The sequence below is a fragment of the Schistocerca gregaria genome, chromosome 4, assembly GCF_023897955.1.
Source record: "Schistocerca gregaria isolate iqSchGreg1 chromosome 4, iqSchGreg1.2, whole genome shotgun sequence".
In the NCBI taxonomy this organism is placed as follows: Eukaryota; Metazoa; Arthropoda; class Insecta; order Orthoptera; family Acrididae; genus Schistocerca; species Schistocerca gregaria.
In genome coordinates, this window is record NC_064923.1 from 594,344,567 (window position 1) to 594,488,745 (window position 144,179).

Below are 144,179 nucleotides of genomic sequence, written 5' to 3' on the forward strand. Positions count from 1 at the left end.
GGGTTGAGACACAAGCATCAGTATGCATTACAGTTGCAGCATCAACATACGTCTGCACTAGGTGAGCAGGGCCTTACTCGCCAAGCTGTTTCATCGAAATAATAGCAATAGCCTTAGTGCTCAACGTGAGTGTAGACGCAGTAAAGAAATACGGAGAGATTCTCTTTTTGCACCAGTGTCGAAGAACATGATTCGCAAGTTAGAATTAACTGACGATTTGGGAATTGCTCCTGGAAGAAGCTGACAGCCATTTGTGCCACAAATTCTTGAGGATGTTGCTGTTGCTACGGCTGAGAATGCCGGACGGAATGTACACTCTTCAAGCAGTGTGCGAGCTGCGTCATGGCAGCTGAACATTCCGCGGTTCACCGTTCGGAAAATTGTGAAATGGTATCCTTAAAAACTTTACCTGCAGATGATCGTCACGTCGAGCAACATTTGTAGCCTGGGATATCAACATGGTACACAAGTAATAAATGTTACCCCCTCATGTGGGAATGAATGTATGTTTCTTTCAGTGGTCTACTCGTTATTTCTCTTCTGAATATCCTAACAAATTTTTCCACAAAGTTTCACTGTTCTACGAACAGCCTCTCAAGCACCGAAAGTTTAATTGTTAACACCCTGTACACATAAAGTATCATGTCTATATTGTTCACGTTAAACACAAATTACGCTTGATTTCTTCGCTAAATTGTTTATTTATTCATTAAGTGTTTTATGAATCTACGATCTCACAAGTCGCGTTAGTAAACAGAATAGGACAACAATGTGAACATATGAAGTTACATATAGTGTATGATGGAGACCAGAAAAAATCATAAAAATGACACAGCAATGAAATTCGTTAAGTCCCTGGAGCTGGTTAGATGTGACGTATGTAAGGTGTAGACTGCGCAACAGAGACGAGTTGTTAACAGCTGCTGACCACTCGTAGACGCGAAAACGAATCGCTCAAATACCTACCGCAGTCGTCCGAGACAAATGTCAAGGATCATCGGAACCACCTCAGTGTCAGGTCGCTTTTTCACACTCTGTAGCAGAAACACTTCTCCATCACGCTTCCAGTTAGTACGGGTGACCACTCCAAACACACACGTTGCAAGGGACTAAATCCCTTTCTGCACACTGGACAATGTCGGGTTCTACAGTCGTTGTAGCCTTCATATTTGTGCACAAGATTTGACGGCTCCACAATTCGTTTCTAGTGGTTCTTTTTCTCTCTGTTAAACGCTTATTATAAGCAGCTTCCCTTTCGAACAAAAAACGTTAACTTCATAATTAATAGAAAAATGAAGTTCCTGATATGAAATGAGAAGTTTGCAGGCAGACATACACACTCCTGGAAATGGAAAAAAGAACACATTGACACCAGTGTGTCAGACCCACCATACTCGCTCCGGACACTGCGAGAGGGCTGTACAAGCAATGATCTCAAGCACAGCACAGCGGACACACCAGGAACCGCGGTGTTGGCCAACAAATGGCGCTAGCTGCGCAGCATTTGTGCACCGCCGCCGTCAGTGTCAGCCAGTTTGCCGTGGCATACGGAGCTCCATCGCAGTCTTTAACACTGGTAGCATGCCGCGACAGGGTGGACGTGAACCGTATGTGTAGTTGACGGACTTTGAGCGAGGGCGTATAGCGGGCATGCGGGAGGCAGGGTGGACGTACCGCCGAATTGCTCAACACGTGGGGCGTGAGGTCTCCACAGTACATCGATGTTGTCGCCAGTGGTCGGCGGAAGGTGCACGTGCCCGTCGACCTGGGACCGGACCGCAGCGACGCACGGATGCACGCCAAGACCGTAGGATCCTACGCAGTGCCGTAGGGGACCGCACCGCCACTTCCCAGCAAATTAGGGACACTGTTGCTCCTGGGGTATCGGCGAGGACCATTCGCAACCGTCTCCACGAAGCTGGCCTACGGTCCCGCACACCGTTAGGCCGTCTTCCGCTCACGCCGCAACATCGTGCAGCCCGCCTCCAGTGGTGTCGCGACAGGCGTGAATGGAGGGACGAATGGAGACGTGTCGTCTTCAGTGATGAGAGTCGCTTCTGCCTTGGTGCCAATGATGGTCGTATGCGTGTTTGGCGCCGTGCAGGTGAGCGCCACAATCAGGACTGCATACGACCGAGGCACACAGGGCCAACACCCGGCATCATGGTGTGGGAAGCGATCTCCTACACTGGCCGTACACCTCTGGTGATCGTCGAGGGGACACTGAATAGTGCACGGTACATCCAAACCGTCATCGAACCCATCGTTCTACCATTCCTAGACCGGCAAGGGAACTTGCTGTTCCAACAGAACAATGCACGTCCGCATGTATCCCGTGCCACCCAACGTTCTCTAGAAGGTGTAAGTCAACTACCCTGGCCAGCAAGATCTCCGGATCTGTCCGCCATTGAGCATGTTTGGGACTGGATGAAGCGTCGTCTCACGCGGTATGCATGTCCAGCACGAACGCTGGTCCAACTGAGGCGCCAGGTGGAAATGGCATGGCAAGCGGTTCCACAGGACTACATCCAGCATCTCTACGATCGTCTCCATGGGAGAATAGCAGCCTGCATTGCTGCGAAAGGTGGATATACACTGTACTACTGCCGACATTGTGCATGCTCTGTTGCCTGTGTCTATGAGCCTGTGGTTCTGTCAGTGTGATCATGTGATGTATCTGACACCAGGAATGTGTCAATAAAGTTTCCCCTTCCTGGGACAATGAATTCACGGTGTTCTTATTTCAATTTCCAGGAGTGTATTACAGCTTCGCGGCAGCTTCTATCTCTAGAAACTGACACTTGTGAGGGTGTTTAATAGTGACAAATATGACGCACACTGTACAAGTGAAAGCACCTACAATGTATTCGAATTGAATGTCAGACAGTTATTAACATCTGACGGACAGATGGTTTGATGGGTCTGCTTCATCCTCTTAAACGGAATGGGATGATGTCTACACAGTAGCTCCTAGGGCAGCGGTAAACTTCACAATTGTGAAGCAGCTAGCAGCAATTCATTCTCATTTGTATGCAGCATCTGTTAACGATTAATAAGTTATCAGTAAGGTGTGACATAATTTCGTTTTTTAAGGGAAGTTGCTCGCTACAGCTAACACGAAACTCTTTGGACCTTAATTAAAATTTTTACCAAGTGTATTGCACTGATTTACGAGAGCAGCGCAACATTGACAATTGCTTTCTGATTCCTTAGATGCCATTCAGCCCTTCTGATACTGTATTTTAAAATTTCTGTGCGAAATTTATATTTCGATAGTTGTGACCAGTTTAGCTCACACCCCACATTTTTCTACCGGGAATTAAGGGTATATAATAACTGAACTCGATAACGGGTTGCATGGAGGACCTATTTATTTAAATAATCCCAAAACTGTATCATGCATAACAAAGAAATCTGTTGAGCAATAGTAAAATTCCGTTAAACAACTGTTTTGATAAGTAACATTTACTCAACAGATGTTTGAGGACCAAAGGTCCTTTTTTACACATGCAACTGAAACAGAAACGCATCAACTATATTAATATTACCAATACATAAACCATAATATTTAATTGCTCTCGACTTTGGTAATATTGTAGAACCGTGAAACCAAGGACCGGTTTTGAAGTCGGCGAGAAAATTTTTATAAGTCAGGACGCCCTACACACCAGTTGTCAATCTTTTAAATTTAATTGAAATATCAATTGTATTACTTCGCTAAAGTGGCAAACAGGTTTGCGGAAATGATTGTGAACTGAAGTATGATTGGCGCCAAATTAACATGTATTGAAACATGTGTAATGTGCGAGGGAAAACACTTTTAAGTTAATACTAACATAAATTAAAAAAGCGGTAGCCCTCAGGTAGCTTTATTCTATTATTAAATACATGTCTGTACCTCACTTTACAACTTCAAGTCTCTTTAACTCGTAGGGAGAGAAATATCTTCAGATTTTAGAGGGGCGTCAAGCGTCACTTCGGAGTCAATTAATGTTGTAGCAAGTCATGTAGACATGAAACGCTTTTATAAGGGTTTAAAAAATGATTTTCAAATGTAGACGCTAGTAGGAGCGTGTCTTGTGAATTTTTGGCGAAACAAATATCCTTTTTTTGGCACATGTTTTGATTTAGCAATAGTTACATTACACATAGTTAGGATACAGAAACCTAAGAGCGCACGTGGACTCTTCGAGGCCTGAAACGTACGACTGACTGGTCACAGGTGTATTCGATTCGTGGTAGAGTGTCCAGAAATGCTAAAGAAACTGAACTGACAGACTCTTTAAGATAGACGTAAAAAATCGCGAGAAAGCGTACTTACGATGTTTGAAGAACCGACTTCAAATGATAACTTTAGGAATATACTACAACCCCGTACGTACAGCTCCGGTAGGATTGTGAGGACTAAATTAGATTAATTACACGGAGACATTTCAACAATCATCCTCTCTGCACTCCGTACGTGAGTGGAAGGGAAAATGGACGTTCCCTCTGGCATGCACTTCACAGTGGTTTGCAGAGTGTAGATACAGACGTAGAAGCAGAACGCAGCCATTATGATTTATCACGTGACACATATGAAATCCACAGGTTCGATTTGTAACACGACTGAAAGGAGCCTCAGATATGTAACGATCCTGATGGCAGCTGTGTCACCGCTATGAAATAATTATTGACAGTGGCTAACATCGTTCTTACACTGTAGCTGGCAGTAGTTGCAACTCTTGTATTAGCCTCACTGGAAATAGTTAAGAGCTTGTTCGTATCACTATGGTAGCCGAGCAATTTCAATTTCCAGAAGACGGTATGCTGGTTCTGTAGTGTACTCCGTGAAAGTTATGCCTTGTCTGACAAGTTCTGAGAACTTCCCGTAATGGGATGTTGAATTCAGTCCCTCCAGATTAAGAGTGCAGTGCTTTCAACGCTAATCTATAGTATGGAAGTTCCTCGTAAGAAGGATCGCAGCAAATAGTATTTAAAGTTACAACTACTAGAAACACCTGCAACTTTCAAGTGCCTACTGGCACTGACCATTGGAAGACAACTTTTTCCTCCTACAGCAGTACTCTCCACCGCGGTGCCCACTGGCTGCATGATGTCCTTGACGTGTATTCCTGGTGCCCTTTATAAGGCAGTTTTTACACCAACTATTTCCAGTGTTTAAAATTTCAGAACAAAACTGTTTTTGTACACTGAATGTAGTAGCCATTATTTCCCTGAACAAATATTATACCTCAGTTGTTGGGAACTGAAGACAGAGTCCCTGTAATTCCAACAAACCATGTCCGCGTATAATTACTTCGCTCTTTTGGAACGTTGTTGACTGTACCGGTAGTTTTTCCCTGTCCAATATTTTTTGCTCTATCCGGTATAACATGACAGCTTATGAGTGTAGCTTCAGCTACGGGTTGTGCGTGATGAATTACTTTCAATATGGCTGAAAGACAAAGATCTTACAAGATTCGAAGTGATAGCGGAAGCAGTATCGTTCTGTCGAATCCAGAGGTAAATCCGTGTGTTTATTGTGTACAGCACTGTATTTACTCCCAAGAAAAATAACACCGAGTCTTATTTTTTGACAAATCACAAACTGTAATAGTGACTTCCTGTTAATTCTTAATTATGAAAACATCGAGACATAAAATATAAATTAACATTATAGAAAATTTTATTTACGAAGCCAGATCAGCAAAATAGTAACTTGACAATGGTCTCTTGCTACGTCTGTTATGCTTTAGAGAAAAGAAAAAAAAGTTTTCAGTGGCGGGGAAGAAGGCAAAGAAGCAGTGAACAGTGTCACCACATTTCTGTTAGATGGTCACAAAGATAAATCTGCATGTACGCAATCTATGAATGGACCTTAGTTCACTCGTAAAACTGTTGCTAGACGTGTTGAACAGATTTCTCAAAATTTAGATTCTCAGTCATATAAGGACCCGCAACAGTGTGAACATTTTTCGCTTGCGGCATTGGAGAGTTGTTTTTATTTATTAAGAACGACTCTTGATTAGTTTACATTTAATGGAAAGTTAGTAAAAGTGCTGTCACTTCATGCACATACCAAGGGAGAAGACATATTAAATGCATTCCTGAAATTTGGGAAAGGTAGCAACTTCTCACTCTCTAAACTTGTAGCTAAAACGACAGATGCGGCGCTATCAATGGCCGGAAAGAATAACGGGATTCTTGTTTTTTCACCTAAAGATGATTCATTTTCAAAATATCTTACTTATCACTGTATCAGCCTCTAGGAATTTTGATAAGCAAAGGTTTTGAACTTTGTCTATATTATCAAAGTCGTAACTCCTGAGGCAAACTTCTACAAGTCAGCGATTTCTCAGAAATCTTTTCAATATATCACACTCTGAGCACGGTGACATAACTATCCAAGCGGACGTATCTTGGTTTAGCAAGGAGAAATCTCTGGAAATATTTTGCAGTCATGTAAATGGGGTAAGATGCGTTCTGAAATCATCTTCGAGCAATTTTGTCAGGAAATTCAACAGATACCATGGCACCTAGATTTAGGGTTACCGGCAGATATCACCTCAAAAATAAATTGATTAAACTTCCAGTTGCAAGGGTAAAATTCGAAACATTTCACCCATGGTAAGTACGATAAATGCTTCCCAAAGGAAACCAAAATTATAGACTGCACATTTAAAAAGATATTCCCTATTACATTTCTCAGGTTTGAATTGAGTTACGGAAGCAGTAAATGGTAAATATGATCAAGTATCTTGAGCAAGCAGAAATAGAAATTTTAAAACATCAGGACTCTGATGGACAGATACAAACATCCCATGCTCGTTAGTGTCACTTGGAGAATTTGTTCCTGCTGTGGCTCGACATGTATTTACAAGATAACATTTTCATCTATGAGCATCATCAAGAATAAAGGCCGATGACAGACTCACATCTAGATGACGCACTAAGAACAGCTTTTTTCAATTAAAGGACAGATTTTTTATACTTATAGTGAACATCGAATGCCAAACTTCACATAAATTATGCATATTTCAAATATAAATAATTTTAATGCTAAACGTCTTTGAAATACAGCAGTAGCAAAACTGAAATAGTGATTTTGATGCAGCATCCGCGTCACCTTAGACATGACTTAAATGTGCCCGAACACATAAGAAATTTTTTAAAAATATTTTTAATACTTACTGTGGTGATGTAAAGTGTTGGATGTAATGTTTTCAGAAGTGATATGTTCGTTTTGTGTTTTTCAAGTTCAGTGTATTTCGTTTGTTCGTTTACGTTTTGGAGAATCAAGTTTTACGGGAACTACAACTGTAATTGACGGTGTTTGCGACATATTTTCTGTTCGCAATAGCTCTCAGAGACATGCTGTTCATGCAATAAATAAAGTATATGAAAGTATCCATAGAAAACTATATTTAAAAAAACGAATAGTAAAATGTAATAATGTGCCACTCTGTTTGTATGACCATGCTATTTTCTGCATGTTTTAGATTTAAAAAACCCACAGATGATGGTGATATTTGTCGCCGAAACTAGTTTGGGAAAATACAGAAATAAACGAATGACATTGTGTTTTGCATCAAGGTGGACTCGGTTTCTGATATTGTTGTTTTTTTCTGCAAACACGGACCAAATGGAGAAGTTCCAAGATAAAGTTATTGTTTAGGTTGCTCACCTCATTTTAGCCTTTCCCTTATAAAAGAGACTGTGCGGTAGCAATGTGAGCTGCCACAAGTCGAACGAAACAAAAGCCCAGTCTCAGCGTAAGCCGTAATCTCTCGTGGTAAGGTTCAATTTATCAATACAGTAAAGTATGCATTTTCCATTAACAGAAGATTCAGCTTGCTCATTTCACCCTTTCTAGGAGAAACTGTGCAGTAGCCATGCGAGCTGCCACAAATCGAAAGAAACAAAACCCCAGGCTCAGTGTAAGACGTTCTCAGAGATACACAGATAATTAGAAGATGTAAGCTTTTACGCTTGTAGGCCACAAGGGAAGAACACTTACTGACGTACCACTAGTAATTCTATACAACAGTTTATTAAGTCAGTTAACATGGAACAACAGTGAAAGGAAAATAAAGAGTCACTGCTTGATAGCAAGAGCAAAATAAAGAGCTCTTCACCGACAAAAAGAAAAAAGGTCATACTATATCCGCCACTGCCAATGACCTTGTCGCAGTGGTCACACCGGTTCCCGTCAGAGCACCGAAGTTAAGCACTGTCGGGCTGGACTAGCACTTGGATGGGTAACCATCCGGCCTGCCGAGCGCTGTTGACAAGGGGGGCACACTCAGCCATTGTGAGGCAAACTGAGGAGCTACTTGACTGAGAAGTAACGGCTCCATTCTCGTAAATTGACATACGGCTGGGAGAGAGGTGTACTGACCATATGCCCTGCATCGGGCATGGATGTCCTTAGGTTAGTTAGGTTTAAGCAGTTCTAAGTTCTAGGGGTCTGATGACCTCAGATGTTAAGTCCCATAGTGCTCAGAGCCATTTGAACCATATGACCCTCCATATCCGCATCCAGTGACGCCTGTGGGCTGAGGATGACACGGCGGCCGGCCGGTACCGTTGGGCCTTTTAAGGCATGTTCGGACGGAGAGAGAGAGAGATATCCACTACTAAGAAGATTCAACAGAGTCAAGATGTAATCACTGAAGGAAGATTTCCTCATAGCGCTCCTGAACTGTCGAATCTCATGAGGCGGGGATCCGAAGTGAGCAATGTCAGCACCTGGTGACAGCTGAGCAGCTTGATGACGTAAGGCAGGCGGCATCCAGCGAGATCGTCTTCAGTGTGTGAGAGTAGGCTTCCCGGTGAGATCGTGGAGCGTAGGTCGCAGGACTCACGATGCTGTTGTTGGTGGCAGGCGACGGCGAGGCGATTCAGTTGCTGAGAATGGCGATCCTGCGGGTTTGGCTGCCCACAGAGATGGTTGGTGTCGGAGCTCGCAGAACGACTCGTTTTGGAAATGGCGGAGCGGCTGGCTGGCTGTGGGCTGTGATTCGTTAAGTACACGCCCGTCGGATGCATACAAGAACATTTTTCAGATGGCACGTGACTGTGGCACCGCCTGGAGTGACACTGGCGCCGCGGTGTTGTGCGGTGTTTTCTGTAAGTCGGTCGGTAAATATAAATATACTGATGCAACAAAAGTCGCGGGGTAACAATATGCATGTATACAGATGGCTGTAGTATCTCGTACACAAGGTATCCAAGGTCAGTGCATTGGCGGAAATGTCTTTTGTATTCTGGAGATTCAAGTGAATGGGTTTTCGAGTTGATAACGGCTGTAAGAAGGTAATTAATAGACTTTGATCGCAGAACAGCATGAGACATTCCATTTGGAGATCCACCGAGCCCTGAGGGTGCTTACAACATCAAATTTCAGGTATCTCGTCTCACCATGAAAAAGGCAGCTGCCGGCAGCCTTCTGTTAACAATCGAGAGCCGCGACATTTGTATACATCTGTCAGTACTAACAGAGAAGCAACGCTGCGTGAAATAACCGCAGAATACAATGTGGGACTTACGACAAACGTATTCATTAGGTCAGTGTTGCGATATCTGGCGGTAATGGACTATGGCAGCAGACGATCGATGCAAGAGCCTTTGGCTAACAGTACAACATCGTCTGCAGCGCCTCTGCTGGGGTCGTGACTGAGCCATGGAGGACTAGAAAATCATGGGCTGGTCAGATCAGACCAGATTTCAGTTGGTAATAGCTGATGGCAGGGTTCGAATGTGGCGCAGATCCCACTTCGCTATGGACTCAAGGTGTCAAAAAGGCACAGCGCAAGCTGGTGGTGGTTCCATAATGTTGTGGATTGTGTTTATGTGACTCATTGACTTCAAATGGCTATGTTCAGATATTTAGAGACCATTTGCAGCCATTAACAAACTTTAAGTTCTAAAACAACGATGGAAACAGAATGAAATTTTTACTCTACAGCGGAGTGTGCGCTGATATGAAAGTTCCTAACAGATTAAAACTGTGTGCCGGTCCTAGATTCTTGCTCGGGACCTTGCCTTTCGTTGGCAAGTGACCTACCAACTGAGCTACCAAAACACGACTCCCGCTCCCTCCTCACAGCTTTAATTCCGCCGTACCTCGTCTTCTAGCTTCCAAACTGGTGAGGACGGGGCGTGAGTCGTGCTTGGGTAGCTCAGCTGGTAGAGCACTTGCCCGCGAAAGGTAATTTAAAAAATAATAAAAAGCCTGCTCTCATGGTCGTTTTTTCCATAAAATATAAAACTGAAGCCACCAGATGAAACTAGCACTGCTCGTCTAACAACGGTCGGCATCATTACTGCCCTATTCCGCGCAGGCTTACATTTTCAATTATTTTAAAAACAGAGTGATCGCCCCACGACACACCATTTGTTCACTGCAAAATTATTATTATTATTATTATGATTATCCCCATCATCACCAGGCATTTAACATTCATTGCCAGATAAATTTGTCCTTCATATTTTGTCCATTTTTTTCCATGTTGTTCATGTACATCATCAGTGAGCACACTAAGTTTGACTACAGTGGTACTTGCAATTTCGCTACGAAAACGTACGTAAGGCGAAGATCCTTAACGGATTAACTGGGGACGCAGAGAAACACTCAAAAAGATCGAGGAACGAGTGGGAATGGAAGATACAATTATAAGTACATGAGGTGTTTTCGCACTTGAAGTCTGTATCTCAGAGCCTTAGTCAAAGTAAGTAATACACACTTTCTCCAGTTCATAATGTGGTTGTTACAACAAGCAACAACGTGTGATGTGAAGGGACAAGTAGTCTTGGTTGCAGTGTTAAATTTTTTATTATTTTCCAATGACCCGTTTCACCATTATTTTGGGCATATTCGCATTGGCTGATATTTGGTAGCGTTGGGTACCTGGAACGCTGCACATAAAATATCGCAGCAGGTAAATGCCCCCTGTCAAAGTTTAAAAAACGTTGCGCGGTGCCCTGTTTACGACATGTGGCCCGGTGAACTGCCAACCAAACGGGATCAGACCTACCGCAGAAAACTGTTCATCATAAATATTCGGGAAGTGTGGTGGATATTCTGGTTGCACATTGTGTGACGTACAGTATACGTAATACGCGTTGACTGTACTAGACACATCAGTAGCTTTCATTTGAAAATTGTAACTGGTTCTCACATGTGGCTGTCTGTTTCGTATGCTGCCATGTTTGTGTTGGTAGTAACGGGAAGAGAGCGAGTGGAAACGGTGAAATCCGGCCCCACTATTCGGTTCACTCGCCTCTAACAACACCAAAGGGCTGTCGAGCATACCGTGAACTTCGGAAAACGGCCCAGATCTACATATTGGGGATGCCACAGCCACTTTTCACATTCCTGTTTCATTCGTAAATTATGGAATGCTGCTACATTACCTACAAATCTCTAACTTTGTTGCCATTGCTATTTCGTGAGATTTCACGATGGCTGCGAGGTCATACTTGTGTTAAATTTGGAAATGAAATTGTAGGCTCCACCACACACAGTATTAGAAGATTATATTTTACTAGTTTCGAAGACACAAGCCTTCATTATTAGTCTTTCCCTAACACAAGAATCCGCTTGGCACGAAAAGCTTGTTTGCATGGATGAACTTACACCAACGATTTTCGTCCAGTGGAGATTCCTGCGTTTCTTGTTGGTGAAAGCATGTACCTTAGAAACGCGTTAAGACTAGTTAGTGCTTCTGCATCGTGAACGACGATGCCTGCATTTCTACCGCGTGGCCACTACGCGCGGCAGCGACTGACTGTACTTCTGTCGACAGCAGATGCTCCGTGGACTTTGCACAAGTGTTTGTGAATACTCCCCACAGTCTCTTTCTCTACAGTGAGAAATCCAATAAAGGCACGTTGCTTATAAAATACATCAACTACAGATGCCATTTTGAAACTGCCCAGAAGCTACGCTATCTGTCGGAAGTGACGGAAACTTCGTGCGCTAACTCAGGAGACTTCAGATAATACATACGTAACGATTCGCATTCGTTGAATTGTTTTCGGCTGAGAAAAAAAAATGGTATGCATTACTTTCTGAGCCACCCACGTATAAGAAAATCCTTAATTCACGAGGAGGATATATCTTCTTGGAGCTCTCACTCCATGCAGTTTACTAAACAAACACACAACGTTAAGCAGCTTGGTTTTGCTCTACTAATCTTACATGACAAGGATCCCAAACTACAGCTTCAAAGACGACCAGACGAAATGAGTGCCTTTGATATGTAATGACATTATAGGACACCGAAAATCAGTTACACTCTACACTTAAGTTCATACTCAAGTCCATTTAACAAAAATGAATCATTATGTTACAGAAATTCTGACAATGTTTCGCAGTCTCATTCTTATCAGCGAATTATAATATTCATAAGTGTGAACACTGGTCAGCACTTGTTTTCTAATAAATCACATGCAAAGCTAACGTCGAAAACTTTGAGTAGTGATCAACTTTACAGCAGAGACAAAACGGAACTAATGAATTTGGAAGAGTCACCGCCCAAACCACAGTACAACTTTGTCCCGCAACTATAACATCCATGAAACCAATTGGGTTGAGCCGTCGCAGCTTCCCGACTATAGACTGTCTTCGAGGACTTTCCTGTAGCTGATTGGCATTGTGTTCAGTCGAAATATCGTAGAGTGGAGTTTACGACGGTCGGCTGCAATCTTGAAATCTCTTCCAACATGTAAATCGCCAGGATAATTTTAAATTTCACATATACTGTCTCGCCTCCTTATCCTCTGCCGTCGCATACCAGCGTCAGAACGCATTTTACCAGTGCAACGAACAAGACTAATTGGTTGATTCTACGTGAATTGGGTCATGAGAGTGATAGTTTTTAAAGCTGCCCGCAATTTTAAAAACTGGTCTCATAAGACAAAGATCTGTAAACCATTGGCTGTATATATGGTGTAGAACTTAGAAGGAACTGTATACACTTTCTATTTCAGCATTAAGATGGTGATATCTTTTACCGTAATGTCGTAAGTTACATATATAATTTTGACGTTATTGTTTCTTACTTTTCCTACGTAAATGTGCATATATACCTTTTGAAGGTCCGATGTTACTCTATACGTTGACATCCTGTTGGGTGTAAATATATTTCTTAATGGTACCTGATTACAAACTAATTAATTACCTAATTATAATACTGGGTGCTTTTGTAGCAGTCTGTTATATGAAACTACACTACTGGCCATTAAAATTGCTACACAACGAAGATGACGTGCTACAGCCGCGAAATTTAACGGACAGGAAGAAGATGCAGTGATATGCAAATGATTAGCTTTTCAGAGCATTCACACAAGGTTGGCGCCGGTGGTGACACCTACAATGTGCTGACATGAAGACAGTTTCCAACCGATTTTTCATACACAAACAGCAGTTGACCGGCGTTGCCTGGTGAAACGTTGTTGTCTTGTCTCGTGTAAAGAGCAGAAATACGTACCATCACGTTTACGACATTGACAAAGGTCAGACTGTAGCCTATCGCGATAGCGGATTATCGTATCGTGACAGTGCTGCTCGTGTTGGACGAGACTAAATGACTGTTAGCACAATATGGAATCGGTGGGTTCAAGAGGATAACACGGAACGCCATGCTTGATCCCTATGGCCTCGTAACACAAGCAGTCGAGATGACAGGCATCTTACCCGCATGGCTCTAACGGATCGTGCAGCGACGTCTCTATCCCTGAGTCAACGAATGGGGACCTTTGCAAGACAACAACCATCTGCACGAACAGTTCGACGACGTTTGCAGCAGCGTGGACCATCATGGCTGCGGTTACCTTTGACGCTGCATCATAGACAGGAGCGCCTGCGATGGAGTACTCAACGACGAACCAGAGTGCACGAATGGCAAGACGTCATTTTTTGGATGAATCCAGGTTTTGTTTACAGCATCATGATGGTATGGGGTGCCATTGGTTACACGTCTCGGTCACCTCTTGTTCGCACTGACGGCACTTTGAACAGTGGACGTTACGTTTCAGATGTGTTACGACACGTGGCTCTACCCGTCATTCGATCCCTGCGAAACCCTACATTTCAGCAGGATATTGCGCGACCGCATGTTGCAGGTCATGTACGGTCCTTTTTGGATAGAGTAAATGTTCGACTGCTGCCCTGGCCAGCACATTCTCCAGATCTCTCACCAATTGAAAACGTCTGGTCAATGGTGGCCGAGCAACTGGCTCATCACAATACGCCAGTCACTACTCTTGATTAACTGTGGTATTATGTTGAAGCTGCATGGGCAGCTGTACCTGTACATGCCATCCAAGCTCTGTTTGACTCAATGCCCAGGCGTATCAAGGCCGTTATTACGGCGAGAGGTGGTTGTTCTTGGTACTGATTTGTCAGGATCTATGCACCCAAATTGTGTGAAAATGTAATCACATGTCAGTTATAGTATAATATATTTGTCCAATGAATACCCGTTTATCATCTGCATTTCTTCATGGTGTAGCAATTTTAATGGCCAGTAGTGTATAATTTGATCCTGATTTGTCAGAATCTATGCACCCAAATTGCATGAAAATGTAATCACATGTCAGTTATAGTATAATATATTTGTCCAATGAATACCCCTTTATCATCTGCATTTCTTCATGATCTAGCGATTTTAATGGCCAGTAGTGTATAATTTTGAGTGGTACAATTAATACCTTTTCCCAACAAGCTTCCAACGATACACTGATTATTAAAATAGGATTAGTATTTCTGTGTTGCTTGTTCACCAATCTCTTGAACTTCAGCCTACGCTGCATCATTACTATATTGTGATATGCGTCTATATCTGCTCCTGTGTGAGCCTTAGAATTCAGTATCTGACTGCAGAATATCTGTCTGACCATGATGTAATCTTGCTGAAATCGTCCTGCATCATCCGGTCTTTTCCTAGTACACAGCCTCCTATTGTAATTCTTGACAGAGTATTCGCTATTAGTGGCTGAAATTTATTAAAGAATTCAGTCTTCCTCCTATCTCATTCCTTCTCCCAAGCCCATATTCTCCTGTAACCTTTTCTTCTACTCTTTCCCCTACAACTGCATTTCAGTCCCCTATGACTATTAGACTTCCATCTCCCTTTATGTGCTGTATTACCCTTTGAATATCCTCGTATACTTTCTCTATCTATTCATCTTCAGCTTGTGACGTGGGCATGTACACCTGAACTATAGTTGTCAGTGTTGATTTGCTATCGATTCTGATGAGAACACCCCTGTCACTGAACTGTTCACTTTAACACACTCTTTGCCCTAATTTTCTATTCACAACGAATCCCACTAACGTTATACCATTTTCTGCTCCTGTTGATATTAGCCTACGCTCATCTGAACAGAAATTATTGTCTTCTTTCCATTTCCCTTCACTGACCGCTGCCGTATCTAGATTGAGCCTTTGCATTTCCCTTTACTGATTTTCTAGCTTCCCTACTACACTCAAGCTATTGACATTCCACGTCCCGACTTCTAGAACATTATCCTTCCATTGATTATTGAATCTTTTTCTGATGGTCACCGCCCCCTTGCCAGTATCTTCCTGCGGATCTGAATGGGAGACTATTCCGGAATCTTTTGCCAATGGAGAGATCATCTTGACATTTTTCCAATGACTAGCCACATGTCCTGTGGATACACGTTACGTGTCTTTGATGCAGTGATTTTTTATTACCTGCTGCATCCTCATGCCGTTGATCATTGCTGATTCCCAAGAACAAGAGGGTGCCCTGAACCTTTGTCCTTACCTCCGCCCTCTTTGACGAGGCCGTTGGCAGAATGAGGCTGACTTTGTAAGACGTGTATATTTCTATTGTCTATTGTCAAACCACAATTTATGAAAGATGTTTATATTTTATTAGTAGGATTAAGTAGGAATAATTAATATTTGTCATGTTGGAAATAACTGTGGTAGCAGTATTGTTGGCAAGAGAGGCCGCAAATTGATATCATTTTAAAAAGGGCGTGAGAGACCGCATATGGATACATTTTAAGAAACGAGCGAGAAAGGCCACGCATTGATACATTTTGTAATGGTATCAGGGATTGTCTGCACCAGAAAGCATTGTTGGCAGGAGAGACCGCACTTCAGCGTTCGTAGAAAGTCAGTAGTAAGCGCGATGTGAAGCGAGTTGGTAGCAGGACTGAGGCGAGAGGTTGAGAGGAGCGGTGTGCCTGCCAGCCACCACCTATGATTTACAAGAGATTATAAACGGATGTACAGAGAGATCAACTAACTATTATCACAAGAGGAACTAATATTATTGAATGACTTTCTTTGCGAAACTGAAGACTACTGAAGGTCTGTTTGCGCAATGCTAGTTGTAACATTATTGTAGAAAGTAAGTTCCATTTGGACGTTTGTAAAATCATTTCATTACCAACAGTAAATATTTGAAGCGTTTTCAGAATATTTTTAATTTTTGCCAGCAATGTTGCATTACTGATTATAATCCATCCCAAAAACCATCAACGTAAAACTCTGAAAAAATTTTATTGTTGTCAAGAAAAAGTGTAACTATGAATTACGTAACTTCAGTCAAATTAATTAAAGAATAACGTCAGCTTTGCTATTAAAGAATAACGTCAGCTTTGGTGATAAATACATCCACTTATTACGACAGCCCACTAGCAGTTACCAGAGTATAGTAAACCAGAGTAAGTATATTCATGTCTCAGTTCGATGTAGCAGTCAGATGGCGATCCAGGAGCAGTAAAAAAGGTAAGGAACAGTTTTGGGTTACTGCAGATAACAAATGAGGGCCACGACGGCGACACATTCTAGGTTTCGTCGAAATAATCAGAAAATAACTTTTAATAAGCCGCAATTAAATTTGTATGCGAAGATTGAGAAAGAGAATAAATTTCAAAGGGAAGATTTCATGTGTTATTAAGCAAGGGATAGGAATCCTAAGGAAAGGTTCCATAGGTTATTGTACAAGGGAAGGTTGAGTAACAAAAGAGATGTGGAGGAGATGGATAGGTTTCACTTGGCGACATCCAATCAGTAAGAATCTTCAGTGAATCTACTGTGAAAATGAATATACTGACGCTGGCAATTGTCTGAATAAGATAGTGTTAAGTGGAGCAATGCTTATAGTAAACTGTATACCTTGAATCACAGCCCATAGGCAATTCTGTTTGCTCTATTGATTCTGCGTTGGAAAGTGTTCGTGCAGTGTTGAATCCGCTTTCAACAGTGATACATTTTGTTGCGTGTGCTAACTGTAGAAAATGTCCCGCAGGATAATTACTCGTTCTCAAAGTGATCAAAGTGTAGAAAATACTGACGAAAAATTCTTCTCAGTAATTGACAGAAATAATACGTGTGAAGAACCTGATAGTGAGACGTTAGGTGAACAGACATTCGAGAGTAGTAGTAATAATATCGACTTCAGAAATGCCAACTGATATTGAGACATTGGTGCAAAATAATTTGTTTTTAAATACAACAGACGCTACACAGCCACAAAATACGCGTAGCAGACATAACAGTTTCAGTCACGAAACCACTATAATGCAGTCAAACAGTGTGACTCCATGACGTGCCGAAACAGATTCAAACAGTACACAGATACGCAATTGCGTAGCAGATACCCCAGTTTTATTGACAAAAATTCCGAAACCATGGAAGAGGTGACACGATTACAATCGTCTGAGGATGTTCAAATGAACACAGATGTACAACCTTCAACAACGAATACAAATACACACACAAGTCAATCCGAAATGGGTCCAATGATGGCGTTTGTGCTACAAATGAGACAAGACATGAATCAAAACTTTAACAGAAGGGCACAACAATCAGTAGACCTAAAAACGAAATCAAGGTAGTCGCTGAAAAATCAAACCAAGAATTACACTCGAAGATTCAAGAAATAACTGATAAACAAGAGCATTCGCGGTTAGCATACGAGAAGCAATGACAGAGAACTTTTCTAAAGAAAACGCTCACATTGATGAACGTTTTAACAATCACACAGAAAACTGTTTGATATGTCACCGCAAACTGGTGCATTCGCAGGATAAAGAACGAAAAGAACTATTACAAACTATTAATAAACTGAGACAGGACGACAAAAAGGAAGTGTTTGCTCGGGGAAAAACTTACGTGGACAATCACATACACTCGATTTCGGAAGAAATCGAAACGGTTAAGGAGACAAATATTCAAATACAAGAGAGGCTCACGGAAATCCAATCACACACACAGACACTGAAATCCAGACTATTATGGACAAATTAACAGAAGAAGTTCTGACACTAACTGACGAAATGGAACACATAGAAATTAATCAAGATTCAGACAATTTGAAAGCAGATTTTAAGAAAGTAACCAAAAGTAATCATAAATTACGAAACGAATTGACAGAAAAGATCAACGAATTCACTACAAGAATAGACCTGTTGGATACTACCAATGACAGTAAATCAGATGATACTACACCGGTGTCAGTTCAACAGTTTTCTAATAGTAAAGATACGCAAATTACAAATGTGCAACAAACAATCGCAGACCTAGAATCACGTAATAATTTGTTACATTCGAAAATCAATTCTTTACAGCAAAGGATAGCTGACACACAAAAACCAACTTCAAACTATCAATTCGAACAGAACACACACCATTACGACATGCCTCAGATGCACAATACATATAATGTCGGTAGACTTCGGAGAGTAAGAGATCTTAACCAGGCAGAAAGACACATAAATTCATATTCACAATATTACGAAAATAATTACACACAAAGACATGACGGTTTCGACCACAAGCATTTTCTTTCAGTGAGAAAGATTAAAACATTTAAAAACGACAGGACGCAAAGACATCCAATGGACTGGATCCAAAAATTCAATGCGGCACATCCACCATCATGGCCAGTTCAACATAAGCTAGAATTTATTATTAGTTTTCTTGAAGGGGAACCAGCGAGAAGAATCCGACCAGTTGCTAGACAGTATTTTTCAGTAGAAGCATTCCAGGAAGCATTTCTAGCAGCATATTGGTCAGATACCACACAGAGTAGCATTAAAGATCTACTAATTAGTTTACCAAATTTCGAGAATTCTACTGTACCAACCGTCACACAATTTTTCGGGTATATGGTTGAACAAAACCAATACCTCAATGAGCCATATAGTCAATCCGCATTAATACAGCTGTGTATTTCCAAACTCCTCAGAGATTTAAAAGTTTCATTATTAACAGGCCAGCAAAAGGACAGCGTGTACGCATTAAGAGACATCCTGCAATTGCTAGAGGTACACCAGGCAGATTTCACGACATAACGCAAACCAGACAAACAATACTAATTTTGAGCAAACACGATTTGTCAATAACAATCATAATAAACGCTTTCGCAGCGAAAATGAAAAATTTAATCGAGAATATACACAGGGATTTAATGAACAGCAGTATAACAACAATGTACATTACAATTCAAGACAGCAGCAAAGCCATCCAAATAACACGACGCATATACGACAGGAAATGCCGAACCGGTCAAACTCTCACATGACTCATCGCCTAGAAAATGCTTCAGGTGCCAGCAATTACATGGGTCAGCCGCAAAATACACAAAACGAACAAAGACAGCCTTTTCAGAAAAACACGCGTGCCTCGCCGTATAGCCACAGTTATGACCACAAAAGGATAGAAAACGAACACCGACGGCAAAGAACGTTCTACAATGATAATTTTCATAGAAATTTAAACAGTGCACAACAACCAAGTTATCGTATGAATGTACCACACACAAGATTTCATCCACCACCTACCGCTAATAACCAAAACTGTAGAACAGTACAGCAATAGAAAACAAACAACAATCCCCAACAGAAAATGAAATGCCAGAACATTTATGACTAGAGATAGCCTGTGAAGGATCTCTAAAAGACGACACTATGGATGAGGACAGAGAAAAGATAACGACAGAGTATGCCATTATATTCGACGACGTGCGAGACACATTGTTACACAAAAAACCTAGAATGGAGAAAACTATATGCCACCCAATAATCCAGATAAGTTTAAAGTCACAAAATGATTTAGCAATAACTGATTCAGGCTCACCAATATGCGTAATTAACGAAGACACATTTAACAGATGCAATAGCAATAATGATTACCCAGTATTCCCATTACACAAAACTAAAGCTAAGGGAGCATTTCCAGGAAAAAACATCGAAGTCAAAAGACAGGCCCAATTTACGTTTTTTTTTTTTTTTTTTTTTTTTTTTTTTTGCAGGGCAAACTTTCCACGGCAATTGTTGGATAGTTCCACGTTTAACAACTGATATAATTTTAGGAATGAATTTTCTCGTTCAGTACGACGCAAAGATTGACTTTAAATCGTCATACTTAACGTTAAAGAAGGAAGACAGTGAAGTGGTAGTGAGATTACAAAGTATCCTCAGAAGAACAAAATATGCACAGGATCGAGATTATTGCAGATTCTAAAGATAACGATAGTTACCTCACACTATACACGAATACACGTAATTACGACATGGCAGAGGAACAGGATTATAATGTATTTGAGACAATTACAGGTAAGATTGGAAACAGTACAGCAAAAGACAACACAGAATGCACAGAATTAGAAGATGTTCTTGTGCAACATAAAACAGTTTTTAACAATGTTCCAGGAACGATGACAGGATTTATGTACGAATTTCAGGCGAAACCGCACGAGACTTTCCAAGCAAAACACTATCCAATTCCGCATTATACACAGAAGCAGTTAAGAAAGAGTTACGAGCAATGTTTGATCAGGGTATAATTGAACCAGCAGCAAGCCAATATATAAATCCATTACACATCGTTGGAAAGAAGGATGGATCACTCCGTTTAGTTTTAGATTCACGTGAGGTTAATAAAATAATCATTACAGAAACTGACCGACCACAGACGTTAAAAGAGTTACTCTATATATACCACCCTCGATCTCAAATCAGGAGTTTGGCAAATCCAGTTGTATCCAAATTACCGAAAGTATACGGCATTCCTTTGCTTTGGTGAATGTTACCAATTTTGTAAACTTCCGTTTGTACTAACGATTTCGTCTGCAGCCTTTATATGAGGCATGAACACAATTCTCCCACAGGATATTAAAAACAAAATTACTACATATGTAGTAATGCATTCTAATCGCAGCAGAAACCTGGGAACAGCACAACCACACCCTCCAACAATTACTGAATACATTCGAGCAGAACGGAGTAACTATAAGCCTCCATATATCTGAATTTGGAAAAGCCTCAATAAAATCTCTAGGTAATATCATTTCACAAACAGGTATTGCACCAGACTCCGAAAAATTGCAAGCATTGAAAGACATCGACGTGCCAACAAATAAGAAGGAACTTCGGAAATTTTTAGGTCTTATTAATTGATTTAGAAAATTCATTTCTTATAAAGCGTTAGACACACCCTTGCTATACCATCTCACAAGTAAAAGCACAATTTGGTCATGGAATGAAGGCGCTGAAGCTGAATTCGAGAATTTGAAAGAAGCGTTACTAAGCGCACCTTTGTTATCACATCCTGACCCAACACAAAACCTTCCATGGCAACAGATAGTTCAACTACTGTACTAGGAGTACATATTTTCCCGGAAGTAGAGGAGGACGGTAAGACAATCGTTAAACATATTGCGTTTGCAAGAAGGATACTTTCTCCAGCAGAGAGCAATTACTCTGCAGTAGAATTAGAGACGCTATGCGTAGTATGGGCATTTAAGAGATTCCGTCATTATCTATATGGAAGACACACCACAGTATATACCGATCACCGAGCAATCCAGTTTTTATTATCAGCAAAACGTACGCATGATAGATTAAGATGTTGGAAATTATATCTACAAAAGTTCGACTTTACTACTATACACATTACAGGCACGCAGAATATTGTGGGCGACGCACTATCGAAATCTATTCAGCATAAACGACTAGAGAAAGAAAATACTTTCTGCCACAACAACCACAGTATTATGTATATCAAACAAGTACTTTTTGAAAACTTTATATCATCAGCATTACAGAACATAGAAAGAGAACAGCAGAAAGAGGAAACACTGAAAGAGATTTTAACGCTTTGGCGAGACAATAGCAACGCAAAAATCAGACATAATTACACTATACATCAATATATTCTGTTTATTCGCTCATACCCAGACGTCAACAACTCGCTTTTATCCATTCCAGAAGGGATCAGAAACAAATTCATATGGTATACGCACCTACGCTATGCACATTACGGAGCTAGGAAATGCTTTCTAATTCTTCGATAAAATTGTCACTTCAACAATGTGGAAAAACACATTCGCAAAGTTATAGCATCCTGCAAGATATGTCAGAAAGCTAAATTATCAACAGTATCACATATTTCACCACTGTAGCCCATCATACCGGTTAAGACACATGGCAGCAGTAGATCTTTTCGGTCAAATACCCAGAAAAAGTAAAGGTTATAGTTATATTCTAGTAGCCGTAGAACTGACATCCAAATTTGTAACATTTTCTCCACTAAAGAAAACAACAGCTAGATCAGTATCAAGAGCATTTGTAAGAGATTTTCTATCAGTAGTAGGACATGTAGAGAAGGTTATTTCAAATAACGGACTACAATTTAGGTCAGACATATGGAAACAAGTGTTAGGGAGTAAGAACATAACACCAATTTACATATTAAGATATCACAGTTCTTCTAATCCGTCAGAAAGAATAATGAAAGAGATCGGGAAACTATGTACAATTTATTGCCACAGAAAGCATGGGACGAATACATTTCACAGTTTCATGTAGCAATAAATGCAATACCTAATGAGTCAACGATGCTATCACCAACTGTAATACTGACAAATAAAGACCCACCGAATAAACTTACTGAAATGATTACATTTCCAAAGAAGCGTAGACTTCGTCATTGTGAGATAATAGACGTGGCATTAGCGAGCATTAAACGAGCTGCATATCGTCGAAAGATACAGCAGTAGCAGGTGAGTAGATTACGCATGTACGAGATTGGCGATAAGGTACTAGTCCGTAACCATTATCTGTCACATAAAGGAAAGAACCGATGCAAAAAATTTGAACTTCCATAAGCAGGAGCGTACAGAATTCGAAATATTCCGCACGCTAATGTAGTACACATTGAGACACTCAGAACAAACAAATCGAGAGGAACGCATCATATGTCAAACATAAAGAAATTCTTAAAATAGAAAAACCTTCTTACAGGGATACAAATAGACAGAGTATAACAATGAGCTTTTTGACACATTCCAGCAAGCCCGAATACAATGAGCTACTAATGGGTTATTTACGTGCACAACAGATTACCTCGATTCGACCGCAGATAAATACACTGAACATTAATAGCAGTCTTAGAAGCGTGCTCGCAGGACATTTATTTCCCATTATGTAAGGTAAGTGAAGCAATTAACAGGACTACTTTAAATGGAAATGTATAACACGTACAAATAATTTTCATACAGTAGAAGGAATTAGATGTATTCTTTAACTCGTGCATGCAGCACTGTTGTCATAGTTCAGCAAAATAAACGTAGTTTTAATTATAATATAAGTATTGAGTATGGAGAAATGTGGATAAATGCTTTACAGGTCATGCCGAGAGCTGACGCGATTTCCCAGATGCAGAGAGATGTTGAAGTCATGCTGTGCGCTGACGATTATTAACCACGAATATTTTGTTATAGATAATACAGAGAGATATTGAAGTCATGCCGTGTGCTGATGATTATTAACAATGAATATTTTATTATAGGCTATGCAGAGAGATGAAACAAGGTACAAATAAGAGAGGAGAATGAAGTTGTTAGTATGTAAGGAATATAATTTAGTAATGGTTTATTTTGATGACAGGTGACACAGCGCGGCGCAGCATTACGGATGGAGGAACCACATTAAATTGCTTACTATATGTACTTTGCTATTCGAAATATTTTTTCTGCATTGCACCTGATATCTTTTACATCATACATAGGAAAAACATATCAAACCAAATGTCAGCATACCGATTCGCACTCAACGTAATATACAAATGTTTGGTCCTAAATACCAATGACGATGTGTGCTACACAACTCAAACACAATATATAGTCGACTGACAATATGACTCGTAACTGACGACCACATTACCAAACATACTGAAGTCACTGAAAGTGACATAGTTTGTCAAAATGTACTTTCATATTTCAAAAACTGTGAATTCACAACCTGTGAAGTAATATAACAGCAGTCAGATGGCGATCCGGTAACAGTGAAAACGGCAAGGAAGAGTTTCGGGTTATTGCAGATAACTACTGACGCCCACGACGACGACACTTTCTATGTTTCGTCAAAATAAGCAGAAAATAACTTTTAATAAGCAGCAATTAAATTTGTATGCGAGGATCGAGAAAGAGAATAAATTTCAAAGGGAAGATTTCATTTGTTATTAAGTAATAGATAGAAATCCTAAGGAGAGGTTTCACAGGTTATAGTAGAAGGGAAGGTTGAGTAACAAAAGAGATATAGAGGAGACGGGAAAGTTTAATTTCCTATGCCGGATGCCTTCGGCCGCCAATGGTGATTATTAATCAAGAACCTAGGTTAGAGGACGTTTTTTGATTACTGATCAAAGGCGCTACGCTAGACTACGGGTGCACAATAAAGAAGGACACAGTAGTACTAAGGGAAGACAAGACACGCCTGAAGTTCTCTAAGGCTATAGGTATATAGTACATTGAAGACCTCTATGAGGGGGAAGATTTGTCTGATGTGATAGAAGAAGAAAGAGGAGGTGACTTAGGAAAGATTGAGCACCCAGAATTAGACTCAGAATTTAAGAAATCTTTAAAGGACTTAATAAAGCAGAACGTGTAGATAACATTCTATTAGAATTTCTAAAATCATTGGGGGGAGTGGCAGCAAAATGACTATTCACGTTGGTGTGCAGAATGTATGACTCTAGCGACATACCGTGTGACTTTCCAAAAAATGTCATCCACACAATTTCGTAGTAGTAGTAGTAGTAGTAGTAGTTTTATTCATCTGTAGATCTCTTTTTACAAGGATATAGGACATGTCAAAGTATTTACAAGCTTAGATCAATTTACAATAAGCTAATTCCTATACACATATATTTACAGACTTCTAGTTAGAGACAATCATTAGATTTTACTCCTGGTATACAATAATTTATTTACAATTAACTCATTAAATAATGTAATGCCACACTATTCACTCATATTTCACTATCAGTCACTGCACACACTATACACACATTGTTTCATAACACTTCACTCACTACATACACACACACACACACACATACACACACACACACACACACACACACACACACACACACACACACACACACACACACACACACACAGGTGATCCTTAGGCCATTTTCTGTACTGCAAGTTCCCATTTGCTATCCTGAAAAACTGAGTCAGCATCCCTTCATAATGAGTGAGATGTTGAGCTCAGAAAGAGGAAGAGGTGTTAGTATTGTGCTATGCATAGCTTGAGGGGAGAGTGTCTCTAGAAAGGAAAAAAGAAGAAAAATAATAAAGTTAAGGTGTTATGTGGAATATTGGATGTTTTATATTCATCATTATTATTATTATTTGTTTGTATAACATTTTTTTATCAAACCCCTACTCTGCTTTATCTAAGTAATCCTTCAATGTATAAAATGTATTGCATAACTGGTACTTTTTAGCTGCCTTCTTAAATAAGTGTATTTTTGAAATTTCTTTAATCTCTTTTGGTAATTTATTGTACAGTTTTATTCCTTGGTAGAAAATGCTGTTTTGAGTTTTATGTTTATTTTTTCTTGGTAAATGTAAGTTGAGTCTATCTCTTGTTGCATGGTCATGGACAGAGCTGTTTGTGCAGTAATTGCCAATGTTACTTTTGATGTGTACAACTGACTGGTAAATGTGTTCACATGGAGCAGTTAAAATTCCCAATGTTTTGAACAGATCTTTACAATGAGCTCGACTACTATTTCTGGTTATTATTCTTATGGGTCTTTTCTGGAGTTTGAAAATTGTGTTCATATTTTGTGGATTTGTTCCCCAAAAAAGAATGCCATATCTAAGAATTGAGTCTACATATGAATAATATGTAACTAAAAGACAGTGCATGTTACACACAGATGATAGAATTCTAAGGGCATAACATGCTGATGACATTCTGTTTGCAAGTACCTTTGTGTGTTCGCACCACTTCAGCTGAGAGTCAATATTCATTCCTAGAAATTTTGCATTTGTTACACAGTCTATAGAGGTGCCATCTGCATTTAATTTAACATTGTCATTTTTCCTCTTCAAACTGAAGTTCATGGCATTAGTTTTCTTTATGTTTAATGTCAATTTGTTGCTTATTGACCAATCGTAAACTTCCTTGAGAGTTTCATTTGCTTTCTCGGTAAGGAGTTCTCTTGTTCTCTCAGTGACTATAATATTGCTGTCATCAGCGAAGAGAATTTTCTCACCATGAGTAACACTACTGGGAAAGTCATTGATGTATATCAGGAATAGTATTGGTCCTAATATGCTACCTTGTGGAACCCCTATATTAATATGTTTTGGTTCTGATAAGTATTTTACTAAATGTTTAGATCTATTTGAAGTATGTGTTATCTCTACTCTTTGTACCCTATCTGTTAGGTATGATCGAAACCAGTCATTAGCTACCCCTCTTATTCCTAATGCTTCTAATTTATTTAATAGAATCTTGTGGTCGACTGTATCAAAAGCCTTAGAAAGATCCAAAAATATGCCTGTGACACACTCATCTTTATCAAGAGCATTAAGTACAACTTTTGTGAATTCTACTATGGCTGACTCCGTATTTTTGCCACTTCGAAAACCAAACTGTGATTTGCTTAAAAGATTGTATTTATTCAGATAATTCATTAATCTGTCTTTCATAATTGCTTCTATTATTTTTGAGAATGCTGACAGCAGGGACATGGGCCGGTAATTTTCTATGTCTTCTGCATTACCTTTCTTAAGCAAAGGTACAACTCTTGCCTGTTTTAGCTGCTCTGGAAATGTCCCTGATGTGAAGGATTCATTTATTATATTTGTTAATGGGCCTTGTATAATCCCTATGCATTGTTTCAGTACACACATTGGTACATCATCTAAGCCTTCTGACTTTTTATTTTTTAGCTTTTGAACAGTTTTATTGACTTCATTCTCTGTGGTTGGAAGTAACATCATTGTATCTAGTGCAACAATTTTTGCAGGTGTTATATTTGTTTTGGGGAATTTTTGCTGTAACTTCTCTGCAATACTTGAAAAATGCTCGTTTACATAGTTTGCTAAGTGTTGTGGATCATTTATTACCTTATCCCCCTCCCTTAGAAGTACGTTATTCTGCGTTTGTTTGCCTCTCCCCGTTTCCTTTTTTATAACATCCCAGACTGCAAAAGCTGACACGTGAGAGAATTATCGCACAATCAGCATAACAGCTCATGCATCCAAGTTGTCAACAAGGATAATATACTGTAGAATGGTAAAGAAAACTGAGGATGTGATAAATGAGGATCAGTTGGGCTTTAGAAAAGTTAAAAGCACCAGAGAGGCAGTTCTGACGTTGAGGTTGATAACGGAAGCAAAACTAAACAAAAATCAGGACACGTTCATAGGATTCGGCGACCTGGAAAAAGCGTTCGTGAATATAAGATGATGCGAAATGTTCGAAATTCTGAGAAAAGTAGATAAGCTATAGGGAGACACGGGTAATGTACAGTACGAATAGGAGCCAAGAGGGAATAATAAGAGTGGACGACCAAGAACGATGTGCTCAGATTAAAAGGGGTGTAAGACAGGAACGTAATCTTCCCCCCTGCTGTTATATCTGTACACCGCAGAAGCCATAATGGAAATGAAAGAAAGGTTCAAAGATACGATTTTCTGATGGCATTGTTATACTAAGTGAAGAAGAATTACATAATATGCTGAATGGAATGAACAATCTAATGAGTACAGAATATGGACTGAGAATAATTCGAAGAAAGACGAAAGTAATGAGAAGTAGCAGAAATGAGAGCACCGAGAAATTTAACATCAGGATTGATCTTCACAAAGCTGATGAAGTTAAGGAATTCAGGTACCTAGGTAACAAAATAACCAATGACGTACGGAGCAAGGAGAACATCAAAGCAGGCTAGCACTGGCAAAACGAACAGTACTGGCCAAGAGAAGTTTACTAGTATGAAAGATAGAGGGAATAAATTTCTGAGAAGTACGACTGGAGCACAGCATTGTATGGCAGTGAAACATGGACTGTGAGAAAACAGGAACAGAAGGGAATCGATGCACTTGAGATGTGGTGCTACAGGTGAATTTTGAAAATTAGGTGGACACGTAATATAAAGAATGAGGAGGTTCTACGCATAATCGGAGAGGAAATGAATAGGAGGAAAACACTGACAAGGAGAAGGTACAGGGTGATAGGGCATCTGTTAAGACATCGGGGAATGATTTCCGTGGCACTAGAGGAAGCTGTAGAGGGTGAAAACTGTAGACAGAGATTGGAATACATTCATCAAATAATAGAGGACGTAGGTAGCAAGTGCTACTCTGACAGGGAGAGGAATTCGTGGCGGGCCGCATCAAACCAGTCAGGAGACTGTTGATTTCCCACACACGAAAAAAAATAAAATAAAATAAAACTGTCTTATTAGTTACAGTTTAAAATTACTTTCACGTATAGCTTCACGATTTTGTTTCGCCTTTACTACGGCCGCTCGAATTTTTTTTATTTATTTATTTATTTGTTAAGGGACTGCTGAGGTCATCGGTCCCGATAATTTATTGTTTGACCTTGGTTCCTTTGCTGGAAATCTAAGGTTTCCGATTTCCTGCTGGAAGGGTGTTAGAGTGGATTGCTACGGCTTTGTATCGTTTCGTTTCAAAAGCAGGGAACTTCAGCCTCTTGGTAAGCTTTAAGTTTCCGGGGAAAGGTCCTGTTATTATGGTCAGTTTCTGGCCCCAATCCGTTGCTAAAGGTATGCTACCGCCGGCCGCCACAGAGATCCCCTGCGGATACTTAGTGTGAAATTTGCCTTTCTATCTGTAGATCAAAGACAGCTGCCTAGCGGCTGTGCCAAGGCCACGAGAGAAAGCTTGTTACTTCCCCTGCAGTCTAGAGACTTTACAGTGGACAGTTTAGCCCCTGTAACACTCTAATGTATATTTCTGTACGACTTGAGCTGGACGTTTCTACTTCTTTCCCCCTCTTTTACATGAGTGAAGAGACATTCTTTTTCATCACAATAACAGCAACATTCAGTCAGCCATCGAATTGGTATCTGGGAATTGTGGAAACTTCAGGAGAGAGAAGTTTGATTTGTTATAGTTCGCTCTCGTATCATTTGGGTGATGCCCATCCGTTGTAATTGGAAAATGTAAACTGTGTTTATCTTTTGAGCAGGTTGCAACTGTCTAATCCTGTTATTAACTTATTGTTATATATTTTATTGGATTACGTATACAAACATTACAAAACTACTAAATGTCAACATTTAAATTCAACTCTCCAGCAACACAAATGACAACAGTTGTATACAAAATTTAAGGTCCTTTATACATATTATCTCACAACTCGTCGCTATGGAGAGATATTCAAAAGGATCCTTGTTGGCACAGGTGGAGCTTGGTGACAGAATATGAGCAACTGCCCGCACCACAGTCACGCAATGGTGATGAATATTTGACCCAATTGTGCAGAGCGTCTGCACATCATCCATGGTCTATTTGGATGCAGTTCAGAGCAGTCCTAATTGCCCGCAGGTGGTCAAATGCAGGGTGTTTCTTCTGGATGCATGGCGTTTTGTGGCTTTATTGGGGACCGTTTTGTTTCCTGCACGTTTCAGTTCATCGATGGTACTAAATTCAGCTTCCGTGAGTGTCCTGGTTGTGATAAGAGTGAGATGTTTATATCTCAGACTTTTTCACTCCGCAGGGAATACATCGTCCACTATTGGAGGGTCGGTGTTATCGGCAATATTTTGGTATCCAACCAACAGCGCTCTCTAATTCTGTTATGCAGCTTGTACGCCCAATTATTTTTATTTAATATTTGTAACTTTTATCTTGAATCTGCGAGCTGCCTACATTGGGAAGTCTAATTCCTTTCCTTTTTGCATTCTTCCAGTAAAACACAAATCTCAGAGTCCTTATCGTAATTTTTCTTTAGTTCATTTTTAAGAACATTGCTCTGTGCTGTTTGTTGTCAGTTATTCGCTTGACTAAAGCTAATAAAATTTTTATATTTACTATTTTCACTTACATTTTGAATTCTTTAATTTCCTACAATTTTTCCATTGTTAGGCAACCATTAAATAATGAATATAATCAACTGTACTCTTACGACATTGCTACAGTGTGATGAGTTTTTGTTATGTACAGAGCGGAAGGATTACGTTCAAGTGATAACGAACCAACATCGCTCGCATGTTTTATAACAACATTAATTTGTGCGCAAGCTACTGAATTTTAACTTTGACCTTTTCCAGGTCTATCACTGTGCTGTTATTCATGTTAGTTCTATCATGCGATCCTTGACAGAATATTTGCATACTTCCTCATCAATTTATGCATGCAATTAACCGTAGCTGATTATATGTTTTATTTCATTGGTGATAGTCCCGTATAGCTTGCTTCAATTCATTACAGGCGAATAATTTTAATTGCTAACCTCTTACTTGGAATTAACCAGTTAATTTTCAATGCAAATGCTAGCCTAGTTTCCTATTTTTGATTGCGAATGTATTTCAATACGGTTGTTGTAGCGAGAAGCTGTTGCCGTAACTAAAATTTTTCTGCACTGTATTCATTGTATCTGCTTATTGTGCAGCTAATCGGTAAGATATGTTTACCCTATGCCTCTGTAGTATGTTTCATCGTACTCTGTCATACTGCCCATGTTTGCGATGGAACCATTCTCCTCCCGGGACTTCCAAAGGCCGTCGGATTTTGAACTACATCACTGCTACTGTGCTATGGGATACCTGTTCTCGACGGTGGCAGCAGCTCGACTCTTAATTGTGCGGGTAGTGAGAAGCTGTGTACTACAACACGCTTAAGTGTTGGAAGGCTCTGAAACCATACTACACTACTGGCTATTAAAATTGCTACACCACGAAGATGACGTGCTAAGACGCGAAATTTAACCTACAGGAAGAAGATGCTGTGATATGCAAATGATTAGTTTTTCAGAGCATTCACACGAGGCTGTCGCCGGTGGCGACGCCTACAACGTGCTGACATGAGGAAAGTTTCCAGCCTATTTCACATACACAAACAGCAGTTGATCATCGTTGCCTGGTGAAACGTTGTTGTGACGCCTCGTGTAAGGAGGAGAAATGCGTACCATCACGTTTCCAACTTTGATAAAAGTCGGATTGTAGCCTATCGCGATTGCGGTTTATCGTATCGCGACATTGCTGCTCGTGTTGGTCGAGATCCGATGACTGTTAGCACAATATGGAATCGGTGGGTTCAGGACGGTAATACGGAACGCCGTGCTGGATCCCAACGGCCTCGTATCACTAGCAGTCGAGGTGACAGGCATCTTACCCGCATGGTTGTAACGGATCGTGCAGCTACGTCTCGATCCCTGAGTCAACAGATGGGGACGTTTGCAAGACAACAACCATCTGCACGAACAGTTCGACGACGTTTGGAACAGCATAGATTATCAGCTCGGACGCCATGGCTGCAGTTACCCTTGACGCCGCATCATAGACAGGCGCGCCTTCGATGGTGTACTCAACGACGAAGCTGGGTTCACGAATGGCAAAACGTCATTTTCTCGGATGAATCCAGGTTCTGTTTACAACATCGTGATGGTCGCATCCGTGTTTGGCGACAATGCGGGGAACGCACATTGGAAGTGTGTATTCGTCATCACCATACTGGCGTATCACCCGGCTTGATGGTAGGGTGTGCCATTGGTTACACGTCTCCGTCACCTCTTGTTCGCATTGACGGCACTTTGAACAGTGGATGTTACGTTTCAGATGTGTTATGACCCGTGACTCTACCCTTCATTCGATCTCTGTGAAACCCTACATTTCAGTAGGATAATGCACCACCGAATGTTGCAGGTCCTGTACGGGCCTTTCTGGATACAGAAAATGTTCGACTGCTGCCCTGACCAGCACGTTCTCCATATCTCTCACCAAAACGTCTGGGCAGTGGTGACCGAGCAACGGGCTCGTCTCAATACGCCAGTCACTACTCTTGATGAACTGTGGTATCGTGTTGAAGCTGCATAGGCAGCTGTAGTTGTACACGCTATCCAATCTCTGTTTGACTCAATGTCCAGGCGTATCAAGTCGTTATTACGGCCAGAGGTGGTTGTTGTAGGTTCTGGTTTCTCAGGATCTACGCACCCAAATTGCGTGAAAATTTAATCACATCTCAGTCCTACTATGATATATTTGTCCAATGAATACTCATTTATCATCTGCACTTCTTCTTGGTGTAGCAATTTTAATGGCCAGTAGTGTAGATAGCCCAGGGATGTATCAATCATCGCATTTAAGATACCATGCGATGGCGATTTGATGCTTGTATCAGTGCTTACGGAGTCCGTTTTGGACATGAACCTTTACTGGACCAAGTCATTACAACTAGAGGTGTGTTCTGTAAGACTGGCTGTACATTTTGGCACTGCGTAAAAATGTACATGTGGAAAGTGGTGGGAGAAAATCTTGAGCTGTTACAGAATACAAATCAGATTCATTGTACCAGTGTATGTGAATCACCAGACTGAACCAAACGTGAGATTTAGAAGTTTATAGCAGAGCCATTTGATGAAATCGATACGAAACAAGTCCGTAGATTTGTATGCCTCAGTGTCCGTTTTCTTAGAGACTTTGTGAAAGCATTTACGAGAAGAACATTACATTTTAGCCTAAAATTTGGGAACGTCTGAATTTGTGGCTAGATACGCAGGAGACCGTATAACAAGACGTTTTTATCGAGGCGGAACGAAAAAGCTAAAGGCACTTTTTTCTTTATTCAGACCAGCTCCAAGCGGCGGTCTCCCTCGGATGCAAATAAAAACAAATCCTCCGAGCAGAAAAGTGACCGCCCTGCGTCCTGGGGGAGCCGCCGCGATATCGGCTAAGCCCGGCCGTAAAATACCCAGTAACGCGTTTATATTCGCGTTTTACGCTTTTCCGATATCCCGGCGTTTGTAAGACCTCCTTTCTATGAATTTGGTGAGCTGCGGACCGCTCCGCGCCGCATAGGATTCTCATTCCTCACGCCACACGGCGCGGTGGGTCTCCCCGGCGTCCATGCCCACTCTCTCTCTCTCTCTCTCTCTCTCTCTCTCTCTGTCTCTCTTTCTCTCTCTTTCTCTATTGTGCTCAGAGGACGGACAGGAGGTGGGAGTCTGTCCGTGAGCAGAACGACGTTTGTCAGCCGGTTACAAATGGCGCGGCGCCAACCGACCGGCAACTGAACGGCTACTGTGACCGAGCGTCAGGAGGAGGTCTCCGCTGAAATTGCAGTACAAGTGTAATGGCCCAGCAGTGCTCCCGCTCCACTACACAGTCATGTCGGGACGCTTTCCTTCAATATCCCTCTTTTTCTTCCTCTTCTTCTTGTTCTTGTTCTTCTTCTCCTTGCTCTTCTCCTTTCGTATACGAGGCTGGTCATCAAGTTTTAATCATCACCTCGACTAAACCGACATACGACCATGAAACTTTGCAAAAACAGACATAATGTCTGATGGGACAACAGCAATCAGTGATTTTATAATGTTACTTATAATCCGTCTCGATTGCAATTTTTTTTATTCATATGACCAGTTTCGGTTCATTCACGCAGCATGTGAAAGTTGCTGGATTTGGACGGTTTGCTCCTGTAACTGAAATATCAGATATGAAGATGGTTCTGAATGAACCGAAACCGGTCATATGAATAACAAATTTGCAATCAAGACGGATTATAAGTAGCATTATGAGACCATGAAACTTCCTGCTTGTGTGAGTCCGTCTCTAGATGTTAAACCTTGCATGTGCCACATTTGTCCATGTGACAATGGAGCATTTGTCAGAGACCCTACTTTCTAGAAGAGAAAATAGGCTATTCTCGGTGGGACGAATTCAGAACATGGAAAGACAATTTATGGAGTACTCCAAGGGAACGTTATAGAGCCATTACTGTGTACAATGTAAATGAATGATATAGTGGATACCATCCGAAGCTCCAAGACGTTTATCGTGGACGATTTTGTTGGCTACGGGAAGGTCCCAACACTAGAAGACTGTAGCGAAATACAGGAAGGGCTGCTGAAGGTCGATGAATGATGCAGGCAATTTGAATGTACAAAAATGTAAATACATTGTGTCCACGTTAAACGAGTAATATAAAGTGTAAGATCTTGGGACGTAGTTGTGATATTTATTGGTGGTTTGCTTCTACTAGTACCGTAAGTCAGCCGGTTACAAATGGCGCGACGCCAACCGACCAGCAACTCAACGCCTACTGTGACCGAGCATCTGGAGGAGGTCCTCGCTGAAACTGCAGTACAAGTGTAATGGCCCAGCAGTGCTCCCGCACCACTACACAGCCATGTCGGGACGCTCTCCTTCAATATCCCTCTTTTTCTTCTTCTTCTTCTTCTTCTCCTCCTAACTCTTCTCCTTTCGTATACGAGGCTGGTCATCAAGTTTTAGTTATCACCTCGAATAAACCGACATACGACCATGAAACTTCTTGCTTGGGTGAGTCTGTCTCTAGATCACCCTTGAACATGCCACATTCGTCCATGTGACGATGGAGCATTTGTCAGAGACCTTACTTTCTAGGAGAGAGAAAATAGGCTTCTCTCGGTGGGACGAATTTAACATATGGAAAGGCAGTTTATGGAGTACTCCAAGGTCACGTTATAGAGCGATTACTGTTTATAGTGTAAATGAACGATATAGTACATACAGTCCGAAGCTCCAAGACATTTAACGTGGACGATTTTGTTGGCTACGGGAAGGTTGCAACACTAGAACACTAGTGAAATACATGCCTGCTGAAGACCGATGAATGGTGCAGGAAATTTGAACGTACAAAAATGTAAATACATTGTGTCCAGGTTAAACGAATAATATGAAGTGTAAGAACGTGGGACGTAGTTGAGATATTTATTGGTGGTTTGGTTCTACAAGTACGGTAACTCAAATTCTTTTCTGTATTTACTTGCAGCTGTTGGTAGCGGGTGGGCATGCGTGTAACTGCTTTGTACAGCTAAACGAGCGTCCAGCAGCCACGTGAGTGTCACCGCACAATGTGTTCCGTGTGCTTCCTCTCGCGGAGTCAAAGTTTGTTGCACTAGTACAACGTTGTTCTCGACGTGAGTATGGACTGAAATGAAGCGATCGTATGTCACTGTCGGCCGCGAGTTCCCGAGGAAGATCGGCAGCAGAATTGCTAGTGTCTTCAGGTAATGATGAAAATACGTGGCGGTGATGACGAAATGATGATGAGGACAGCACGATACACATTCCCCGAGTGGATAAAATCTCGAATCTGGCCGAAAATAGAAACCGGGCCCTCTGCATGAATCTCAGTTAAGGAGACGGACTTGAGTGTGAACTCCGTCCAAATGACGATGTTCTAACTTACGCAACAATTGAGAAATGGCTCAAATGGCTTCAGGCAACGTTCCTTTCGATGTCGGGCCATCATGTCAAGCAAGTAGTGGCAGAGACTACGGTTGAATTAATGTGTTTGCAGCAAAGTCCTCGTAAGTCAATCCGACAAGTAAGTCGGCACTTACACAGTCACCTTGTTCGACAGCGCTAGATGTCGCCCATAAAAGGTTGTGTCCAAAAGCGTGCAAACTACAGCTTCGCCACAAAATCAAGCCTGTGGTAAGGCCCCGACGGAAGGCATTCGTGGAGGTAATTGTTGCAAAAATGGATGAAAACGAGGCGTTACTAGATCTCGCCTCTTTGTCGGATGAGGCTACATTCCACACTTTTGACACGATAAACACGCACAATAGCCGCATATAGGGGACTAACCCTCCCCCCCCCCCACACACACACACATAAAGTGCAAACGTGACTCTTCGAAAATGAAGGTGTGATTTCGATTGTTGAAGGACATGTTATAGACCCAGTCTTCTTTACGGAGACTACAGCTTATGCAGCAACATATGTAGACATGTTGGAGCTGTACCCTGTGCCACGTCCTGGTGTAGTGATCTTTCAACAAGATGGTGCGGCATGCCATTTTTCGAATATTGTAAGAGATTTCTTGGGTCGTAGGATCCCACGTCGCTGGAATGCTGCCCCCCACCCCCCTAAAAGCTCAGATATTACGCCACTTGATTTTTTTTTCTATGTCGCTTGCTGGCCACAAGCCATAAGCTAGTCATAAACGAACTGACTGCTGGGGGCCTACTAAAGAGATAACATTGCCAGGACTGTGGGAGTGTCTAACTCGCGGAATGTATGGCCAGTTTTTCGAACAGGTGCCGACACATCTTTGTGTTGCCGTGACGCCGAGATCGTTGGACCGCCTCAAGTCGTACAGAGTGGGAGGCACTTTGGTGTTGGTCAACACCTAAGAAACGCAAAGAAAATGGGAGTCAGGGCATGATGCTTGGCTTTGCTCGCATTGGTCTCAGCTATAACATTTTTTGATAATGGTAGTCTAAACCAAACGGTTAATTTTTTGTTCGTTGCTGTCTGCTGTTCGAAACCTGGTTTGATGCACCTTTCCACACTACACGATGCTGTGCAAGCCTCTTCATCTCCAGATAACTACTGCGACCCTGCCTACTATATTCGTCTCTTCGCTCACTATTACAGTTTATACTCATTTCACTTCCCTCCAACACTAAATTAGTGATCCTTTGATGTCTTATATTATCTTGCCAACCGGTCCTTTCTTTTAGTCAACTTAGGCCACGAATTTCTTTTCTTCCCAGTTCTGTCCAGTGCTTCCTCATTGGTTATAGGATCAACCCAGCTAATCTTCAGTACCCATCTGAACCACAACTATCCACAAGCTTCTGTTCTTCTCCTAACCGTTTGTCATCCGTGTTTTACTTTTATACAAACCACATTCCAGACAATCACCTTTAGAAAAAACTTCCTAACCCTTAAAACAACACTACTGGACATTAAAGTTGCTACACCAAGAAGAAATGCAGATGATAGACGGGTATTCATTGGACAAATATATTATACTATAACTGACATATGATTACATTTTCACGCATTTTGGGTGCATAGATCCTGACAAATCAGTACCCAAAACAACCACCTCTGGCCGTAATAACGGCCTTGATACGCCTGGGCATTGAGTCAAACAGAGCTTGGATGCCATGTACAGGTACAGCTGCCCATGCAGCTTCAACATAATACCACAGTTCATCAAGAGTAGTGACTGGCGTATTGTGATGAGCCAGTTGCTCGGCCACCATAGGCCAGACAATTTCAATTGGTGAGAGATCTGGAGAATGTGCTGGCCAGGGCACCAGTCGAACATTTTCTGTATCCGGTAGGCCCGTGCAGGACCTGCAACACGCGGTTGTACATTATCCTGCTGAAATGTAGGGTTTCGCAGGGATCGAATGAAGGGTAAAGCCACGGGTCATAACACATCTGAAATGTAACGTCCACTGTTCAAAGTGCCCAAGATGTGACCGAGACGTATAACCAGTGACACCCCATACCATCACGCCGGGTGATACGCCAGTATGGCGATGACGAATACACGCTTCCAATGTGCGTTCACCGCGATGTCACCAAACACGGATGCGATCATCATGATGCTGTAAACAGAACTTGGACTCATCGGAAAAAATGACGTTTTGCCATTCGTGCACCCAGGTTCGTCGTTGAGTACACCATCACAGGCGCTCCTGTCTGTGATGCAGCGTCAAGGGTAACCGCAGCCATAGTCTCCGAGCTGGTAGTCAATGCTGCTGCAAACGTCGTCGAACTGTTCGTGCAGATGGTTGTTGTCTTGCAAACGTCCCCATCTGTTGACTCAGGGATCGAGACGCGGCAGCACGATCCGTTACAGCCATGCGGATAAGATGCCTGTCATCTCGACTGCTAGTGATACGAGGCCGTTGGGACCCATCACGGCGTTCCGTATTACCCTCCTGAACTTACAGATTCCATATTCTGATAACAGTCATTGGATCTCGACCAACGAGATCAGGCAATGTCTCGATACGACAAATCGCAATCGCGATAGGCTGCAATCTGACCTTTATCGAAGTCGGAAACGTGATGGTACTCATTTCTCCTCCTTACACGAGGAATCACAACAACGCTTCACCAGGCAACGCCGGTCAACTGCTGTTTGTGTATGATAAATCGGTTGGAAACTTTCCTCATGTCAGCACGTTGTAGGTGTGGCCACCGGCACGAACCTTCTGTGAATGGTCTGAAATAATAATCATGTGCATATCACAGGTTCGAATCCTGTCTCGGGCAAGGATGTGTGTGATGTCTTTAGGTTAGTTAGGTTTATGTAGTTCTAAGTTCTGGGGAGCTGAGAGCCATTTTTTCTTTTTGCATATCACAGCATCTCTCCCTGTCAGTTAAATTTCGCGTCTGTAGCACGATATCTTCGTGGTGTAGCCATTTTAATGGCTAGTAGTGAATATTCGATGTTAACAAATGGCTTTCCTTCAGTAATACTTTTCTTGCCATTGCCAGTCTACATTTTATATCCTCTCTACCTTGGCCATCATCACTTATTTTCTGCCCCAAACGCAAAACTCTTTTATGACCTCCAGTTTCTCATTTCTCAAACTAATCCCCCCTCCCAGCAATATTTGATTTAACTCGATTACAGCCGGCCGTGGTGGTCTCGCGGTTCTAGGCGCGCAGTCCGGAACCGTGCGACTGCTACGGTTGCAGGTTCGAATCCTGCCTCGGGCATGGATGTGTGTGCTGTCCTTAGGTTAGTTAGGTTTAAGTAGTTCTAAGTTCTAGGGGACTAATGACCACAGCAGTTGAGTCCCATAGTGCTCAGAGCCATTTTTTTAACTCGATTACATTTTGTTTAAACTTGCTAAATTCAGAGGTTGGTTAGCGATTAAGCAAACGTTTTGGAGAAGGCAAGTGTATTGGGAAACAGAGTTACTGGCTGCTTATCTGTGTAGACCTCTGAGGAGCATCATCTTGGTCAGTCTCTTTTTGAGGACTCTTCGACAGGCTGTGGCACGGACTCTTGGACAAACCCTTCACCCAGACTTCTGCGGGCACTTCTGCTGCTGCAATTCGACTGCAGATGGTTTTATCTTTGACCTGTGCCACTACTTATGCTTCAGTGTAGCTCTTAACCGCAGCATCACGGTATGTTCGCGCTGCCAGTGAGATTGTGGGGTAATATTGTCGAGTCAGTGATATTCGTGCTATCGTAAAGCTGAGGAGCTCTGGTTTAGAATTGTTGTGTTCAATGGCTCGCTTACGACTCACGCAGATGTGTTTCTGCATGAGTTTTACCTTACAATTATCGATGCAGTTACTTGTCCGATTCGGAACTGGGTGTTTAATCCTTTCTGGTGAATCTCGTGTTCAGTTCCTAATACTTTCCCCTTCCCTTTCCCGCTCAGTATTAGTTGAATAATGTGAGGGCAAAGTAATCCAATCTCCCCTTATCTCTTTTGGACAAGTGACTGTTTCATTCATAAATAATGTTTTTCCTTCCATTCGTATTTTTTATAACAATGAATGTTGCTCAAAGTTGAACCACCTTTAATTTGAGCAGTTAGACGAACCCCTCAGTTCTTTCCGTTATAATGAATTTTAGCACGGATCACACCCACAACTCATTTATCACGGCCATTAATTTACTATTCCTTTCCACTGCGTACGGTATGGCTCATCACATTTGGTTTGGAGGCAGGCGTCCTGAAAATCGGCAGGGTTCATTTGCTACAGATCGCAGGCATAGTTTTCATCTAGCCTTCGGTTCCTACGCTCGACTCTCGTCAGGAGTCTCGCATTTAATAGGTGGAACCTGCTTGGATTCTTTCCTCTAGGACTAAATTCGACATCTTCAGCCTTGCATTAATTTGTGGACATTATCAGTATTCTTACCGTTACGTATTCTCTGAGTGCATCAGTTAAATTTACGTCTTATTATATTGCATTTCTTTCGTTTCGGTCTTTTTCCGTGCTTTTGATGATCGTATTGACTGTGGCGATATCGTTAGCACTGTATGTAATGAGGAGTTTGATTACAGAACTGGCAACGAATAAAAGAAAATTTAAATATTGTGAAAAGGTTAATGATATTCTGTTCAAAAGATTGGCGAAATTTTTTAGTGCGCTATTTAAGAACTTCATTATTGGGTGGAGAAGTAATTTAAGTGGCTGGAGTAGTTATATAATTCATATTTGTTTATTTTCAACTTTTTTTGTTTGATGTTCGTGAATGCCTGCTTAGTTGTTTTCTGCGGCACTGATAGTGCGCTGCAAATTTTGATAGTGTTTTCTGATGTGGTGTGTATTTGAGACAGTGTTGATATGGCATGTATATGTGAACATCAGTTTCGTGCGTGACAAATTAGTGTACACAAAAATGAAGTTTGAGTAACGTAGTAATAAATATGTGTCAGTTTCGGAGAATAAAGGGTGGAACCGTCGATGAAGACTTGCGAAAATCCGTAAGGAATTTACAGGTAATACTAAGAAAACGGATGGTTGTCTGTACATCCGTAGGTATGCATAGTGCAATCTGACTGGGCGTCTGGCACCAAGAAATCATTTTACACTAGGTTGTTGTTCAGTATGCAGGCAGTATGGACAGCTTTCTGGAGTTTGTGAGGAATGACGTGGTTGAATTTGGGACTGCCTGTTGCTTGAAAAGGACAGGAAAAGCAGATATGAAACCAAGATGACGCATCTGTTTGGATTACATAAGTGAAATGTAACATTCATAGATGGGGTGTCTCCCTAAGAATAATGTAAGCGTTGCTTGAAACTGGAAACTCATTAATTACTACCAGTTGCAAAATGGCAACGCCACCGAGAAGTCTGGTAGACATTTGGAGCTACAACGAGTTGCCAACTTATTTGATGTATTTCATAATGCTGCACAAAGGATTTAGTGTCTCAGTGGAAGGTGTGGGGCGGCGTATGGAATTTATTGTTATTAAAATGAATGTGGAATGTCTTTCCCACCGATGCACCATATGTGGGGTGGCGGGTGGAAATAATTGTTAATGAAATGTTCCTTTGATTTATTTAATGCTGTTGTTTGCCGTTATCAACACTGGCTCTCTAACTACAATATTGGCAACCAGAAAGTGATTAACAAAACTTGAAGCCTGTAATTAGAATTCCTAGTGCCCACTTCATCTGAGAAATACACTTATAGTTACAGCTTATATTTCTGAGGAACTAGGAGATTGTCTGGGATTCATAATCAAAAACGATTCACTCTAAAAGGTTCACTATATTCTGAAAGTCACAGACTCAAAAGAATCCACACAATCCAACTACCAGAGCAGTTCAGAGTCTACTGCGCTGATGCAACTATAACTGTTCAAATTAAATGCTTAAGTGAATGCTCACCATAATTTGATGATAATGTTCATCAAACGCCACGCTAAATAATGGTAGAATGTCTGTCCCGCGGCGGCACGTGAAAATACGACATACGCGAACTGAAGATAGAGCATTAAAGTCATCCCAGAATTAACATTTCACTCGAAAACGATTTCATCGTTCTGTGGTTATGCATATCCCGAGTAACTTATTATGGCATCTGAGGCTGTTTATAGCAATGATACCGACGCGACGCGACTCCCGGCACAGGTGGTGCGCTGATCAGCGTCTGGAGAGAACCTGGGGCCTTTCTTTCTCGCGCAGCGTTTTTATATATAAATCCGCGGTGCGGACGGCTAAGGGAACGCCTGATTAAATCCGCTGTCCCGACTAGCCGCTGGGCTAGTAATGCACCACTTTAAGTTATCGAATAAATCATTGCTTTCTTTGCTGATGGCCGATGAAGCTCTCAATTTAAATGTGCAATCAGCACACAGGTAAGTAATCATAATAAAAGTCTGACGTGGCTCAGTCAAATATTCTGGGCGAGAGAATTAATTTAATTACACTACACACAGTTGACGAGCTCTGTATTTGCCCTTTGGAGATACGCTTCGCTATAGTTTTATAGTTATTCAGTTGAAACTTCTCACATCTTTATGATTATAGCGGATCTCCATTCTACTTAAATTTAAACATCCTAGATTTATTTTTTCCCCTACTTAATCTATCTTGCTTCCTTAATTTCTAAGACAAAAATCAGAAAATCAGGAATTTCAACCAAAATTTTAATTTGTGAGATCCAGAATACTGTTTCTACTAAATTATTATACAAAAGGAATCTAAATATAAATTTTTAAGTTTCTAGCTCTTTTCTGTTGTGCCAATGATTTTTACAGAAAAACGTCCAAATTTCGAAAGTGGTTAAAGCTATTGAACTGATATTCAACACATATTGGTTTAGTATTACTCCTGACATGCTAGAAAAGTTTCAGGTTATTTACTTCACTTTTAAAGTATTGCGCAACATTTATGACGTCAGAGCTAGTTACAGCGGACTGGCTGGCACACGAAGGAAAAACTGCTGTGAATTTTATACGGCGTGAGTAGACTGCTTCCCTACAAAGGGTTCATCCTATTGGTTGTTAGTTGCTTGATTTTTGAATACTGTATTTGCAAAATTCAATATTTCAGGCTGGGGGATGTTCACGACCACTCTAATCTTGACAGTTACCAAAATAGAGCATGAAATAATAAGTTTCAGAAAGAGGAGAAAGGCAAAGTGAAGGAACACTGTAAATGGAAGTTGTCAAATGTACTTATTTGTGAGAAGCGTGATAAGGCAGGAAGGGATGAAACGGTCACGATGAAAAGTGAAATTGATAAACTCCGCGTGGTAAAGGGGCCAATGTCTAGCAACAGACAGGAAGTGCAAGTGCAGGACATATCAAAGTAAGTGATTAAGTAGGACTTCATGGGGAAGAAAGTAGGAATGAAATTTAGGAAAACAGAAAAAAATAGTTTAGCAGAATGTGGGAGTGGATGCGTCCTCTGCCGGCTCTTTTGTGGCAGTCAGTGACAGTATCAACGCTGTAACACTTTCGGATGCTTGTTCAGGTGACCCTAGCACGCCTTTCATCCAACGCAATGGAATGGCTAGTGTGACATGCAGAAGGAAATGATATAGGACATAAGACACTAAGTAGAAGATGAGGAGATAGGACAATCGCAAAAGGTGACAAGAGTGATGTTGGCGAAAAGAAAGGAGAAGTTGACGGATATAGGTCTCAAACTGGGACAGATGACAGCTTTGCAGCTACAAATTTGTGTGGTACACCGTCTTGAAGTTGTATGAGACACATAAAAATTAGTGGAACAGATAGAGGAGATGAGTGAGTGAATAAGTCGAAGGTCCGTGAACATGAACTGCCCTTGGGTGAAACTGTAGAGCAGCTGAAAATCAGGACCAAGGAAATGAGGGAACTAGAAGTGAGGAACATAAGTGAAATGAGGCCAAATGAAAAAGGTTTCTCCCTTATTATAAAACACTGACCTTTTGATTTTGGCATTAAATTTCCGTTTAAAATTCTCAGATATTTAGAGATCAGTGTGGAGGAGTGTATCCCAAGGCCTGGATTAGCCAATTTGATCGATCCCTTCTACCTAATTGGGATCTACGGCACTATTTGGATTTTGTGAATGACCCCGATCCTGATGCAGCAACAAAAATGCAGTTGGCGGCATTATGATGCGAGTGATACAAGGAGTTTAGAAGCATGGTTTTGGCCTGTTGTTGATGTAAAGAGAAGCAGGGAATAACATACTACCTCCATTTTCCATTAGCCTACCCTTTACATAAATGTGTAAATTTTCCCTAAAAATCTCACTGTTGTCAATTTTTGGTTTTAAATATCTTTCTATGCCTAGTGTTATGTGACCTTCACTACTTTTTAGGAGTGCTTTAGAATTGCTTCAGCAGTTGTTGTTGTTGTGGTCTTCAATCCAGAGACTGGTTTGATGCAGCTTTCCATGCTACTCTATCCTGTGCAAGCTTCTTCATCTCCCAGGACCTACTGCAATCTACATCCTTCTGAATCTGTTTAGTGTATTCATCTCTTGGTCTCCCTTTGAGATTTTTACTCTCCACGCTGCCCTCCAATCCTAAATTGGTGATCCCTTGATGCCTCAGAATATGCCCTAGCAACCTAGTCAAGTTGTGCCACAAATTTTTCTTCTCTCCAATTCTATTCAATACCTCCTCGTTAGTTATGTGATCTACCCATCTACTCTTCAGCAATCTTCTGTAGCACCACATTTCGAAAGCTTCTATTCTCTTACTGTCCAAACTATTTATCATCCATGTATCACTTCCATACATGGCTACAATCCATACAAATACGTTCAGAAAGGACTTCGTGACACTTAAATCTATACTCGATGTTAAAAAGTTTCTCTTCTTCAGAAACGTTTTCCTTGCCATTGCCAGTCTACATTTTATATCCTCTCCACATCGACCATCATCAGTTATTTTGCTCCCCAAATAGCAAAACTCCATTACTACTTTAAGTGTCTCATTTCCTAATCTAATTCCCTCAGCATCACCCGACTTAATTCGACTACATTCCATTATCCTCGTTTTGATTTTGTTGATCTTCATCTTATATCCTCCTTTCAAGACACTGTCCATTCCGTTCAGCTGTTCTTCAAGGTCCTTTGCTGTCTCTAACAGAATTACAATGTCATCGACAAACCTCAAAGTTTTCATTTCTTCTCCGTGGATTTTAATTGCTACTCCGAATTTTTCTTTTGTCTCCTTTACTGTTTGCTCAATATACAGATTGATTTCAGCAGTTAACCACCACGATTTTAACAATCTTGCTTGCGTAGAGTATTTCCTGGTATCCTACGCTGTTAACTTCTGAGAATTCGACAGCTGTTGTTTTCTGGACGGGATTGCGAGTCATACAATCTAAAAAGACTCTTGAGTGCACCACACAAACTGATAGCTACCTGCGTAGCTTGTGGAAAGGAAGGCGTACCGTTAAGACGAGTTTTTGGAAAACACCTATGAGCTAAATTTTAACAGACAGCTTGGGGTACCTCTCTAAACGCTCAGCCATTCACTTGGCACAGTTATCATCGTTCTCTGGACAACAATTGCAGCAGGAAAGAACAAATTTATCAGTAAGGAAATGGGATCCTATCCCCCACTGCCTTGCATAACAGACCACAGATGAACCAATGAGATTAAAATGTGGGAGAAAGCCGAGAAAAGAAGTGGAGACAACACACGCTCATACATTCCTGCTTCCTTGGAGCATTGGAGAAGAAATCTTGGGACACAGAATGCTGTTTTTTGGATTACTGGCGAAGTGCAGATGTCTCATTGACTGTTGCTGCTGCTTTGAGATGGTAGCCCTGTCACTGTCTGTCTGTGTTGCTTATATATATTGCCGTGGAGACGGCTTATGGCGCGCACAGATGATCGAAAATAGGAGTCACTTGCACCTACGTAATGCATCGTTGTCCAATACACTGACTGCTCTGTTTTCGCTGTAAACCAGACTTATAATGCGACACAACGTATGTCCCTTGTGTTTGCTAGGGAGACCGTTCTGGTAGAATCTTACTGTCTCAGTAGCCATTCAGTGGTTGTTTCTGTTACCTCAGTAATTCATGGTAAATATATTGTCATTTTTGTTCATGTTCATTTCCCTTGAATGAACGTACTTATCGACGTCAATGTTCCATTGCACACATCCCATATTCCGTTATTACGTTTATAAAACTTTTTTATGATTTTATGCACACTGTAACACGTTTTAATTGGTTGCACTAACCAGCCTGGTAGCAAGATAATTGAATAAACTGAGTTCCTTAAGCATACAGCAGGAATCCCCTAAGCATAAATTCACTATTAATATGGGCTGGCTTGTTAAATTGTTTTCTGTATGGCACCCAACATGGCCCTTCACACAACGTTGCGGCACTACCATGGGACACGACATAGTATAATGTTGCTCTAGTTGATCTTCATGCTTTCTTTCATATTTGCCACATTAGGGTCTTTCCTTTTTTATTATAACTTAGGTACACTGGAGGCTATCGTATCGTGTTTCATGTTGAATGTATGACCACGCATCAAATGAAACTAACTGTGAAGTACTAAAAAAATTTTTCTTATTGATAATGTGGTTGGTGAACCACAGGTCAGTGTGATATGTTACATGTTTTTTCCCAGATGGTAGAGTTCAACCCTTGTTGTTATGTAGATTAAACACTATAAGCCCAACGTGTTGAAATACATTTCTACAAGTCACATGTCCTTTACGTAAATTTCAAAATGACTGGTGCGAGCTTTTTTTTTCTATGAAATACCTGCCTTCCACGCACTGAACTACAGAAGCAATTTCAGGTAACCTTTCATCCTTGTCGAGCAATATCTGATAATTTATAATGTTTTTTTTCTCAAACAAACTTTCTCCACTTACATCAGTTTCCTATCCACATCTTCCACTAGCGAAGAGTTCACAGGAGTCATTTATGCATACAATACCTGAACTTCTTAGAAAAACAAGCCGGCATAAATCATTTTGAGACGAAAATACACGGTATATGAGTGAATTGCAAATATGTTTTTCAATACGTTGTTTATAAAGTTTTATATATGTAATTTTTCCACAAAAATATACAGGAAACAAGATGTAACACAGCACTGTGTTGTGTGATTCATCAGCAATTTTATAAATAACATTAAATTATAATTAATGTCATTTGGTGCATGGATCGTATCAAACTGATAGCGTGGTTAAGACGAGCTACTGTATAACTACGAGAAATGATCTGAATAAGCCCGACAATTCCTGAAATCTGTCAGCCGACCGCTGTGGCCGAGTGGTTCTAGGCGCTTCAGTCCGGAACGGTGCTTTTACGGTCGCAGGTTCGAATCCTGCCTCGGGCATGGGTGTGTGTGATGTCCTTAGGTTAGTTACGTTTAAGTAGTTCTAAGTGTAGGAGACTGATGACCTCAGATGTTACGTCTCGTAGTGCTTAGAACAATTTTAACTATTTTTTAAATCTGTCAGCTCGAAATAATGAAAATAACAACGATTGGCAGAGGTAAAATATGTTTTAGGGAATCCACAAAATGCAGGAGATTGACTGTGCAAGTTTGATGCAATAAGAATTACTCAGGAAAGAACAGAAAGAAGACAAAAGCTATTGATGAGATGATTAGCTCCAATGGATGATAATAGTGTTGGTATCGTTATCTAAATCTACATCTACATCTACATGACTACTCTGCAATGCACATTTAAGTGCTTGGCAGAGGGTTCATCGAACCACAATCATACTATATCTCTACCATTCCACTCCCTAACAGCGCGCGGAAAAAACGAACACCTAAACATTTCTGTTCGAGCTCTGATTTCTCGTATTTTATTTTGATGATCATTCCTACCTATGTAGTTTAGGCTCAACAAAATATTTTCGCATTCGGAAGAGAAAGTTGGTGACTGAAATTTGGTAAAAAGATCCCGCCGCGACGAAAAACGTCTTTGCTGTAATGACTTCCATCCCAATTCGCGTATCACATCTGCCACACTCTCTCCCCTATTACGTGATAGTTATGTTTATGAATGGGGTAGTACGGGCGGTGTATGTAGTGAGTTACTAAGACTGACAGGATTAATTTTTTCACAGTTGACATATAGAGTATGTCAACTAGTGCAGGATGGTTTCATGTATATATAACAATTAAATTATGACAAAGCCGGTAGAATATGTTCAAAAATTATAAACGAATAGAATTTGTGCGCTGTTGATATTGGAATGTGGAGCAGAACTGATGAGGAAGAAAGTGAGAAAAATTAAGACACTTTGTTGAAGAAGTAATTATTATTTTGTTCTCTGAGAATAATGTGCTAATGATATTGTGGGCCAATTTGTATCTCATTTCCTCTCTTCCACGAAGACAATTGCTTGATAATATAACGTTACATACAGACAGCCATAATACGTGATGTCATCTAGGTACGACAGTAAACTTTCCACATGACTCTGCTAGAAATAGAATCGGCAAGTATGCTTCTGGCGTCACGAGGGAGCTGCGACGGTGCGGTGGTGGCTGTCAGATTAGATGTCAGCGTGTGCCGTCCTACGGCAGCAAGAAATTTGCCAGCGGAGAAAATACGTCGCCGAAATTAAGTTAGGTGCGACGGCGATAAGTTGATTGTAAAGCGGCACGTGGTGGTGAGACGAAAGCAGGTGGCAGGGGTAGGAAGAATAGTAGGGGAGCGGAGGTGAAGGGAGGGCAGGGAGGCAGTGTTGGCTCCCTCCCTGCTCTCGACGACGTTTCGGTGTCGTTCATGACAAGCATGGCGGCCCGACGGCGACCAGTTTTTGCACCCATCCTTTAATAACATTGCTGGGAATATAAAGCGCAATTCTGGGAAACCCACGGTGACTTTCGAGGCAGATATCACGTGTTACTAGTACTTGTTTACGCCTTGAGCTATACAAGGTGGTCCATTGATAGTGACAGGGCAAAATATCTCACGAAATAAGCATCAAACGATAAAACTACAAAGAACGAAACTCGTCTAGCTTGAAGGGGGAAACCAGATGTCGCTGCGGTTGGTCTGCTAGATGGCGCTGCCGTAGGTCAAACGGATATCAACTGCGTTTTTTTTAAAAAATAGGAACCCCCATTTTTATTACGTATTCGTGTAGCACGTAAAGAAATATGATTGTTTTAGTTGCACCACTTTTTTCGCTTTGTGATAGATGGCCCTGTAATAGTCACAAACGACTAAGTACCTAGTATCACGTAACATTCCGCCAGTGCGGACGGTATTTTCTCTGTGGTACATTACCCGTGTTAAAACGGACCGTTTACCAATTGCGGAAAAACGTCGATACCATGTTGACGTCTGGCTATTGTGATCTAAATGCTCAACAAGGTTGTGCTATGTATGCTGCTCGATATCCTGGACGACATCATCCAAGCGTCCGGACCGATCGCCCGATAGTTACGTTATTTAAGGAAACAGGAAGTGTTCAGCCACATGAGAAACGTCAACCACGACCTGCAACAAATGATGATGTCCAAGTAGGTGTTTTAGCTGCTGTCGCGGCTAATCTGCACGTCAGTAGAAGACAAACTGCGCGAGAATCGGGAACCTCAAAGACGTCGGTGTTGAGAATGCTACATCAACATCGATTGAACAAGTACCTTATTTCTAATCGCCAGGAATTGCATGGCGACGACTATGAGCGTCGTGTACAGTTTTACCACTGGGCACAAGAGAAATTACGGGACGATGACAAATTTTTTGCACGCGTTCTATTTAGCGGCGAAGTGTCATTCACCAACACCGGTAACGTAAACCTGCATAATATGCACTATTGGGCAATGGAAAATCCACGATGGCTGCGACATCAGAAACCTTGGCGGGTTAATGTATCGTGCGGCATTATGGGAGGAAGAAAGTTGGCCCCCATTTTATCGATGGCAATCTATATGGTGTAATGGATGCTGAGTTTCTACGTAATGTTCTGCCGATGTTACTACATGATGTTACACTGCATGACAGAATGGCGATGTACTTCCAACGTGATGGATGTCCGGTACATAGCTCGCGTGCGGCTGAAGCGGTATTGAATAGCATATTTCATGACAGGTGGATTGGTCGTCGAACCACCATACCATGGCCCGCACGTTCACCGGATCTGACGTCCCCGGATTTCTTCCTGTTTGGAAAGTTGAAGGATACTTGCTATCGTGGTCCACGGACCACGCCTGACAACATGCGTCAGCGCATTGTCGATGCATGTGCGAACATTACGGAAGGCGAACAACTCGCTGTTGAGAGGAATGTCGTTACACGTATTGCCAAATGCATTGAGGTTGACGGAAATAATTGAAAGCATTTATTGCATTAATGTGATATTTACAGGTAATCACGCTGTAACAGCATACGTTCTCAGAAATGATAAGTTCGCAAAGGTACATGTATCACATTGGAACAACCAAAATAAAATGTTCAAACGTACCTACGTTCTGGATTTTAATTTACAAAACCTACTTGTTACCAACTGTTCGTCTAAAATCGTGATCCATATGTTTGTGGCTGTTACAGCGCCATCCGTCACAAAGCGATAAAAGTGGTCCAACTAAAACATTCATATCCCTTTACATACTACACGAATATGTAATAATAAATGGGTGTTCCTATATTTAAAAAAACCCAGTTGATATCCATATGACCTATGGCAGCGCCATCTAGCGGGCCAACCATAGCACCATATGGTTTCCCCCTTCAAGTTAGACATGTTTCGTTCTTTGTAGTTTTTTCGTTTCACGCTTATTTCGTGAGATATTTGGCCCGGTCACGATCAGTGGACCACCCCATATATATTTACGAAGGAGGTTAGCTCCTATATTTTTATCAAAAATATCCCCAAAATTCTGAAACTGGTTCCTGGAACAAAACCCAAACGCGCGTCTACGAGGAACTGTTTAAACAACCGAAGACCCTTGATGTAGGAATCTGACCAGTTACCTGCTAGATTCTGTATTGAATATGGTGTCTTCAGAGTGCTTACGAATGAACTATTGCTTACTCTTATAATCTGAAGGTAGCTGGTGACGACTAAAACTAATAATTTCTAGTTGAAATAGTGTGTGATGGTGCTGGAAAATCAACAGTTTTTAAAAAGTATTTCTACATTCACTGGTGTCCCGATCACGCCTGAAATGTTCTTTAGAACAGAGTAACAATTGAAAGCAAGAAGAGTAGAAAAAAACAAAAGACAAATTTTATTTAGGTATACATCATGTTTCATCCGTTAATAGGGCTCTTGGCATAGTAACTAACAACAAGGAGAAAATCCTAGGTAATTTGAACATTTCCTTAGCTACCGAAAATGGAATATTTCAAGAGATGATTAGCATCACAGACAAGCCAGATAGCTGCACAAAAACCACTTGAGATGAAAATAATGTCGTTAGTCGGAGGTAAAGTAACATATAAAGGTTACTAAAAAGTTTAAAGAATATCTACAGAAAAAGACAGCTCCAAGAAATTGGATTAATATCTTACTTTAAAAAAATGGAAACAGACAAGATGTAAAATTCCACAGACAGGCTCCTTTATTTATTGTACAAGGTACTGACTGAATCATATAAACTATGCAAAAAACCCAATGTTCCTCTAGAAGTTGAGGGTGCGTGTGCTTAAAAGTGTAGACTACCCGGACAAGTAGTGGTATTCGACCACTGACAATTTCAAAACATGTAGAATGTATAGTTGTAATGCCCCAAATTGATAACACGGCCTGACTCGCAAATTAAGTGGAAAAGAGTTCACCAAAGCATACCTCATAAACAGCATTCAGCAATGCAGCACACATCGACCTATCTTCATCAGCACGTGAAGAGTGTTGTGTGTGTGAATGAATTCCTAGGGGACCAAACTGATGAGATCATCGGTCCCTAGACTTACACACTGCTTACACTAACTTATGCCAAGAACGACGCAAACACCATGCCCGGCGGGAAGGGCCACGCAATCCGTGACCAGGCGCTTCGAACCACGCTGTCACTGCGGGCGGTCACCTGAAGTCTATGGCATGCATAGCAGGACTACTTATTATTATATTTTCCAGTACTAGCCCAGCAGCCGTGTGCTTGTCTGTCAGAGAACACGTGCGTCGTTTACTTAACGAAATGCCACCCAAACAACGTGGCACACTCCTCTACATCTACATGGTTACTCTGAAATTCACACTTAAGTGCCTGGCAGAGGGTTCATCGAACCATTTGCATACTACTTCTCTCCCAATCCACTCTAGAATGGCGCGTGGGAAAAAGGAACACCTAAATGTTTCCGTTTCTGATTTATTTTATTATGATAATCATTTCTCCCTACGTAGAAAGAGTCAACAAAATATTTTCGCATTCGGAAGAGAAAGTTGGTGATTGAAATTTCATATAGAGATCCCGCTGCAAAGAAAACCGCCTTTGTTTCAGTGACTGTCACACCAGCTCGCTTATCATATCAGTGACACTCTCACCCCTATGAAGCAATAACACGAAACGAGCTGCCCTTCTTTGCACTTTTTCGATGTCCTCCGTCAATCATACCTGATAAGGATCCCACACCGCGCAGCAATGTTCCAGCAGAGGACGGACAAGTGTAACGTAGGTTGTCTCTTTAGTGGTTTTGTCGTATCTTCTAAGTGTTCTGCCAACAAAGAGTAGTCTTTGTTTCGCCTTCCCCACAATACCATCTATGTGGTCTTCCCAATTTAAGTTGCTCGTAATTGTAATTCCTAGGTATTTAGTCGAATTGACAGCCCTTAGATTTGTGCGATTTATTGTGCACCCAAAATTTATCGCATTTCTTTTAGTATCCATGTAAATGGCCTCGCACTTTTCTTTGTTTAGCACCAATTGCCACTTTTCGTACCATACAGAAATTCTCTCTAGATCATTTTGTACTGGGAACTGATCATCTGATGATTTTACTAGACGGTAAATTACAGCGTCATCTGCAAACAATCTAATGGGGCTGCTCAGATTATCACCTACATCATTTATGTAAATCAGGAACAGCAGAGGGCCTATGACACTACCTTGCGGGACGCCAGATATCACTTCTGTTCTATTCGATGATTTACCGTCTATCACTACGAACTGTGACCTCTATGAGAGGAAATCACGAATCCAGTAACACAACTGACACGATATACCATATGCACGTAATTTGATTGATAGTAGTTTGTGAGGAACGGTATCAAAAGCCTTCTGGAAATCTAGGAATATGGAATGGATCTGAGATCCCTTGTCGACAGCACTCATTAATTCATGGAAACAAAGAGCTACCTGTCTTGCACAAGAACGATGTTTTCTTAATACGTGTTGGTTATGTACCAATAAGTCATTTTCTTCAAGGTGATTCATAATGTTCGAGTAAAGTAAATGCTCCAAAATCCTACTGTAAATTGACGTCAGTGATATGGGTTTACTCAGATGAGTGAAAGCAAAGAATAATAAGATTAGTGGTAAAATGAAACCGACAGAAATAAATTAGAAGCAGTGTGTGGCTAGTAAATAAAGGAAGGTAACTTTACAGTCCCTTATTAATATTTGAACTTATAATTCCAAGATTTAAGTTTATGAAAAAAATCGTGTTAGTAACACATCATTCTAACTGACTGAAAAACTAACTTTTATTCTCCATGAGAGGGTAAAATCTTTGAAGTTACAGTATCACCAACTAAACTAAGGTTTTTTTGATGTAGTAACCAGCTCCAAAGAGTTGCTTATCGGCAATCTATTTGCTCTTCTTCCAAGCACGCGCTCCGGTTGCTACACGCGGAACGACCTCAATAAGCAGTGCCACGCTAACACCGCTACAAAAACGAGGTTTCCACCACAGCCAATAAATTATAATGATCTCACCCGATTCCTCACGCATTGTAGTATCTGCACAATAGCGTGGACCTCCGCCAGACAATGAGAGCCTTCCTCTCAATACCAAAACGCAGCACAAAGTCTCTTCGACTTCACCGCACAGAGTCAGCGCAGAGGCCGTAAAAGTAATGTAATGGCGCACTCTGTTCAAACGAGCAGAGCCACATGGCCACAGAGTATAACAAATATCCATAGAAAATAAGGTATAATGCAGAGAAAATGGAAGTGCTGAGTGAACGGACACTTTTCAAAGTGGATATGACGTTATGGACCGTTTGCAAGCCACGAACGAAACTACAAAGTAGAGCAATCAATAAAAATTACCAGTTTCCCGGCCCTTAGGGTCTGGCTCGGAACATATTTGTCTAAGGCATACTGAACAATGCTTTTGAATTTTTTCCATTTGTGGTCCACATCTTCGTCCTCAGCACTGATTATGTGGCGCTGACTACTCAGATACACTGCAATTTACAACCGGCCGCTTCTACTAAGCAAAAATATCTTCTAACCTTTCTTGATATTTATTGTAAAATCCGTAGTCATAGTTGCTACTGCAGCCTTATGATCAGTGATATCTTTCTCTACGTCAACTGATTCGTTCAGTTCACAAATGTTTGCTGCTAGAACGTCTAAGACGTTATCTTCACGCTATGGTTGTCTAATAATATGCTCAAAGTTATTTTTGGACAAGAAAATCTAGGTAATGTCACAGTAATCTCTGTCTGTGTCGGAGTTTTGATGGTATGACTCTACCTGTCTATAATAGGCGGTCTGAAGCCAGACCGCATTACAGCAACATGAACAGGAAAATTACTGACGACATTCTGTAAATTCTCTGTGAGGTGCTCCACCACAACAGCTCCTGAGCCAGGAGATCTACAAAAGCATCCGATTACTGTTTTTTAAAAATCTTTCATGCTAAACTTTTCCCAGATTAATTCACATTCGATATCCGCGATGACCTCGCTAGAAACTGCGCGGTTCTTTTCTGCAATGAGTACGCCACCACCTTTGGCGAGTAATCCATTCTTACGGCAGGTATTCCAACCTGAACTTAGGACGCTATTCACTTCCAGTGTCCTCCAGCTTTCCGTTCCTGATGCTACCAGGGCATTGTAACCTTCAACTAGCCAGAGGCCTTGCCGCAGTGGTAAAACCTGTTCTCGTCGGATTACCGAAGAAGCGGTGTCGGGCTTGGCTATGACTAGGATGGATCACCGTCAGGGTATGCCGAGTGCTGTTGGAAAGCGGGGTGCACCCAACCCTTATGACGCCAGCCGAGGAGCTACTTGACTGAGAAGTAGCGGCATTTGTCACGAACATCGACAGCAGCCGGAAGAGCGGTGTGCTGGTCATATGCCCCTCTGTATCCACATCCATAGAAGCTTAAAGTCTGAGGATGACAGGGCGGCCGGTCGGAACCGTTGGACCTTCAAGGCCTTTTCGGACTGGGTTTGTTTGTTTTATTATAAACTTTAATAAGCGATACTATTTACGGCGTCTTTGCTTGGATGCTCCTGCAGTTTAGTAATTATCATAACCTCTTCTACATCCTTTTATTAAAAAATGGAACTCCTCCAGCTGTACTTAAGATTTCATATTCATGTGGCTACTAGTTTCGACCTCGAGTCAACGCCATCTTCAGGCCCTATATAACACACCATACATAAAAAACAATAGGGGACAGCAGTAATATATGAGCTATTGCACAAAATTAATATATTATAAACATTTTAAATAAAGGATGAGTTCATTAAAAGAAGTCACATTTCGTTCATTTTCGTTAAGATGCAATTTACCTTGTCATTAGCAATTTATATGGTACAAACAAGTATAACTTGTAGTTCCTCTAATACCTAACTACTAAAGAACATTACACAGTGCTCGAAAGTTACTCAAGGAGGTAAGTTAAAGTTTCGAGTGTTTTGCATTCTTGTTGTAATATTGTGTGTTGATAAATGAAATTTGTATGTTGAATGCAACTGCCAGGAACTTAATTTTGACCCCTTTCCACAACCTAATCCGCTCCGGGCTGCTGGCCGAGGCATTTCACCATTCTACAGCTGATGATTGTCCATATTCGTGATTGCGAATACATTTAATGGAGCAGAAGAGGGTGGGAACTGACAGAGGAGCAGAAAGTACATCCGCCACACACACACACGGCGTCTTATAGAGTATAGATGTAGGAGGAGTCGGAGTGGCTATTTCACTGGACTCGTATTTGTGTGTACCATGATTCAAAGTACCGTCTGACCATAAACGTATAGTGCATTTGTTACCTTAAACCACATCAGGTGAACAGCAAGCCGGTTTGCTTGATTATGATCTCTCCCCAATTTTTGTTCATTTGAGACAATGACCAGGTTTCAGTTACCTCGACGGCAACGGAACAGTCCCCTTCTTCTCAGTTTGACTCGCTTCTGATGCAACACCCGCCATGTGGGCAGACAGTGCGAACTCACTAGCACCGTGCAACCTTTTTTCTGGTCCCCAGTGCGCATTGGAAGAAGGAAGGAAGAATAACGAGATCATTAGAGACGGAGAGCAAAATCTGAATTAAAGGTTGATCGGACAAGTAAATAGACCATACTCTTTCAAAGGAAAAATCCCAGCATTTATATGAAGTACACAGTTCCCCACAGTCGTTTAATAAACAAAGTAAGAGCATACGGACTATCAGATCAATTGTGTGATTGGATTGAGGAGTTCCTAGATAACAGAACGCAGCATGTCATTCTCAATGGAGAGAAGTCTTCCGAAGTAAGAGTGATTTCAGGTGTGCCGCAGGGGAGTGTCATAGGACCGTTGCTATTCACAGTATACATAAATGACCTGGTGGATGACATCGGAAGTTCACTGAGGCTTTTTGCAGATGATGCTGTGGTGTATCGAGAGGTTGCAACAATGGAAAATTGTACTGAAATGCAGGAGGATCTGAGCGAATTGACGCATGGTGCACGAAATGGCAATTTAATCTCAATGTACACAAGTGTAATGTGATGCGAATACATATAAAGATAGGTCCCTTATCATTTAGCTACAAAATAGCTGGTCAGCAACTGGAAGCAGTTAATTCCATAAATTATCTGGGAGTACGCATTAGGAGTGATTTAAAATGGAATGATCATATAAAGTTGATCGTCGGTAAAGCAGATGCCAGACTGAGATTAATTGGAAGAATCCTAAGGAAATGCAATCCGACAACAAAGGAAGTAGGTTACAGTACGCTTGTTCGCCCACTGCTTGAATACTGCTCAGCAGTGTGGGATCCGCACCAGATAGGTTTGATAGAAGAGATAGAGGAGATCCAACGGAGAGCAGCGCGCTTCTTTACAGGATCATTTAGTAATCGCGAAAGCGTTACGGAGATGATAGATAAACTCCAGTGGAAGACTCTGCAGGAGAGACGCTCAGTAGCTCGGTACGGACTTTTGTTAAAGTTTCGAGAACATACCTTCACCGAAGAGTCAAGCAGTATATTGCTCCCGCCTACGTATATCTCGTGAAGAGACCATGAGGATAAAATCAGAGAGATTAGAGCCCACACAGAAGCATACCGACAGTCCTTCTTTCCACGTACAATACGAGACTGGAATAGAAGGGAGAACCGATAGAGGTACTCAGGGTACCCTCAGCCACACGCCGTCAGGCTTGCGGAGTATGGATGTAGATGTAGTATATGTAAAGCGATTTAGAGAACTATCGGAAACTCTAGATACGTAAGGCCGGAAGTGGATCTGAAGCGCCTCCCTCCTGCATTATAGTCCTTCACACCGTACGTCAAGGAGCAAGCGTAGAAATCGTAACCGAATTCGCAGCATGCATAGTAATATGTTAAAGAAAGTTGTAGGGATCATACACACAGCAACCAACTTTGTCGTTGAAGTAGCGTGTATAGCACGTATTCTATTACAACATTTCTTTCTTGAAATAAATGTACGTTGTCGGAAATTAGGATGGTGGTTATCACTGGAGTAATTGGGTTGCGGTTACACCGGTTCTTTTCGTGTCCAGTTTAACCTGTCTGTTAAAGCAGCTCAAAGTAACCATTTTCTGAAATAAATGATTTTCGGTTTTCTATTGCTAATACTTTCAGTAATAAAAAGAGAATTCGAGCAAAACTAGAAAAATTTTAATGAAGGTGAGGAGTATGATACCACGATCGATGTGGGGCGGAGGCAGCAGCGGAAACCGGTCTCACTGTCTCCCGCAAATAATGCGAAAGTGAAAGAGACGGACGCCATGATAGTGCGAATTTAGAAATAGATAATTTGCTTCTTTAGCTTTGGGTGGTATTAGTTTCTCGTCCTGAAGCAAGCATAAAATCAAGAGTTCAGTTATGATATGTGGTTTATAGCACGCCAATAAAATTAGAGGCATATCATCAAATTTAGCTTCATTTCCAAGAACACTATGGATATTTTCTCCTTGACTGATGTCGCAAGTGTTTTGTGCCTCCTTCCATTTTTAATCTTCTAAAACAAATGGAGCATTGTACTTCACTCACAAATGGAGCATTGTACTTCACTGCTATCGGACTTGGTAAAATACTTCCAAAGTACCATTCAGCATACAAGTAACGCCGGAGGATGACAGGGAAATACCACTCTACGCTCCAGATGGGGGCGAGTCTTACACTGCACGTACTCGCGTGCCGTGTGATGGGCCATGCCGCATGCCAACAGGTACGTTGTCTCTAAAACTCTTTACTGAATCTTATGTATTTATTGCTAATTTCTAACCGTAGGTGTTTTATGAAAATAGTTCTGATCGCTTTACATTACTCGTTTTTAAAAACACTTTCAGTAAAACTCCAAATGTTTGAGCATTATTGCTATGAAAAATTTATATGCCGATCTTTTTATGCAGTTATTAATCAAAACTGTAAACACCTGCTACAGCCGGGACCAACCAAATACCAAATAATAGTGGTTATTCAAGATCGAAATGCCGGCACCAGTTTTAATCGGTCGTTTTTTCCCATTTCTAGACGGGAATGCTTTTAATTTCAAAATCAAATACTTCGTAAGCTAGAGAGATAGGTAATATTTACAGTTAGACCTTCGTTTGGATATGTTAGGTACATCAATAAGTCACGTGTCACAATGAAATTTTTCACTTCAGGTATAAATAAAATGGCTAAATAAGTTTCATGGAACAGTATTGTACTCAAGAAATTTAACAGTACCTCCATCCGAAATTAGCGTCCTTCTACTAATGCTTTTTAAAGATTTATAACAGGAAAACTGATTTTTATGTGTCAGAAGCATGATTAAGGACTTTCGTATTTTGTGAGTTAGTGATACATTTTTCCTCCTCAGTGTACTGAGGTGCTAGTTTAGAAACGCTCTCTCCGTTCCTACAGTTATTAACGAAAAGTCATTTTATTAATATGTTTCCATTGCCTTAAATACCAGTACACTGAATCTGATTCGATAACTTCATAAACATATGTGCTTCCTCTTTGTTTTTAGTCCTTGTATTGTAACAGAATAAACAACGAACTCAACTATACTTGATAACTTCTAAAGTAGAATCAATTTCAAACATAAAGTAAAGTTCATCTCAAAGAAATACATAAGTTCTGTGAAACAGAGCCCTTCCGTCGCTTGCATACCAATCAAGAGCAAAGAACCTTCTCCTGTTTCGAGCATGAGCTCCTAACCGTTAACATGACTCTTAAGCCAATGTCTATTCAGTTAAAACAGGCCGAATTTAAGACTGAAAGCGACATTTTACCCTTAGTACTCTTGTATACGTACATATACTTCTAGTTTTGTTGCTCAACTAAAAACGTCTATTTAGCACAAGTCTCCGTGTGGAACTATTCTCAGTACTTATACCGATACACAGCTAGAGCGTACCCACGATCTGACATAGTGGGCTTGTGGGGAGGGGGGGGGGGGGGGTGGCAAATGATTAGTTTCGCAGTAAATGTGGAAATAGTTTCGAATTTCACAACAAATGTTTCTGGGTAAGCTTTTTGCTGTTCTGTGTTTTCTATTACATATTCTGATTTTCTACAGCTTTTTTTCCATTAACTGTGCAATATTTCTAAAGGATGACACTGATTGGTACGTCTATCAGCGTACTGGGGCACCATGTGGGTTCGGATTGTGAAGATAATTTTTTCTAGTTGAAGGGGCATCCTACCCAGGCGCCCACTACCTGTGTACGCCCATGGCTATCAGTTCTTGCTGACCCGTCCTCGACCTCATGATTTCAGAGGTCTTGCATGATAACCGGCGACCTGCGTCTTTTTTTTAAGTACTGTGTAGTGTGCGCTGAAGAGATCATCCTTGATGACTTATTCTTCTGGGGCAGGATGTAAGGATAAAAGGAAAACACTTCATTTATTACACATTCAGTTAGGCTTGGGCACTCAATGGGTCCTTTAGCCTGCTGTCTTTGGTGATGTCTATCGCCTGTGGAGGGTGAGATGTGTCTAGGCTGTTATGTGCTTCCTCGTGTTATGATTTTGTCAAAAACTCGTAGGGCCTTGTCATGGACCTTCCCTTGTATGGTGGTCTCATGGAGTGCGGTGCCGATGTCGACGTTTCTTGTCCACCATGGAGATCCTGTGCTCCATCGGTACCAAATGTTTTGCAGCGCTTGGAGTTTGTTATAGTTGGAGACGCACATAGTTCCCCACGTGGTGGAGCCATATAACATTGTGTGTTCCACCGTTACCTTCTACAATTTTAGTTTAGTCTTAGGGTTGAGATCCTTACTCTTCAGGAACGGAATCAATGACCTGGCCATCTTCTAGGCTGCCATCTTCTTATCGTCAGTATGCTGAGTAAAGAGCAATTTTTTTGTCAAGGTGGACACCGAGGTATTTCACTCCCGGTGACCATGGGATAAATTGATCAGCTATTTGGAGCCCGTCGTTCAGAACTGGTTTCCTCCGTGTGTACATAACGGCTGCCGTCTTCGTCAGATTGATAGTTATCTTATTTTGTAGCGCCCACTGTTCCGTAACAGCAAATTGCCTTTGCATCCAAGAGATTATTTGGTGCAAGTGTGGTCCAGTCGTCAGAAAGGCCGTACCGTTCGCATAAAAACTCGCCGTAACAAGAGGGACTGTTGGGATGTCATTTATATATAAGTTGAAAAGCAGAGGCGAAATGACAGAGACCTGCAGAATTCCTGCGGAGAGCCGTTTCATTGCGGAGTTTTCATCGTCTAAGCGGACATACAGTTTCTTGTCCGGCAGAAAGTTGTCTATGAGTCCAATTTAACAATCCGCAATAGGGATAGTGCGATGTAGTTTGACGATAAGGTTGGGCCGCCACACCTTATCGTAAGCTTTTTCAATTTCAAGGAATACACCAATCGTGAAGTGCTGCTTGTTGTATCCTTGTTGAAACCGTTCGGTGATCCGTAGAAGTTGAAGTTCGGCAGATAACTTGTCCTTGAAACCAAATTGTTCGGGTCGTATAACATCATGCGCAGTAAGCGTGTCATGGAGCTTCAACAGCACCCTCTCGAGCACCTTGCCAAGGGTCGGCAAAAGGCTAATTGGCCGGTAACTGCTGGGTTCTGCTAGGTCTTTACCCGGCTTTGGGATTGGAACTGTTCGAGCCTCTTCCATGCCATTGGAAAATATCCCTGCAGGAGACAGCTGTTGAAAATTCAGGTAAGGAGCACAACTGCCTTCCTAGGCAACTGTTTCAAATCGGTGTTGCTTAAGGAGTCGTTGCCTGGCGCGTTATTCCTAGTCTTCCGTATAAGTTTCCGTATCTCTGCTGGTGTGGTGAGTTGTGAGCGGCTCTGTACAGACGTAGTACGAAAAGCAGTCCATTCTGCTGTAACAACGGCTTCCTGTTCTTGCAGGCGGACGTCGTTCACGGGGGTCGCTGGTGTAGACATCTGTTCTTGGTAAGTTGTAGCTTACAGCTCCGCCCAGGCAAGTTCGTCGTACAGGAGGCCATCTGGTCATCTGATGGCTCGTTTAGGTGGCCTCTGGTGTTGTATGTTCTTGACCACTTGTCATTCGTTCTTGGTTCGAAGTAAGAATTCATTCATCTTATCTTCCCAGAACTGCTGTCGCCACTCGGCCATTCTGCAGTGCAGTTCTCGTGTTAAGGCTTGTATTTCTCGTCGATCGATCGGGTTTCTATAGCCAAGCCAACGTCCCCTGCTTCGGTTCTTGGAGTAGAGGCGGGAACTCGTCGAAAGCTACTACAGGGTAGACCGTGTGAGTAGTTGCCCTCCGTTTGGCTACCTTTATCCTCTCCATCAAAGTTTGTACGGCGATGTCGATGGCTTCCGGTGTTGAAGCGTCCTGCGTCGGGCGGATATTGTTCTCAAGATGTGTCCGAAATTGACCCCAGTTCAGAGTCTGTGAGGTGAGGGGCGGAAGGTTAGCCATTGCGTTTTTCCATTATGCTCAGAACAGGTCGGTGGTCAGATGAAAAATCGTCGACGGTGCAGAGCTGGAGGTTCGTCTCAATGTTTTTAATGAGAGCATTGTCTAAGACGTCCGCTTCTTGCCGATCAAAGTAAGGAATCCGTGTGAGCTCTCATAGACCATGGACTGTGATGCCCAGTTCTTCTTTCATGGCAATCACAGTTCGCCCACGAGGGTCCTCATGCCGGGAATTCTACTCGACGTACTTGCTATTAAGGTCACCTCCTAGGAAGATTTTGTCAAAATTGGTGAAGATACTCCGTAGGCCATCTGGCACCAGGTTTTTGCAAGGGCTGTTGTACGCCGCGATGAAAGTGATGTTTCCTGCCGCCGATCAAACCGTTACTGCTGTTGCCTCTAGATGTTGGAGGTGTGGTAGAGTTTAATGATGGTGTCCCAGTTCCCTTTTAAGCAGAGCTGCTGTCCCTCCACCTCGTTCGCCTTGTCTGTCCGTTCTATAGACGTACATGTTACGGAATCTGAGCTCAGTTGTTGGACGAAGGTGCGTCTCTGATACAAGTGCAATGTCGATTTTGTGACGTTGTAAAAATTCAGTGAATTCTGTTTTCTTGTGTTTCCGTCCATTGGCGTTCTATATACAGATTTTCAGGGCTCTCGTGGTCCGAGGGCGATCCATCTTCAGGTGTTCCAAAGGCCTTCAGTAAAGAAAGGATCCCCACTAGTTGTTGCTGCACGGCGGTGAGAAGTTTGGCGACTTCAGAGAGCCCTGGAACTATGGATTCCATCAAATGTGCTGGTGAGACGCAGGTTTTCGGTTCCGGTCATCGTGGTGATGCTGCGTGGGTGTATGAATAATGCTGGTGGTGTTGTTGAGGTGGGCATGCTTCAGGATGACGCTGTGTTACTGGCTGCCGTGTGGCCGGCGGCTCTCCTTGTAATATTTGCTGACGCATGGCTGCGGGTGTGTCATCAGGTTGGAGTTCCGTACTACAAGAGTACTCCGTTGAGAAGGCTGTACCGAAGATTTCCTGATAAGTCCCTGGTACTTCTGGCAGTCACGCCATGTGGCAGGATGGCTCTTTTCACAGTTCGCACATTTCAGTGGAGCTCCTCTGGGATGAGTACATGCTGATGATCTGTGTTTCTCTCCACATCGAACGCAGAGAGCAGGCAAGCTGCAATAATTAGCTGTATGTTCGAATCGCTGGCGGTGGCGACATTGAAAAAGACCTTCTTGTCTGTTGTAGGTTTCAATAACGACTTTAGTATATAGAAGGTATTTGATGTCGTAAATCTTGTAGTTTTCCTTTTGGGCTGTCAACGTGACACAGTAAGCAGTTTGAGATCGTAATTCATTGGCGTTGTCGTCTCGATTTTTAAACTGGTGGACGTTGATGACCGGTAAACCCTTCTCTAGCACTGGATCTTTCAGTTCTTCCTCCATAACTTCGGCAGGTAGAGGTTTTACAACCACTTTGAGGTCCTTGTCCTCTGCGGCTTGATGTGTAACAAACTGGATGTCATTCGACACAAAGAAGATACGGGCCCATCGTTGATCTTCATAGGAGTCAAAGTGATACTTGATCCTGTCTCGTTGGTAGATGGCCTTAAGACTGCCATCAATATTCGCCTTCAGCATCCGGTTGATTTCCATGTAGTTCTTGGTACAGTAAATACACTAATGGTTCAAAATGGTTCAAATGGCTCTGAGCACTATGGGACTGAACATCTATGGTCATCAGTCCCCTAAACCTTAGAACTACTTAAACCTAACTAACCTAAGGACGTCACACAACACCCAGCCATCATGAGGCAGAGAAAATCCGTGACCCCACCGGAAATGGAACCCGGGAACCTGGGCGTGGGAAGCGAGAACGCTACCGCCCGACCACGAGATGTAGCCTACAGTAATGGCTACACCACGAAGATGACGTGCTACAAACGCGAAATTTATGCAAATGATTACCTCTTCTGAGTATTCACAAAAGGCTGGCGCCGGTGGCGACACCTACAACGTGCTGACATGAGGAAAGTTTCCAATGGATTTCTCATACACAAACAGTAGCTGACTGGCGTCGATTGGTGCAACGTTGTTGTGATGCCTCGTGCAACGAGGAGAAATGCTTACCATCACATTTCCGACTTTGATAAAGGTCGGATTGTAGCCTATCACGATTGCGGTTTATCGTATGGCAACATTGCTGCTCACGTTGGTCTAGATCCAATGACTGTTAGCACAATGTGGAATCAGTGGGTTCAGGAGGGTTATACAGAACGCCTTGCTGGATCTCAATGGCCTCATATCACAAGCAGTCGAGATTACAGATATCTTATCTGCATGGCTGATCGTGCAGCCACGTCTCGATCCCTGAGTCAACAGATTAGGACGTTTGCAAGACAACAACTATCCTCACGAACAGTTCGACAATGTTTGCAACAGAATGGACTATCAGCTTGGAGACTATGGCTACGGTTACCCTTGATGCTGCATAACAGACAGGAGTGCCTGCGATGGTGTACTCAATGACGAACCTGGGTGCACGAAAGGCAAAAACGTTACTTTTTCGGATGAATCCAGGTTCTGTTTACAGCATCATGATGGTCGCATCCATGTTTGGCTACATCGCGGTAAACGCACATTGGAAGCGCATATTCGTCATTGCCATACTGGCGTATCACCTGCCGTGATGGTATTGGGTTACACGTCTCGGTCAGATCATGTTCGCTTTGGCGGCATTTAGAATGGTGGACATTACATTCCTGATGTGTTACAACCGTGGCTCTACCCTTCATTCGATCCCTGTGGAACCTTAAATTTCAGCAGGATAATGCACGACAGCATGTTGCAGGTCCTGTACGGGCATTTCTGGATTCAGAAAATGTCCGACTGCTGCCCTGGCCAGCATATTCTCCAGATCTCTCACCAACTGAAAACGTCTGGTCAATGGAGGCCGAGCAACTGGCTCATCACAATACGCCAGTCATTACTCCTGATGAACTGTGGTGTCCTGTTGAAGCTGCATGGGCAGCTGTACCTAAACATGCCATCCAAGCTGTGTTTGACTCAACGTCCAGGTGTATCAAGGCCATTATTACGGCCAGAGGTGATTTTCTGCGTACTGTTTTCTCAGGATCTATGAACCCAAATTGCGTGAAAATGTAATCACATGGAAGTTCTAGTACAATATATTTGTCCAATGAATACCCGTGTAACATGCGCATATCTTCTTGGTGCAGCAATTTTAATGGCCAGTAGTGTAGTAATGTGTGGGACTTTAGATACTGAGTTCCGATGAGAGCCATCTGTCCCCTCTTTATCTCCTTCTAGATTCAAATCACTAGTCTGGTCCATACGTTCTGGAGTGAAACGTCCCCTTAGAACAATTATACATAACTGTGCTTAAACTGATACACAATATTTTTAGCGCAACGCAATCTCACTTTCAATAATCCCTACAAAACAATGGCCCTGACTAACATTAACCTATACGTTTCACAAATCACTTACCTCACAAAAATCTTCGTTACTCAAGCTACTGCAATACAGTGAGTGCCACTACTGCCACCTAAATAAATGATTCAAACTACTCAAGGCACTAACTACTGATAGGCATAGTTAGCAAATGAAAGATTTTAATACAGAACAAACAATGTATTTACCTTAATAGTCATAATATATATATCAGTTCGTGACACCAATTCTTACAAATTTCAAAACTCCGCCATCTCTCTCCCCACATCCACCACTGCTGGCGGCTCACCTCCAACTGCACCACGCTACGCGCTGTTCACATCCATCTGCCCAACGCTACAATGGCGAGTATTACAACAATGCCAACCAGCCACAGACTGCACAGAGCACAGCCAGTTATCTTCATACAGAGCGCTACGTGGCGTTACGAATAAAAAAAAAAACCTAAACAGCCTACTTAGAGGAGCATCCGTAGTATCTTCCGTCACAATAGCCGCATAACGGTTGGAAGATTCCAGATCTTCTGGACGTTGGCGCTTCTGAGAGTTGTTACGCTTAGGAGTAGCGTAGAGTCGTTTTCTTTGGAGAACTAGTGAAAAATCGCGCTCTTCGTCGGCGGGCTGCAAGGTCAAAATTTCTTCAGAGGAGACTCCCTCCATATAGTCGTCGTCTTCTGGTGGATAAAATTTTTCCAGGTCGTCTGCTTGTTCTTCAGGCTGTGAAGTAGGAACTGCACTAGTGCGGTTGTCGTATACTTCCTGACTTTGCAGAATCACGTGTTGTATTTCACATCTTAGTTCCCGTTGTTGCCGATCTTCGTGTGTTATCTGATGCCTCTCGTCATAGGGGTTTGACGTATAGTGTCCTCCGCTCTGCATTCGCATAGCGCTCCCGTGGTCCTGTCCTCGTTATGTTGACTTTCAGAATCCGTTGTCGTTGCAGGGGTCGTCGCCATTGAATCCGTCCTGTGGGGAGGGGCGCCCGGCGGGACGGCCGGCGGGCTGGCCCCAGCGGCCGGCCTCGACGCGACTGACGAGCGAGGCCACGACTTCGTACACTCCAAGTACTCCATGAGGACAACAAAATGTGTAAGCAGTAGCTCGTACCTCTCAAGCGTTACTGAGAAAATCGCAAGATAATTTCGGTCGTCAAATATACACCTATGCGTGGCCACTTTTACCATGAAGCGGCGGCATGAAGCCGAGTGATAGCCGGCACGGTAACTCAGCGTTTCCGGTCAGAGGGTTAGCTGCCCTCTGTAATAAAACAAACTGAGTTAATGGATCAACAACGAACCGAAACGGGTGTCTTGCGACGTCCGCACCGAGCAGATACAACGAACGAAAAGGAAAAAATGAGACTAAAAAAAAAAGTGGTGCCGGCACAGTAGCTCTGCGTGTTCGCTCATGATGTTAGCTACGCTTTTAATAAAAAAAAAAAAAAAAAACGAGCGAACGGGTCAACGAACAAACTTAACGGGTATCGTCGGACGTCCGCCCTGAACAAATTCGACGAACAATACAGAACAAAATGTTTTTTTGTTCGTTTTTTTGTTTTTTAAGTGGTTGGCGTTCAAACCACTGGATCGCTGGATTGAGTTCCGTTCGTCAGTTTTTTTTTTTTTCAACACAGTCATTTACTTTACTATTTATATTACAATTGATATAATAAGAAAAATACGTGTAATTGGATGAATTTTTATTAAATTTACAATATCATTTGGCAGTCTACTAATTTTTATTATCACAAAGAATGTAATATTCATAACTATCGACTGGTAAACGACCAAACGCATAAGGTGATACTGAAAACGTATGGTTGTCCGTGATTTGAGAAATCCCTTATACCCGGAAGGAGCCCGAAAAGACTCGATACCTCCAAGGTTTGACCTGCACAGACGGCTTTTGAAAGATGTACAATTAATTGTCGCTTTCGAGTACAAGTTGCATGGAGGTATTTTTCGTAAAAACGTGGAAAACATGAAGTTAAACGGCAACAGCTGCATTGAATAAATGCTACGTTTCCGCGTACGCAAAGTCTTTTGACGTTTTCTGTGGAAAAACAAATCTCGTTAACATTGTCAAAAACCTCTCTTTCAGACGATAATTTGGAAGCAAACCATGCATAACGCAGTATTTCCTTGAAAATCGGCGCTGATAATTGGTTATGCAGTATCGAGTGTATTTTAGTAGCGTCTGCCGAGAAGCGATTTCTCGTTCTCTTTCCATTAAATACGAACAGTTTTGAAGACACGGACAAGCATACGTGTTCAGTCTCACCTTATGCGTTTGGTCGTTTACTAATCGATAGTTATGAATATTACATTATTTGTGGTAATAAAAATTAGTAGACTGCCAAACAACATTGTAAATTTAATGAAAGATCATCCGATTACACGTATTTTTCCCATTATATCAGTTGTAATCTAAATAGTAAAGCAAATGACTGTGTTGAAAAAAAAAAAAAAACTGACGAATGGAACTCAATCCAGCGATCCAGCGGCTTGAACGCCAAACACTAAAACAAAAAAATTGTTCTATATTGTTCGTCGTATTTGTTCAGCGCGGACTTCTGATGACACCCGTTCAGTTTGTTCCTTGATCCGTTCGCTCAGTTTTCTTTATTACAAAGGGTAGCTAACGTCATGACCGAACACGCTGAGCACCACTCGGCTGCAGCCGCTTTATGGCAAAAATGGCCACGCACAGATATATATTTGACCACCGAAATTGTCTTGCGATTTTCTCAATAACGCTTCAGCAGTACTTGCTACTGCTTACACATTTTGTTGTCCTCACGGAGTACTACCAGTGGACGAGGTTTAAAGTAAATCGGCGTTCCAAACGTTGTGGCTTCCCTTGTGAGTCAGCTGGCTCGGACGTACAAGCTCCGTTGTCCGCACTCACCGGCATCGCGCACTCAACTGATCTGCGTCCTTCGCGCTGGAAAATGATAGCTTTCGCCGGTGTCCAACAGATGGCTCTGCCTATGCTCAACGAACTGTGTCTTCAATCACTTCCTCTTGGTAAGCTGCGGTGCTTCGCGTTTCGATAAAGTATAAATGAACACGTTATACTTAAAACATATACTAATTTCACTATTAATACCGTTCCTACACTAACGATAATACTATACGATTACGTGAAGTTCGTCTTGTTTTACAACGTAACAAGGCCTGTTCTACTGAGGGCCGTGGGAAGTTCTTGGTAAAGCCTGGGGAACGCAGGGGCCGCCCTTTCCCCACAGACAGTTGGAAGAGCGAGCGTAGCAGCCGCGGTTGGAGTTAGGCGGAACACACAATCGCGCTCCGCTGCCAACTGTGCCGTGATAAATTACTCTCCGGCTGATATCGCAGCCCACAGCGCTTGCGGTCGCAGGCAGCTCTGAGCGGCGTTGCCGCAACGCTCCAATAACCACACAAAGTCTCCTGTGAGACCGCTACCGAGCAATGGGAAGGCAAAATGAATTAAACAAAGTAGGGGAGGAGGAGATTGATTCGTAAAATTCAATGAAGCGCTGGCTAAATGATGAGCTATTTCTGGTAGGAGATATGTGATACATTCTTGGCAGACGTCATCATGGTCGGCATATACGTGGTTTCAGCGAGAGCGACTCCAGGAACGGACGTAGTATTTGATGTAATTTGCCGATGTCATCTTTCTTTCTTTTCTTTTACATTGGAAGTAGATCTCTCATCTCCGTGAGTTTTATTAGAACCACAGCCCGCACTGAAGCGCCATATAACTTGATTGAGAATATTAAAAGACCGAGCGAGACGGTACTTTGGTTAGGACATTAGACTTGCATTTTGGTTCTCCGTTATTTTCCTAAAATATTTAAGCCAAAAGCCTCCATAGGTCCTTAGAACAGGCACACCCAGTTTCCTTCCTAATCCGAGTTTATGCTTCGTCTCTAATGATCCCATTATCGGTGGTACGTTAAATTCTAATCTTCTTTTCCTCCTTTTTTAAACATTATGCAGCAGTTTATCAGATAGTCGGCACTGTAAGTGTCAGAAGAGTGCACAAAACGATTTGTTTCCCGCTGCAAAGAGGGTTCTTTAGTACAGATGTAACTGAGGCTGCTAAATAAAACAGTTTCTTGTTTCAGATGTCCGTCCTAGATTCCATTTTAACGATACACTTTCTGCTCCACATCCACCCTATCACATAGTTCTGACAATAAAAGCATATATTTGCTCATAGTTTATAACGTCATTCTCACTTACGTTTCACTTCCTCTCACTAGTAGCCAGCATAAGTACAGAACTCGCCAACTGCTGTCTAAGGTTCAGCAACTTTTAACAGTTAACGAGAGTACTGAAATTACAACGACAGTCACCAGTTTTTGTATGCTCACTTAGTGCTACACAGTTCACCAATATTCTGTAATTCAAGTTACGACTGCGTAGCACAGCACTCGGAATTTATAGCCCGTCGGAAGAAAGACATAAAAGTCTCTAAAACTCTGGAAACTAACAGACAACTATTTTTTTTGCCGGATCTCAATCATTTTCTGAAACGCTCTTCAACTTAACAATAGTAAATTTCAGTATTTTTGTAAGGACATACGAACATAGATTCTCGTGCAACCAGATTACAATTAACATCACTTTGGACAAACCCGTGCACATCCTTCTCTTCCCCAGAAACTGCACACGTTCTTGGTTATGAATGGCATGGGACATACTATAGCCAACCAGCTTTTATAGTTCTTCGCAGGGAACATTCACACCTTCAGTAGTCTTCAATTCCTAATTTAATCACTATCCACATTTAGCACTTCTAGGAAAGGAAATAAACTCATACTTATCTTCTCATTACTTGTCTTGCGGGAAGAAATAATGATCTTACTGTGAAACGTCCCCTTAGAATAATTTCTACTAGACTGTGCTTAAACTGACACACAATATCTTTAGCGCAACGCAATCTAACTTCCAAAAATCCCTACGAAAGAATGGCCCTGACTAGCATTAACCTATACGTTTCACAAATCACTTACCTCACAAAAATCTTCGTTACTCAAGCTACTGCAATACAGCGAGCGCCACTACTGCCAGCTAAATAAAAGATTCAAACTACTGAAGGCACTAACTACTGATAGGCATAGTTAGCAAATGAAAGATTTTAATACAGAACAAACTATGTATTTACCTTAATAGTCATAATATATATATCAGTTCGTGACACCAATTCTTACAAATTTCAAAACTCCGCCATCTCTCTCCCCACGTCCACCACTGCTGGCGGCTCACCTCCAACTGCGCAACGCTACGCGCTGTTAGCACCCAGCTGCCGCTGCCCGACACTACAATGGCAGACAACAATGCAAACTAGCCACAGACTGCGCACAGCACAGCCAGTGATTTTTCATACAGAGCGCTACGTGGCGGCGGCGTTACGAATAAAAAAACCTGAACAGCCTACTTACATAGCCCCCATGCTCCCCACAAAAAAATTTACAAATTGTTTTGGGCCGTGGCCAATACAGATTTGAAAAATTTTTTCATAATTACAATAACAAAGAAATGAAATGCACACACTTATCGATACAATGTTGGTCAAAAGCTAAAATTCTCTCACAGTCCATAAAGACAGTCCTGATCGTTCATCATAGTAAAATTGCAGTGTTTTTTTTCAAAGTTTGAGCAATAAAAGAAATTGCACTTGGATGTAGTGGATTTCTAAGCAGTCTTGAAGAAGTAGTGTTGTCCTTCCAACGAAAGACAGTGCTGACTCTTGACATGCAGACAGGTAATAGGCCACAGCAGAGACAGTCGACGTTGAAGACTATCGGTAGGTATGTCATCACAGAGCAGACCCACTGTAGTCCTGGTAGAGATTACTATTGGTGAGCCACCAGAGGTGCAGACCCACTGCAGTCCTTGTAGAAATAATGGTATTGGTGGGTCATCAAAGGTGTAGTCCCACTGTAGTCCTTGTAAAGATGGCCACCAGCCATCTGTTTGACTGTGTAGGCGCACAATCACCATTGAAGAGTCTTGTGGATAATATAACAAGTCCATGACAACGACTTGTGCACTCAGAAAAATTGTTTTTGAAATGTCCTTAGAACCAGCAATGCTGTTATCCAGTCCCTTACTGAGTTATTAACACACGTGCAAACACTATCAGTCCCTACTTCTCACATATTGTCCATATACTACGACCAACAGAAATGTGTGCAGTGAAATGTAATTTACAAGTTACTTAATTTGATGAACTGGTGTCAATTACAATTTTATAACATAAGAATACAATAACAAAGGTACAAAATACATCTTTAAAGAACATAACAATACAGATAACATTTGTAGTAGTACAGGCTTTACAAAAGAATCGAAATAGCAAATACATCAGTGTTACAAAAAATACGACATAAGTACATACATAAAAGATCAGAATAACTTTTGAAACATCAACTTCACACATGAGCATTAGAACAAAACAGAATAAATAATGTTTAAACATCTTTACAAAGTAAATAACATGTTATTAATGCAAATTATATTTGAGGATAACAGTATTCCTCATCATAGTTCATGTAGCTGAGTATTAGAAAAATTCTACAACATAAGTCTTATCAGATAAACATATAAAGACAGGACGAACATAAATACACAAGGGTATACAAACACATAGTGGGATAACACAACGAAAGGATAGGGTTCGTTTTACTGCAGTATTTTGCAAACAAAACTTTCTTTACTTCTCGGAGATCTCCCTTCATTCTTCATTATTTCCAAAAAGTCATATCGAAGCCTGCTTTCTGTATTATGGTCACATCCTCTTTCAAAAATAGTTTTTCTCCACTATACACTACTTTTTTGGCCAAACCATTTTCTTATAGCTTCTCAATGCATTTCTTCCAATTCATCATAATTATTTTCTTATATAGTCTACCCCCTCTTAAGCTAACTTAAAATCTACTGAGCTCAGATGGTAAACTAAGGGGCGAGGCAATGCAGCAGCACAAAACAATTAACACAAACAGCAATGATAAAAAAACGGAAATGGGCAAAAAAAGGCAGCAATATTACAACTAATATAAGGCAATGCGCAGCAAACAAGAAAAATAAATCCGTAATAAAACTGGCTTAACAGAGTAATACAAAGTGAAATTCAGTAGCACTATGCCTGGCAAACAGTAGAAGCAAATGCAAAAGCTTATAACTAAACATGACAAAGCTCAAACAGAAAAAATATTATAGTAAAGACAACAGTGCAGAAAAGGGAGATGTCGATTCACATCTTAATGTCTATATAATTAAAGTGGTGCACCACAACTTATTCTGCCATAAAAATTACCAAGTACTTGAAAAGAAAATTATGTATGCAGTTCCTGTGAAGGGAAGTCTTTTTGTGCTCCTTCGTTTTTTTAAGTACATCATAATTATTTCCTGGATCTGTAGGCATAAAATATCTATATTAGTACATCCATTAAATTTTATTGTAACCAATGCTGCAGTGCAGCTAGAAACTAGATATTAAACAAAATAGGCAAAGCAAGGCGTGAAACATCATTCGCTAGCCATAAGTCATTTCATAATGCAGTAAACAATCTTCCAACTAGCAAGACAATAGACATGAAATGTTTCCCATCATTTCATTTCAGTAAATATCATAAATTAAGAACTCCAAAGTGTAATCATATGTTTTCAAGTTTGAGCGTGTCGTATTTGCGACGCTTTCTACAAAGAAATGTTAATACCGAGGATAATGACACCCCTTTTGTTTTTACCTGTGCCTCTGAAAGGCACACACTAATGGCTTTTTTTCCAGGCAACAGTCGCACAGCTGGGTGCCCACGACGCATTACATGCAGGTGGCCACTTACCTTTCTTACTGAAAAATTTACGACAGTAGTTTCCGCTACAGTGACAGTCTCATATAAAAAAATTCACAGGTCAAGAATTTGCGTTACAAATATGTAGAAACAAAATCCTTGAAATAGAAAAGTGTCCAAAAAAATTTCGCCAACATAGTGATACATTCACGCATATACACACATTTCATAACTCTTAAAGTACGATTCTCGGTTTCCAACATCCTTTTCCACAAACCAGAGTCCCTAACCACTACCCATTATTCCTTACCTTATTCGTCGACACTTCTTCAATATTTCATCATAAGAGATTCGTAGCATAATCAAATAACTCATACAGCAACAGCTTATTGATCATAAACATACCACAACAGCATAATACACATAGTCATCGTAATAATAATATCATAACACCTCAATTAAATTCTCAAAATCGTCGTAGCTTCCTCCAATAATTTCAAAATCTAAAAAAAATTCTCTGCTCATGTCAAAAGTGTCATCTACCTCAAATGTACTTTAAAAATCATGTTCCCATACCAAATACGTCATTCAAAGCTCTCATAGTATCAGAATGGTTCCGAAAAAATATGAACAGTTCACAAAGTACAGAAAAAAATACAATTTCGTAAGTGTGAAGTTATCCAACTGTGTAATTACATAAACATCTGTCACTGATGTAGTATAATAAATGTTTGTTTCTCTCAGTTAAATGATCAGATAGCTGTGTAATTTATGTGTTAGATAAATATGGTACCGATGTGTAGAGTTGTATAAGCAAATACCATATTAGCTAGGGCTCCTTGTGCTTGCCAAACACATTGTACACAAAGTAAGCGTGTACCCCCCTGAGGATTAATGTGATTATATCCTCAGGTGTTACAGATTACAGCAATGGAGTGAAATGTATCACCGAAAACCTTTGTATCATTGTACATCAAATATTTTTAAAAATAAATCTTTTAAGCACAAAATTAATCACTCAAATACGTGTACTGTAGCGATAAACTGTGCGTCTTGTTGTAAGATAATTATGTGGAAGTGTCGTAGTTATCGTCCTCTGTAAGCAAAGTTCTGCTGAAGTCAATGTACTTACCTCGTAATAAAGGAAGTGAATTGCTTTGCGTATAAATATCTTAGTTATTACGCTTATTGCCGTGATGAAGACAGTACTATACTGTAACGTATTGCAGTGCTATGGAAAAGGCTGTCTAATTGTCTATGGAAAAGGCTGTCTAATTGTAGCTATACCACAAAAGTTACCACTAAAACATGTTTTACTTTCCAGAATAATTCAGAAAAACTGTGCAGATATAAAACAGATACACCGCAAAAGCACAATGTAAATTGTGTCACACATTAGTAGCGTCGTGATATAATCGTGTAGCTATCAAAGAAACCAAACGCTAAGTCATCTTTAATCTCACAGAAAGTAATTCAAATAAAGAATGTCTTTTCAACTGAACCAAAATGTTGCATTAAAACCTCATTAACAGTATATGTTCTAAGTATGTAAGCCTTATAGTCGTTACGTAATCGTGCAACTAACAAGCAAGAATGTACAAATAGCAACACTGTGTCGTCTGTTCACTATAACAATGCATTCGTAATTTCCGTTTAAAAATGTTCCCTACGTTCTAGACTGTATAGTTAACTTCAAAACATTGTTGCATGTTAACAGTTTCTCAGTGTGACAAAGCATATTAGAATTGTGAAGTGAAATGTTTTATGGCAAAGACAAAGTTAAAAAGCAGATTATCTTTCAATAAACGGTTTTACATGTGAAATGTGGTGTAAACCTTTACTCTTCCTAATACACAGAGTTTCAACTTCAACGCAATTATCATGTGGTATACGTCGGATTCTGCAATGTACATTGTAAACTAGAAAGAATTTGTGACTTAAGTGTTTCTTCTTATGTGACAATGAATGAGCTTTAATGAGAACTTTCTGACCAATATATAATTTCTTTGCATTTGATTTACCGTGTAATTTTCTCCTTTTGTCTGCAGCAGAATTTATGTTTTTAATAGCCAAGTCAATAATGTCTTTGTGTCGAAGTTTACGCGTATTCGGAAAAGGTACAAGCTCTCTGATTCTGTTCGGTGGTTCTTTATTCTTCAGTACAAGAACAGGTGGTAAGGCAGTGGAGTCATGAGGCATTTCATTCAGCACGTTTTGAAATAAGTGTAAATATCTGTCCCAATGCTGATGCTTTCTGTGAAATAAAGTCTGGAAAGCTTATTGATTTCTTTCATAATCCGTTCAGACAGGTTACAATGTGGTGAGTACAATGAAATAAAAACAGATTTGATTTTATGGTTACGAAGCATGTGTGACCAAACAGCAGATCTGAATTGCGGTCCGTTATCTGAAATGACTATACTAATGTGTCCAACTTCACGTAAGAAATTTTTAACAAAGGCGATGGATACAGACCGTCCAGTGGCTTTATGTAACGGAGTGAAAGAAACAAATTTTGAAGTAAGTTCAACAGCGACTAGAACGTACGAAAATCCATTAGATTTTCTAACAAGCGGTCCCAAGAGATCAACAGCAGCAAATTCTTTTAATTTAGTAGGAATGATAGGAAACAACGGAGCACGATGCGAGACCATAGATGGTTTCGCCTTTTGACAAAGTTTACAAATAGACAAGACTCTTCGAATTCTCTTTTCCATATTGTTAAAATAACAAGTCGTTCGAAGAATATGATAACACTTTCGTGGACCAAAATGTGCATAGCTGAAATGAATGTACCAAATGAGCTTATTAACAAAATCGTCTGGAATGCAAAGTACCCATAGCTTGTCATCAACAGAGCATCGTTTGAACAGTATGTTGTTTCTAACCAGATAATAATGCCGAATCTGTGTGTGTGTCTTTTCATGCCATTTACTTTTGATGTCTTTCCAAATCGGATCTTTAACTTGTTCATGAGCAATGTTCTTTAAAGATGTGGTGATGAAGTTTTCAAAGGCGACTTTCTGAATGTAAAGAATACTGAAATTTTTCTCGAGGTTGCTTTCTGTGTTACTTTTCTCAAGCCCAGCCGGTGTGCGTCCGCAACAATGTTCTCCTTGCCGGGAATGTAGACTATTGTGAAGTGGAATTCTTGCAGAAAGAATGCCCAACGTTTTAACCTGTCATGATTTAATTTTGAAGACATAAGAAATTGTAATGCATGATGATCACTGTATACTTTTACGTGCTTACCATAAAGAAAGAAACGGAATTTGTTAAGTGCCCAAACGATAGCTAAAGCTTCTAATTCAGTAACGGAATAATTTTTTTTCAGATTTTGTTAGCACTCGACTAGCAAAAGCAATGATTTTCTGAACGTTAGTGTCATTTTCTATGGCTTCTTGAAATAAATGGGCACCAAGACCGACTTTAGAAGAATCCGTGCTAAGGCAGAAATCTTGTGACAGATCTGGATGAGCTATTATTGGCGCGTTAAGTAGCGATTCTTTCAAAGAATTGAATTCCAAGTGTGTTTGTTCGTCCCAGTTCCAAATAGTATTTTTTCCAGTGAGAGAACAATGTTTTGGTGTAACTAGAATTTGCATATTCAGAAAACGACGGTAAAAATTTACGAGACCTAGAATACTGCGGACTTGTTTTTTTGTGGATGGAACTGGAATGTCTCTGATTGCTTCTAACTTTTCAGGATCCGGCTGAATGCCTTCAGAAGAAATAATATGTCCCAAAAACTTCACTTTTGTCCTACCGAATTCAGACTTTTCCAAGTTAACTGTAATTCCAGATTCTGCAAAAATACGTAACACGCTGTTGAGGATGCGATTATGTTGTTCCCATGAGGCTTCTGCTATCAGAATATCGTCCACATATAAGGCGATGTGACGTTTTAAGAGCTCAGGTAATATGGAATTTAGCCCGCGAATGAATGTTGCTGAGGAAATGTTCAAACCAAAAGGAAGTTTCCGAAACTGATAACAAACGCCGAAACAAAGGAAAGCAGTGTATTTTCTACATTCTGGATGAAGTTCGATCTGATAAAAGCTGGATCTGAGATCAATGGAAGACAACACTTTTACACCATTAAAATTTTGAAGAAGTTCTTCCAACATTTGCGGCCTGTCTGTTTCAGAAATAATGACAGTATTGATTTGTCTCGAATCTAAGACAAGCCTGATCGATCCATTTTTCTTCTCAACAATATGTAATGGATTGTTGTATGAGCTTACTGCAGGCTCAATAATGCCGTCGTCAAGCATAGATTGTATTTCTGTTCTAACACGGTCCCTATAATGTGCTGGAATTACGTATGGTCTAACACAAAATTTAGTATGCTCACGAACACGAAATTGGTATTGAAATCCCTTGATTGTTCCTGTTTTGTGAGTAAAAACTGTCAAATGTGCTTGTAAAATCTCAAAAAGGTCCTGCCTATCAGTGTCATTACAATTCTCAATTGTTTGAATTTTATTCTGAATTAACTCATTACTTTCAATTGTGCCGTCGATATCATCCCTGTCAGTACTTGCAGAGCGACTGTTAGTGTCTAGTTCCGTAGAAAATTCCGAACTGTTGTCTAACAGAAGGTAAAGCCGATTAATTTCCTCGTCATGGTTTGAGAGCCAATCTTCAAATTTCAAAGCTATTGACTTACCTTCTTTCTCTAAACTTATTTCAGCATCGTGAAAGTTTACGATTGCTTTGTATTCATTCAAAAAGTCTACTCCCAGTATAACTTCTGTCGACAATAATGGAACAATAAGAAAGTTCATAGAGAAGCTGTGGCTTTGACAAAAGAATTCTAAGTTGGTTTGTTGGCGTATATCTACACTTTTTCCAATGACTGCACCTTGTAATTTAATCTTGCGTAACGGATGTGTGGGGCAATCGTTCGATTTGTTGCATTTGCTAAAAGCTGTTTCACTAATTACTGAAATGGGACTGCCTGAGTCAAGTACTGCCGTAAATTTTGCGTCATTTACAGTAATTTGAATCACAGGATATGCAATGTTGTTATGTTTTACGTCGTGTTCCTGGAGTAATATGTCCCTAATGTCTTCCATTTTAACGTAATTACTACCTTCGGCACCTGCGTCGTCAGTTTCATAAGTACGTTTTGTGGCTGCCAGCGGTATGAGTCATAGCCTATTGTGTCTTTGTTGGCGCGCGTCGTTATTGGGATTTGGAGACCTAACTTCTACAAATTCACCTTGTCGAGAGGGCCCTGCTCTGTTTGAATCCCGCCAGTTCTGCTGCAATTCAGGTCTGTCGTTACGATCATATCGTCTGTCGTCATGTCGGTAGATTCCATAGTTTCTTTCTTGTCGGTCACGTGGTGGACAATTTCTCTCTGAATCGTAACTGTGCGCTAGACCGTTGCGTCTTAAGTTATTCTGTCTCCCTTGATAATAATTATTTTGGTTCCCATATTGTCCGTTTCTCTGATTGTCTCTGTGATAGTCACTACTGCGGAGAGGTGAACTTTCCCTGTAATTATTACTACTCTGCCAACGTTTTCATGAATGACCGATCGCATTCTTACAGCTGGTTCCTTCTCTAAATAGCCACACATAAATTCTAATCTGTGCTCTAATGACCAGTTGGGGGGGGGGGGGGGGAAACAATGAGAGAATTGATGAAGCTACGCTTGTGGATGAATGTCGTTGCCAGATTTCTTAAATGTTTTGAATTCACGTGTAGTAATGAACAGCTTATAGTCAAAATCATCGTGTCGGCGGGTTGCATGTCGGTCATCGTTACGTCGTTTCGGCGGTTCCATCTCAAAATTCGGTGTACTCTGCCAATTTCTTTCATAATCTCCAAAGTGCCCTGTGTTATTATTTTGTGGCGGTTCCGTATTTTTATGTCCCTCTTCCCGTATTGGTGTGCGAGAGTCCTCTGAAATACGTAATTCTTGTATTACCTGTGTCAGCTGATCTTGTACTTCCCGGATTTCTCTTTGGTGTTGCGTATTAATTTGATTTTGATTTTGTTTGAATTTCCTAATTTGTTCAACTCTTCTGTGTCATGAAAGACTACCGGTTTTGTGTCATTCAGATTATCATCTACCTTCGTAGATAAATTATTTAGCTGATCCGAAAGTTCAACTACTTTCTCTGATAATGAACTAATGTCCTCCATGTGTCTTTCTGAACCAATTTTCAGAGTATCTACTGTGTCCTTTAAGTTTTCTTGAGTTTTTGCAAGTTGCGTAACCGAATCGGTAGATGCAACTGAGTCCATTTTAGCTTGCAAGGTCTCATGATTTTCATGAACAATTGTTTGCAGTTCTTTTATGGCTGCTTCGTGATTCTGTAATGCGTTTTCATGCCGCGAAAAAATAGGTTGAAAATGCTCACAAATTTGTGTTTTTACGTCATTACAGATTTTTTGACATTTCGATTCAATGTTATGTAACTCAGTAGTTAAATCTTCACGTGTTTGTTAGAGTGTGGTGTCTAACTTCTGAAGATTTTGTTCCATTGTGTCTAACTTTTGAAGCTTTTGCTGTGTTTGTCTCTGATTTTGTTCCATTGTGTCTAACTTTAGAAGATTATGTTCCATTGTGTCCAACTGTTGCTGTGTTTGTCTCTGATTTCGTTCCATTGTGTCTAACTTTTGAAGATTTTGTCCCATTTGTTTCTGATTTTGTTCCATTTCTTGCATTAATTGCAATAATAATGTACTAGTGTCTGGAATCTGTTTTTCTATGCTTTTTGGCAGTTCATTTTCACCGGCAACATTTACAGTTTGACAGGCAGAAAATGTGTCTTGACTCATTTGAGAAAACGGTGAGGACCCATAACCTAAGTCTACAGTATTTGCAATATTGTGTTCTGTCATTTCGGATTCCTGAGGCGAGCTGTTGCCGACTGATCGATCGATAATTGATCCCTGTTCACTACTTGTTTCATTGTCTACACCATTATTTGCCGCCCGCTCCATTTCCCTATGCACAATTACCAAATTACTACTTCGAATGTCTGTTAATTCACTACACAATGGTGCTGATAAGCGACGCTCGTCGTCACTATTATTTCTCAGTTTATTTTGGAGCCTTGTGTTACGTTTTTCACGCGCCATTATTGTCACAATATTTCACACAATAACACATAAAAGCACAATTTGAAGAGCAATAGTAAGAGAACACTTTAACGTAGCACTGAAAATAATATCTAGTCAATTGCAAGCGCAGCTGCGAAATTTACATGCATGCCACAACTGTTTTACTGTACAACAATGAAAGACTGCAACTACAAAGGAAATTCTCTCTATGATTACGCGCTAGCAATAAACAAAGGCTACACTAACTACACAAACTACAAGAAAAAAAATCAGAAGATTCCAGTGAGGTATCCTTGGCTAACGGTCGACATATGAAACGTCACCTTAGAAAAATTTATACTAGACTGTCCTTAAACTGACACACAATATCTTTAGCGCAACGCAATCTAATTTCCAAATATCCCTACGAAAGAATAGCCCTGACTAGCATTAACCTATACGTTTCACAAATCACTTACCTCACAAAAATCTTCGTTACTCAAGCTACTGCAATACAGCGAGCGCCACTACTGCCAGCTAAATAAAAGATTCAAACTACTGAAGGCACTAACTACTGATAGGCATAGTTAGCAAATGAAAGATTTTAATACAGAACAAACTATGTATTTACCTTAATAGTCATAATATATATATCAGTTCGTGACACCAATTCTTACAAATTTCAAAACTCCGCCATCTCTCTCCCCACGTCCACCACTGCTGGCGGCTCACCTCCAACTGCGCAACGCTACGCGCTGTTAGCACCCAGCTGCCGCTGCCCGACACTACAATGGCAGACAACAATGTAAACTAGCCACAGACTGCGCACAGCACAGCCAGTGATTTTTCATACAAGCGCTACGTGGCGTTAGCAATAAGAAAATGTAAACAGCCTACTTACAACTACTACGATCCGTAAACTGACTACTTTAAGTTATGTACATCATGCTAGATATAGGGATATAAAAAAATCTGGGACACCCCGAGAAATGCATGCTTAAACATAGATTGAAGCTCCAAAGAAACTGGTATAAGTATCCGAATTCAAATACAGAGATATGTAAACAGGCAGAAGACGGCACTGCGGTCAGCAACGCCTATTCGTATAAGACAACAAATGCCTGGCGCAATTGTTAGATCGGTTGCTGATGCTACAATGGCAGATTACGAAGATTTTAAAGGGTTTGAGCGTGGTGTTATAGCAGGCGTACGAGTGATGTGGCACAGCATCTCTGAGTCATCGATGATGTGAAGATTTTACCGCACGACTATTTAACGAGTGTGCCGTGAATAACAGGAATCCGGTAAAACATCAAATCTCCGACATCGTTGCGGCCTGGAAAAGATCCTGCAAGAACGGGATCTACGACGACTGAAGAGAATCGATCAGTGTGACAGAAGTGCAACCCCGTCCGCAAATTACTGCAGATTTCAATGCTGCGCCATCAACAAGTGTTAGTGTGCGAAGCATTCAACGTATCTACGTCGATAAGGACTTGCGGGCAGAAGACCCATGTGTGCCTTTAATGACTCCACGACACAAAGCTTTACGCCTTATTTGAGCCCCTCGGCACCGACATTGGGCTGTTGATGACATGAAATATGTTCCCTCGTCGGACGAGTCCCGTTTCACATTGCATCGAGCGGATGAACGTGTACGAGTATGGAGACAACCTCATCAATCCAGAGCCCCTGCATATTAGCAGGGGACTGTTCAATCTGGTGGAGGCCCTTTAATGGTGTGGGGCGCATGTAGTTGGAGTGATATGGGACCCTTCACACACCTAGATACTACTCTGACAGTTTACACGTACATAAGCCTCTGCATCCATTTATGTCCGTTGTGCATTCGGAAGCACTTGGGCAATTCCTGCAGTACAACGCGACGCCCCACACGTCCAGAATTTCTACAAAGTGGCTCCAGGAACACTCTTCGGAAATTAAACACTTCCGATGGCCACCAAACTCCCGACACATGAACACTATTGAGCTATGTGGAATGCCTTGCAAAGTGTTATTCAGAAGAGATTTTCGCCCCCTCATACTTTTATGGATTTATGGAGAGCCCTACAGGATTCATGGTGTAGGTTCCCTCCAGCACTATTTCAGGTATTAGTTGAGTCCATACCACGTCATGTTGTGGCACTTCTACGTGCTCTTGGGGCCCTGAACGATATTAGGCAGGTGTATCAATTTCTTTGGCTCTTCAGTGTAAATGCAGACGCTATTCTGGCCTGCGAGTTCCACTGTTGTGTTTGACCATGAATAGCACGAGTGCATCGTCCTCAGTAACCTGTGTCAGCCTTAGCCAGAACAGTGTTCTGTGTAGTTGTGAGTGCATTATGTCTGGGCTCAGAGTATTCGAATGTAAGCAAAACGTTGGTGCTTGTATATCAGGTGCTTCTGCAACCAGGGGAGCCGTATTCTTTGGTGTTTAAAAAGGCATAGTGTGTTAGATTAATATAGCATGCAGTGAAAGCTGAAAAGCCGGCCGCGGTGGTCTAGCGGTTCAGGCGCTCAGTCCGGAACCGCGCGACTGCTACAGTCGCAGGTTCGAATCCTGCCTCTGACATGGATGTGTTTGATGTCCTTAGGTTAGTTAGGTTTAAGTAGTTCTAAGTTCTAGGGGACTGATGACCTCAGCAGTTAAGTCCCATAGTGCTTAGAGCCATTTGAACCATTTGAAAGCTGAAAAACATCATCCGCTATGTCACAACGTCGACTAAATGTGTGCTGTGTGTTCCTGAAAGATGGTAATTGAAGAGGGTTTTGACGAAAAATAAGAAGATGTCAGCTACAAAAGTCGCTGTAGAACTGAGTGTCTCACTCGCCATACCTGTCAACAGCAAATCAACGTGAAGGAAGCTCCATAAAATGGGAATTTCAGGGAGACCTGCAATTCCAAACCAATTCATCGGCGATGCAAATGCTCCTAATAAGAAAAAGTGGTGCCGAAGTCATAAAACGTGGACTATCGACCAATGGAAGTGTCATTTGCTCTGATGAGTCTTGTTTTACACTGTTTTGAGCATCTAGCTTCGAGGATAATTTGGGTAGACATATAGCGGTATCCATGGCCCCCATAGTTACTTCATAACTTCGCGTTACTGACAAGGATTATTTGATCATTTTGGCTGATCAGGTCTAGTCTTTGGTACGCTGTTCGTTCCCCAATGGTGGGGCTTGGTTCCGGGATGACAGGTCCTCTATTCACACAGCTTGCATCATCCTGGAATGGTTTTGTGAGCATGATAAATTATCAAATCACCCCTGGTCACCACAGTCACCATATCTCAATATTACTGAGCGTTGCGGTTCCATTGTGGAGAGAAGGGTGTGTAATCTCTATCCACTTGTACCGTCGTTTCAAGAACTTTCCATTGTTTTGCTGGAAGAATGGTATAAGATTTCATGAAGACCATACAGAATCTATACTTTCCCGTTCTGGGATGACTGGGAGCTGTTTTGAACGTCAACGGTTGTCCTTCACCATATTAGGCATGGTAGTTTCTGTGGCGACAAGTGGAACAGGCGCCAACAGCTAATCGCCCAACGTGTATCACGGCGGCGGCGCTCCAGTTGAAACGTCTCCTTATAAAAATTATACAAGACTGTGCTTAAACTGACACACAATATTTTTATAGGAACGCAATCTGACTTTCAAAAACCCTACAAAAAATGGCCCTGACTAACATTAACCTATACATTTCACAAATCGCTTACCTCACAAAAATCTTGGTTAGCAAATGAAAGATTTAAATAGAGAACAAACAATGTATTTACTTTAATATCATCAAAAGTCATAATATATATAGCAGTTCATGACATCCAGTGTTACAAATTTCAAAACTCCGCCATTTCTCTCCCCACATCCACCACTGCTGGCGGCTCCATCTCTGATGGCCCATCAGTACCATTATCTCTACAAGGACAGCAGTGCGTCTGCACCTCTGGTGGCCCACCAATACCATAATCTCTACCAGGACTACAGTGGGTCTACTCTGTGAGGGCCTACCTACCAATATTCTTCAAAACTTCGACTAACTCTGCGGGGGTTTGCTCTGTTGTGGCCCATTACCTGTCTGCATGTCAAGAGTCAGCACTGTCTTTCCGTTGGAAGGACAACACTACTTCTTCAAGACAGAATAGAAATCCACTACTTCCGTGTGCATTTTCTTTTACTGCTCAGACTTTGAGAAAAACACTGTAATTTTACTGTGATGAACGATCAGGACTGTCTTTATGGACTGTCAGATAATTTTAGCTTTTGACCAACATTGTATCAATAAGTGTTTGCATTTGATATCTTTCTTACTGTAATTATGAAAATTTTGTTCAAATCTGTATTGGCCAGTGCCCAAAACAACTTGTAAAATTTTTTGTGGGGAGCATGGGGGCTATGTAAGTAGGCTGTTTACGTTTTCTTATTGGTAACGCAACATAGCGCTCTATATGAAAAATCACTGGCTGTGCTGTGTGCAGTCTGTGGCTAGTTTGCATTGTTGTCTGCCATTGTAGTATTGGGCAGCTGGATGTTAACAGCGCGTAGCGTTGCGCAGTTGGAGGTGAGCCACCAAAAGTGGTGGATGTGGGGAGAGAAATGGCGGAGTTTTGAAATCTGTAAGACTGGATGTCATGAACTGCTATATATATTATGACTTTTGATGATATTAAGGTAAATACATTGTTTGTTCTTTATTAAAATCTTTCATTTGATAACTATCCTTATCAGTAGTTAGTGCCTTCCGTAGTTTGAATCTTTTATTTAGCTGGCAGTAGTGGCGCTCGCTGTATTGCAGTAGTTCGAGTAACCAAGATTTCTGTGAGGTAAGCGATTTGTGAAACGTATAGGTTAATGTTAGTCAGGTCCATTTTTTTGTAGGGATTTTTGAAAGTCAGATTGCGTTGCGCTAAAAATATTGAGTGTCAGTTTAAGCACAGTCATGCATAATTTTTATAAGGAGACGTTTCACAGTCCGCTCGAGGCGGAAAGCTCAACAGAGGGCGACACGAGTGAAAGGGGGACCACCCTTTCCAAGGTACATGAGCAGCTCTCATCAACGTACGCAGGTCGAACTATTTCGTCCCTCCGCCAAACTGAGTTTGAACCAGTCAAACAAGTGTCACTCCGCGAGACGACTACTTAGGCTTGCGCCGCACGGGCTCCCGGCATCGGCATCGGGAAGACGTCGCCTGGACGACAACGAACAACTACTGTACTCATTGCCATCACTGCGAAGTGGTACTTTGTCAACGGGACCCCGCCGAGTGGAGAGGGATTTGTCTGTGCTACTTCTCCCACATCTGGAAATGTTGGATTTAGTGCCATTATGTTATTGTTGTTGTAGTCTTCAGTCCTGAAACTGATTTGATGCTGCTCTTCATGCTACTCTATCCTGTGCAAGCTTCATCTCCCAGTACCTACCGCAACCTACGTCCTTCTGAATCTGCTTAGTTTATTCGTCTCTTGGTCTCCCTCTACGATTTTTATCCTCCATGCTGCCCTCCAATACCAAATTGGTGAGCCCTTGGTGCCGCAGAACATTTCCTACCAACCGATTCCTTCTTCTAGTCAAGTTAGTGCCATTATGACGAACTTCCTTCATAGAGACTCATACCTACGACTGTCATATTTTGGAGCACAGTTACGTGAGAATTCGCTTTGTGAAAAAAAATTTTTGTGATTCGTTTTTATTCTAAAACTAGTTATTATGTTAGTACCAAATCTATGAAGTTTTTCCTTGAGTTACAGATAAACGCGTTTAATGGTATATTGGGTGAACGTGTCGTGTGACGTAACCAAAGTAAATTCCAGTAATTTGTTGTGTTTTATTGTTTATATGTTTTTGTTTTCCCCTTATATGTGACTCACTACTCGATTACACTATACGATTCACACACTCAGTTATATTAAGAAATTTCAAGATTTCTACGTCACATACATGTTGCATTCACATACTCAGTCGCTTTGACAGGATAGTGTAAATGTATATGCCGTTTGGCTAGGGCCTCCCGTCGGGTAGACCGGTCGCCTGGTGACAAGTCTTTTCAGTTGACGCCACTTCGGCGACTTGCGTGTTGATGGGGGCTCAGTCCCTGAGCAGAGAAAATTCTCCGACCCAGCTGGGAATCGAACCCGGGCGCGATGGTACGACAGTCCGTCGCGCTGACCACTTTCTTTTTCTTTCTTTATTTTTTTTTTTTTTTTTTGCATTTTGTTCGTTATTGATCGTTGTGTTTAGTCGTTTCGGACGTCGCAAGAGATCCTGTTCAAGTTCGGTGGTTGATCCTTCCACTCAGTTTTTTATTACAGAGGCCAACCGGCTCTCTGACCGAACACGGTGAGCTACCGTGGCGGCAACCACTCAGCTACCGGGGGCGCACGAAAGCGTTCATGTAGAACAACTAAAAAGAGTAATTCCTGTTTGAAAACTGAAATAGTACGAAACTTCTACTGTTAGTAACAAAATACTCTTTAATGAAGTATTTAGCAACGAACGAATTGTTATAACCCATCATCCGATGTACACTGCGTCCCAAAAAGAATGACCCTATTTTAAATAGACTTATTTATTAGGAAGAAGGGCTTAACACTAACGAATTGCATATTAAATTACTCACAAAAGATAGAACTTTATAAAAATCCATCATAAATATTCAATATGTCCTCCGTTGGCTGCACGGACAACATCTAGCCGATAGCCGAATTCATACCAAACTGAGCGTAAGGTGTTTTCTGTCACGGAAGCTACAGCAGCTGATCATCTGGTTTGTAGTTCATCAATGTCACGAGGTAAGGGAGGAATCTAAATACATTGTTTAACATATCCCCACAGGAAAAAATCCCATGGTGTTAAGTCAAGGGCCAAGTGTATAAGGCCAGGACTCGCGTTCCTGTACGCCCTATCCAACGTTGAGGCACGATGGCATTGAGGAAACTGCGCACGTCCAGGTCAGCACTCGTAGCAAAATCTAAAAGATTTTTTTCTGAAACTCTGGACCAAGCCGGTTACATCTAGCCCTGTTTCAGTTACCTAGTGACATTTGTCTCCATATTATTATAAGTTAAAATCGGGTCACTCTTTAGAAGAAAGTAGTAATATTTCAGGATTTTGCTTCTAATGGCAAGATTTAAATTTCAGCTTTTAGTTGATTTTAGATCTCTGAAATTATTTCCGGTATGGAAATGAAACTCATACAGCAGTTAACAGTTGGTGTTCTGAAAGGTTTTCTAAAATTTCATCTGGATTTCATTCAATTGTTGGTGAGTAAAGTGGGTAGCCCTCCTTGAAGGCGTTTTTTTTTCGTGATTTCTTTTTCAAGTAAAACAAAAAGTTAATTAATTTCTTGCGAGAAGGGGGTCATAGCTTCTATATTTTTTCTCGCTTTCAGCTTTTAGAATTTTATTTGGCGACTGGAATTTGGAGATTTAGCCAGTTTCAAGCCTTAAACCATATGACAAAATTGTATGCTTGAAAATGGCTTAAAGCCGAAATTGCAATCGAGAATGAAAATTCTGACAGGCGAAACCAAGATGATATCCTTTAAAATATTATAGTAACACTAAATCTGTGGATATCGTTTTATCCTTACACTTTTGTCTCTAAGAAATCATTTTTATTTCCACATTGGACGCTCCCTGTTACCGCTGCACCAGGTGGAAGAGCCACTTGCAGTATGAATATTGTTATTAGCGGGAATTCCCGAACGCTTCCTACTGAACCTACAGAAAATAATTTTGTCTAAGTCATTTTAAAAATATTTCCCATCATCATACATATGATAACCTAAATTAGGTTCTAACAATTGGTTAAAGAAATTTTTTTGGTACTTTCTCGGTGTTATTTTGGCTGTTTCTCATCTTTCACTAGGTCCACTTCATGATTTAGATGTTTCATGACAGATAGGTTACATATCCGCTTCCTTTAGTGTCTATTTTACATTACATGTGGCTTTATAACTGATAGGTCACTTATACAGATACTTTTACATAAGTTTTTATTACTTTAGTTCAAGTTGTCTGCCTAGCCGTGCAATATAGGACCATACCCTTTTTCTCAAATTGTATCTTATTGATTGATTGAATGTTTTGTAAACAATGTAATGATGCCCCAAAAGAGTGAAACGCGCTATCGACAATGGTTCAAATGGCTCTAAGCACTATGGGAGTTAACAGTTGAGATCATCAGTGCCCTAAACTTAGAACTACTCAAACCTAACTAAGCTAAGGACATCACGCACAGCCATGCCCGAGGAAGGATTCGAAACTGCGAGCGTAGCAGTCGCGTGGTTCCCGACTGAGGCACCTGGAACCGCTCGGCCACAGTGGCCGGTGTCATTGACATTAAATAATTTCGCAACCGAGATAGTTATGTTCTGAAATACATTTAAACCGGTTGCTGCTACAGCCTGCCAACATGAAATAGGACAATTCTTGGGAAAGCAACTTTATTTTTTTATTTTTTATAAAAGCCGGTTGATTGTTGTTGAGGATTCCAGTACACCATATTATGTCCCCGTCTTTTGGCTACAAATCTCCATCTTTGACAAAATCTCCGTTCAATCTGACGGCCTTACGCCACCTTACTGGCAACGCCTTTACGACCTCATGGTACCACTTTACTGGTCGACGTCGCAGTCAAATCCTTGCTGCATCAGTAACCTCCCCATCATCGATATACTACTTCCCGCAGGGTGCCTCTTTCATAGGGCCAAACAGGTAGAAATCGGAAGGTGCGACATCCGAGCCGTAGGGTGGACGAGGAAGAACAGTCCGGTGAGGTATTGTGACCCCCGCTGGGGTGTGCAGACTTGTGTGAGGCCTTGCGTTCTCGTGGAAAAGTAGAAATTCGTCTGCATATTTATAGCGACGAACGTGCTGAAGTCGTTTCTTCAGTTTACAGAGGGTAACACAATACACGTCAGAATTAATCGTTGCACAATGAAGGACTACACAAAACATAATAAACCCCTTCAGAGTCCCAGAAGACCGCGCCATAACTTTACGGGCTGAGGGTGCGGGTTTAAACTTTTTCTTCGGAGGAGATGTGGTGCGGCGTTTTGTTTCCGGTTCGGTGATGAACCCATGTTTCATAGCCTATGATGAATTTCGCCAAAAATCTGTCACGGTCAGACTGAAACAGAGCAAGCATCTCCACTCAGAGGGTCTTCGTTGCTCTTCCAAGTCTCCTGTTAGGTGGCGAGGAACTAAGCAGGCACAGACCTTTGAGTACTCAAGCTTGTGGACAAATGAGTCAGCATTACCAAGAGAGACATCCAGTTGTGCAGCGAGGTGTTCGATTGTGATCCGTTGATCACCTCGATTGAGAGAGTCTGCACGTTGCAACATTTCAGGAGTCATAGCTGCGTGTGGGCGGTCGGAGATCGGACGGGTTTGCGCGACTTCGCTGCGATGATGACAGAGGCTACACCCAACGGCTCTCCGTGCTTTTGTTCACTGCCAGGTCTGTTTTGACATTTTGCGAGCGGATGTGAATGTCTGAGAAGCTCTGTTTTTCCGCCAAAAGAAGTTCAATGACAGCTCTCTGTTTGGAACGCAACTCCGTTACAGAGGCTATTTTGAAGGATACGTATAACACTGCTACCTATCGTAATTTCATGAAAGTATGAAACTCTAGGGGCTGAATCAAGAATATTTCACGATTTTCCACTACAAATTCTGGATTTTTTTTTAGCCAACACAGGCCGAGAAAAAAAGGTGTTGAATTAATTATTGAACGAAAACTGCTGAAAAAGACTCTTCGTGTACTGATTGTAAGTAGATTGTAAGTAGATACTGGATTGGTGCGTAAGTTCGTAGTGTTATTCATAAGTTTTATAACACACCACAGCTACACATAAATGAGACTTTAGTCATCAGTAATTAATTCCCTCTCACTATTTACGTCAGTCTGCCATCGCTGGGGTAACTTTTCGGTTCTGCGACTGTGGAAATCACGTAGTTTTAAGGCGAAGAACTCGTCGAGCCATGTTCGGAGCGCAATTTCATCGAGGAAGAAAGTAGCTTGAAGGTCGTTCGACAGAGAACGGAAAAGTTGAAAATCTGAGGGCACAAGATCAGTTGAGAAAGGTGGGTGCGGGATGACTTCCCATCATGTAACAGAATGCGGGCGGGCGTTACCGTGAAGTAGGATTACTTTGTGCAGGCTTCCTGGTCGTTGTTCTTGGAATGCGTCTGCAAAACATAAGAATTTTTGACCATAAGTGTCAGCAGTGATGGTTACACGTCGGGGAAGCACTTATGGTACATTACACCGTCGCAGTTCCACCAGATACTTAATATTATCTTTTGTGGATGCGTACTGGTCTTTGTACGGGAAATTGTTGCTTTGTTTGGGCCCAACCATTTCATTCTTTTCCGTACGTTAACGTAAAGGCACCATTTCTCGTCACCTGTAACTGCTGACTTTCGTGATTTTAGTTTAGAGCATGCGGTACTCATACATCCGATTTTTAAATATTCCCTGTTGCATGCAAATGTCGCACTATGGTGGAATGATCAGTTCATTTGCCAGTTATCGTGTACCGTGACGTGGATCATTGTTGATTAATGCGTTTAAACGATCTTCGTGAAATTCCGAAGTACTTTCTGGACGAGGAGAGCCACTAATGTCTAAAGGATCCTCCTTAAAACGAGAAAACCAAATTCTTGCCATGCACTGTCCAATGACAGGATCTTCAATCACGGTACAAATTTTTCGGGCTGCCTCCACTGTTGTCACCTTACTATTGAACTCAAAAAGAAGAAATGGCACCCGTTTTATAGCGTCCACAGCACCACTCACAATCTCCAAGTGAAAAATGACCACATGTAAACTTGAATAGCAACAGTGAACTACAAATAAAAAATGACGATCAATAAATAAACTCACAGCAGCCCGAATACCAGTATGTAAAACAAAAATATTATGAACTTTTGCACCAACTTAATATCTCCCTTGTTTTCAAAACTATTTTTTTAATATACGACTTTCTCACTCTGAGTCAATTGCACACAAAGATGTTTCGTTCAGTTCTATGTTAGAACACTGTAAAATACATTATTAGTTTTTGCACTGAGTACCACTGTGGTCATTGTCACCCCAATTTAAATTGTTCGTTTGTTTCTTGAATGCGACATTTTGAAATTAAAATGGTGAATGTTATTTTGATCAGCTGTATACTGAACTTTAGCTTGACTGAAAATGTTATTTCCCACTTTTTTTGTACTAATTGTTAGGTTGTACCATTCCTAGTTCTGCTGGAGTCACTATGACCACATAAGCACCTAGTAAAACAACATATCCCTTGTTTCTAAAGCTATTTTATTTCCAAATATATGACTTTCTCTCTCTTAGCAGTATTGAATGATTTTTTTGTTCATTTTTGTGCTGATAGTACATTAAAATTTACTCATGTGTTATTGCACTTAGTACCACTCATATTTGTGTTTCTTGAAATTAATGTTTATGAAAATATAATTAGTTTTACACTGCACAACCGTAATGTATATTTTTATGTTAGTTCATTAAAATACAGCCAGGATATCCAGTGCAGCCGCCTTGGGGTGGCCGATTGGTTCTAGGCGTTACATTCTGGAACCGCACGACCGTACGGTTGCAGGTTCGAATCCTGCCTAGGGCATTGACGTGTGTGATGTTCTTAGGTTAGTTAGGTTTAAGAAGTTCTAAGTTCTAGGGGACTGATGACCTCAGAAGTAAAGTCCCATAGTGCTCAGAGCCATTTGAACCATATCCGGTGTAGACACCTTGGGGGCTACATGCTTCAAAGAGTACGCAGTGAGATAAAAGACCGTGGTAGGATAGTTATAACGGGTGTTTCACAACAAAACAAAGATAAGTCAAACCTTAATAACATGGACGTTTCTGAACAAAAATCATCGCTCAAATTTGTGCTCTGTTCTTAGTTCTTGGCCCGACACAGCTTAAGGATGTTGCAGATGACACGCTCACCTTACAATGTATCAGTGACATGGTTAATAGAAAATATTCTTCGATTTGGAGTGATGTGTGTTGATAGTAAACAACCAGTACCGGCGTTCATATCGCCACCCCACCTCATTTGATACGTATTAGTGGTCCACTTAAATGAGTACGTTCGTCGGACTGGAGTACTGTAAATGTTGAAGAACAGGTGCCAGGCATACATATCAAGACAGACCGCTGCTTTGAAACATGGCAGCGAAAAGATTTGCATTTTCCTGGTTGCCCTACTCACTCGTTTACCAACCCAGACTGCCCAACGTGTCAGCAAGGAACGGTATACATCTCGCTGCCATGTAACATAGCGTAAGAATAATGGTTATAAAGAGTTGCGAAAAGATAGGGATCATAGAGGAGTGACATGTTCTTCCAGTGGCAGTCGGTTATTAAACACTAACCCGACTGATGAAGCTGCTGCTAGTAAATGCAGACAGGGGCGGTGGCAAGGGGGGGGGGGGGCTATCGGGGCTATAGCTCCCCCCCCCCCTCCCTCAATGGAGTATCATACACTCCTGGAAATTGAAATAAGAACACCGTGAATTCATTGTTCCAGGACGGGGAAACTTTATTGACACATTCCTGGGGTCAGATACATCACATGATCACACTGACAGAACCACAGGCACATAGACACAGGCAACAGAGCATGCACAATGTCGGCACTAGTACAGTGTATATCCACCTTTCGCAGCAATGCAGGCTGCTATCCTCCCATGGAGACGATCGTAGAGATGCTGGATGTAGTCCTGTGGAACGGCTTGCCATGCCATTTCCACCTAGCGCCTCAGTTGGACCAGCGTTCGTGCTGGACGTGCAGACCGCGTGAGACGATGCTTCATCCAGTCCCAAACGTGCTCAATGGGGGACAGATCCGGAGATCTTGCTGGCCAAGGTAGTTGCTTTACACCTTCTAGAGCACGTTGGGTGGCACGGGATACATGAGGACGTGCATTGTCCTGTTGGAACAGCAAGTTCCCTTGCCGGTCTAGTAATGGTAGAACGATGGGTTCGATGACGGTTTGCATGTACCGTGCACTATTCAGTGTCACCTCGACGATCACCAGAGGTACGGCCAGTGTAGGAGATCGCTCCCCACACCATGATGCCGGGTGTTGGCCCTGTGTGGCTCGGTCGTATGCAGTCGTGATTGTGGCGCTCACCTGCACGGCGCCAAACACGCATACGACCATCATTGTCACCAAGGCAGAAGCGACTCTCATCGCTGAAGACGACACGTCTCCATTCGTCCCTCCATTCACGCCTGTCGCGACACCACTGGAGGCGGGCTGCACGATGTTGGGGCGTGAGCGGAAGACGGCCTAAAGGTGTACGGGACTGTAGCCCAGCTTCATGGAGACGGAAACCCCAGGAGCAACAGTGTCCCTAATTTGCTGGGAAGTGACGGTGCGGTCCCCTACGGCACTGCGTAGGATCCTATGGTCTTGGCGTGCATCCGTGCGTCGCTGCGGTCCGGTCCCAGGTCGACGGGCACGTGCACCTTGCGCCGACCACTGGCGACAACATCGATGTACTGTGGAGACCTCACGCCCCACGTGTTGAGCAATTCGGCGGTACGTCCACCCGGCCTCCCGCATGCCCACTATATGCCCTCGCTCAAAGTCCGTCAACTGCACATACGGTTCACGTCCACGCTGTCGCGGCATGCTACCAGTGTTAAAGACTGCGATGGAGCTCCGTATGCCACGGCAAACTGGCTGACACTGACGGCGGCGGTGCACAAATGCTGCGCAGCTAGCGCCATTCGACGGCCAACACCGCGGTTCCTGGTGTGTCCGCTGTGCCTTGCGTGTGATCATTGCTTGTACAGCCCTCTCGCAGTGTCTGGAACAAGTATGGTGGGTCTGACACACCAGTGTCAATGTGTTCTTTTTTCCATTTCCAGGAGCGTATTACACTGAATAAAATGACTTCAGAAATTAGCGAATATATTACTTCAACAGATTCAATCATTTTTTGATACTTACGTCGCAATACAGGTTGCAATGTAATTCAAACACATTTTAACAAAAAAATAAGAACGACAAATAACTTTCTATATAAACCAATAAACATCGTTTAACCTGAAATGGGCGTCTTATTATTCATTAATATACATTGGATGTATATTAGCGTACCACTGACAGTAATCAAGAAAGCTAAATATGCCGGGTACGCCTCCAAACACTTAAATTGCTGAACCCAGACAAAAACCTCGAAGGCACCGAACACCTGGGTCAAGTCGTACTATTTTGCCGAGCACACACATTCTGTAGACGCATTGAAGTGCGGACAATACCCAAGATTTACGCACCATATTACCACTTGAAGGTCTTATTCCTGCATACTGTTTAAAATACAGTGAGGATGAAGTGATCCGGGCATCCGAGAAATGTGAACAGTTTTTGGGAAGTTCTTCACTTTTAATGAAAGGAGAGCTGAATCTATGGAAGGAAAAGTGGATTGATGAAAGTAAAAGACCTGGAACAGCATCTGAAGCTTTAAGGAACTGTGACAATCAGTTTTTCCCAAATGTATATGTTTTACATTAAATATTTGGGGCTATTTCTGTCACCACAACCACTCCTAAACGAAGCTTCTCGACTTTGATACGAATAAAGACTTATTTGCGTAACATTAACAAAAACTACTTCAAGCAACACAAAATTTTACCATTTTGCCGCTAGAGGACCCTAACTGTCCTTTTGTTAAGCGATATTCCATTCCCCTAAACACCCTCCCACCCCCCACCCCCCAATTAGCCTCCCCCCCCCCTATCCTTGACTGAATTCTAGAATCACCGCTGAATGCAGATCCGCTTAATCTGTTTCCGAGTGAGCACTACGAAGGGAACTGCAGCCAACAACGGAGTCAGTTAGCTCGCTGTGGGTGAAAACAACACAGAAACTGGATAGTCGCTGACAGAAAGCGTGTTGTGTGGTCTGTCGAGTCTCGATTTCACCTCTGTTCAGTAGACTCAAAGCTATCAGTGCGCAGACGGTCCAACGCTGTGCTTAGCGTGAAGAGTGGTTCAGCGATGTCGCGAGAGGGGCGGCAAAGGGGGGTGGAGGGAAGGGTGGTGCTCCGTATCGTGCCTGCGTTTCTGCACCAGGTGGTATATTTCAACATTTTCGGTGTTGTCCGTTATTCTACACCTTCATGGCGAGTATACTGTGAACACTCCAGTTTTGCAACAAGACAACAAACGTATTTATAGTGCTGTACATACTAGTTCCAGATTTAACGAACACTCGTCACCCTTACGCGTCTCGATTGGCCAGCGTTATCACCCGATCCGCGTCCCATAGAAAATTTCTTGGACTGTTGGCAACAGCAGATGAAACGTACCATCCTCTCAATACAATAGCTCTACCAGATGTAGTCATCAGTCAGCGGCTTCAGCAGATTATGGCAACTAGGGGCAGACTAGGTTACTATCGCATACCTTCTGAGGTTAACAGCCTTGTTTTTGTACTCAATGAAAGTGATGAGAGCTCTCTTTTCATTCGATTTGTTGTACTCCATATTTGTACAATGGATATTTTTCAAACGAAAATCTTCAGCAGTCGATTTGTTACGCCACAGAGGTTCTGAGTACATGCGTGTGCTCAGAATGTGACCGTTGTTGTCAGTACCATTCAAGTTACCAGTGTAGGAGTCATTGGGAAGTAGTTTAGAGAGTCCGGTATTGGTCACGCTGCTGAGCGGTCTGGAAATAACTAGCAGAACAAAGAGATGCAAACGCAGAGGTTGTTGGTTTTTGAAAATATGATTTTGTGGAGATTGAAATGAGAAGTGTGAAGATATTCACGTAATGTTGTCGCTGCATTGCTTGCTCGCACCTAATTCATTATGAGTTTGAGAAAGGAAAGTATTTAGCGTGATCTTTTATTCACTGATCAACTTAAGTTATCTGTTCACATAGCTTGGACTCAGAGTTGTAAATTCACCAGTACTTTACTGTTTCAGTAACGTATTATATGCCAGTCACGTTTCTTAAGAGAAGTGACTTTTGTAAAGGTGGTTGTAATTGTTCAGGAGTGAAGTTCGTAATACAATTTTGAGTGCTAGTTTCTTTTCAACCATTTAGTGAGTGGAGTTCCTTCTGCCGTCTCCTCACAAAAGTTTAATTTTGCGGTCGCGTGTCACCGTGTGTCATTAAACGGAACGCAGTCGCTCAAAACATAAAGCATGATGTGCGTATCATAATTACGTTTTTGCATTGCACATAAGAATGTTTTTCTCTAGCTGGTTTGCTGCTGCGCTGCATTTTAATTTTCACCGCTTTCGAAGAGTATTGGGTTTCCTCTGACACTAGATAAGTCATGAAATCTTTGTTTAGTCAGTTTAACGACACAGTCAGGGCACAGTAAGGCCATTGAAAACTAAGCATTGCACTCAAAATTAACTTCAGGGTCAGTTTAGGTGAAATATAGTTCAGATTTTAGATCTTATGCAGACATTCATGTTTTACACTGCCGTGTTACATGCTGGTGTATATCATCTAATGATTGGAATTTTATTTACTCAGTTTGCATACGTAAATTTACAGGGCATTTTAATAGGTATTTGGGACAATTATTTTTTCAAAGTTCAGCTTGTAATTTTATGCAGCACTCTTACTCCGGCTCCTGTATAGGGATTGCAAGACATGTATTGTGACGTCACGCATTGTAGAACTGTCCACTCCGTTACACAATACAGAATTTCACACGACAGTTTATTTAGTATATAATTTTAGGATTTTGATTTCTTTTTGATGAAAGTCGATTGTAATACAGCTACACAATGCTAGATAGATTGGGTGACACTTTTTATCACATAGCGTTTGCATAATCACATTAGTTGCATTGTTCAGGTACGCATTCAACACAGACACACACATTAAAGTTAAGAATAGTCAAACAATTCTCCTACAAATGAAAGAAAATAAAATAAAACAGTTGCAACCTGAAGGAGCTGGCGGGCTCTCTTCCTACCGAATGGATCGCAGTATCAAGATTAGTGGCCGTGTTACACGGCATTAACATGATGTCACCTTGGGGGTTGGAGGGTGGGACGCTGTTACTAATGTATTGAAGTTTGTTGTTGTATTTTGTTGTTAGTTTTCATCCTTAGCTCGTTCCTGACAGAATTGCTGCAATTAATATCGTAACAGATGTTACAGAGCGTGTAGAAGACTCTGTGTTTTTAATAGCAGGAAATATATATTTTTAGCCTTAGCTACGGTACGCAGGAGTGTCCTTCTGAAAATGATACGTATTCATGCTGTACGGAAACCCACAGTGAACCGCATTTTTAACTCCCGAGCTAATATTGGTGTTGCTTGCTTAGTTTTCTTGTGTAGTAGGCTACTCAAGTTTGTAAATAACAAAGGCAAATTATGAACTGATCTCTCGACCTGCCAAGGGCCACAGACTGGGGGAATGACGTGGCCTTCAGCGAGTGAAAGGAACAGTCAGTATAAGTAATTCGCGTGCGCTGCAAAACGTCTACGGCATATTTCTTTACATAAATTGAATGGTGATACTTCTAAAGATTCCGCAGGTATTGACACGATTTCAGAGTAGAAAATCAGCATAGGTTCTGAAAACCTCGGTCATGCGAAACCTAACTACCTCTATTCTTGCATGACATACCCCCAAAGCACTTGATTTCCTAAAAGTATTTGACTCAGAAACACATCAGTACTTATTACGTTAAGTAGGGTGAGGTAGTAAAGCTAAATTGTTATTTTTCAGTGGACAACATCTAACATATCAGTTCACTGCTGTCTGCCCAACAACTTGTCCGGAAACGGATGATATTTTTATTTTTTGGAATTTACACTAGGTAGCATATTCTCTTTATTCAAATGTAACTTACTCAGCTGATTGTCTTGAAGTTGACTTCATTGTCGTCTTACAAAGGCATGATTAGGTGCAGAGGTCTGGTTTTCGCGAAGGACATCCACCTATTTTAGGATTCTGCAGATCTGATGAGTCAGTTAATACCAGACGATATAAATATTTGCACTTCTGAATGTTAGTATTTAAACTCTTGAAACGTACGAGTAACAGAATGTAGCATTCCCACGCTTCCTTGAACTATCACTTTCAACTATAATGCCTGCTTTGTCTCGCATTGCACAGACTGGTCACCATAGCACAGTTCGAAGCTGGACTCATTAGTGAAGACAATTATGCTGCAGTCAATGAGATTCCATGCGAAGACTTATCTGGAGAAGCCCTGTGAAGTGGTGATACTAACGTGTCACCCGCCATACGGCTCCACAACCAGGACTGATGGTGTGGGGTGCCTATTCATTTCATTGCAAGACTCCATTGGTTATAATCCGTGGCATCTTTACAGCACAGCGATACGACCCGTATTGTTTCTCTTCGGTGCTCCCCATCCTGGGCTTACAATTCAGCAAGAGAACGCACGTCTTCACATGGTGAAAGTTCTGCTGCTTGACTTTGTGTTTGCTAAATCCAACCTTGGCCGGTAAGAACATTCCAAACTGAGAACGTTTGGAGCATTACTGTCAGGGACTCCAACCAGCTCGGCAATTTGACGCTGTAGTGCGCCAGTTGTACAGAATTTAGCACGATAACCATCACGAGGGCAACCAACAGCTCGATCAATCATTGCCAAGACGAGTAACTGCTTGCATAGGCGCCAGAGGTGGACCAACGTGTAATTGACTTCTCAAAAAAATGTTCAAATGCGTGTGAAATCTTATGAGTCTCAACTGCTAAGGTCATCAGTCCCTAAGTTTACACACTGCTTAACCAAAATTATCCTACGGACAAACCCACACACCCATGCCCGAGGGAGGACTCGAACCTCCGCCGGGACCAGCCCCACAGTCCACGACTGCTGACTTTCCCAGTTTGTGAAGCTCTTTCTCTTGATTAAACCATACATTTTTTTCTGAAATCGGGTTTGATTGTACATCTACATCACATCTGCCGATTACCTTCCCATTTGCAAAATTCCCCTGTGATGCCTCGTCTATTATGTATTAGAGTGTAGATGAAAAATTGCAGGTAATAAGACAAGATGGCGGCTCTGGGGAGCATACGGACTGGCTGTTTGTTTTTAATGACTGGTAAAGTACTGGGCTCTTACTGGACACGGGAGGGTGGCGTGGTTACGTCATATCAAGGGGTCTCGCTTGGGATGGAATGTGGCTTATGTGAGACGAGAGGGGTGGGGAAAGGGAGAGTGAGGACAGTTCTCCAGGACATGCCCCTCTCAGTTGTGTAGAATCGATCTAGAGGCGTCACTGCATTCCCACCGATGACACTTCCAGGACCACTTACTGCCAGCACGGTGGTTATAGTTGCGGCTTCCTATGACGTGTTAGCAGGAATACTTGTATGTATGGTGCGTCCAAAGGCAGAAACGAACACAGAAATGGTACCACATCGCCTTTTACGACAAGTCTCTGTTACGTGTACAGCATCACGTTGGGTATATCAAGTGTGAAGGCTACAACGGCATGTAACACTGCCAGACTACTTTCGTCATCGTCATACGGTTCCTGCACCTGTCGTGATGCTATGCAGTGACATTATGTATACCGGCCGTTGTGGCCGGACTGTTCTAGGCGCTTCAGTCCGGAACCACGCGGCTGCTGTGGTCGCAGGTTCGAATCCTGTGTCGGGTATGGATTTGTGTGATGTTCTTAGTTAGGTTTACATAGTTCTACGTCTAGGGGACTGTTGACCTCAGATGTTAAGTCCCATAGTGCTAAGAGCCATTTGAACCATTTTCACATTATGTGCACAACTCGATCTCTTCTTGTTTGGCTAGTTCATAATGTGGACGACCGACGTTACATTTAACGGCTGGCGGCTGTGCCCTACATTAAGGGTCTTCGTGACGTTAGCTTATACACTGTCCACAATAATGTGTCCACCAGTCGAATACTAGAATAACCACCTACTGCACCGTGGACCGCTGCAAGACCTGCGGGAAGAAAGTCAACGAGGCTCTGGAAGGTACCAACAGGGAAGTGGAGCCATGCCGACTGCAATGTCGTGGCGACTGTGTTAGGTTTCTTGCTTAGGAATCCAGGTGAGAACAGGTCGATCGAGTGGTCTCGAAAGGGATAAATCCGGGTGGAGGGGGCGTTTGGTGACCAGGTCAGTACTCTTCGAACCACGCATGTACAGTGTACGCGGCGTGACATGTTACTTTGTCCTATTGGTAGATGCCATCCTGTTAAGGAGAAACCAGTTGCATATAGGGATGAACATGGTTCACAAGATGTTGATCCATTCTGCCTTCCAGAATAACTAGGTCACCCAGGGAATTCCACGATTGTTGCATGGCCCTGCACTCAATTGACCATCTGTCCACTGGAGCATAAAACGTGATTCATAAGAAAACACACTGGTCGTCACTCAGTACATGACCAGTTGCGGCACTGGCGTGCAAATTCCTGCATTCGTTGCTGATAAACAGCAGTCAGTTTGGTCGTATGAATCAGACGCCTGTTGCACGGATCCATACGCAAGAAGGTTCGCTAAACGGTCCAGAGGAGACGCTGTTGGTAGCCCCTCAGTTCATCTGACAGGTCAGTTGCTCAACAATTACACATCTATCCGCCCACATACATTCCTGCAGCTGTCGTTCACCCCTGTCAGTTGTGACCGATGGCGCACCGCAGTTGTTTCGGTGCCAGTACTGAATAGTGCCATTTTGCAGTGGACAGTACACATTAACCACGGTGGCACATGGACAGTTAACTAGGCGTTTGGAAAATGCTTATACCCTTGGCCTGAAAGTGAATCATTGTAGCCTTTTGGACGTCAAATAAATTTCCCCGTTTCCGCGATACGGCAAAGACTTCACTGTTTTGTGCGGCTCCCTGACAGGCTTTAAACACCCCCCCCCCCCCCCCCCCTCCGCCTGTTAATGGTTATTTCACGTTGACTTCCAATACAGATGGTGGTCATGTTAATGTGACTGGACAGTGTATAATAGAAGACTGTATTTTGCACTACTGACCTGAACTATCTCGTAAAGGGGTCGTTCGACTGTTTCCCTGGCTTGCATGACCTCAGATCTCTCACCCGGCGAAAACATCTGAACGTGGGTTGCTGAGTTTCTTGCACTCCACCACTCGCTAGCGTCTACTAGGAATGAATTGTGGCGTAGAGCTGAAGCAGTATGTAGTAACGTATCCATATTTGGCATCCAAGTTCATTTAGACTGAATGCTCAGCGAGGATAGAACACTGTTCCTGTTAGTGTGAACTAAATTTCACTCTCTGTGCAACCCCTTATAACCTACAAACTGACTTACACGTTATTTTTACTATACTATATAGGGATATTTCGTAGTTTTCTATCGTTCCTTGAGTTGCACTTTTAGTGTCCAGCATTGTACAGTATGGCGCCAAATTCATCTGCCAGCTGGACTCCGTAAAATAAACTCGAGGAACAAACGACGTAGCCGGGTAATTCCTAGAAAGGCAGTCGGCTCACAAAAGATACTGCTCTCATGAGAGTACTGCGCCGCGAGGAAAGTGTGTGTTTGTATGTGTGTGTGTGTGTGTGCATGTGCACTAAGAGCGCCACCGGTGCGCGCAATAAGGTCAGAGCGTCCGGCCCGGAGCACAGAGCGCGGCGCGGTGAAGACATTAGGTTGCCGTAAAAAACAGCGGAAGAGCGCCTCGGCAAGTGGCGCCGCCGTAAAGCGCACCTGTGCACGGGGAATGCACGCCTTTCTAGAGGGTCTGACGGCCACTGCAGCCACTTCTTTCCCTCCCGACAAGAGCTTTACCGCTGCCTCAGCAGGTGAAGTGGTACTACCCAGCGCTCAGCAATGCAACAGCCAATGAGCCTAGAATCTGCATCTACATCTACAGCTACATAGATACTTCACAAGTCACCGTTCTGTGCATGACGCAGGGTATCCTATACTGCTACTAGTCTTTTCCTTTCCTGTTCCACTCGCAAATAGAGCGAGGGGAAAGTACTTTCTACACTCCTGGAAATGGAAAAAAGAACACATTGACACCGTTGTGTCAGACCCACCATACTTGCTCCGGACACTGCGAGAGGGCTGTACAAGCAATGATCACACGCACGGCACAGCGGACACACCAGGGTGTTGGCCGTCGAATGGCGCTAGCTGCGCAGCATTTGTGCACCGCCGCCGTCAGTGTCAGCCAGTTTGCCGTGGCATACGGAGCTCCATCGCAGTCTTTAACACTGGTAGCATGCCGCGACAGCGTGGACGCGAACCGTATGTGCAGTTGACGGACTTTGAGCGAGGGCGTATAGTGGGCATGCGGGAGGCCGGGTGGACGTACCGCCGAATTGCTCAACACGTGGGGCGCGAGGTCTCCACAGTACATCTATGTTGTCGCCAGTGGTCGGCGGAAGGTGCACGTGCCCGTCGACCTGGGACCGGACCGCAGCGACGCACGGATGCACGCCAAGACCGTAGGACGCTACGCAGTGCCGTAGGGGACCGCACCGCCACTTCCCAGCAAATTAGGGACACTGTTGCTCCTGGGGTATCGGCGAGGACCATTCGCAACCGTGTCCATGAAGCTGGGCTACGGTCCCGCACACCGTTAGGCCGTCTTCCGCCCACACCCCAACATCGTGGAGCCCGCCTCCAGTGGTGTCGCGACAGGCGTGAATGGAGGGACGAATGGAGACGCGTCGTCTTCAGCGATGAGAGTCGCTTCTGCCTTGGTGGCAATGATGGTCGTATGTGTGTTTGGCGCCGTGCAGGTGAGCGCCACAATCAGGACTGCATACGACCGAGGCACACAGGGCCAACACCCGGCATCATGGTGTGGGGAGCGATCTCCTACACTGGCCGTACACCTCTGGTGATCGTCGAGGGGACACTGAATAGTGCACGGTACATCCAAACCGTCATCGAACCCATCGTTCTACCATTCCTAGACCGGCAAGGGAACTTGCTGTTCCAACAGGACAATGCACGTCCGCATGTATCCCGTGCCACCCAACGTGCTCTAGAAGGTGTAAGTCAACTACCCTGGCCAGCAAGATCTCCGGATCTGTCTCCCATTGAGCATGTTTGGGACTGGATGAAGCGTCGTCTCACGCGGTCTGCACGTCCAGCACGAACGCTGGTCCAACTGAGGCGCCAGGTGGAAATGGCATGGCAAGCCGTTCCACAGGACTACATCTAGCATCTCTACGATCGTCTCCATGGGAGAATAGCAGCCTGCATTGCTGCGAAAGGTGGATATACACTGTACTAGTGCCGACATTGTGCATGCTTTGTTGCCTGTGTCTATGTGCTTGTGGTTCTGTCAGTGTGATTATGTGATGTATCTGACCCCAGGAATGTGTCAATAAAGTTTCCCCTTCCTGGGACAATGAATTCACGGTGTTCTTATTTCAATTTCCAGGAGTGTATATGCCTGCATATGAGCCCTAGTTTCTCGTATCTGGTCCTTTCGCGCAATGTATGTTTGTGACAGTCGAATCGAACGGTAGTCACATTCAAATGCCAGTTCTCTAAATTTTCGACAACAGCGTTCCTCGAAAAGAGCGTCACCTTCTCTCTAGAGATTCCCATTTGAGTTCCCGAAGCATCTCTGTAACATTTATGGGACCTACTGGTAACAAATCTAGCAGCTCGCCCCTGGGAGCTGATACAAGGACCTCATTTAATCCGACATGGCACAGATCCAAGACATTCGAGTAATACTCCAGATTAGGTCAGACCATAGTTTTGTATGTGGTGTCCTCTACAGATGAGCCACACTTCCCTAAAATTCTCCTGATAAACCGTAGTCGATCACACACTTTCCTTGCCACAGTTCTCGTATGCTCGTTTCATTTCATATCGCTTTTCAACGTTATGCTTCGATATTTAAATGACGTGACAGTGTCAAGCAGGACACTACTAATGCTGTATCCGAACATTACGGGTTAGGGTTTCCTACTAATTTGCATGAACTTAAATTTTTCATCATTTAGAGCTATCTGCTAGAAATTTTGTGCAAGTCATCTTGTATCCTCCTGGTCACTCAACTTCGACACCTTACCGTACACGTCAGCATCATCAGCAAAACAGCATACTACTGTCCACCCGTTTCGTCAAATCATTAATGCATACCCTTCTCGTAGACCCTCACCCATGTAGTCTTCATCATCTGGAATCTTGTCAACGGTCGGTGCACACAAAGGTAATATGCATACCGGGAATTTGTTTACGCTTGCCAAGTAAGGCACCCGCCAAAATGTCAGCCATTTTGGAGGCGCTGTTGTTTGACAGTCTTTATAGTGAGTTGATGCCCTGTTTTTGTGAAAATGGAAAAAAATCAAGTATCGAGCTGTCATTAGTTTACAGTTTTGCAGGGCAGTATGCATATGAGAACTGAACACGAGTTGGATGCTGTTTACGAGAACTGAACCATCATTTACGTGCTTGAAATTCCACGAAGTTGGATTTAAACGGGGCCTTACCAGCTTGGGTGCGGATGAGCTTCCGGGACAAGGTAAAACGGCAATCACTGGCGATAACATTGCTAATATTCACCAAATGGTGCCAGAGAACAGTCGAGTTAATGTGACAGAGATAGCAGAGGATATGAAAATATCCAAATAGTGTGTTTGTCGTATAATGATTGAACATTTAGGGATAGAAAGCTGGCCGCAAACTAGATGTCACGGCTCTTCACGGATTGTGATTCCAACTGCATGGGCAACCTCTTTACTCACGTTTTTGTTTGTTTCCTTACCTTAATCTTGAGCTAGGAGGACAGAAATCTTCGTCGAATGCAAAGGTCATCAGTCCTTCGTAAACAACTTTTTGCAGAGAAAGACATTTTTGGACGGTTTAAAGAAATGGGAGCACCGCAAGTAGAAGTGTAAGGACTTACAAGAAGGTTTTGTTGAAAAAAAAACTAAATTCGCAGAATGGTGTGATGAATGGTTACTAGCTCTAAATTTAGAGAAATGTGAGTTAATGAAGATGAGTAGGGAAACCAAACCCATGATGTTCGCATATAGTGTTGGTAGTGTGCTGGTAGACATAGTAACGTTGATTACACATCTAGGCGTAACATTGCTAAGCAATAGGAAATGGAATGACCATGGTAGGACTGCGGTAGGGAAAGAGAATGGTCAACTTCGGTTTATAGGAGGAACTTTAGGAAAGTGTTGTTCATCTGTAAAGGGGACCGTAAATGGGATACTGGTGCGACCTGTTGTTGACTACTGTTAGAGTGTTTGGGATCTGCACCAGGTCGACTTAAAGGCGGATTACAGGAAGACTTCTAACTTGAGGTACGCTGCTAGGTATGTTACCGGTGGGTTCGAACATAAGTCAAATATTTTCTAGATACTTCGGGAACTCTTATGGAAATCAGGGAAGGCGACATTCTTTTCGAAGAACACTACTGAGAAAATTTAGAGAACCTGAATTTGAGGGTAATTAAGGAGAGATTCTATCACCGCCAACGTACAATTCGCGTAAGGGCCACGAAGATAAAGTATAAGAATTTAGGGCTTGTAAGGAAGTATTTAGACAGTCGTATTCCCTCACGCTGTTTCCGAATGGAAAAGAAAATGAAATGACTAGTACCGGTACAGGGTAGCCTCTACTGCGCACCATACTATAGCTCACGGAGTATGTATATAGACATAGATATAAATGTTATTTCTTTGTTAGGTCGGAAACTATTCAGACTACCAACGCCAACAGACGAGGTAAATGTTCTGCTTTAGGAGTGCATATGGTCAAATGATTGTATGCAAAACTTGTACTCTCTCGTCCTATATGAAAGCATCAGCCAAGAATGATAAAATAATGTACAGTAACGTAAGCTGGAAAAGTCTAGACAGTCACCAATACACGAGTTGGAACATAGTCACAGTTATGTTTTCCAGCGATTCAAGAAGTATTTACTTTGTTTTAATTAAAAAACAACCACAACTGTTCCTACACGTGAACATGCGACGTCCCCATCTTCTTCTTAATATGCAATACGATAACTAGTCATAAGGATTTGATTATCACTCGCAAAAACAGTGAAATGTAGTTCGTCTTCTGTTTGCTTCTAGATAAGTGCCTGTAGTCCGTCGCCTCCCCCACGCGACAGTACCGTATCACGCCACTAGAAAAAACCATAACAAAATGGCGAAGCCCGTTGAGAAATTGGGGTAAATGTTCGGTTTCAGCGTTTCAAGGGATCCAATAATGTAAAAATTCATGCTGATATGACGGAAATGAGGATGATCCAAATGAGCGGCAGCAGAATACATCGTATGACATGAAACGTCCCCTTAGAAAAATTATACACAACTGTGCTTAAACTGACACACAATATATCTAGCGCAACGCAATCTGACTTCCAAAAATTCCTATGAAAGAATGGCCCTGACTAGCATTAACCTATACGTTTCACAAATCACTTACCTCACAAAAATCTTCGTTACTCAAGCTACTGCAATACAGCGAGCGCCACTACTGCCAGCTAAATAAAAGAATCAAACTACTGAAGGCACTAACTACTGATAGGCATAGTTAGCAAATGAAAGATTTTAATACAGAACAAACTATGTATTTACCTTAATAGTCATAATATATATAGCAGTTCATGACACCAATTCTTACAAATTTCAAAACTCCGCCATCTCCCTCCCCACGTCCACAACTGCTGGCGGCTCACCTCCAACTGCGCAACGCTACGCGCTGTTAGCATCCAGCTGCCGCTGCCCGACACTACAATGGCGAGTATTACAACAATGGCAACCAGCCACAGACTGCACATGGCACAGCCAGTGATTTTCATACAGAGCGGCGGCGGCGGGGGCGGCGGCGTTACCAATAAAAAAACCTCAACAGCCTACTTACATAGCCCCCATGCTCCCCATAAAAAAATTTACAAGTTGTTTTGGGCAGTGGCCAATACAGATTTGAATTTTTTTTTCATAATTACAATAACAAAGAAATGAAATGCACACACTTATCGATACAATGTTGGTGAAAAGCTAAAATTTTCTCACAGTCCATAAAGACAGTCATGATCATTCATCAAAGTAAAATTGCAGTGTTTTTCTCAAAGTCTGAGTAGTAAAAGAAAATGCACACAGAAGTAGTGGATTTCCATGCAGTCTTGAAAAAGTAACGTTGTCCTTCCAAAGGAAAGACAGTGCTGACTCTTGACATGCAGACAGGTAATGGGCCACAACAGAGCAAACCCACAGCAGAGTCAGTCGAAGTTTTAAAGAATATTGTTAGGTAGGTCGTCATAGAGTAGACCCATTGTAGTCCTGGTAGAGATTACGGTATTGGTGGGCCACCAGAAGTGCAGACCCACTGCAGTCCTTGTAGAAGTAATGGTATTGGTGGGTCATCAAAGGTGTAGACCCAATGTAGTCCTTGTAGAGATGGCCAGCAGCCATCTGTTTGACTGTGTAGGCGCACAATCACCATTGAAGAGTCTTGCGGATAACATAGCAAGTCCATAACCCACCACTTGTCCACTCACAAAGTTTTTGGATTTGTCCTTAGAACCAGCAATGCTGTTAACCAGTCCCTTGCTGAATTATCAATACACTTGCAAACACTATGTATCCCTACTTCTCACATATTGTGCATATACTATGACCAACAGAAACGTGTGCAGTGAAATGTAATTTACAAGTTACTTAATTTGATGAACTGGTGTCAATTACAATTTTATAACATGAGAATACAATAACAAAGGTACAAAATGTATCATTAAACAACATAACAATACAGAAAACATTTGTAGTAGTACAGGCTTTACAAAAGAATCGAAGTAGCAAATACATCAGTGTTACAAAAATTATGACATAAGTACATACACAAAAGATCAGAATAACTTTTGAAATATCAACTTCACACATGAGCATTAAAACAAAACAGAATAAATAATGTGTAAACATCTTTACAAAGTAAATAACATGTTATTAATGCAAATTATATTTGAGGATAACAGTATTCCTCATCATAGTGAATGTAGCTTAGTATTAGAAGAGAAAAAATTCTATGAAAACAGCACATAGAGACAGGAAGAAAACAAATACACAAGGATACACAAACACATAGTGGGATAACACAAAAGGAAAGGACAGGGTTTGTTTTACTGCAGTATTTTGCAAACAAAACTTTCTTTACTTCTCGGAGATTTCCCTTCGTTCTTCATTATTTCCAAAAAGTCCTATCTATACCTGATTTCTGTACTTTTTTCGTATAACTTTTCAATGCATTTCTTCCATTCCATCGCAAATCATTCTCTTATATAGGCTACCCCCTCTTAAGCTAACTTAAATCTACTGAGCTCAGATGCTTAACTAAGAGATGAGGCAATGCAGCAGCACAAAACAATTTACACAAACAGCAATGTTAAAAAATGGTAATTGGCAAAAAAGGCAGCAATATTACAACTAATATAAGGCAATGCGCAGCAAACAAGAAAAATAAATCAGTAATAAAATTGGCTTAACCTAGTAATACAAAGTGTCATTCAGTAGCACTATGAATGGCAAACAGCAGCAGCAAATGCTATAACTTATACCTAAACATGACAAAGCTCAATCAGAAAAAATGTTACACTAAAGACAACAATGCAGATAAGGACAGTGTCTATTCACATCTTAATGTCTATGCATTTAAAGTGGTGCACCGCAAAAATTTATTGTAAACAAATATTACCATGTACTTGAAAAGACAATTCTGTATGCAATTTCTGTCAAGGGAAATGTCTTTTTGTGCTACTTCGTTTTTTTTAAGTACATCATAAAGTTATTATTTACTGGATCTGTAGGCATAAAATATTTATATTAGTACATCCATTAAATTTTATAGTAACCAATGCTGCAGTGCAGCTAGAAACTAGGTATTAAACAAAATAGGGAAAGCAAGGCGTGAAACGTCATTCACTAGCCATATGGTGTTTCATAATGCAGTAAACAATCTTTCAACTAGCAAGACAATAGACGTGAAATGTTTCTCGTCGTTTCATTAGGCATTTTAATAAATATCGTCAATTAGGAGCTCCACAGTATAATCATATGTTTACAAGTTTGAGCGTGTCGTATTTGTGATGCTTTCTACAAAGGAAGGAATGTCAATAGCGAGGATAATGCCCTTTTTCTTCTCCACCTAATGGGTTTCTATCTCTCAGCTGGGCGCCCAAAACGCATTACGTCAAGGTCACTTACCTTTCTTACTTAAATATTTATGACAGCAGTTTCCGCTACATTGGCAGTCTCATACAAAAAATTTCACAGGTCAAGAATTTGCGTTACAAATGTGTGGAAAATAAAATACTATAAATATAATAGTGTCCAAAAAATTTTCGTCGGCATTGTAATACATTCACGCATTTACATACATTTCATAAATCTTAAAGTACGATTCTCGGTTTCCAACATCCTTTTTCACAAACCAGAGTCCCTAACAACTACTCATTAATCCTTACCTTATTCGTTGACACTTCTTCAGTATTTCATCATAACAGATACGTAGCATAATCAGATAACTCATATAGCATCAGCTTAAACATATCTCAGCACCATAATTCACATCGTCGTCGTAATAATAACATCATAACACCTCAGTCAAATTCTCAAAATCGTCGTAGCTTCCTCCAATAATTTTAAAACCTAAAAAAAATTCTCTGTTCATGTCAAAAGTGTCATCTACCTAAAACGTACTTTAAAAATCGTGATCCCATACCAAATATGTCATTCAAAGCTCTCATAGTATCACAATGGTTCCGAAAAAGTGTGAACAGTTCACAAAGTACAGACAAAATACAACTTCGTAAGTGTGAAGTTATCCAATGGTGTAATTACGTAAACATCTGTCACTGATGTAGTAAAGTAAATGTTTGTCTCTCTCAGTTAAATGATCAGATAGCTGTGTAATTTATGTGTTAGAGAAATATGGTACCGATGTGTAAAGTTGTATAAACAAATACCATATTAGCTAGGGCTCCTTGTGCTTGCCAAACACATGGTACACAAAGTAAGTGTGTACCCCCCTGAGGAATAATGTAATTATATCCTCAGGTGTTACAGATTACAGCAATGGAATGAAATGTATCACGGAAACCCTTGTATCATTGTACTTCAAATATCTTTAAAAATAAATGTTTTAAGTACAAAATTAATCACTCAAATACGTCTACTGTAGCGCTAAACTGTGTGTCGTGTTGTAAGATAATCTCTGTGGAAGTGTCGTAGTTATTGTCCTCCGAAAGCTAAGTTCTACAGAAGTCAATGTACTTACCTCATGATAAACGAAATTGAAATGCTTTGCGTATAGATATCTTAGTTATTACGCTTATTGCTGTGATGAAGTAAGTACTGTACTGTACGTATTGTTGTGCTACAGAAAAGGCTGTCTCATTGTAGCTATACCACAAACGTTACTACTAAATCATGTTTTACTTTCCAGAAAAATTCAGAAAAACTGTGCAGATATAAAACAGATAAATTGCAAAAGCAACATTGTAAATTGTCACTCATTAGTAGCGTCGTGATAAAATCGTGTAGCTGTCACATAAACTAACCACTGTATCATCTGGTATCTCACAGAAAGTACTTCAAATCCAGAATGTATTTTCAAGTAAACCAAAATGTTGCATTAAAATCTCATTAGCAATACTGGTAAATGTTCTAAGTATGTGAGCCTTATAGTCGTTACGTAATCGTGCAACTAACAAGCAAGAATGTACACACGAAATAACACAGTGATGTCTGTTCACTATAACAATGCACTCGTAAATATTGTCTAAATATGTTCCGTAGGTTCTAGACTGGATAGTGAACTTCAAACATTGTTGCATGGTAACAGTTTCTCAGTGTAACAAAGCATACTCGAAATGTGAAGTGAAATGTTTTATGGCAAAGACAAAGTTAAAAAGCAGATTATATTTCAATAAACGGTTTTACATGTGAAATGTGGTGTAAACCTTTACTCTTCCTCAGTATGCAGCAAATCAACTTGAAGTCAATCATCATGTGGTATACGGCAGTAAAGAACACTGGAATTTTGCTCAAGGTTAGCTTGTGTTATTTTTCTCTGAGCCAGCTGGGGCACGCGGCTGCCTGCAGTACGAGTCATTGTCTGTTACCTCTTTGTTGGCGCGCGTCGTTACTGGGATTAGGAGACCTAACTTCTACAAATTCACCTTGCCGAGAGGGCCCTACCCTGTTTGAAGCTCGCCAGTTCTGATGGATTTCAGGTCTGTCATTATGATTATATCGTCTGTCGTCATGTCGGTAGTTCCTGTAATTTCTTGTTTGTCGGTCATGTGGTGGAGAATTTCTCCCTGAATTATCACTGGGCGGTGGACACTTGCGTCTGAAGTTATTCTGTCTCCCGTGATAATAATTATTTTGGTTCCCGTATTGTCTGTTTCTCTGATTGTGTCTGTGATATTCATTACTACGGAGATGCGATCTTTTTCTGTAACTATTATTACTCCGCCAGTGGTTGTCATATGGGTGGTGTCTGTTTTGGTCACGATTTGCATTATGAGAATAGCCTTGTCGTGTCCAGTTATTATTTCTTTCATCGCGGATTTGCGACGGATGTGACCTGTAATTGTTGTGTTCCTGTTTTCGCGTTCCGCGATTCTCAGTGTCAATTTCTAATTCTTGTAAGAGTCCCTGAAAAGCTTCAATGTCGTCTTTGCAACGGCCTGCCAAAATAATATGCCGTAAATGTTCAGGCAATTTGATTAAGCAAAATGCGGATGAGTTCTGACAGGCTGTCTGGGTATGACAGGTACTGATTTTTGTGCAACATGTCTTCAAAATATTTCACAAGACTGGAAAATTCATATTGTTCGAAATGTTTCATCATCATGATGCCATGTTTTACTCGGTCTTATGTGGCTTGGGACCAATATGCTGAGAGGAAGGCATGGCAAAATTCTCCTTCACTGTGGCAATCATGAATGACCGATCGCATTCTTACAGCTGGTTCATTCTCTAAGTAGCCACACATAAATTCTAATCTGTGCTCTAGTGACCAGTTGGGAGGAAAACAATGAGAGAATTGATGGAGCCACGCTTGTGGATGAATGTCGTTGCCAGAATTCTTAAATGTTTTGAATTTACGTGTAGTAATGAACAGCTTATAGTCAAAATCATCGTGTCGGCGGGTCGCATATCGGTCATTGTTACGTCGTTTCGGCGGTTCCATCTCAAAATTCGGTGTACTTTGCCAATTTCTTTCATAATCTCCAAAGTGCCCTGTGTTGTTATTTTGTGGCAGTTCCGTATTTTTATGTCCCTCTTCCCGTATTGGAGTGCGAGTGTCCTCTGAAATACGTAATTCTTGTATTACCTGTGTCAACTGATCTTGTACTTCCCGGATTTCTCTTTGGTGATGCGTATTAATTTGATTCTGATTTTGTTTGAATTTCCTAATTTGTTCGAACTCTTCTGTGTCATTAAAGACTACCGGTTTTGTGTCATTCAGATTATCATCTACCTTCGTAGATAAATTAGTGAACTGATCCGAAAGTTCGGCTACTTTCTCCGATAGTGAACACATTTCCTCAGTGTGTTTTTCTGAACCAAGTTTCAGAGTGTCCATTTGTGTTGAAATCATATCTACTGTGTCCTTTAAGTTTTCCTGAGTTCTTGCAAGTTGCAAAACCGAATCGGTGGATGGAACTGAGTCCATTTTAGCTTGCAAAGGTGTCTTGATTTTCACGAACAACAGTTTGCAATTCTTTTATGGCTGCTTCGTGATTCTGTAATGAGTTTTCATGCCGCGAAACAATAGGTTGAAAATGCTCACAAATTTGTGTTTTTACGTCATTACAGATTTTTTGACATTTCGATTCAATGTTATGTAACTCAGTAGTTAAATCTTCACGTGTTTGTTCAAGTGTGGTGTCTAACTTCCGAAGATTTTGTTCCATTGTGTCCAACTGTTGCTGTGTTTGTCTCTGATTTTGTTCCATTGTGTCCAACTTTTGAAGATTATGTTCCATTGTGTCCAACTGTTGCTGTGTTTGTCTCTGATTTTGTTCCATTGTGTCTAACTTTTGAAGCTTTTGTTGTGTTTGTCTCTGATTTTGTTCCATTGTGTCTAACTTTTGAAGCTTTTGTCCCATTTGTTGCATTAATTGTAATAACAATGCACTGGTGTCTGAAACATGTTCCTTAGTGCTATTCGGCAATGCATTTGAACCGGCAATATTCGCAGTTTGAAAACAGAAAATGTGTCTTGACTTATTTGAGAAAGTGGTGAGGACGCAAAACCTGAATGTACAGTATTTGCAATATTGTGTCCTGTCATTTTGGAATCCTGAGGCGAGCTGTTGCCGACTGATCGATCGATAATTGTTCCCTGTTCACTACTTGTTTCACTGTCTACACCATTGTTTGCAGCTCGCTCCATTTCCCTATGTACAATTACCAGATTACTACTTTGAACATTAGTTAATTCATTACATGGTGGCGCTAACACACTGCTTTCGTCTTCACTGTCATTTCTCAGTTTACTTTGGAGCGTAGTATTACGTTTTCCACACGCCATTATAGTCACAATATTTCACACGAAAACACAAAAAAGCACAATTTGAAGAGAAAAAGAAGAAAACACATTAACATAACATTGAAAATAATATCTCGTTAATTGCAAGGGCAGCTGCGAAATACTTGGTGCCGATCTACATGCATGCCCCAAATGTTTTACTGTACAACAATGAAAGACTACAACTACAAAGGAAATTATCTCTATGATTACGCGCTAGCAATAAACAAAGGCTACACTAACTACACAAACTACAAGAAAAAAAATCAGAAGATTCCAGTGAGGTATCCTCGGCTAAGGGTCGACATATGAAACGCCCCCTTAGAAAAATTATACACGACTGTGCTTAAACTGACACACAATATCTTTAGCGCAACGCAATCTGACTTCCAAAAATCCCTACGAAAGAATGGCCCTGACTAGCATTAACCTATACGTTTCACAAATCACTTACCTCACAAAAATCTTCGTTACTCAAGCTACTGCAATACAGCGAGCGCCACTACTGCCAGCTAAATAAAAGATTCAAACTACTGAAGGCACTAACTACTGATAGGCATAGTTAGCAAATGAAAGATTTTAATAGAGAACAAACAATGTATTTACCTCACCAGTCATAATATATATAGCAGTTCATGACACCAATTCTTACAAATTTCAAAACTCCGCCATCTCTCTCCCCACATCCACCACTGCTGGCGGCTCACCTCCAACTGCGCAACGCTACGCGCTGTTAGCACCCAGCTGCCGCTGCCCGACACTACAATGGCGAGTATTACAACAATGGCAACCAGCCACAGACTGCACATGGCACAGCCAGTGATTTTCATACAGAGCGCTACGTGGCGGCGGCGTTACCAATAAAAAAACCTCAACAGCCTACTTACAGACATAGTGGGTAGGCAGATCAAAAGTTTGCACTCTGGTGAGTCAGGTCTGACTGACAAAGAACTAGTGGGGACAGCCTCTCTGTGAAGAGCTGGAAATCGCAAGTGAAGTTAAGATCCTGGTGTTTGTAGACCGACGTATTACAACCGAGGAGGTAGTGGTTCCAGATAGCCACGAGTTATTAGTGATGGAAGACCATCGTGTTCGGAGTATGGCTCTGGTGCATGGTACTGCGTCTGTAGCAGGGATTTGACCAACATTTGACATCCCAGTGACACATCGAAATGTTACAAATCGGTTACTTCAAGGACAGCTCCGAGCCAGACGTTTTGTAGCGTGCATTCCACTGACACTAAACAACCACCATTTGCGACTTAAGTAGTATCAAGGGAGAGCTCATTGGAGTGCACTGAGGCAGTGTGTTGTGTTTCCTAATGAAAGCTGGTCCTGCTTCAGTGCCAGTGATGGCAGTGTGTTGGTTAGGAGGAGACGAGTCGAGGGTCTGCAGCCGAACCGCCTGCCTGCTAGGCACACTAGACCTACACCTGGAGTTATGGAGTGCGATTTAGCGTGGCAGCAGGAACACTCTCGTGGTTATCCTACGCACCCTGAATGCAAATTTGTGTATCAGTCTGGTGATTCGATAAGCTGTGCTGCCATTCATGAATCGCATTTCAATGTGTGTTTTCTGACAGGGTAACACTCACCCACCTACCGCTGTTGTAACTCAACATCCTCTGCAGAGTGTCGACATGTTGCCTGGATCTGCTCGATTACCAGATATGTCTGCAGTCGAGCGCCTATGTAACATCAGCGGGCGACGACTGCAGCGTAATCCACAAACGGCATTAACTGTTCCTGTATTGGCCGACCACGGCGTGGAACTCCATCCCTCTAACTTATGTCCGGCACCTGTCCAACGCAATGCATGCACTTTAGCACGCTTGCATTCAGCATTCCGCCGCTTACACCGGCTTTTAATGTAACAGCATTTCACTTTTTCTTTGACTTATCCCATGCTTACATTAATCTGTAATGCCACACTGTTAAACACTTAAATATGTCACCTAGACAAATATGTTCTTGAAATTTCGCTACTCTACATTGATTACGTCCTGTTGTACGGTTTTTTGTCAGCATGTGTGTTGACCACATATATACACATCTACTAAATTTTGTCTCATCCAGTCTATTATCCTGAAATGGTACTCAGTGATTTTTTTCTCTTTCCTGAGATAAGGAAACCGTTTTCGTTGATACATGTTGTCAAATGTTCTTATATCACTGTGAACATGACCGTGTTGTGTTTTGCCTAATTAAATAGAAACGGCTCTGTTGGTACTATTACATGTTCAAAGGCAGAGAGTAAACATTAGCAAAGGATAAAACCGAGACTCGACATGCTACAAGGTAAACAAACTGCCATTAGTCCTTAAGGATACATGTTGTATCAAAAAATAATAATTTTGTCAGTGATATATTGAGAAACCATAAGCAAACATGTGATCGTTACAATATGTGCAAAACACAATATCGGAAAGCAAGGGCTGAATTTGTAAGCGTAAAGTTTATGTCGCGATCTTAAAAATTGGAACGCTGAGTCAATAGACATAGGTCAATGACCAAAAAATGTTAGAAATATTGCACTAATCACACTGCTTGAAAGATATTTCTGCGAAATTTTATAGAATACACATTCCGTGATCACAGTTTATTACCGAATAGGTCCACTCTACGTATAACACACCTAAGCGTCACAAAACGCTCAAAGCTATATCATTCTACACGTAAATACTCAATTAAATTAAGGAACAATTGTTTTTAAACGAAGGTTTTGTTGCCAAGGGCTTTTAAAAGCGTAAATTAAATTTACATATGACAATATAATACGAATGTGAACGGCTTTCGTAAATATTCGAAAATACACGAGATATCACCACGTATACAAGGTTTGACCAAATCAATGAGAAATTATGTGAAAGCGACATGAACAGTAAAATATTAGAATGCAGAATTTCGAATAGGACATATACGGTACATATCGTCTCACACAAAGAAGAATCCGGAAGTCGTCTTAAAAATGTAAAGAAACGTCTGAAATACACTGGTGCTTCACTCTCCTGAATTTGTACTACATTCTACACTAGCGTACCGAAGGTGAACACTGCTCCGTCTGTTTAACACAGTCAAAATTGTGTAAATCATAGGGCAAAAACTAACCTCCTTCTTCTGCTTGGGGTGGCTAAGAATGAAATTAGACCTTCTTGCGTGCCGGTGGTTGTGGTCTATGAATGTATAACTGTATTTATAAATTTACTACTTTTCAGCTCCAGTCACACTTTTGTTTCAATATTTATCGATACGACGCTTTTAGGCAAAATTTGCCATCATGATATGTCTGTTATTTATAAATCTGTTGTTCTATTACACCATTCTGTGAAGTGCGGAAGAATTTTTTTACTTTCTGAGAAACTGAATTTATGTTCCGGTATGTTCACGCACAGAGAAAAGAACAGTTACAGTACACTTTCTCATACATAAGTTATTTTGTAAATTTCGTACTCCAGTCAGAGACTTATACCAATTACATGAAATATTATAATATTTGGCACATTCTAGCCAATCCATAGTAAAAATCCTTATCACAAAATGTGAAGTGACGATATTGTGCCCGTTCGAGTGGCCTTTGTGCCAGATAAGGACATATCAAGCCTGTATGGGCTACAGTATTTCGTAAGTTAATCAGACACCACTAGAAAAAAATCTTTCTCACGCCACCGAATCTGTAAACAATGACTTCTTAACAACAGTTCGGCACATAATGGCAGCATGTATCAGAAAAAAAGTTTGTCAATAAATATTAGGAACAAACAAGACTGTAGCCGAAAAAAGAACTCTTTTTTTTTTTTTTAATTTCCGTGTTTCATTGTCACTTAAGGTTCTCTCACTTCACTGTAGTAAGTCATTACAAAAAGAAGCAAAATTAAAGTTGAGAACATTTCCCAATTCTCCGCTGTAGCAACTATTACCAATTAAAACGAGTCTAAAATATGTAATACAGACCAATATTACTTCAGTAACGCTCCATCTGATGTTACCTGTTCACAGTGCCGTGGACGCCCCATACCTTTTCCGGCACGTGTGTGCATTTGCGGTTGCACACTTCCGTCTTTTTTGGCTATGTGTGTGTGTGTGGGGAGGGGGGGGGGGGGTAGGGGGAGCGGGGTCATCAGTCTTCTGGTTGGTCTGATGGTTCCCGCCAAGAATTCCTCTTCTCTGCCTACCCCCTCATCTCAGAGTAACACTTGCAACCTACGTTCTCAATTATTTGCTGGATGTATTCCAATCTGTATCTTCTTCTAGAGTTTTTCGCCCTCTACAGCTATCTCTAGTGCCAGGGAAGTCATTTCCTGATGTCTTATCAGATGGTCCACCATCCTGTTCCTTCTCCTTGTCAATGTTTCCCTCATATTCATTTCCTCTCCTATTCTAGCGCAGAACCTTCTCATTCCGTACCTTATCAGCCCATTTAATTTTCAACATTCACCTGTAGCACCACATCTCAAATACTTTGATTCTCTTCTGTTCTGGTTTCCCGCAGACCATGTTTCACTATCATACCATGCTGTGCTCCAGAGTACATTCATAGAAATTTCTTTCTCGAATGAAGGCCTATGTTTGATACTAGTAGACTTCTCCTGGCCAGGAATGCCCTTATTTCTAGTGCTAGTCTCCTTTTTATATCCTCTTTGCTGCGCCGTCACTGGTTATTTTGCTGCCTAAGTAGCAGAATTCATTAACTTCATCTACTTCGTGACCATCAACCCTGACGTTAAGGTTCTTACTGTTCTCATTCCTGCTACTTCTCATTACTTTTGTCTTTCTTTTGGTACACTCTCAGTCCATATTCTGTGCTCAATAAATAGTTCATACTATTCAGCATATCATGTAATTCTTCTTCATTTACACTCAGGACAGCTTGAATTCCCTTCCTGAAACTTTCTCTTATTTTCATCATTGCTTCTTCGATATACAGATTGAACAGTCGGGGGAAAAGACTACATACCTGTATTACATACTTTTTAATCCGAACACTTTGTTCTTGTTCGTCCACTTGTATTATTCCCTCTTGGCTCTTATGCACCTACACTTCTCCCCCTACAGCTGAGCATCTTGCACCTTGCACCATCGAGCATTTCGCATCATTTTTACATTCGCGAACGCTATTTCCAGGTCGACGAATCCTATGAATGTGTCTTGATTTTTCTTTTGTCTTGCTTTCATTATCACCCGCAATGTAATAATTGCCTCTCTGGTGCCTTTACCGTTCCTAAAGCCAAACTGATAGTCATCTAGCGCATCCTTAATTTCCTTTTCCATCCTTCCGTACATTATTCTAGTCAGCAACTTGAATGCATGAGCTGTTAAGGCGACTGTGAGATGATTCTCGCACTTGTCAGCTCTTGCAGTGTTGGAATGGTGTGGATGATGTATTTCCAAAAGTCACATGGTATGTCGCCAGGCGCATATATTCTACACACCAACGTGATCAGTCGTTCTGTTGCAACTTCCTCCATAGATTTTAGAAATTCTGATAGAATGATATCTATCGGTTCTGCCACTGCTTGGTCGTAAGTCTTCCAAAGCTCTTATAGTTCCTGATTCTAGTATTGGATCCCCTATCTCTTCTAAATCGACTCCTGATTCTTCTTCTATCACTTCAGACAAACCTACCCTCGCTATAGAAGCCTTCAATGTACTTTTTCCACCTATCCGCTCTCTCTTCTTCATTTTACAGTGGAATTCCCATTGCAATCTAAATGATACCACCCTTGCTTTCAATGTCGCGGAAGGTTGGTTTGACTTTGTTGAATGCTGAGTCAGTCCTTCCGACAGTCATTTCTTTTTCCATTTCTTCCCTTTTTCATGCAGCCATTTTGTCTCAGCTTCGCTGCACTTCCTATTTCTTTCATTCCACAGCGATTTGTATTTCTGTATTCCTCAATTTTCCTTTGTACTTCCTTCTTCCATAGACCAAATGAAGCATTTCTTCCGTTATCTATGGTTTAGGTAACTGAGCAGTTACACGAGCGTCGAGGGTCGACGGAACTCATCGCTCTGGAGTCTGAAGATGACACTTTCATAGAGCCTAAACCGGCCACTCACTCCAGTAAAAAATATTTTAACAAGATTGGGATGAAGACTGTTTTAAATTTCAATTTTAAATAATTATGTGTCTGTCCAAAAACAAGATTGGGAGTGGGCTTCACCCGGAATATCGTTGATATTTGTACGGGTGCCACTAGGTCTTATACGTATGAATCCGAAACAGTCATCGTTAAGAACGAGTCATTAATGAAAATCAAACCCACAGAATGTCGTACAGTGGCTTGGTAGACCATGTGACTACAACTGTAGGGTACATGTAAGTGCATGTCGAGTTAATCGTCGACGCAGTTACGTTACACAAACTTACAGACACAACACAATATCCTCTAAGAATTATAACAAACACGACTTCAAACCTCAGGCTGAAACAAGTGTTTTTGGGTTATGTCCCATGGTTGTAAGGGTAATGCCCAAATGTCCTAAATATTCACTATTGGGAAACCTCCGTCGCAGTCCCATCCAGTTTGTATTTAGCAGTAAAGACATATTGTTTACGAGACGCCGGATGTCAAACAGATATTTCTGCCCTTCAGGTTGGAGAAAGAACTTAAAAATCTTAGTTGGTATGGTGGTGGTCAGGACAATAGAGAGGTACACAGCACCATACGTCGAATGAGTAATCGACGATACTCTGCGTTTGGATACGCATATACAGCGTTCACCGTAGCTAAGTTCAAATGCCACGCGGGATTAGCCGAGCGGTGTGAGGCGCTGCAGTCATGGACTGTGAGGCTGGTCCTGGCGGAGTTTCGAGTCCTCGCTCGGGCATGGGTGTGTGTGTTTGTCCTTAGGATAATTTAGATTAAGTAGTGTGTAAGCTTAGGGACTGATGGCCTTAGCAGTTAAGTCTCATAAGATTTCACACACATTTGAATATTTTTTTAGTTTAAAATATTGTCACAGAAACAAAATAGCACCAACACTCAAAATCCGACTAAAGGTTTTCAGGTGACTTCCTTTGCTTGTACAGCAGAAGATGGAACTGTAGATTTCCTTTCAAATATTTCCTACACTTACACATTGAAAGTGCTCTCTATCCTACCTCGTGTAGGGACTGAATGTCGGTCACCGCTTCCATGCATGGTTGGCAGCAAGAGTTCTTACGATGGACAGTGTCATTTAAATCTGAAGGTCTCACTGTTATGCACACAGTTATTTGTTTTAGCCGGTATCATGCAACAACATTGTAGAACTGGAGGTGACACGTCCTCTCTGCTGACACTGGAAAGGACCTGGTTCTTAGCTCTATGAGTTGCAGTCACCATAACAGAACCAGTTCTGAGGCCCATAATATTCATACAGTAAGAAGAAGTAATTTAAAATGTTGTTTTATCTTGTTTAGATCACGGAAGTCATTTATTAAGAACCTTTTGTGTATACTGAAACACGAAATAAATGGTTGAAAGTTCATAAGTGTCAATGACCTCTTTAATTACCGAGTGAGATGGAGCAGTGGTTAGCACACTGGACTCGCATTCAGGAAGACGACGGTTCAAACTCGCCTCCGGCCACACTGGTTTAGTTTTTCCATAATTTCCCTATAGCGCTTCAGGCAAATGACGAGATGGTTCCTTTGACAGGGCACGGCCGACTTCCTTCCCCATCCTTTCCTAATCCGATGGGATCGATGACCTCGCTGTTTGGTCCCTTCCCCCAAATCGAACGACCAACCTCTTGAATTTTCCACGACTGTAAATAAAAGCTATTAGTCACTGCTCAACTTTAGTTACGTTGGCCAAAGTTATTCACTTGACCGAAATTGTATCACATCGTGCTATCGCAGAAGTGTAATAGAGGTAGGCAGACGTCATTGTACTGAGCTCTGAAGCACACCCGGTCCTGAGATGAAACAATCCAAAGAATTATCACTTTAGTGAAGATTAGTAGTGAATACTTCAGTCGGCCATGCCGTATAACACAACAGATAGCGGATGGAAGTGACGTTTAGCTTGCGGCTGCTTGGACTTAAACAGGCAAACTGAAGGGTCCACGGGACCTGCAATCTGAAGATGCCGCGTTTCTCACCAGCCACAGTGTTTCCACTACACGTACAAAGTATTTGTAACGTCGCTAGTATTGCGTCATCCATCGATATCACCTGCTGGGCAAAGGATGAACTTATTATAGTCAGTGAATGTTAAACCATTTCTTTTGGATTTGTGGTAACAAACGGACTTACTTGAGAGCATTTCGTAATGTCCTAGTGGAACGAACTCCCTTATCTTTGATTTGGTAGGCAACGACATGCTAATGTCGGATATACAGGGCCTTACTAATGTATTAAATTAAAGATTCAATATACAAGAACCTCCAGCAACACTACTGCTTACTAATTGTCGCCAATTTATAATCTGTCGTATGGTTGGAGGTGCCTTGAATTTTATTTCTTCAATTGTGTATATTATTATGGCCCTGTATACATGACATTGTTAAATCATTACCTACGAAAACATTGATAAAGGAGTTCATTACACTATTAAATTTAACAAGAATGTCAAGTAATTCAGTTTATTAACTATAATTCGAAATAAATGGTGCAACAATCACTGGAAATAACAGGAAAACCTGGACAAGGAATGTGGAGTGAAATTAAAATGAACGCATACGTGGATAAAACATTTACGTTCGTCGAAATCGTACCATGATTGCCAAAATTTAGCACATAAATATAGGAAACACTACAGAAGGGCATGCGTTTGCATCCATTCCCGGAGGTGAAAGCATATTGAACGTTTAACTGCAAGCAAGTCTTCAGAATGAAGTTCAAAGTTACTGAACATCGTTAAAAATGACTTAGCTTTCACTGTTGTGGCGGAATCTCATAATCTGGAAACAATGGCTGAAGTGGCTGCAAAGTCTGTCTTTGGCTCTATAGCTCTATAGCGGCTCTAAGCTAAGCTCAGCCGGATGAGAAAGTATCGTGTCGGAAGTAAAGTCCCCATGTCGAGTCGCAAGTCTGTGAAGTCTGTCTGTCAGGACACAGAAATCCAATTTCAAGCCGCAAAGTTCGCAAGAGAAGACGCTGAAATAAAAGTAACTTTCCGCAACGTACTTTCGGCATGAAAGACTCGGTTCCCAGTATTTTTCTAGTGCCAAATAATTATGCTTTTTGAATGATAAACATTGAGAGTCTAGCTCATTAAGAAGTTAGAAGATACTGGTCTCACTGTTTACTCTTATTACCCAAAAATTCGTTATACTTGGCTCTCCAAAACTACTCCCTACTCTCTCCCTCCCTCTGTCTACGTTCGTGCGCTCACCAGTAAGAGTGGAACACAGCCATGTTTCTTACTCCTACTTTTAAATTATTTAGGCTGACCAGTGATAGTTGTTTTTGTATTCCATTGAACGTTTGGTGTTGCAAGACCAGAGTGCATTGTTAGTGTCTCACAATCGTGAAAGGTTTCCAGAATGTTTCTACTTCCATTCCTCTTTCTAAGATGCAAGTTTTCCATTTCCATTCCACTTTCTAAAATGCTATCTTAACAACCAGTGTATTTCGAAGACGTCTGTTTGTATGCAGTTCTGTCCACAATTTCGCCTTTGTGGGACTCTGCCGAAAAGGCATCCCCCGACCAGACACAATGCTCGAAAAAATACGCTCCATTACCCCTGTACAGCATGTGAATCATCCCCTTAGAAAAATTAATGAAATACTGTGCTGATAGACCTCATACGTTATTTAATTTTCAAACAGCTGAGCAAACTGAACGTACTCAGACATTTCTCTCTTTACTTATTCTGATCATCCCTAAACTGACACACAATACTTTTAGCGCAATGCAATCTGACTTTCAATAATCCCTACAAAAGAATGGCCCTGACTAATAATAACCTATACCTTTCATGAATCACTTACCCCACAAAAATCTTCGTTACTGAAACTACTGCAATACAGCGTGCGCCAACACTGCCAGCTGGATGATAAAAGATTGTAACTACTGAAGGCACTAACTGCTGATAGGCATAGTTAGCAAATGAAAGATTTTGATAGAGAACAAACAATGTATTTACCTTCATAATGTTCAAAAGGCATATATAATCAGTTCATGATATATATAGTATTACTAATTTACTCTCAAAATTCTGCCATCTCTCTCCCCACACCCACCACTGCTGGCGGCTCACCCCCAACTGCGCAACGTTATGCTCATGCGCTGTTCACATCCAACTGCATAACACTACAATAGCAAATATTCCAACAATGCAAACCAGGCACAGACTTCACACAGCACAGTCAGTGATTTTCATATAGAGCGCTACGTGGCGTTACCAACATAAAACCCTAAACATCTTTCTTACACATTGAGATACAGTCTTTAATGTGACTTTGGGGCATCCAGCGCCAAGGCGCCTTCTTTCAAAACTCTCTCCAGTCTATCTGGCATGGTCCCTTGCACGTGTCCGAACGGTCCGTCCATGATTTCTGGTGGGGGCTGGTTCCCCTCACAGTTTTATCACCCACGGCGTTTCACCTTACCTACAGCCAAGGGCTTCTTATGTATATGCAGTTCGATATAGGCAATTACACTCTACGTTTGTTAAATATTAATTTACCTCGTGGTCATTGGACTTTTTGATTTGGGCTTCACATCAGCTATGGGATAGTTTGGGAAAAATGATCACATAATGTGAGATCCCAAGGACAGTTAAGATCAAAATTCACACACACACAGGATCACCTCTGGGACGTTTAGAACTGGTTAGTTCAGCACACGTTTCCAACATTCCTCCGGTAAGGTGCAGCAGCGTGCAGGATTGAATGTGGAACAGACATCTGTAAATTGTCCACAAATAAAGACCATCTTCTGGACTCCTTGTTGTGGACGTTATGCTGCTGATAGCAGTCGCCTGGTTACACTTGAACCTTGTAGGATCTATTTAGCTAGCAGCAGTCCCAAGTTGAACGCCAGTTATGTAGTGGTTCATTTAGCCCAACAGCTGCCCCACGTTGGACAGCATTTCATGTGGTGGTGACAGGTTCGAATTTCAGTCGAGTACATAGATTTAATCTACCAGGAAGTTCCAGTCAGCGCACACACTGTTTCAGAACGAAAATTTATTCTAGACTACTTGTTTGAGTCTGCGATAGGTCTGATGCCTGTTCTGACATACAGTAGAGGCTGAGATAACGCCCTGGGGCGACTCTAGGCGTGTGACTTAAAACAGTACAGGTAAATGTTGTTCCTGGTAACAGGCGGGTGCCTTATATCTGGGTGGCGGGTTACCTTCAATTCGTTATCCGTAGGATCATAAACAAAATTTCGTTATCGTGAGGTCAAATTCAGAGAAAACCATTGCTTCATTGACAGTGTCTACTTTTGACTTGGCATGAAATTGCTCGTTTTGGGTCCGAGTATTTAGTTTCCCCAGACAAACGTAAATTTAGATTGATCACTGTGGTTTTTAGGAGGCTTTTGTACTATATCCTTGCGTTATAATTGGAAACTTCTGTTTTCTCGCCTCCTCCATGACGTCAAATAATATAAACGTTGCGGTAAGTATGTGTTCATCACCTATCTTATAATCTGACGCACTATCTTTTTGCACAACATTTATGATCAGGTTCTCATGAAGTCTCGTTGAAATCTTTCGAAAAAAAATTCGCATCTCTACACATTTTGAATCCGTGTACTCTGTACAATCTACCTCGTCCTTTCACATCACATACAACTTTACTAGCCTGCCTTTACACCTGCAGGAACACATGGTGAGACGTATTGGCACAAGTACGTTGAATTATGGTTCAAATGCACTGAAGATGCCTATTTATAGTCGAAATCTAGACTTGCAAGAATAATAAAAACTAATGGCACTGCGATTGATTGCAGTGTGCCTCTCCTTCCTTATTGGAATCAAAACAGTTTAAGAGAAGAAAAGTGAAAGTTTGCCACTACAGACCCGTGATCTGTCTTCCACTAGAGACATATTATTGACCATTTAATCACAAGTTAGCTATAATTGAACTACCTCTTCCAAAAACTAAACTGGGTGCTTCACACTGAGCATCGTTCTTACCAAGGCTGGATCTGAAGCTGCGGCAGCAGATGATGTACTGCGACTGAAAACTGCACCCCCCGTTGGTGAGCAACGAACCCAAGGAAACCGCTTGCTTGTGACGTCCACCTCCGCATACTATATCGCTGCTGCCGGATAAAGTTGGCATTTCTACCGAGCGAAAACTGTGTTTTAAACCTGGCGAGCTATAACCCACAGTACTCTTCTGTCACTGAAGGAAAAGATCGTTCGGGTTAAGGTATGTCTAGCTAACCTCAATGTGAAGTGCCTCTATCGAGTCTGCATCCCAGGTGTTAACATCCAGAAACCGAAATCATACGGTCGCTAAAATGGTAATTATGCCTATCTGCGTAGTCAGAACACAGTGCCATTTCCACCCTGCTAACCCCCTCCCCACCCATTCACCCAGATACCAACAACAAATACACTCTTGGCCATTAAAATTGCTACACCACGAAGATGACGTGCTACAGACACGAAATTTAACCGACAGGAAGAAGATTGCAAATGATTAGCTTTTCAGAGCATTCAAACAAGGTTGGCGCCTGCGGCGACACCTACAACGTGCTGAAATGATGATAGTGTCCAACCGATTTCTCATACACAAACAGCACTTGACCGGCGTTGCCTGGTGAAACGTTGTTGCGATGCCTTGTGTAAGGAGGAGAAACGCGTACCATCACGTTTTGAAACGTCCCCTTTGAAAAATTATACAAGACTGTGCTTAAACTGAAACACAATATTTTTGGCGCAACGCAATCTGACTTCCAAAAATCCCTACGAAAGAATGGCCCTGACTAGCATTAACCTATACGTTTCACGTATAACTTACCTCACAAAAATCTTCGTTACTCGAACTACTGCAATACAGCGAGAGCCACTACTGCCAGCTAAATAAAAGATTCAAACTACTGAAGGCACTAACTACTGATAGGCATAGTTAGCAAATGAAAGATTTTAATAGAGAACAAACAATGTATTTACCTCACTAGTCATAATATATATAGCAGTTCATGACACCAGTCTTACAAATTACAAATTTCAAAACTCCGCCATCTCTCTCCCCACGTCCACCACTGCTGGCGGCTCACCTCCAACTGCGCAACGCTACGCGCTGTTAGCATCCAGCTGCCGCTGCCCAACACTACAATGGCAGACAACAATGCAAACTAAACACAGACTGCGCACAGCACACCCAGTGATTTTTCATACCGAGCGCTAAGCGGCGTTACCAATAAGAAAACCTAAAGAGCCTACTTACATAGCCCCCACGCTCCCCACAAAAAATTTTTACAGATTGTTTTGGGCAGTGGCCAATAATGATTTGATAAAATTTTTCATAATTACTATAACAAAGATATCAAATGCACACACTTATTGATACAATGTTGGTCAGAAGCTAAAATTCTCTCACAGTCCATAAAGACAGTCCTGATCGTTCATCACAGTAAAATTGCAGTGGTTTTTTTTTTTCAAAGTCTGAGCAATAAAAGAAATTGCATTTGGAAGTAGTGGATTTCTAAGCAGTCTTGAAGAAGTAGTGTTGTCCTTCCAATGAACGACAGTGCTGACTCTTGACATGCAGACAGGTAATGGGCCACAGCAGAGTCAGTCGACGTTGAAGACTATCGGTAGGTAGGTCATCACAGAGCAGACCCACTGTAGTCCTGGTAGAGATTACTATTGGTGGGCCACCAGAGGTGCAGACCCACAGCAGTCCTTGTAGAAATAATGGTATTGGTGGGTCATCAAAGGTGTAGACCCACTGTAGTCCTTGTAGAGATGGCCACCAGCCATCTGTTTGACTGTGCAGGCGCACAATCACCATTGAAGAGTCTTGCGGATAATATAGCAAGTCCATAACCACCACTTGTGCACTCACAAAAATTGTTTTTGAAATGTCCTTACAACCAGCAATGCTGTTATCCATTCCCTTACTGAATTATTAACACATGTGCAAACACTATCAGTCCCTACTTCTCACATATTGTCCATATACTATGACCAACAGAAATGTGTGCAGTGAAATGTAACTTACAAGTTACTTAATTTGATGAACTGGTGTCAATTACCATTTTATAACATAAGAATACAATAACAAAGGTACAAAATATATCATTAAAGAACATAACAGTACAGATAACGTTCACAGTAATACAGGCTTTACAAAAGAATCGAAATAACAAATACATCAGTGTTACAAAAATTATGACATAAGTACATACATAAAAGATCAGAATAACTTTTGAAACATCAACTTCACACATGAGCATTAGAACAAAACAGAATAAATAATGCGTAAACATCTTTACGAAGTAAATAACATGTTATTAACGCAAATTATATTTGAGGATAACAGTATTCCTCATCGTAGTGAATGTAGCTTAGTATTAGAAGAGAAAAAATTCTATGAAACAGCACACAGAGACAGGAAGAAAACAAATACACAAGGGTACACAAACACATAGTGGGATGACACAAGGAAAGGACAGGGTTTGTTTTACTGCAGTATTTTGCATAGAGATCTCCCTTAGTTCATCATTATTCAGAAAAAGTCCTATCTAAACCTGCTTTCTGTATTCTGTTCACATCCTCTTTCAAAAATAGTTTTTCTCCACTGTACACTGCTTTTTTGGCCAGACCATTTTCTTATAGCTTCTCAATGCTTTTCTACCAATACATCATAGTTAGTTTCTTATATAGTCTACCCCCTCTTAAGCTAACTTAAAGCTACTGAGCTCAGATGCTAAACTAAGGGACGACGCAAACCAGCAGCACAAAACAATTAACACAAACAACAATGACAAAAATGGAAATTGTGAAAGCAAGCAGCAGCAAATGCAATAACTTATATCTAAACATGACAAAGCTGAAGCAGAAAAAATATTACAGTAAAAATGTTTAATACCTATGTCACATCTTAACACTAGAGTGATGCATCACGAGAACATACGCTAGCAGATAAGTTACCAAATCGTAAAAAAATTATTTTTGCAATTCCTGTCAAGGGAAATGTCTTTTTGAGCTCCTTCGTTTTTTTTTAAAGTGCATCATAAGGTTATTATTTACTGGATCTGTAGGCATAACATATTTATATTAATACATCCATTAAATTTTATAGTAACCAATGCTGCAGTGCAGCTATAAACTAGATATTTAAAAAAATAGGCAAAGCAAGGCGTGAAACGTCATTCGCTAGTCGTATGGCGTTTCATAGTGCAGTAAACAATCTTTCAACTAGCAAAACAATAGACATGAAACGTTTCTCATCATTTCATTTGAGTAAATATCATAAATTAAGAACTCTACAGTGTAATCATGTTTTCAAGTTTGAGGGTGTCCTATTTGTGATGCTTTCTACAAAGGAATGCCAATAGCTGACGTTGATAAAGGTCGGATTGTAGCCTATCGCGATTGCGGTTTATCGTATCGCGACACTGCTAGTCGCGTTGGTCGAGATTCAATGACTGTTATCAGAATATGGAATCGCTGGGTTCAGGAAGGTAATACGGAACGCCGTGCTGGATCCCAACGGCCTCGTATCACTAACAGTCGAGATGACAGGCATCTTATCCGTATGGCTGTAACGGATCGTGCAGCCACGTCTCGATCCCGGAGTCAACAGCTGGGGACGTTTGCAAGACAACAACCTTCTGCACGAAAGTTCGACGACGTTTTCAGCGGCATGGAATATGACCTCGGAGATCATGTCCGCGGATACCGTTGACGCTGCATCACAGACAGGAGTGCCTGCGATGGTGTATTCAACGACGAACTTGGGTGCACGAATGGCAAAATGTCATTTTTCAGATGAATCCAGGTTCTGTTTACAGCATCATGATGGTCGCATTCGTGTTTGGCGACATCTCGGTGAACGTACATTGGAAGCGTGTATTCGTCATCGCCATAATGGAGTGGATGGGCTCCGAGCACTATGGAACTTCTGTGGTCATCAGTCCCCTAGAACTTAGAACTACTTAAACCTAAGTAACCTAAGGACATCACACACATCCATGCCCGAGGCTGGATTCGAACCTGCGACCATAGAGGTCACGCGGTTCTAGACTGAAGAGCCTAGACCACACAGCCCCACAGGCCGGCTGCCATAATGGAGTATCACCCGTTGTGATGGTATGGGGTGCCATTGGTTACACGTCTCGATCACCTCTTGTTCCCATTGACGGCACTCTGAACAGTGGACGCTACATTTCAGATGTGTTGCGACCTGTGGCCTTACCCTTCATTCGATCCCTGCGAATCCCTAGATTTTAGCAGGATAATGCACGACCGCATGTTTCAGGTCCCGTACGGGTCTTTCTGGATACAGAAAATGTTCGACTGCTGCCCTGGCCAGCACATTCTCCAGATCTCTCACCAACTGAAAACGTCTGATCAATGGTGGCCGAGCAACTATCTCGTCACAATACGCCAGTCACTACTCTTGATGAACTGCGGTATCGTGTTGAAGCTGCACGGGCAGCTGCACCTGTACACGCCATCCAAACTCTGTTGGACTCATTGCCCAGGCGTATCAAGGTCGTTATTACGGCCAGAGGTGGTTGTTCTGGGTACTGATTTCTCATGACCTATGCGCCCAAATTGCGTGAAAATGTAATCACAAGTCAGTTCTAGTATAATATATCTGTCCAATGAATACCCGATTATCATCTGCATCTCTTCTTGGTGTAGCAATTTTAATGGTCAGTAGTGTAGTTGGGCAGACAGCAGACGTAGCTCTCAGTGAAAACCCCCTGACCAATTTCAGTCTCCCACCATTGCGACTAGCACATAGGGGACAATCAGACTCGAACTTAGCGAAAGGTAGACGTGTGCCCCAAATTTTTCACCCCTCTAGCTAGACAGTTTTACGTCTCCCACAACAATGCAAGCTAGAACCTTATCATGTAGCCTGAAGTTGTGTCGTATTTCCACGAGGATGTGAACTATTGTATCTCGACTAAAAGTCACACTGTCTTCATTTTTCGGCCTTGACGTTTTTGAAAGATGGCGCCCTTTTGTGACAGTCTTATCTCATGGTCCATACCGCACTGCTGTCTCCTTCCCTCTAAAATTCAGGCGCCTGAAGTCAGGCAACTGGACACGGCAAGGAAGTGACCGTCTGACTGACACTGAAAGCTGCATGGTGTTTTCCGTTTTTGCAGGACTACCTGTCTGCGCTCGGGGTCCTTCGATACTCCACCCAACCAGATGTTAGCAACACATTCTTCGTTTACTTTAGTCAAGAGAAAAACAGAGTCTTTGCCCAGAACGCTATTTCCTAACATATCATGTACCACAGTGAATTCTAAAAGTTAAAAGGAAATAAGAAACGAAAACTAAATCAAAACTCCACTACACTTGAATCTGGTAATTAATCTCTCGTTACTGAGTAGATACACTGTTTGATATCGAAGATAGCATGACAAAATGCGTAATTTGAATTTATCTGGCACGGGTAGTACTTACGCATACATTAGAAAGTGAAAACATGCAAAACTGTGCAATATTGGAAATGAAATAGAGAGATGAAGCTTCCTGGAAGATTAAACGGTTTCTCGATTAGTGAATCCAACCTGGCACCTTGCCTTTTTGCGAATGAAGTTCTTAGTGGCCGAACTATTGAGGACAAGACTTGGAAGGTAAGCTTCTCGTTCGATTACCAGTTCCACACACGGTTTTAATGTACCAGAAGTAAAAGATTCATTCTGAAAATTAAGGGACGGTTCACTTTATTCGACGACAGCCAGTGTATTATGACATGCTTCAGAGGAGTAAGACTGGAAGATAGTAGCGTCGAATTACACAGATCGATGAATAACTTACAATATAAAAAAACAAAGTTGGACTTAGAACAGTGGTTAACGAGACACATAAGCTCATGTTATGAAAAATGTACAGCATGGTTGCTGTTTTTTTTATCATTTGCGTTCAATATCTATATGTAGCAGCTGATTTTATGACTTTTAATAAATTTTTTTGTTCGTTTCATACATTCGTCAGATATAAATTATCTCCTGCACACTGTGCACTTTGTGATCTGTTCCTTACCTTTTGTGTATAAAATTCCCCTAGGACTTTGGTTTAGCAAAACATTACTACTCCTGCATAATGATGACTACTATTAGTGACAAATTACACCGAAATCGTAATTCGTCCTATTCGTTGTAGGGCCAATGCTAAACGAAAATCGTGAAAAACGAGAATTAGAAAATTTCTCTTCGGTAGTAGGAACTGAGTATCAAAGCATAAGCTCTTATACAGAATCTGTTTTTGGCTCCACGAATTCTTTAAAAAATAAGAAAATTATGCTTCTAAAAGGATTGCGTGATTAGTATTCAACGAGTGGCAAGAACAAGGAAAGAGTCAACAGCTTGCCTACGGGTTGTGCGTTGCAATCGAAAATCTTTTTTCAGCGCATTCCCCATTTCGAGAAAGCTTCATTTACATATGAGGCGGCACCTCCAAGAGATGAACAAAACTTTTCGATGTACTGCTCGGCGATACCGCTGGTTACCAAAGTATTTGCATTTCGTTTCTCTTCCCCTCGGTGTGGAAGGGAGGGTTTCATATCTGTCAGTGGAAACTTGAAATCGAAACACATCGCTATGGACGCTCGAATGCCGATCCGGGTGAGGAAAGTTTGAGTGCGTATATGTATTCTGACTCCCTTTGACTTACTGCGGAGCGTCAGTTTGACGCAAAAGGAAACATGATGCCCCAGATTCAAATGGACACCGTTTCAAGTTTATTAACTTAAAACTTTTCCTTTGTTTCGGTATTTATTACACAAACCTCCATGTCTCGTACAACCAGTTTTTTGGCCATTTCTGTGTTAGCAAGACGTCCATTTAACTTCTTTTCATTTTTTTTTTTTTTTTTTTTTTTTGATTAGTTGAAGACGGACGTTGAGACCGAAATCAGATGAATGAGACGAGTGGATTTTTATGTGATACAGAGAGCCCGAAGAACGAAAAATGTGGCCACTTGGTAATTTTATACTCGCTGTGGAACACAGTACGAAGAAACCATTCAAAATTTCTAAGCAGTTTAGATAATTTTTCTACAATTTAGGGAAAAATTGAACGACGTTTTTATTACCGTACAACTGTGATGCAATGTGCGAAGCCAGCCACTGTATCTACGATCAATACTTCATCCCAATGTCGACATTCATAACAGTAAGTGCCAAATCATAACACTAAATCACATTTAGTATATGGCTTGCTATGGAGAATGAGTGTTGACGTTATTTGGTTCTAAACACATACACACACACACACACACACACACACACACACACACACACACACAGCTCAGTAACGCTATTTTGTGTGTGGTTAGCAGTGGATCCACATTGTGCTAAATCGAGGAATATTATTTGTGGTGTTCCACAATGTGTTACACCAGGGAATATTTTTCAGGGCTTATCCATTTGCATAAAGTAGCACCGTTGTATCAGTGTAAATTCTAGGAAAATGTTCAGGTTAGATCAATTAGTGCAAAACTTCTGGGATAATGTTCAGTGTGGAACAACACACATCGAATCTGGCGTAGCATTCAAAAAGTGGATCCACTGACGATATGTATGGGTTATTCATGGTGAATCCACAATGTGTGATGTCTGGAAATACTATTTGACGTAGATCCACTATGCGTTATTTCAATGAACATTGTTCAGGGTGGATCCCCCTACAGGCCTACACAAAGCCTGGATAATGACTGGGGTCGCTTTACCTAGTTCCACGAATCTGGAATAATGTTTAGTATGGATCCACCCACATATGATCTGCAGTTATGTCTGGAAATGGATCCACCCACAACAGGTCTGGTACGGTCAACACTGCTGCCGCCAACTCCATCTGCTCCCCGATGTAGGTGGAGGGATGGAGTTGGGGCAACCTGAGGGAGGGCAACTCTTAAAATATCGTACCCGAGCTGTGTGTATACAACTGAGCATTTTAGTATTGGCTTTAGTGTCATGTGCGTTGACATTCAGAATAAATATAGTGTGTTGATTCCATGGCTGGATTGTGTAATGTTACGTGTATCTTGGCAAGCTAATCGGCCGCCCAGTTTTGTATTAGGCAAAATGACTTTGTAGTGTGGCTGAACACTAGTGATCCCAGGTCTCAGGGCGTGCCACTGCAACTCCGGCTTCTAGCTAGGTGACTGGTATTGCGAATTCATGATGCCCTTTTGCCTATGGTGGTTAAAAGTCTCTTTTGTATTAAGATCTTCTACAAATACTAAATTCTAGAGCAAAATCGGTATCAGAAGCCAGTTAAAAAGCTTTCTGTCATTGCCTCACTCATCCCTGTACGATTAGTATATAGCTATATAAATCATCTGATTTTAGGTTGGTTGATACCTCCCAGCACGTGTGGCAAGAGCAAGTCATTAACGCTTGTTTTCTCCTGGACAGCAGATCAGGTGTTGAAGTGTGGACACATGGACAAAAAACAACTAGTCTATACTGACAGGCGTTTTCCACATAGTGGTGCAGTTAGGACCGTGCAGAAAACATCAGATATTAAATTATGCGACGTGCTTACGAAAAGACTGTTCAGCACAGGGGTAAAACAACTAACACACTGAAGACGTGACATACTTATGTACCAATGATCACAATATCTACATCTATACACGAAACTTCCTGTATATAAGAGAGGGAATGACACCATATATGCTTTAATAGTGGAAAGACTGTAGATCTTACAGACATGATGACAAGATGCAAGGCTGGCCGCTGTGGCCAAGCGGTTCTAGGTGCTTCAGTCCAGATCCGCGTTGCTGCTACGGTCGCAGGTTCGAATCCTGCCTCGAGCATGTATGTGTATGATGTCCTCACGTAAGTTAGGCTTAATTAGTTCTAAGTCTACGGGACTGATGATGTCAGATGTTGAGTCCCATAGTGCTTAGAGGCATTTGAACCATTTGAACAAGATGAAACTATCATACTCTCCCTCTACTGCAGTATGCATGGGGAAGGGTCACATATTGACACTGTCGGCGTTTGTCTAATTTTCGATAACCATTTCTTCTAACGTTAACCTTTTTTCTCAATTCCTCTCTCCAGAATTATGAGGTGTGTGAAATTTACTGCCATTGACATGGATAAACAGATGTTAGAGACAGATGATCAAAGATGGAGTTTGTGCAGTTACTAGTCATATCTCTTTGTTACAGTGAGCAAGGTTAGGATCATTTCCCGATACCTTTATCCCAGGACAACAATTACAAGCTTCCTATAAAGCGGATATGGATGGCATTGCAAATAAGCCTACTCCTGTAGTATGCATTTTGAGTAACACTATGCATGAATAAAAATTACTTCGACCCCTCCCCTGCCCCTGAGGCACACACACACACACACACACACACACACACACACACACACACACACAGTCTTTACCCAGAGGTCATTGCTACCGATAGAGGTAATCAACTACCTATTGCGGGACTGGTAGAGCGGAGTCTAGTACAAAACATTATTCATCTCTCTGCCGTTTTAATTATTTAACATGGAAATCGATTTATAAACATGTAAGGTGTCAGGCAAATCGAACACCTTCCATGAAAACCCTGACATAATAAGCAAAACCGTGTTAAGCTGGAAGGCCCTACGATATGGGACGGACTGGACACCCACGTCACCAGCCTACCTCTAAGACTACCACCCGCACATTTTAGCGTGAGACTTTTTCACGTGTCTGTTACATTAGGACCACCCCCCAGCCCATGTTAAAAGATAGAGCCCTCCAGAAGAACAGTACAGATCTTACGATAACGATAAAAGGACCACACCAGCTGCAGGTTTTAGAGTGAGACTTATTAGCGTCTCTGTTACGTTGCAAACTTTAAAAACATTGCCCCACCACGAAAAGTATAACGTTTCTCATTGGATAGACAGAATTTTTGTAGGCGGAGCTTAAGGTTAACATTGAGAACCTGACATGTCAGATTAGAACACAGCCAGATAGTTTTTTTTTTTTTTTTTTAAACCAACTTCGGTAAGTAGTAGTAAAGAGAAAGAGTTAGTTCCGAGACGGCGAGCTGGATGGTTGCTGCGCCGGCCGCCTCCCCCCTAACGAACACCGACAAGGTAATAAACGCACGCGATGCCGCATAACAGCAGAAGTCTCATCTGTTACACCGCTTTTTTGCGTAATGCTAGTGTCGATCGTCAATTAAAGCTCATGGTGTTCACATTTGCCACTTGAAGTATAAATCTGATGCAAAGATTAGCAATGGCAGATCGAGACCTTGACCGAATTAAGGTAGAGACCCAGCATGAAAATGGACAAGAATAGAGGACAGTACAACAGACGATGCAGTATCGCGAGAAATAGTACATATAACGCACCATAACGAGGATAATGTACGCCAAGGCACAGAAAACCTAGGTCAGCATACGACAGAGGAGCAGGAAAGAACAGAGACAGTCGATGAGAGTTCTAACTTGCGTCTTGAATACGTAGAACCATAGTACAAGTAATCAGAGCTCCCTCACCACAGAGTACAAGGAATGCGAGCAGAAACGTGTCACAGCACAGGTCAATGCAATCGGTTGCGAACCAACAATTGGGCGAAAGCACAGAGCCTAGGTCGTTGGAAGAAAACGCAATAGGACCCACCAATCTGGCAGAATTATTACAACAAATTACGGAAATCATGACAAGGCAAAATAAAGACATAGCGAACCAAATTTAAATTCAGAATGCAGAAACCACAAGACAAATGCGTGCGATTAAAGAACAAAACATAAAAATTTAGTTACACCTAAGTCATATTGAAGACGAGGCAAAAGAATCTCGAGAAGTGATAGAAAACTTAATAACAGATCACAATCAATTGAGAACAAACATTGACAAGGTACAAGCGGACATATAAACATTGCGTAATGACACTCAGGACGAGATCAAAACATTACGTAACAACACCCAGGGAGAAGTCAAGAAACTAAAGAAACAGATAAACGAAATTACTAGACGAGCAGCAGGTACAGCGCGTGAAATTGTTGAAAACAGTGTGTTACACAAACGTATCACAAAAGCAGCGCTGAAAAGATATGATAACCGCATAGTCAAAATAGAAGCGCAAACGAAGCGACAATTTCAGAAATTGCGAACTGAGTTGCTGCAAACCATTGAAGAGCATAGTGAACAGGATCGAACAAGCACAGAGTCTACAACCACATCCGTATCTGTAACAGCACCGGAAAAACAAGCAATTAACGAAGATATTACGCATTTGCGCTTCCAATCACAGGCGGAAAGTAACATATGTGACAATGGAAAGCCAGGTTGCGAAGAGTACAGTGCAATGCATTCAGCTACACGTTCATAAACGATGGAAGAAAATTATTGCGTACCACTCCAACGATACTACGCAAGGGTAAGCGAAAGTTACAGTGGACAATATCCAATGGATCTACCACAACTGGATAGAACGACGGGAGAAATGATCAGAAACAAAAGTAGCGAAGAATCGCGAATTTCATATGGAACTATGACGAAGTACGACAACGATTATTTCCTCACAGTCAGAAAATTTCAACACTTTCGAGAAGGAAACTCATTACATCCACGAACTTCTATTAATCAATTCCAAGTAGGATTGCCAGAACACTGGACGCTAGCACACAAATTAGACTTTATATGTGCGCACATGTCAGGAACAGTCGCAGAAACCATGCAGAATGTTGCAGCGACATGCCGATCGTACGAAGATTTCAGAGAGAAGTTTCTCTCACGATATTGGGCCAGCGAAACACAGAACACAGTGAAGTACGAATTATTACAGAAACCATATTTTGAAAATTCAGAAGAGAAAAGTCCCGTGAAATTTTTCGAAGTAATGGCAAACAAAAATCAATGCTTAGATGTACCATTCAGTGACGGAGAGTTGATTAAATTATGCGCGATGAAGCTACCATTAAAACACCAGCAATCACTAGTAGGTCGCGGAGGCAATGACGTCGAAGCATTTAAAGTTATTCTAAGGGAACTGGAGTTCATATTTTCGGAAGATGACGCAATAAAAAGACGAAGCGCACGTGAAAACGAAAGCAAAAAGCAGTGGAATCCACAAGACACAGTACGAAGAAACAATAATTACGAACCACGTGATAACTTCGCACCAAGAAACGACAATAGAGTTCAACAAAGAACCGGTTATGGATTTAGAAGAGAATATGGCAATAACTATAATTCATCCAGGAACGGCAACAACTATTACAGAGGGAATAACGACAACCGGAACGGGTACTGGAGAGCCAATAGACCGACAAATTATCAACAAAGAAACCACTATCAACAAGCTGAACAAGAAAAGCGAATACAGATATAAGACATGGAGGTAAGACCACCAAACCCCAATAAACGTTCAAGTTGACAGCTAAGTGCCCATGCCAAAGAGAATGACGCACCGACCCAGGACAATTGCAGCACCTTGAACAGAGAAGTAAAAATCTTATCACGAGAAGAGAAGAAGGAAAAAAACAAATCCGCAGGGACCAGATGAAAACGAAGACAAGAAAATAACAATATCGTGTTGGGACGAAATTAATTGGGATAATACTGACGAGGAAGATGAATTACCAGAGGCATGCACAACGAATGTAGGAGGAAAGAACGAAGTAATGAGTATTGCAGAGCTATTTGAGATGGAAACCAGGGAAAGCGAATTCAATGAGGGTAATTCACAGTCGACAGAAGTTGTAAATAAATTACGAGTGGACACACAACCGAACGTATATAATGAAGGAAGTTATGAAGCGATAATTAGAGCACTTAGATGCGATTATGTGGAAGTAGCCACGAAGAAGGAGAAGATAGACGAGGATGAGGAAGAAGTAGAGGATGTAGAAGAAAGCGTAAATGAAGGAAGAAACAGAGAAGAGGAAATAAAAGAGAGAGAAGTAGCAGTCGAAGATTATCCTACAGAAAGTTCGAATTCACAAGGGAAATTCCTAAGAAGACGCATGCATGATTCAGTAGAGGATTCGTTGATGCAAGAAGAAGAAGAACAGAACCAACCCTTTCAAATTCAACCAATTGTGAAGGCCATGGTAAAGCATATCCCAGTCAATATTGTAATTGCTAGCGGATTAACTGACTGCGATCTCAGAAAATTTATTCATGCAGTGTAATGCCAATGAGGAATTGCCAGTTCTGAAAATATGTAAGATTAAAGTAAGAGGTCCTATTAGAAACAATGCTGCGGAAGTTACGAGACAAACAAGGTTAACTCTTTCGTTCCAAGGTCAAAAGATCGAAGCCAACTTCGTGATTATACCTAAACTAACTGTAGTTTTGATTATAGGTGCGGATTTTTTAAATGAGAGACGAGCGATAATAGATATGGGGAAAGGTAGCGTAACATTCGGGAATGTTACACTTCTCTTTGAGCAAAAGCTAAAATTAGAAGATATACCAGTTATAAACAAACAATTAAGAATGACGCGAGATAAAGAGGATGAAGAATTATAATGGTATGCACAAAAGAAGGAATCGCCTCAACTCATGTTAGAAGTCCATAAAGAAATGGACGAAAAATTGCAAGAAGTTCAAGGTATTTCGGAACACAGTAAAAGAGAATTAGAGGGTATTTTACGAGATAAAGCAAAGGTATTTTTATCTAAGACTGGGAGTATTAAACACTTTCAGTACAAATGTGACTTTTCATACTTTCCCGACGGATCTGCTGCAAATACTCTTCTCGGGTTTGCCGCCGGATTGTATTGCGTAACTCGCACAATATTTCGTCGATGCAACTGCTCGACATCATCAGGTGGTGGTAGCTGCTGTTATCACTGCTGCAAGGTGCTACTGATGATAATCGCACGCCGCCGTGCGATTATCATCAGTAGCACCTTGCAGCAGTGATAACAGCAGCTACCACCACCTGATGATGTCGAGCAGTTGCATCGACGAAATATTGTGCGAGTTACGCAATACAATCCGGCGGCAAACCCGAGAAGAGTATTTGCACTTTCAGTACAAGTTTGAAGTAAAACAGCACAAACCATTTAGAGTGCCACCCTATACAATCCCATTAAGCTACAGGAATAAAGTATTCCAGGAGATATCTAAAATCTTAGATGACGATATTATTGAACCAACTACCTCAACATATAACAGTCCGCTCCATATTGTACAAAAACGAGATGGGAGCATCAGGTTAGTGCTTAATTCCAGACAGATCAACACAATCATAATCACTGAGACAGGTCGCCCAGAAAAATGAGAGGTGTTGATACAAAACTTCCACGGTGCTAAGATAGAATTGGCCCCAGAATGTAGAAAATTTAAAGCATTTATCGTATTCGGTAGATGTTACCAGTTTAAACGATTGCCATTTGGTTTAAACATATCACCAGCAGCGTTTATTACGGGATTTAATACTATACTCAGTCCTGAAATTTTACAAAAAATTACTTGTTATGTTGATGATGTAATTATAGCAGAACCCTCTTGGGAACATCACAACGACACATTAAATCAGTTTTTACAGATCATGAAAGAGCATGGGGTCACAGTAAATATAACAAAATCGAAATTTGGAAGGCGAGAAGTCATATTTCTAGGACACATAATTTCCGAGAAAGGGGTAATGCCCAACCCAGAAAAACTAACGGCAATCAAAGAATTCTCTACGCCATATCTTAAGAAAACTCTCAGAGGATTTCTAGGTCTCACCGGATTCTATAAAAAAATTATTTGGATCGACTCTCTCGCAACACCACGCCTATGTGCATTGACTGGAAAAAACACGCCATGGGTATGGGATCAACAAGCCAATGAAGAATTTTTAGAAATGAAAAACGCACTAACAACAGCATGGATTTTAGCACATCCTGATCTAACACAAAAAAAATTTTATGGCCACTGATAGCGCGAAAACAGGTTTAGGAGTTGTGTTATTCCAAGAATACGAACAGGCAGGGCTAAGATCATATAGAAAAATTGCCTTTGCCAGTCGGGTACTCACAAAAAGCGAGAAAAGCTATTCAGTCATGGAGCTGGAAGCATTGGCCATTGAATGGGGCTTCCAACGTTTTCGATACTTCCTATTCGGAAGAAAAATAAAAGTATACAGTGACCACAAAGCATTAGAATTTCTATTATCCGCCAAACTAACTCATGGGAGGTTAGCCAGATGGATGTCAATACTACAAGAATTTGACTTCACTATTACACACATACTAGGACCAGCGAATGTATTAGCAGACACTTTATCACGATGTCCACAGGGTGCATCCAATAACATAGGTTTGGAAGCAGCAGAAGACCAGTTTACAAAGTACTATATGAAACAAGCACCTTTCGAAAACTACATTACGACAGCATTGAAAAACATAGGCAAAGAACAGGACAAGGATCCCGAAATACTAGGAATCAAACACAAGTGGAGAAGTAAGGATTTTCCAGACATTCGACAGCACTATCTCGTAAAAAAACAATGTTTTATTTTTTAGACGAAATGTTGCAACGAATGAATGGTTAATTTATATCGCAGATGAACTAATTAATAAGTACATATGGTACACACATTTAAGTAATGGTCACTTTGTACCAAAGAAATGTTTTTTAAAAATAAAACAAACAAGCCATTTTCCTAATATGGAAAGACGATTTAGAACAGTATTAGTCAAATGCAAAAAATGTATGAGGGCTAAACACGTCACTTTCCAAACCAAACCACCTATGTTTCCAATAATCCCTAAAAGATTAAAACAAATAGCTGCAACAGATTTGATGGGGCCCCTCTGACGCACAAAAAATGGATATATTTTCGTATTTGTCGTTTTGGAACTTACTTCTAAATATGTTACCCTGACACCATTAAAACGAGCAACAGGACTTGCTATAAGTAAAGCATTTAGACAAGAGTTTCTCAGAGAAGTAAGTCGAGTGCAATGAATAATTTCTGATAATGGCCCACAATACAAATCAGTGCAATGGCAGAATACGTTAAAACAACACAAAATAAAACCCATCTACATATCTAAGTACAAACCTAGCGTAAATCCAGCAGAACGATCTATGAAGGACATAGGCACTTTATGCCGATTATATGCAGGCAAAAGACACAACACTTGGGATACATACCTCAAAGATTTTCAAGAAGTAATAAATGAAATGCCATATAGCACTGCACTACTACCTCCAGTTACTGTACTTAAAAATATTGAACCCCCAAACATAACCAGAGAAAACGTTAGATTTCCTATTGTACCACGTAGACAGCACAAACAAATCATAGCAACAGCACTCTCCAACATCAGAAAGGCAGCCATTAAAAGAAAAGAAAGAGGAGATAGAACAGCAATTAAAAGAACATTCTCAGTTGGCCAGAAAGTATTTGTAAAAACGCACCATCTCTCCAGCAGACAGAAACACAAAATACATAAGTTTTATGCTACATACAAAGCATCTGTCATAATTAGTCGAATTGCTCATGATAATGCTGTGGAACTAATGAACCCAAAAAAGGCAAAACCTTAGGACTTCACCATGTGAGCCGTATCAAAAAGTTTGAAGATTAATTTTATTACTGGTAAATAATCAGCACAATACTTCAAGATTATGTTGCAGATAAGATCGTCAGGAGAAAGAAGAATGAAGAGAGAGGAAGATGGGAAAAAGAAAGTAGTTTCAGTAATAACACCAATAGTACCATAGATTAAGGTGAATGGATAAAGCGTAGATAGTCTAGCAGCATGAAATACTAAAATGCTATACACCACAAAACTACACAAAAGTAAAAAACGAATTTGAGGATTCTTGAGTAGATGTTAAGACTCCAAATATCTTAGAATTGTAACATGGAAAGGGAGCCGAAATTTGTAAAGCTTTTTAAGAAGGCGCAAAACAATGTACGTACTAGTCATATGTTAGATGATTATAAGTAAAACTTTTTGTAAGAACCATTGTAAAAACTCCGAAAAAAGACCAGATGCAATGACCCACAAGTTGCAATGCGAGAAGTATCAAGAAAGAAAAGGACGTAATTAGCAAGACACGAGGACAGTGAGACCAACAGAAGGCCCTTGTAGCTGAAATGGGCTGCTGTACATCTGCCAAGCGGAACCATAGAGTGCCTCAGCCCTGTAGCGACGGGACGCCGAACGACAGGACGCCGAACGTCAGTATGGACAGACAAGAAGACACCCCACTTTCGCCGCTCGTAAACCCCAGGGCGCCCCCCACTCAGCGGAGCGAACAAAAAACGGCCCAACGAGAAGATCGCTTGGGCAAGCCACCACTGGCAAAAGATATGCGTAAAAGTCACACTACTGCTATTAAACAGCACGCTGATGCACGAAACTGAAGAAAACTTCCACGAAGTAAAAGTGATTCGCCCAAACAATTTATCAAACTGTTACTAGGAGGAGAACTTCAAAGTGACTAGTTATCAATAAATATTTCCATATCCTGCCCAGACAAGAACCAAGAAGCAAGTAAGAAGCAGAGAAAAAGCAGGAAGAACAGAAGTTGAAGATTCGCAAGATTGAGACCAAAAAAAAAGATGGGTGAAGAAGAGACAACATACCTTCCCAAATCCCTTTCCTATTGTAAACTAGTCGTCTGCGAAGTATTACAACGAAAAACTACCGCATTCAGGGACACATAACGATGACTTTCACGCATACAAAGCCAGTAAACCACGAGATTCTGCACTCACAGCTCCATTCCATTATGGGACCTCCACAACAGCAACACACACTTGCAAAGCCAACAAGGAACGACGAACGAAGCTGAACATCAAATACTTGCCTACATCCCTCTCGCTCAAGTCCATCACCTTCGTGCAAAAACATTCACCAACCTCATGCGGAGCTTAAGGTTAACATTGAGACCCTGACTGGTCAGATGAGAACACAGCCAGATAGTTTTTTAAACCAACTTCGGTAAGTAGTAGTAAGGAGAAAGAGTTAGTTCCGAGACGGCGAGCTGGATGGCTGCTGCGCCGGCCACCGGCCCCCTGACGATCACCGACAAGGTAATGAACGCACGCGATGCCGCATAACAGCACATAAAGCTTCACTCAGAACTGCAGAAGTCTCATCTGTTACACCGCTTTTTTGCGTAATACTAGTGTCGATCGTCAATTAAAGCTCATGGTGTTCACATTTGCCACTTGAAGTAAAAATCTGAAACGCGATGATTTCTCTGTTATATAATTATTGAGAAGCCACATCAGCCACTGTAATTTACGACAAGTTAGATAAGTAATTAAAGATAATTGAGGGTCACTGTAGACAATTTTTATAGTTTTCTCTATTGTGAAACTTAATTTAAACCTAGATT